The 119,046-nt window shown below is 44.3% G+C and overlaps 2 protein-coding genes and 1 long non-coding RNA gene across 4 annotated transcripts; 1 reads left to right on the top strand and 2 right to left on the bottom strand.

Annotated features, from left to right (window-relative positions):
* Positions 1 to 30,494: 30,494 nt before the first annotated feature.
* CFAP95 (cilia and flagella associated protein 95) lies at positions 30,495 to 49,819 on the bottom strand. Of its 2 annotated transcripts, XM_081930783.1 has the most exons (6): positions 49,689 to 49,819; positions 49,255 to 49,363; positions 44,480 to 44,601; positions 43,373 to 43,441; positions 35,627 to 35,684; positions 30,495 to 30,896 (listed from the first exon to the last, which is right to left on the bottom strand). In XM_081930783.1, the coding sequence occupies exons 1-6, from the start codon at positions 49,784 to 49,786 to the stop codon at positions 30,699 to 30,701; spliced, it is 654 nt and encodes a 217-aa protein (XP_081786909.1). In that variant the 5' UTR covers positions 49,787 to 49,819; the 3' UTR covers positions 30,495 to 30,698. The 2 variants fall into 2 exon arrangements, with proteins under 2 accessions (XP_081786909.1, XP_081786910.1); XM_081930784.1 differs by lacking the exon at positions 43,373 to 43,441.
* Positions 43,861 to 44,473, bottom strand: LOC309380689. Its single transcript, XR_014173033.1, has 2 exons — positions 44,293 to 44,473; positions 43,861 to 43,917 (listed from the first exon to the last, which is right to left on the bottom strand). It is a non-coding gene; the product is annotated as an uncharacterized lncRNA (long non-coding RNA).
* Positions 49,820 to 51,064: 1,245 nt separating the features above from the next.
* PTAR1 (protein prenyltransferase alpha subunit repeat containing 1) lies at positions 51,065 to 102,238 on the top strand. Its single transcript, XM_081930708.1, has 7 exons — positions 51,065 to 51,218; positions 65,150 to 65,319; positions 78,204 to 78,270; positions 88,804 to 88,908; positions 90,360 to 90,573; positions 93,374 to 93,687; positions 100,898 to 102,238. The coding sequence occupies exons 1-7, from the start codon at positions 51,133 to 51,135 to the stop codon at positions 101,241 to 101,243; spliced, it is 1,302 nt and encodes a 433-aa protein (XP_081786834.1). The 5' UTR covers positions 51,065 to 51,132; the 3' UTR covers positions 101,244 to 102,238.
* Positions 102,239 to 119,046: the final 16,808 nt, after the last annotated feature.

The following is a 119,046-nucleotide window of genomic DNA, read 5'->3' as shown; positions in this document are numbered from 1 at the left end:
CTTATCTCACCCTGGGCCAGCAGGGGGATACTGTAGATAGTTTTCACTCAGGACCACATATGCAAATAAGGGATTGAAAGTGACGTTCAGTGATTGGATAGTTACAGAAAATGGTTACTGTTGCATTCTAGTGGAGCTCTTTATAAGCAGGCTGGCTGAACCCTTCAGTTCAGTTCAGTTCTAGTCTGTGAATAAACAAGAGCTGTTTGAAGAATCGCTGTGTTGTCTGATATGTTCACCCACAACTTAACAGAGTCCATCTCACATTTTCTTTCTTTTGCATAGCCTTCTTCGCAGCATCCATCCCTTCCTGAGTCTTTTAAAATAGACATCCATTACATGGGAATACTACTGTATAAAGGTCCATATAGTTAAAGCTATGGTTTTCCCAGTAGTGATGTATGGAAGTGAGAGCTGGACCATAAAGAAAGCTGATCGCCGAAGAATTGATGCTTTTGAATTATGGTGCTGGAGGAGACTCTTGAGAGTCCCATGGACTGCAAGAAGACCAAACCTCTCCATTCTTAAGGAAATCAGCCCTGAGTGCTCACTGGAAGGATAGATCCTGAAACTGAGACTCCAATACTTTGGTCACCTCATGAGAAGAGAAGACTCCCTGGAAAAGACCCTGATGTTGGGAAAGATGGAGGGCACAAGGAGAAGGGGACGACAGAGAACGAGATGGTTGGACAGTGTTCTCGAAGCTACCAGCATGAGGGAGGCAGTGGAAGACAGGAGTGCCTGGCGTGCTCTGGTCCAGGCGGACACGAAGAGTCGGACACGACTAAATGACTAAACAACAACAATGCCTTGGAGTGATAAACTCACAAACATTTTAAGTTATCTCAAAAGGCTTTTAAGATAAACAACTGAATGTTTTGCAGGAAATCGAAACTGGTTTGCCACATGCTGTATCTCCCAGTCTCCACTGATAAGAACCTGAAATATAAAGCATGTGTATAAATATTTCACATCTCTGGCAGCAATCTAGTTCTCAGTTGTGCATATGTAAACACAGTCCTGCATTTGCAGCCTAATCTCACTTTCCTTACAATAGGCCTTTGAGGTTCTGTAATGAAACATAGAAATCGGACGGAGAACTGGTTGCTTCTGGTGCTACAAGAGCCATTTCCTCTCAAATTGCCATCCTTTATTCACTCACTTTTAACAGAGTATCCCTAAAAAGCATTTCTAAGTCATGGCAATCTAGTGTTTCTTTGCTGTCTTCCTATGTCCCCCTGCCCTGAGCTGATTTGTAGTTTTTAAAATTTATTTTTTATTATTATAGTAAAAGATAATTGCTATTTAGATTTTCCCTGTGCCTTTAAATTAAGACTCATCTCATGTCATTGCTAGGAGAATATTCACAAGCTGATTTTTATTTGCCATTGAATAGCCTCTCTGAATTGCCCCAGTGTTGTTCCTGTAGGGGTGGTGGAAGACTTTAATAACAGTTTCCTCAGATTATTTTTTCTTAGTACCTTTTAACTATTTAAAAAAGGCAATTTCACTATTATAAATTAATACAATAATCCAAATTTCCCCTTCCTGGTGGGAACTGAAATTGATACTGGGGAATTTCAGTACAGTGGTACCTCTGGTTACGTACTTAATTCGTTCCAGAGGTCCGTTCTTAATCTGAAACTGTTCTTAACCTGAAGTACCACTTTAGCTAATGGGGCCTCCCGCTGCCACTGCGCCGCTGGAGCACGATTTCTGTTCTCATCCTGAAGCAAAGTTCTTAACCCGAGGTACTATTTCTGGGTTAGCGGAGTCTGTAACCTGAAGTGTATGTAACCCGAGGTACCACTGTAATGCTATTCAAGGGCAACTAACAATCTGTTGATCACTAATCCCATAGCCCACATTAACAGGAAGCAATAAAATAGAATAAACCTGTACAAAATATACCAGAGGCCCAATGCATCAGAGGCATCAGAGCAAGTGTTACCTCACACTTCCCAGTGCATTTTCCTTCACTTTCCTTATCACAAAAAATCAGGGTTGGCCCAAGCCATTTTGGCACCTAAAGCAGACCTCAAAATGGCACCAGGGAAGAACGAGTAAAGGAAGAGCTGCTGTATCATGACCGTGGGGGGGGGGGACTGCTGCCCTGGTGGATCCTGCCAGCTGAGATGGCCTCCTTGCCTGACCTCATGAGTGGGCCAGTCTTGCAAAAAGTCCAATATTTTAGTGGTGCAGGTTTGTTGTGCAAGACTTCCCCAATCAACTATAATTGTGTGACATGAATTTGCTGGTATGTGATGGAATCCTGTCTGGCTGCACCCTATGTGGACTTATGGGGAAGCAGGACAAACTGAATCATCCTATGTATGTGCTTAAGGATCAGAAGCGCTTGCTCCCCTAACAATCAGCATCTGAAAGGCTAATTGAATAAAGGACACTTTTTCTCATGTACAAGATTTCACTGAATAACCTGCTGCTTAAACAGAGATTTCTACAGTCATATTCATAAGGGCATCAGACTTTAAAGAGCTTATAATCAAGGAGGAATTTCAACTGGGTTCACTTTTCAGCAGGGGTAGGGAATTGCTTTTGCCCTCCAGCTGTTGCTTAACTGCAACTCCCATCAGCCCTAGTAAGCATGGCCAATGACCAGGGTTAGTGGGAGTTGTAATTCAGTGACGTTTGGAGGGCCCAATGTTCCTGATCCCTGGTTTACAGAATCTACATTGCCTTACAATACAGACTGCTCAGACAACACTATTCCATCTGCCTTAAGGGAAGCCATTCATTTTTTCCCTTTGTCACTTTGATAATGTGTTTCCCCCAAACCTGACCTGGTTAAAGAAGAAATGTAGTCAACATCTGCACACTCCACATCCTGAATTAACAATGCCCACAAATTCTAGATTCCATACCAAATTATGTTAGATATTTATGTTTAAAATGTGGTATCAGTATCATTTGTAAAAATGTACTATCCACGTTTGCCTTTTTAAACCAAGTTGCCTGTTCTCCAAAAGGATATGCCATTAGACATTTTTTAATTCTAAATATATTTTAAATTTCTCATTGCCTAGCATCAGCGAGAAGCAAAAAAAATCTAGTTTTGTAGTGTGCGTTTTTTTATAACCACCCAGTTTGGCTAGTTCAGACTTGCCATTTGGCTAATTTTAAACCCAGACTCTTCCACAACCCACAAAACAAATGCATATGCAGTGCTCTACAACAGTTCCCTTTTATTCACGTGTACTGCCTATATTCAAACCTGGTTTCCAAAGCTCAGCCCACTTTATTAATGTATTTACTGGATATTCCCCATAGCCCAGTTTTTTAGGATGATGCATAGTGTTGGCGTTTGTCTTAGATCTCTCACTTAGCCAGCTTTTGCTCAGGGCAAAACAAAACAGACATCTGCTTAAAATGTATATACAATAGAGTGACTATTTTAATGAACTGGGCTGCAGTTTGCCAAATGCATGCTGGAAACGATACAAGCTGTACTGTGAAGTTGCTTGACAAATGTGCTCAAATTGCTCTCCTGTCAGTGTATATTCGTAACCACATGCAACTGAATGCTAAGTGAAAACTAAAAATGTCAGTAATGCATTTCTCCCTACTCAGGGTGAGTTAGAAAAAGAAATCTTCCTGTGCAGTAAAGTTGCCTCCAAAAGATGAAATAAGACAACACTGCCAGTAGCGGAACTGTTTGATCAAGTTCTACTGTACTTGATTCAAGGAATAACATTCTCAGTGAATCTCTATATTGGTAAGTTGGGGATATATTAAGTGTAGCAGCATGTTACATACTTTTTGCAAGGAATGCCAGATGGCCTGCAAAACAGATTTTTGAACATGTACGTTATTCTCTAGAGCAGGGATGGGGAACCTATGGCTCTCCAGATGTTGTTGAGCTCCAACTCCATAAGCTCCAACCAGCATGGACCGCAGTCAGGAACAATGGCAACCAGTGGCGTAGCGTGGGGGGTGCAGGGGGGGCGGCCGCACCGGGCACAACATCTGGGGGTTTGGGTTAGGGGGTGCAAATCCACAGGTTAGGGGGCGCAAATCCACGGGTTAGGGGGTGCAAATTACTTGCCTTGCCCCGGGTGCTGACAACCCACGCTACGCAACTGATGGCAACTGCAGTCCAATATCTGGAGGGTCACAGGTTAACCATCACTTTAGATGCTCTTAGAGCTAAAGTCCCATTGCACAAAGTCCAGAATAGCAAGAGAAAATAAAAATCCAGAGAGATTGTGGAGAATACTTATGCAAAAAGTAGTAACTCTCCCTGTATTTGTGGACAACAATGAGTAGCACTAGGGATTCCCTGTCGCAATGGTTTACATATTGAAATGCCATCACAATACAATGTACAGTACAGGGCAAGTAGGCTCAGTCTTGCTTCTATAAAACCTCTACCTTTTCCCTTATTTTCAACCACCAAGGCTCACAGAGCACTGCAGCAAAAGCAGGAGAACTCCCTTATCCACCTCTCCTGCAGTGTTGGGCCAGATCTGTGGCACAAGCTTCAATGGTTCCCCATCTGTTACAAATAGACATGTTTAGGTTGCACAGACACACGGTTTGTGCACGTCTTCTGTGTCACACCAAAGAAACGTGCTGCGTTTTTGGACCCAAGCTCCACCACCTTTCTGCACATTATAAAACAGACTTTGTCTCTCATCATCTTGTGAAGTATTGGTAGAGATTCAACTATGACATAATATGCAACAATGTGATTAGGGAATAGGTTGCTAATCATAGTTCTGCAGAGTTAGGAGGGACCCCGGGGTAATCTAGTCCAACCCCCTGAAATGCAGAAATATCAACATGCCTCACTGGATAGTCCCCCATCCAATTTGAAATCATACCAGGCTCTACTTAGCTTTGCAAGTGTGCTAACAGTTTTATTGCTGCACTGTAAGCTTCAACAGCAGAACAACAGATACAGACCAAAACCATGAGGCTACAACCTTTTACACATCTATGTGTGCAGAAGCACAGCTGTAAACATTGATGGCATTTAATATTCAATAACGGGGTGCAGGATTCCAGATTTAGCAAGGAAGCAACAAAGAAAGCCATCTAATTGAAACTATATTTGTTTTTAATTACCGTACATTTCTGATGAACTATTCTGGTGGTATTAGTTCTAGAAGCACTATCATTCTTTAGACAATTGCACAATGCAGTTTATCAATACATTCAGAATCAAGGCATCTGCACATACTTCTTCCTTAAAGAAACTGGCTCACTGGATTTTCTGCTACTTGCACTTCATTGAAACTTATAGTTCCCTGACATGCTGTGTACAAATGGTATTTCCATTCTGTTTACAATAGCTTGACCATGCTGTATAAGTATTGTATACCTTTCTCTGGCATTTTTGCTTGTTTTATGGCCACTCAACCAGTCAATCTGCAGCAACAACTACATTTTAGCCTTTATTGATACTCCTACTGCACTTCTTTTTCAGTGTGAGAATTGTCCTCTATTCTCATGTGCAAAATAGTGCAAGGTGAGATACCAACTTTGCATGACAAATGAGGAACAAATGTTTTGTGACAAATTTGTTGTGCCTAGGAGGGGCAATGTCAGGAGTCCAGTTCCCGGCTTGATAACACAGTGAGCGTAGTTAATTAAAAAGGATGATTTATTGTCAAGACAAACAGATAACTCCGGATGGCATTAGAATCATAGAATCATAGAGTTGGAAGAGACCACAAGGGCCATCGAGTCCAACCCCCTGCCAAGCAGGAAACACCATCAGAGCACTCCTGGCATATGGTTGTCAAGCCTCTGCTTAAAGACCTTCAAAGAAGGAGACTCCACCACACTCCTTGGCAGCAAATTCCACTGTCAAACAGCTCTTACTGTCAGGAGGTTCTTCCTAATGTTTAGGTGGAATCTTCTTTCTTGTAGTTTGGAACCATTGCTCCGTGTCCGCTTCTCTGGAGCAGCAGAAAACAACCTTTCTCCCTCCTCTATGTGACATCCTTTTATATATTTGAACATGGCTATCATATCACCCCTTAACCTCCTCTTCTCCAGGCTAAACATGCCCAGCTCCCTTAGCCGTTCCTCATAAGGCATCGTTTCCAGGCCTTTGACCATTTTGGTTGCCCTCCTCTGGACACGTTCCAGTTTGTCAGTGTCCTTCTTGAACTGTGGTGCCCAGAACTGGACACAGTACTCCAGGTGAGGTCTGACCAGAGCAGAATACAGTGGCACTATTACTTCCCTTGATCTAGATGCTATACTCCTATTGATGCAGCCCAGAATTGCATTGGCTTTTTTAACTGCCACGTCACACTGTTGGCTCATGTCAAGTTTGTGGTCAACCAAAAATCCTAGATCCTTTTCACATGTACTGCTCTCAAGCCAGGTGCCTCTCATTTTTTTTGCCCAAGTGCAATACTTTACATTTCTCGCTGTTAAAATTCATCTTGTTTGTTTTGGCCCAGTTCTCTAATCTGTCAAGGTCGTTTTGAAGTGTGATCCTGTCCTCTGGGGAGTTAGCCACCCTTCCCAGTTTGGTGTCATCTGCAAATTTGATCAGGATGCCCTTGAGTCCATCATCCAAGTCATTGATAAAGATGTTGAATAAGACCGGGCCCAAGACAGAACCCTGTGGCACCCCACTAGTCACTCTTCTCCAGGATGAAGAGGAACCATTGATGAGCACCCTTTGGGTTCGGTCAGTCAGCCAGTTACAAATCCACTGAGTGGTAGCATAGTCAAGACCGCATTTTACCAACTTCTTTACAAGAATATCATGGGGCACCTTGTCAGGAGTGCTCCGATGGTGTTTCCTGCTTGGCAGGGGGTTGGACTCGATGGCCCTTGAGGGCTCTTCCAACTCTATGATTCTATGATTCTAAGTATAGTATTGTGCTGTCAGTTGTTCTCTTTAAACAACAGATGAAAGTGAATGAAGTATCCCTTGTGGAGGGTGTTGCATGACAACGTTTGTTTTTAAAGTTTTGGTGCCATAAAATCTCAAACACAGCAACAAAAATGCATTTCCATAATTTGAAAATGTGGAGAAGTATCCTTCTGAAAAGGGTACATGCATGCTGCAAGGGCCGGTCAGTTTAGTGTCCAGATGTGACAGATGTTTAACAAAAGTTAATATCCTTAAGTACTATTACAAATTAACACCCTGAAGGCCTTTAGCCTACTAAAGTGTGACCTTGCTTTCTCCACTACCAGAGCATGTAGTGTTACTGGAGATAACGTGGCACAACCCCTCGAGTTAAATTAGAGCTGCAACCAACAACTATAATTCGGACATGGCTACTGTTGGGGAGCTTATAACTGTCAGTTAACACAGCTGCAGCTGATCCATTCATATAATTCCATAAAATACAGTATATCACTTTCCCAGCTGTTGTCTAGATGCCTTTTTAGAGAGCACCTGCCTGCTGGGCTGTTGTCCCCTGAATGACATGCCAGCCTCCTGAGATTACTTCTTAGCACCTGTTTTTCTGCTCTGTCTTTCCTCAGATTGCAAAAAGAGATTCCAAAGGATTTAAGCTTATCCTGAGTTTCTGGCCATAGCATAGCAGGGGCAGAATTATTATCCCTACCGTCATTTCACTGTAAAGAGATTACAGCTCCACAGTTTAAAATAAATAAATAAATAAATAAATCAGGATATAGATTACACTCTCTATGACTGTTATTTATTTACACAGCATTCTTCAGGATAAGAGTTTCTTCAAGAGACACCAGTGCATTTCTTCAGTATCACATGATCATTTTTAATGGGGCTAAGGAAGGGAAACAAGAGACACTTTATTTTGGATATATTTGTGTTTTGCTTCATTGAGAGCCTGTGTCACAGCCCTTTTATACAATATAGCACAGGCCTGAGGAATAGTCTGTGGGTTACCAGCTTTTCATGTGATAAATCTAGGTGCGTTTTGAACAGTCACTTGGTGTGGAAATGCCAGCTAGTAATACTTTCCTCTCTGTTATGTGAAAAAAATCACATGTTGATTTCTGTGTATCACAGATTTCTGTGTATCACATTGCATTTTTCTGATTTTTTGGTAACTCAACCAGCTACATCATTAAGGCACTACTGTGCACCTCTAGGCTGGCTTGCAAAAACAGGACCGCAAGAAAGCCAGCCTTAGACAAGACAGCACCCCAGCTGACAAGCACCTTCAACACACAGAGAATACTTTTTTGATTATTAAATAAAACATGGCTGAAAAGATCATTCTAGGAGATTTGAGGGAAACGTAGTTAAAGAACACTCCAAAAGGTTTTGCTCTCATATAATGATTAACACAATAATGACCCAGCTATTGTCAGGAGGAGGAAAGAGAACTCAGATTTAACAGTGATCATATCAATTGGAAAATCACTGACAAACACACACATTTGCCAAAGAATGTTCTTGGGAGAACTGATTCTGTACCTAATGACAATATTTGGTACTGGGTAAGTTTCCACACAAAGTGCTTGAAAGTGCCACAAATCCAACTCAATGGTGTAACGTTGGAAATTGTTGATCACTTCTCCTACCTAGGCAGTTATCTTTCCACAAGGGCCAACATTGATGCCGAAATCCAGCATCGCCTGAGCTCTGCGAGTGCAGCTTTCTCCCAACTGAAGTGTTTGAGGACTGGGACATTCACAGGGAAACCAAAATGCTTGTTTACAAAGCTACTGTACTACCAACCTTACTATATGCTTGTGAACCATGGACCACTTATAAACGCCAACTCCAGCTCCTTGAAAGATTCCATCAACCGTGTCTCCGAAAAATTTTACACATCACTTGGGAAGACAGGCGATCTAATATCAGTGTACTGGAAGAAGCAAAGATCACCAGTGCTGAAGCAATGATTCTTCAATATCAACTTCGTTGGACTGGTCATGTTGTGCGGATGTTTGATGATCGTCTTCCAAAGTAGCTACTCTATTCTGAACTTAAAAATGGAAAGCGTAATACTGGTGGTCAACAAAAGAGGTTTAAAGACTGTCGCAAGGCAACTCTTAAAAAAAATGTAGTATAAACACAGACAACTGGGAAACACTGGCCTTCGAGCGCTCCAGTTGGAGAACAGCCTTTACCAAAGGTGCATGGGCTTTGAAGACACTCAAATTCAGGACTCAAGGGAGAAACATGTTAAGAGGAAGGCACGCTTGGCAAATCCACACTGTGATCAACTCCCACCCGGAAACCAATGTCCCCATTGTGGAAAGATGTGTGGGTCCAGAATTGGCCTCCACAGTCACTTACGGACTCATTGTTAATGGAAGACAATCTTATTCGGCTACGAGTGATCGCCAAAGAAGAAGAAGACAAGAATTATCCACATCATCCAAACATAAAATTTTATATCACCATGATTTAACCTTGAGGTGGGAAGACCTAAGGGATGCGGGTGGCGCTGTGCGTTAAAGCACAGAGCCTAGGACTTGCCAATCAGAAGGTTGGTGGTTCAAATCCCCGCGATGGGGTGAGCTCCCGTTGTTCGGTCCCAGCTCCTGCCAACCTAGCAGTTCGAAAGCACATCAAAGTGCAAGTAAATAAATAGGTACCGCTCCGGCGGGAAGGGAAACGGCGTTTCCGTGCGCTGCTCTGGTTCGCCAGAAGCGGCTTAGTCATGCTGGCCACATGACCCGAAGCTGTACACTGGCTCCCTTGGCCAATAAAGTGAGATGAGTGCCGCAACCGCAGAGTCGGTCACGACTGGACCTAATGGTCAGGGGTCCCTTTACCTTTAACTAGGAAGACCTAATGTTTAACTAAGTATGACCAGATTTCAGCAAATGAGGCCTCTCCTCCCTCATGACTGGTCCAGAGGAGGGAATAGCCAAGAATGGTAGGGAGACAGAACTAAGGAGAAGCTAGAAAAATCTTTATTGACTTTAACACAGTTTCCAGTTTTAACTGGAAAGAGAGTCCAGGAATGGCTTTATTCTAACAGCAAAGCTCCTAGTAGTCGCTAACGCCACACCATTACAGCTTGACCTGTGCACATTCAAAGTATAATTGTGTTGCAGATGAACTACTCTGGTAAATGTTCTGAATGTGTGAATGACTATTCAGCCTATATGGATATGAGTTGCTCATTGACTCAGAGCTTCCTACAGCGACTTACCATAAAATCACTTTGCTAGCTCATTCCAGTGTGCAGTATGTCTAAATGTTTGACACCTTGATCAAAGACTAAAGTTAAGTAAGTGGGAAGCAGGGTAAAAACCCCTGGAGAGTTAGAGCTCTTAACTTACCCCCACTGCATAATCAACAGCATGAAAACGAGAAAGCAAACATGCACATCTAATCAATATCCTGTGATTAATGGCTCATGTAAAAGAGTCTTGAGTCAGGCTGATAATCCTGAATCAACAATTAGGAAAATAAGTATGTATATAATCAGAAATATTTCATATTGTGACTGAAATCACTGCCACATGAACAATAGCAGTGATATCAGCTACTTGTGTATAAGTTAGGTGCAGCCTAATTCTATGCACACTGATTGGAAGAAAGTCCCACTGCATCCAAGACGGCTCACACCATTTTGTGTGTCTGTGTGTGTATGTATTGGATTGCAGCCTTCTGAACTTTTTATACACCCTTTGTGCATCAAGGAAACCATTCTATTGCAATCATGCCTACAGGAATACTACAACAACAAAGGACAGGGGTTTCATCAATTGTCCTTTATTTGGCATGTCAACATTTTCTAAAATATTCCTATCCTTTTTCCAATGTACTTATTGAACCTGGCTTCCCCTTGTTTTGCCCAAATATATGATATGCTCTTATTTAACAATGCAAATAGTGCAACACAACACATTGCTACTCAGAATAAGTCCCGCTAAGTTCAATGGGGTTTATGTCTAGGGAAGTGTTACAGGGAAAGCTAAATCTGTTGCATCTGTTATTTTTTGCCAGCCACACAGGTTTAAAATTATTACAGAGGAGCCTTGCCAGAGAACTCTGATTCATAGTAGAAGACCATAAAGGTGATTGCCTGGTGATTGCTGTGGAATAGTCCTGTTAGGGCCAAATTGCACATTACACTATAAAAAGGTAAAGATAAAGGACCCCTGACACTGTTAAGTCCAGTCGCAGACTACTCTGGGGTTGCGGTGCTCATCTTGCTTTACAGGCCGAGGGAGCTGATGTTTGTCCGCAGGCAGTTTTTCTCGGTCATGTGGCCAGCATGACTAAGCCACTTCTGGCAAAACTAGAGCAGCGCACAGAAATGCCACTTACCTTCCCGCTGGAGCGGTACCTATTTATCTACTTGCACTTTGACGTGCTTTCGAACTGCTAGGTTGGCAGGAGCACGGATTGAGCAACGGGAGCTCACCCTGTCGTGGGGATTCGAACAGCTGACCTTCTGATCGGCAAGCCTAAGAGGCTCGGTGGTTTAGACCACAACGCCACCCGTGTCCCTATGTGTAACAATATGACAACATCTTGCCACCCCCCAGGCTGTTTCTTCCTCCCATCCCCTGTGGTTCCAGTTTCACATTTATATGGTATACAGTAATCCAGAACACTGGCATGGGTAAAAGCATATGGGGATTTTTTTTGGGGGGGGAGGCTAAGCACTCAGCTTTGTCTGGTAGGAGAAGGGCTAAGCACTTAGCTTTTTTCCTGTTGCACAGCAAAGAATCGCCCATGGAACTAACAGGTAGCTGCAGTATGATGTGTGACTTGACCCTTAAGAGTTTCATCCAAATGCTCCTTCTGTTCATTTTCCAAGAACACATGCTAGAGATTCCAACACATGATGTCTAGAATAACACTGAGAATTTAACATTGAGTAGCAAGCATTTTGGGTATGGCTATTCTAACTTTTAAAATAATAATTTAAAAAATGGCTAGCCGCTAAACCAGCCTACTTCCTCTAGCTATTTTTATTGAGACTAAAATCAACTCTGTGTTTGGACCTGTGGTTTGCAATGTCAGTTGGCTTCAACATTTCTTGAAAACTGTGGCCCGCCCATAGGATGGGAAAACAGGAAAAATCCCCAGATCTTTAAGCAGTAGTCTTTGCACCCAGAATTTCTGGGTTTCTTTTGCTTGAGATGAATAGAAAACAGACTTAAGCCACCAGGAAAATGACTAGTCTGTGGCTTCCTTGAAATAGAAAAAACATGGCTGTCATCGACAGCCAATGATAAGGTACAGAAGAGGAAAAGATTAATTATGTCAGTTGCCAAGCGCAAGAACAACCACATCAAAAAGTTACATCATCCTGTCAAAATACAAAGTAGACTTTTTACTGTGTGATTTATACTTGCCTTAGTAGTCAGAAAACATGCTTCTTGATCGTCAGTTTTTCCCCTCGCTTGATGAAGTCGCTTTCTGTTTACCTCTTGTGATCAGTTTGTGGCTTTTTTTAAAGCAATGGCTGTTGCTAAGGGATTAGTAGAAATGGCTTTGGCTCTTGTGTTTCTGGTAACTAGCCCAATGACATAAACACAACAGTAAATTTTCCTCTTGCCTGCAAAACCTTTGTGATTCCTAAGGCTGATGTCTTTATCCTCACCCCTTCCACTCATGCTTTTAGCTTTAAGCTACTATCCAAATGGATAGTCAGGCTACTTTTGCATGAATTACAAACTTGGTTCTTCCTAAGGAGTTCCACGAACATTTTTATTGGCCTTGATGTTTGCATGTTTTCAAAATTTCAACAGAAGAACAAAACTGGTGTCTCAAGCTGAGTGAAAATGAAAAGTTTTTCTTTCTATTCACATAGAATTGCAAGGTCATCAGTTTTACATGAGCTGCTCAGAAAAGCAGGGAAATCAACACTGACTTCTCAACAAGCGAGGCCCATATCATTGTTACTATTTAAATAGAGAAGACTTGTTCTCACGTACCTCAGAGGGCAGGATGAGATCTAATAGGCTTAATTAACCGGAGTAGATCTCCGTGGAACATTAAGAGAAACGTATTGACAGAAAGAGCAGTTCAGCAATGCAGGCAAACATCTAGAGCAGGCAGGGTTGGGGGACCTTTTCAGCCCAGTGGCCCAAGCTCCTTATTTCCACAAGCCCTGCAAACCATGTTTGACAGGGGGACAGGGCCCCCAAAACCCATGCAAAGAGTGGGGCAGCCAGACACATTTGCCCAGCCTCAGAGAGTAAAGCTGGCCAGGAGAACACTCTGTGCTTCTCAGCCAACCACTGACTCCTACCCTGGGCCTCAGACAATTTCTGCACGGGCCTACGGCCACCCACTTGTCAGTTGTTGTGATACTGTTGTGATACTGTCACTGTTGTGATACTGACTCACACTTGTGTGTGTGAAAGGGTTAACCTGAGATCTTAGCTCGAGTGGGTGGAGTTTAACAGGCCCCCAGAAGCCTTTGCTCACCCCTTTGCTGCATCCTGGAACATGCTGAAGTTGCTTCATGGTTTCCACCATATGGAAAAACCAAGTGAATGGAAAATCTCTCTAAAATGAGATTTTTACAGTCTGCGTCTTTGCTAACCAAAAAATTACATGGTCCTTTTTGTAAGGAAACCAAATTATTTTGAAAAACCTTTTTCTTATTTATTTTACTGCCAGCAGGATGAGACTTGTTTGCTGTAACTCCTAAAAGTAAAAATTGTAACTTATTTGCAAAGCTAAGTGTCTGTGATTTATTCTAGCCTAGGTATTTTTATAAGAAACATCTGGATGAGGGCAGGTGTGAATCTAAGCAAGTTTTAATTTGCTTGGAGCAATTGCCATTATGCTAACTCTGCTACTAGAGAAAAAGAATCTCTCTTCCCTCCCATATCAGTCACCTGACATCATAATTATATCAGCTGATGATGCCTTTGAGGTGAGTTTCCAAGTGGTTTCTTTTGAAACTGTCTGGAAACACACTTCAAAGTGAAGGCTGCACCTTTATTTGTCTTTCACCTGAAGTGACATTAAAGATAAAGGTAAAGGTACCCCTGACTGTTAGGTCCAGTCGCAGATGACTCTGGGGTTGCGGCGCTCATATCATTTTCAAGCTGAGGGAGCCGGTGTTTGTCCGCAGACAGCTTCTGGGTCATGTGGCCAGCTTGAATAAGCCGCTTCTGACGAACCAGAGCAGCGCATGGGGGGAAAAACAAAAAAAACGAAGTGACATTATGAAGTCAAATTTAAGACTCCCGTCGGGCCTAATTAGGCTCACACGCCTGATGTTCTGCACCCCGTCCTTTCTCACTCAAGGGCTTCAAGCAGAGGCTGGTGTGGGTGCGATGTTATAGCTCTGGATTTTCTGCATGCAGCACAGGTGGGACTAGACTGTTTTGAAGACCCTTTCCAACTCTTATGATCATTTGACTCTGCATATACATCTGGCAATGTACTGGGAGTCAGTAGAAGCTGTAAAAATAAACCTCCCAGTGAATCTGAGTTTTGATTTTCTAAAAAAAAAAGATATAAGTAATAACAATAATAATTATAATAATTTTTATTTATACCCCGCCCTCCCCAGCCAAGGCCGGGCTCAGGTTGGCTAACAAGCAATAATAAAAACAAGTTGAATGAATACAACTTCAAAACAAAATTAAAATACAACAATTAAAATATTGAAACATTAAAATATTAAAATACAGCCTCATCACAGGAGGAGAAAGGAAAAAGGAAAAAGAAAAAAGAGGGGGGAGGGAATCAAATTGGCTCCAAGCCAAAGGCCAGGCGGAACAACTCTGTCTTACAGGCTCTGCGGAAAGAGATCAGATCCCGCAGGGCCCTGGTCTCATGAGGCAGAGCGTTCCACCAGGCCGGGGCCAGAGTTGAAAAGGCCCTGGCTCTGGTTGAGGCCAATCTAACTTCCTTAGGGCCCGGGACCTCTAGGGTGTTCCTATCTATGGACCTTGAGGTTCTCCATGGGGCATACCGGGAGCACATTCGTTCAAATTGCTGAATTGGAAATACATTTATCAGTACAGAAATGTACTGCAGTATCATCAGTTAATAGAACCGCGCAGGTCCTTTACCTTTTTTTAACATTATATGCTAAAATACAACCTTATTCTATGTGCAGTTTTGAAAGTTTAGCCTGCAATGCATGTTTTTCATCATCTCAAAAACCCACCATCAGCATTGGGGCATCACTTTAACACGCTTAATCTGCGGTTGAGAAGAACATTCAAGTGATATAAGCTGCAGACACAACTTGAGATGTTCTGTCGTCACAAAAACTGTTCCCATTCTACTACCTCTCCTTTTACATGCAAAACAAAAACAAATTTCAAGCACAACGTATAGTGTACACATAAAAATACCACTAATAAATTAAGCAGCAGCAGCAATAGTAGTAGTAATAAAAATACATACATACATACCCCAAGCCCAGACAGGTCATTTAAAATGCAAAAATCTGCCCAGATGGGCATGCTGACTCCCAAAAAGACGGCATGTCTGGGAAAACCTGGATGTATGGCAATCCTAGTTTAGCCCATGCTCCAGCTTCCCCTCTCTGTCATGTTTAAAAGCATTCTTAAAATTAAGTTGTTGGTGGGTTTTTCTTTTAAATGACTGTACATATGAGTGCTGTGCTGTGATACCATGATGCCAAAAAGAATTGTTGTGCCCCCTTAATGAATGTAGTGTGTGTGTGTGTGTGTGTGTGTGTGTGTGTGTAAGCATACATACCATTGGCATGAAAGTATTAAAGACAAATAACAAAAAAGGAAGGTGATAGAATTTGCTTCTGCCTTATTACAATTTGCAGCAAAAACAGAATGAAACTAATTACACAGAGTGTTATACCAGGAGATCTGCAAAGCTCCAAGGGAAACAAAAATCCCCTTTCTTTCTCCCTTCTGCAGTTTAGCAAAAACATTCATAAGGTCAGGATGAGAACCACAAGCTCAGCTGTAGATAAGGGGGGGGATAAAACTTCACTGCAAGATGCCTTCACTCTGGCCGGTGTGGGGGTGGGGGAAATCTTGGCTGTTTCTTTTGGTGATCTGCCAGTGCGCTTTTCTGAAAATGAGCAGGATTCTTCTGTCAGCCACGGTATACAGGAATGAAACTAGACTTTATTTCACCCGGGTCAAAGACCCAGTTTGGCAGCACGCACCCCCCATGCATATTTGCAGCCAAGGGGCGTGGATCAGCCAGGACGACCACTTGGATGTTAAAAGCTAGCGGGGGGGGGGGGACGGGACAGCAGGCTGGGCCAGGAAGGTGATGAATGCCTCTTTACCAGAGGGGGTGGTTCCTGTCTGCTTGAAGGAAGCAGTGGTAAAACTATTCCATGAGAAACCCTCCCTGGATTCAGAAAATCTAACTAACTACTGTGGGGCCTTCAATGTGGGCTTCTTCTGGGTTCAATTTTAGGCTAACATCTACATGCAACTGCTGAGTGGGATTATCTGGAATTTTGACCTATAAAGACTTAAATGGCTCAGGACTGCAATACCTCAAGGATGCCTGTTATGTACTGAGTTGAATAGGATCCAAAATGCAGCAGTCTGATTGGTCCTAGAACAATAGGATCCGAAATGCAGCAGTATGACTGGTCTGCAGGAGCCACCCAATCCGGCTCCAGATGGAAGTGAATTAACAACCTGATTGGCCTACAGGAGAATTCCGGAATTAGCCAATCACGTGCAGCCCATTGTGTAAATAATGTATATAAAGCAGATACTTTGAGGGGACTTCCATTCCTCCTCACCACTATGGGCTGAAAAAAGAGCATGAAATCCACTCTCGACTCTGAGTATATTTCACTGGCGACGAAGGTGGGATCCCGCTGAGCTGACCACCACACAAAGTACCGCAGCACCGCCACCTGCCGCACCGCTGCCTTGCACCGTGTATCCAGGCTTCAGCTATGGGACCCAAGGAACTCAGAATGGCAACCGACAGCAGCTTCTCGCCATTCAACCCAGCATCCGGAGGCTGGGAAGCGTATGCCACCCGTTTCACCTTCCTCCTAGAAGCCAAAGGGGTCACAGACGAAGAAGATGCCAAGAAGAGGGCGATATTCTTCAGCGTCTGCGGAGAGGAGACGTTTGAAATCGCCCGGGCTCTCCTTGCGCCTGAAGACGTCGCTACTGTTCCATACAAAACAGTAATGGAACAGCTGAAGGGGTACTTTTCGCCACAGCCCTCAGTGGTGGCTCGTCGAAATGCCTTCTACGCAAAGCGGCAAGCCCCTGGGGAAACCATATCTGGGTTTGTGACCTCTCTCCGCCAAGCCGCCTGGTTCTGCAACTTCTCAGAATTGGAGAACATGCTTCGTGACCGCCTTGTCGGTGGCCTGAAGGATGAGAAGCTACAACGACACGTCTATGCTAAGAAGAACCTAACGTTCCAGGTTGCTCTGGAGGAGGCCCTGGCAACAGAAGCTGCCGAGAGGTCGACGCAAGAGGCACGGCCGAGCCTGCCATCCCAACCGAGGGTCCACCACGAAGACCTCACCGACGACTCAGGATCCGACAGGGAGGAGGTGCACCGAGTACAGCAGCGCACTCAAGCAGTGCACAGACCACAGCTGCCTCGACGAGAAGGGGGGAACTGCGCAAGCTGCGGGGAGAGTCACGAGAGGAGGACCTGTCGTTTCCGCAACACAGAATGCAGGCAGTGCAGAAAATCTGGACACATCACCCGGGTGTGTCGGGCTCGGCCCACCTGACGCCAGGCATCCGATAACCAATCCAAGAGCCCCAGGTCCCGGGGCCCAACGCACCAAGGCAACTCGACGGAGCTCACGGACTTCCAGGTATACCCGTTGCCCCACCCCAACGTAGAGAAAATTTATGTAGAGGTACAGATAGAGGGGGGCCCGTGCCACATGGAGCTGGACACGGGTTCAACTCTATCCATAATCTCAGCAAGGACCTTAAAGAAACTGTGTCCTAGTGGGGGTCCCAAACTCAGGCTGGCCCCATTCACCCTCCAGGACTTCCAGAAACGTAAGGTCCCCACAATGGGGGTGGGGACCTTCAGGGTGCAATATCGAGGGCGAACACGGCAACTGGACTTGCTTGTGGTCAAGGGCCCCTACATTAGCTTACTGGGATTGGCATGGTTTGGACCACTGGGGCTAGCCGTCACCAGGGTGAACCGCACTAGCTTACAAGTGGACGTGGACACCATATGCAAGGAATTTCCGGGGGTTTCAATGGGAAATTGGGACAATATACAGGGCCCCCTGTTGCTCTACAGCTTGACCCCGCAGTACAACCTGTCAGGCTCAAGGCCCGCTGGGCCCCGTTCGCTCTGAAACCCCATATAGACGAGGAATTGGACCGGCTCGTGGAGCAAGGAGTGCTGGAGCCTGTGCCTAATGCCCCCTGGGAAAGCCCAATCGTCTCACCTGTCAAGCCTAATGGTTCAGTCCGCATCTGCGCAGACTACAAATGTACCATAAAAAAGGCCCTCACGGCCCACACATACCCAGTGCCAGTGGTCAGCCATGCCCTTGCCACCCTGGCTGGGTCAAAAAAATTTGGCACGCTGGACTTGGCCCAAGCATATCAACAGCTGCCGGTAGATGAGGCCACAGCAGAGGCACAGATGATTGTGACGCACAGAGGAGCGTTCAGGTTAAAGCAGCTGCAATTCGGTGTCAGTGTGGCACCAGGCATATTCCAGAATCTAATGGACTCTCTCCTTAAAGGGATTCCTGGTGTCACCCCCTTCTTCGATGATGTGCTGATTGCTGGGCCCACGCCAGAGGAGTTTGAGGACCGCCTCCGCACCATTCTGCACTGTTTCCAGACGGCGGGTCTCAAGGTGAAGCAGGAAAAATGTCTACTAGGAGTACCTCAGGTGGACTTTCTGGGATTTATGGTGGATGCAGAAGGGGTCCACCCGACGGGGGACAAGGTACGGGCCATTTGTGATGCCCCAGCGCCCAAGAGCAAGACTGAACTTCAGGCCTTCTTGGGACTATTGAACTTTTACCATTCCTTCCTTCCTCACAAGGCGGTGGTAGCAGAGCCCCTACACAGACTCCTGGACAAGCGGGCCCCTTGGGTGTGGGGCCAGCACCAGGAGGCCGCATTCCAGGCAGTCAAGGACTTGCTTGTCTCAAACTTGGTCTTGGCACACTTCAACGAGAGGCTGCCGGTGGTGCTAGCATGCGACGCCTCGCCTTATGGCATCGGCACTGTCCTGGGACACCAACTCCCAGATGGAAGAGAGGTGCCGGTGGCATACTTTCCCCAGACACTCAACGCAACCGAGCAGAACTACTCACAAATTGACAAGGAGGGTCTGGCAATCGTGAAGGGAGTAAAAAAATTCCATGATTTCTTGTACAGGCGGCCCTTTACTGTGGTGACTGACCACAAGCCGTTGCTTGGCTTGTTTGCCCCTGAAAAGCAGACCCCCAAGTGCTGTCTCCTCGCATCCTCAGGTGGTCAATTTTCCTTGCCAGCTACCAGTATGCACTAATTCACCGCCCTGGGAAGGTGATGGGCCACGCGGACGCCCTCAGCAGGCTACCAGTACCGGAAACAGGCCCCGACCCAGCACCCGTGCAAGAGGTTATGAGCCTGGAGCTGCTTCCCGAGCGCCCCATTCAGGCACAAGAAGTTACACATCATTCCAAGAAAGATAGGGTCATCTCCCGGGTCCTGGACTGGGTGTGGAGGGGATGGCCCAGCAGCAGCCCCGGGCCAGAATTCGCCGGCTACACAACCCGCAAACATGAACTGTCGGCCCACAAGGGGTGCCTGTTATGGGGAAGCAGGGTCGTTGTTCCCTAGCCCCTCTGCAAAAGGGTCTTCACAGCCCTACACAAGACACACCCAGAGGTAGTGAGAATGAAGGCCCTTGCCAGGAGTTATGTGTGGTGGCCGGGGATTGACGGATAGATAGAGGCCTGGGTCAAACACTGCCAGGCCTGCCAAGAATCCTGCCCAGATCCCCCAAGGGCCCCAGTCCAGTCATGGGAGTCCGCCCGAGCACCATGGTCACGCCTGCATGTGGACTTCGCTGGCCCCTTTCAGGGGAAAACATTCTTCATAGTGGTGGACTCCTACACCAAATGGCTGGAAGTCGCACTGGTACCGTCCACTTCCATGTCCGCAGCAATCCGGGTACTACCGCAGGCTGTTTGCAACCCACGGGCTCCCTGACACTCTCGTCTCAGACAACGGAACCGCATTTACGTCAGGAGAATTCCAAACCTTCACAGCGCACAACACCATCTGCTCGGTGCCATTCCACCCTGCCACCAATGGCCAAGCAGAACGCATGGTGCGGACCACCAAGAACACCCTCCACTGCATGACGCAAGGGGATTGGGAGTACTGCCTTGCCACATTCCTTCTAGCACAGCACAGCACCCCCAGCTCAACGACTGGCCAGAGCCCCGCTGAACTACTTATGGGTCGGCGCCTTGTAATCAGATTGGACCGCCTTCAGCCTGATAGAGCTCAGGATGAGGTAGTGGTGGGGGAAGGAAGGAACCCCCGGACCTTCGTGGCCCAGGACCCAGTGTACACAAATAATTTTGGGGCAGGCCTAGCATGGCTACCCGCCACAGTCACCAGGGTCAATGGCCCCGTGTCGTACGAGGTGCTAACAGATGGGGGGCAACACTGGTGCCGCCACTGCGACCAGATACGGCGACAATTCCTGGGAGAAAACCAGGAGAAGGACAGGTCAGAGGAGTCCCAAGGGAACAGTGGGGCAGTGAGGCCCGTAGAGCAGCAGGGGCAAGCAGGAAAGGCAGAATCAGTAAATACAGAGAGGACCCGTGAGGCCAAAAGGACACCGGAACCAGAACCACGACTGAGTGAGCCAGTTGCGCCAGACCAAACGGCCCCATCACAGCCAGCACCCTTTGAACACGAGCCAGAACCTGAACCCCGGACCAGGGAACACCCCAGGCCGCAACGCACATGTAGGCCGCCGGCATACCTTGAGGACTATGAATGCGACTTCCTGGGCAGGACTGGAACTTAGAGGGGAGGGGTGTTATGTACTGAGTTGAATAGGATCCAAAATGCAGCAGTCTGATTGGTCCTAGAACAATAGGATCTGAAATATACTCAGAGTCGAGAGTGGATTTCATGCTCTTTATTCAGCTCATAGTGGTGAGGAGGGAATGGAAGTCCCCTCAAAGTATCTGCTTTATATACATTATTTACACAATAGGCTACACGTGATTGACTAATTCCGGAATTCTCCTGTAGACCAATCAGGTTGTGGATTCACTTCTATCTGGAGCTGGATTGGGTGGCTCCTGCTGACTAATCATACTGCTGCATTGTTCTAGGACCAATCAGACTGCTGCATTGTTCTAGGACCAATCAGACTGCTGCATTGTTCTAGGACCAATCAGACTGCTGCATTCTGAATCCTATTGCTCTAGGACCAGACTGCTGCATTTTGGATCCTATTCAACTCAGTACATAACAGGATCCAAAATTCAGCAGTCTGATTAGCCAATCACACGCAGCCCATTGTGTAAATAATGTATATAAAGCAAATACTTTGGGGGGACTTTCATTCCTCCTCACCACTATGAGCTGAATAAAGAGCATGAAATCCACTCTCGACTCAATTTCAATGCCTCTCCCCATGTGAACCTACCCGGACGCTGCAATCATCCGAGGCCCTTCTGCATGTGCCTCCTCTGCAAAAGGTCTGGAGGACAGCAACATGAGAAGGGGCCATTTCTGCGGTGTCCCCCCTTGTGGAATGCTCTCCCTAGGGAGACTCACCTGGTGCCTTTGGTACAGATCTTTAGGTGCCAGGCAAAAACATTCCTCTTTTCCCAGGCTTTTGGTTAACATTCTACTGTATGTCTTTTAAAATGTGTTTATGGGGGCAGGGGATTATTGGTTTGTTCTTATTCATGTTTTATTTTGCATTTTATGTTCTCATTTTGTTCTTTTATGTTTTGGATGCCCTATGATCTTATGATGAAGGACAGTATACTACTACTACTACTACTACTACTAATTAGAAGGAGGAACAGGACCGCACTTCTGCCCCTGCCCTCATCTAAATGATTAGCATAGATAACTGAAGAGGCAAACGTCTTCTGTTTGTGATGGGGAGGAAATTCAATTGAGTTCACATTTAAAAATGAATCTTATCAAATTCATACTTTCTGAAACAATATGCAAATCAAAATATCTGTCAAAATTCACACTTATCTGAATTTTGTGATGATGTTCTCCCACCAATGTTGACAAAATGTGTATGTTGCTGGGCACTGTGCATAAAAGTAATATATTAGTGAAAAACAACATGTAAAATGAATGTATTGGGAGAAATTGCAAAAATTAGTCAAAGCTGCATGCAAAAATGTCTTTATTAGGAGAAATTCATACTAAAATGCTGGTGAATTTTTATGAGGATTTTAAAAATAAAAAATGCAGGTTGCTACAGAAATGTAGAGAAATAGATTTAAAATTAGAATAGTGAGAAAAGGAGAGAATAAAAATTGACAGATCTTCCCATCCCTACTTGTGACTGCCCTACACACAGCAACACATGAGTAGGGCTACAGTTACACATACATAAAGCTTGGTTAAATGAGGATTATTTGGGACTGAATTTGGTTCTTGGCTCACTGTCCCCTATTAAATGATTTCCTTCCCCTGGAGTCTTCTAAGCTCGAATGTCATCTTATAATATTTAAAGATGTTGATATGGAGGCTCCTCACAGCTGCATGCAGCTCATGCAGAGTATATTTATTCTAGGAGCATGGTTGCAATTACTAATTTTGATGTGGATTCAATGTCAGGCTTTGTAGCTCTTTGAAGCTATCTCCAAAGTAGTGTTTTGTATTTTCATTAGGGAGCTTCACCAGCACAGCATACAAGCCAAGAGAAAAAGAACCACCAAAACCTTGCCAGAAAATAAGTACGTAGATTAAATCAGGCAGATGGATGATATTTTTAAGAGGACATCCAGATTCATGAGCATGTGTGTTTTCCTTTACAAGAGTATAAAACAATGAATCAGCATACATTGAATTACTGAAACCAGTGCTTTATATGTGATTTCTGCATGCTGTATACTAGAAGCAATGCAGTAGAACCTCGGGTCATGTACCGTCCTCCTTACAAACGCTTTGGGTAATGAGCTCCACTAACCTGGAAGTAGGTGCTCCTGGTAGTGAACTTTGCTCTGGGATGTGAGTGGAAATCGCGCGGCAGCAGCGGGAGGCCCCATTAGCAAAAGCATGCCTCAGGTTAAGAACAGTTTTGGGTTAAGAACGGACCTCTGGAACGAATTAAGTTCGTAAACCAAGGTACCACTGTATGTGCATTAGGATCTTGAGTAATTCTTTCCTAATCCCATATTTTGTACTGACTAGTGTTCTACTTTTAAGGCTTTCATGCGCTTCTGCTTGATTAGGCAAATATATTACAAACATTAAATGATTTTCTAAACAATTGCTACAGTCTTCTTATACCATATTATACCACTTTGCAGCGTCAGCTCAGCCGTTAGGCAAGCTGAGGCAGCTCCTTCAGGTGGCAGAAGCCCTGAAGGTGGCAGCCCCTGTGGGAGCCCTGCCACCTCCTCCGCTAGCCCAAATTGTTTGAGATCTTATGGAGCGCACAAGATCTCACACGAAATAGGCAGGAATTTGGTACCTATGCCAATGCCGCTTCTCCATCTACAATCAGTATTTAGCTAATAAAATACTACTACTACTATTTTCTAAAACATTATTATGTTTCCGTTAAACTGAATCAACTAATGAGAAACTTCTCAGCCCTGTGTACTCCAAAATGCACTGTCTTTAGAAGATCACTTTCTTCCCGTGCTTGTGAAGGGCCTTCAGCTTAGTGGTAGAGCACAAGCTGTCCATGCAGGAAGGGCTGAGATGCTGGAGGTTTTGTATCCATCAGACCACATAATGCTAGACTAGATGAACCATTGCTCTCACTTGGTATAAGCTTATAAGGCTCATATAGGACTACAAGAGGAAATGTAGAGATGCTCTTCTCAGTAGTTGTGGCCTGATGAGGGAGCCTTGTTCCTTGTTTACTATCCTTAAGCTGGCAGCTGAGTAAATCCCTTTGAACACAATGCAATTTACTTTTGAGTAGAAAACCTATGATTGCACTAAGAGTTTTCCTCACCTTGTATTTTGTTTTAATTATGTTTATATTTTTGTAAGCTGCCTTTAATATTTAGCTGTACCCAAAAGGCAGCCTAAACATATTTTGAAAGGAAGAAGATCCCGGATTGTTCCTGGATGTGCTGCCGGCAACCGCAGTCCCTGCGGTGACAGAGTGGTTCAGGAGCTCCAGTCTCAACAACAACTATTGATGGAGCAACTGTGCTAGGCCAAGGAGGCATACAAGGCTCAGGCCGACCGCCACCGCCAGGTGGGGCCGGAACTCCACGTCGGTGACCTGGTATGGCTCTCCATTCGCCACCTCCACCCCTCTCGGCCTTCGCAGAAACGACGCCCACTTCACCGGCCCGTTTCCTATCGTGGACCAGGTCTCGCCGGTGGCATTCCGTCTCCGGTTACCCTCAACCCTGAAGGTTCACCCAGTATTCCACAGGTCCCTACTGAGTTCGGTGCTCCCCCCACCCCTGAGTTCCACCGAACATGCTTGCCTGCCTCCGTGATTTCCATGTAGCGTATCTCAGCAAGCCGGGTCCGAACCCTTGGTTTGGGGGGGGCTGTGAGGGGGGATGGTGTGATGGCCTGGGAATCTGATTCAGAGGCTGAACCGGAGGAATCCCAGCCTGCACAGGAGTCCCCACCTCTAGGGCCGGCTGAGCCAGGGCAAAGTGACCAATGGTGAACAGTGGTTCTTCCAGTTCATTGTCAGACGCATCAGATGGTCTGACTGAGGCCTTTGCGCTCTTGTAGTCTGCTGTGTCATCACTGTCGCTGACAGCAGCAGCAGCGCCACCAACTGAACTGGGATCCGAACTCTGATCATCATCATCATCATCCTCATCTTCCTTAACATCATCTGCCTTTTTCCCATCACCTTCATCCTCCTCTGGGTAACTCTGGAAAATTCCCACATTTTCGCCCCACTTAGGATTGTACTCAACACTCTTGGTGAACTTAATGGACTTAGAGTTAGTCATCCATACCCTGTATGCACCTTTCTCGTACCCCATGAACAAACCATGTGCCCCACGCTTCCCAAGCTTGTTGCTTTGTGGGAAGTGTATCCACATGTCAGAACCAAAGATTCTCATGTGCTTGACGTTCGGTTTTTTACCAAACATCTTCTCGTACGGAGTGAAACCAGTCTCCGATTAACATGATGTGATGACAGTCTCCGATTAACGGTATAAATAACCGTTGACAGAGCTTCCCCCCAAAACTTCTCAGGGAGGTTGGCATCATGCAACAAGGTTTTCAGGCCTTGAAGCAAGGTCTGATTTGCTAGCTCCGCAAGTCCATTCATCCATGGCGATCTAGGCGTTGACAAATCATGCTGGATTCCCTTCTCAGTCAGGAAAGCTTCAAACTGCTGAGAAGTGAACTCCCCGCCCCGATCGGTAAAAAGACAGCCGATACGTTCACCACGAACATTCTCCAACCAAGCACAGAATGCCTTGAACTTAGGGAATGCTTGCGATTTCTGCTCAAGCATAAACACACGAATGTACCTAGAAAAAGAATCAATTAGAACCATGAAGTACCTTGCTCCACCCAAAGAGGGCGCAAGTGGACCAACCAGGTCTGCATGCACTAGCTGGTAGGGTTTGGAAGCCTGCCTGCTAGACTCCTTGCCTTTTGGAGCAACCTTCACCTTGTTCTCTGCACAAGATACACATTTCATGTGATACTTACAAGGTTTGATGCTCAAACCTTCAACCAACTCTGGCATCTTGGCTAGCGCTTGCCAAGACATGTGACAAAATCTTCGATGTGCTTCATGAATACATCCTGCATGAAGAACCTTGTTAGTTTGTGCAACACAACAAGAATCAGCATTAGACACAACAGCATTTTCATCATAAGTTATACAGAATAAACCATCTATAAACTTTGCATGCAAAATGTCCTCTTTGCCTTTCCTGATGACACAGACATTTCTCTTGAAGGAAACCTCAAAACCACGCAGAATCAGCTGTGGGACACTCAGCAAATTGTCCGCTGCTCCTGGAACATAAAGTACATTACTGATGGTTGTTTGCAAACTTGCAAGTTTAACAGTCCCTTCTCCTGCAATTTGCAACGTCTATCCATCAGCCAGGTGGATCTCTCCTTCTTGAGGTGTGAAGGAGATAAACAGGTGTCTATCCTTCGATAAATGGCGCCTGGCGCCTGAGTCAACAATAAACCTGGCTTTAGCCTTTGGAGCAGTCTTTGCAGCAAGCAAAACCTTGTTTTCCACCAGCGTGGGCTTTTGCAGCTTGCCCCCCTGCTCCTGGCCATGAGACTTGCCTTTAGCCTTTGGTGAAGCAGTGCCAGCTAACAACGCTTTGTTTTCCACTGGCGTGGGCTCTTCACCCCCCCTCTGCTTCGGGCCATCTGCAGGCATCTGTCTTTGTTTACCTCTGGCCTTCCGGCCTCTGCAAAGACAATGACCTTGGCTCCCACGAGAAACAGAGCTCTCAGCTGCCGACTCCTTGGCTCCCCCTGGAGGCTGGAATGCTGCCTGGGCTGACATCACAGTCTGCTCCCCCTGCAGCTTGCAACCGGTGCCCTCAGCATCCCTGCATTCACTCGCATTCTGGGAAACAGCCAGGACCTCCGATGCATTCATACCCTGGGCATTCAGACTCTGAGCTGGGACGACTTTCAGATGAGCTCTCTTCAAAGCATTCCACATCTTACGTGCCGTCACGTTGCCAGCAAGCGTTTTTATTTCCTCCAGAGAGACGGACAAGACGATTATGTCAATGGCCTTCGAATTCTGGGCCCTCCATCTATCTGTCAGAGGAACTGGGGGGGCTTGAGACACGGTTTGCCACACTCCGTACTGACGCAGCAAACTCTCACACCATTTTGCCCAGGTCTGATAATTATTCCCATTTAACTTAGGGCATTCAGCAGAGGCTTGGAAAAACTCCATTTCAGGTTTTCCTTGAGCCCGAGTCTCTCTCTTTATCTCAAAGACTCATTATCTTGGCTCCCATTAATCATGAAGTCTTCTTGGCTCAGCTCCCAGACCAACTTAGGCCTTGCCGGAGATCAAAGGCCTTTTGCCACGGCCCAACAGAAAAGCCTCCGCTTTCGCTTTTCACATACCTCAGCAGTCTGTTGCATTTTCATTCTTACTCTCCTTTAAGTGCCGTGAACCTGGGCCCGGAACCTGTTGTTGGGATACTGCCAGGGAGACAAAGGCCATCACTGCCTCCACGTCGTCTCCGGATGATCTGTTGATGTCCCGTAGTCACGCAGTATCAGCAATTAGCGGCACCAAGCCTCAGAAACAGATTGCCACATTCCTGGGCTGATGCACACTCTATCAGCAGAATTCACACAGCAAAAGTTGCACTCAGGAGAGTATCATTTAGAATGTTTATTCAGCGTTGGTCAGAACAAAGAAAAACATGACCGACTGCTAGCGTGTTCTGGCGCAGAGAGAGAAAACGAAAGCAATAGCAAACTTAAGCATCCTGAGAAAACAGGAAATACGCAGACTCCTGAGAAAACAGGAAATACGCAGGAAATATCACAAGCCTGCTCTCTCTTAAGGGGGAACGGAAATATCCTAACAGCTTCGCCCTTGTCGGACAGCCTCCAGACCCTCGACCCAGGACCAGACTCAGACCACGCCGCACGGTAACCCCCCCGGGACCAGCACACAGACCATCTGATGCGTCTGACACTGAACTGGAAGAACCACTGTTCACCATTGGCCACTTTTCTCCTAAGAAGGAGGAAATGAGTGCAGAAGACTTGCTTCTAGTATGCAGATCTGAAAGGGCCACAAAAGGCAAACCTCCAAAGAGATTTGCTGATGAGTTTGCTAAGACAGCAACTGCTGTTCTTAGTAGCTCAGAGAAGGTGTGGGAACCTTCAAGCTTCAAAGAGGTTCAGGAGTTAACCTCTAAAGATGCTGAACCGTGGCTTGATGCCATGAAGGCTGAAGTCGATTCCTTCGATAGGAACCAAACCTGGGAGCTAGTGCCAGTAGTCCCAGGAATGAGACTGGTTGGCAGCAAATGGGTCTTCAAGGCAAAGACAGACCAGACTGGCAAGGTTGTCAGGCACAAAGCCAGATTAGTTGCCAGAGGTTTTTCAGATACCAGGACAGGATTACCACGAGACCTACTCACCCACCGTCAAGTATGAGAGCATTAGGCTAATGCTCAAGATTGCTGCAGAGGAGAAACTGCATGTTTCTCATCATGATGTGAACACAGCTTTTTTGTACAGGGTTTTGGGGAACTGTATATGCTTTCACCTGATGGAGTGCAGATACAGAAGGGAATGGTCTGTAAACTACGGAAATCCCTATATGGTCTCAAGCAGAGGGCCATGTGTTGGAACACAAAACACACTGAGACATTGCTTTCCCTAGGTTTTCACCAAGGCAAAGCTGATCCATGTGTGTTTGTCAAGGAGGAGGGGCATAACAAACTGTATTGTTTATGTTTTGTTGATGATCTTCTGTTTTGGAATAATCAGGCTTTGTACCAAAGCACCCTAGCTCAGCTGAAGGAGCACTTTGACATGAAGGATCTTGGTGAGGTATCCAACTATCTTCCTCTGCAGGTGGAGAAGGACCAAGCAGGTAATTTTCTGGTACACCAAACACAGAAAATTGCTGATGTATTAACCAGGCTGAATTTGGTTGATGCAAACCCAGCAGACACACCGATGGTGACAGGTTACCAAGTAGATAGTACTGCTGAAGCATTTTCTGACACTACACTGTACAGATGCATTCTAGGCAAGCTGAATTTCATTGCTAGATGTTCAAGACCTGACACAGCTGTAAGCACTAACCTGTTTAGCAGACATGCCAACAATCCTACTGTTCAGGATTGGAAAGCTCTGAAGCGCATAGCCCGCTATTTGAAGGGGAATTTGCATTACAGGGTGAGGTTCACCAGTCAAAAGATGGGAGATCTTGAAATCTTTGCAGATGCAAGTTTTGGAAGTGACACCATGGATGGTACAAGCAGTTCTGGAGTATGCTACATGTACAAGCATTGTCTGTTTGACTGGTTGTGCAAAAAGCAGACGACAGCAAGCCTAAGTTCCTATGAAGCAGAACTCAATGCTCTGTCATTTTCACTCTTGGATTGTGAATGGTTGATGCAACTGTTTCAGGACATCAGAGTTTCTGTAAAATGTCCTATACAGGTGTATCAAGACAATAGATCCTGTTTGGCTTTGCTGAACTCAGAGAGTTGCAAGCAAAGAACCAAGTACTTGCAGATTAAGCTACATCGTGCAAGAGAGTGTATTCAGAAAGGACTGATTCAGGTGTCCTACATGGCAGGAAAGGAAATTCCTGCTGATCTGTTGTCTAAGGTTGTTAACAGAGAACAACTTAAGGTTTACGTACAGAGGTTGCAATTGGGTTGAACCACAGGTACTACAGGTTACACGGAAAGGGGGAGGATGTTAGGATATAGTTCCATTCCACCTTAAAAAGGGAACAGGCTGTCGTGTGTCACATACTAGTTTACTTCCAGCTTCTCGCTGGGAACTTCCGTTTTGTATATAGCTTTTGTTCTGGCTGTTTTCCTGGACACGGAGGCAAGCAGTCATGTTTTTCCTTTGTTCTGAACTACATTGAATAAAGCTGTAAATATGCTCTCCTGTCTGCATCCTTTTGTTGTGGAGACTCTGCTGAAAGGATGGTCTTGGAATGTCTCTGTGGCTCGTGTTGCTAATTGACTGATGCTGTTCCACGGGAGACCGGTGATCGTCCAGAGATGACTGGGGGCCTGCCTGATGCCTCCGTCTCCCTGGCAGTATCCCAACAGTGTGGGGGACAGAAGGAAAAACAAATACACCCAATATAGGGTTGGTGTGTTTTCCTTTCCTTGCCAAGAAAAAGAGATGGCTTTGGATCCTGTAGACCCCAAACCTCCTTCAGTGACTCCTCCCTTGGCAGCTTTCACATCCATGAGGCAGCCATGGCCTATTGCAGGGATCACAGGATTGCGCCTTTAGCTTGCATTTGGAAGGGACTTACTGAAAATACTAGTTGTACAGGGAGGGTGGTAAAAAATCAGGGCATTCAAGTACACAACAACAACCATTTTTATTATTTGTACTTTGCCCATCTGACTGGGTTGCCTCAGCCACTCTGGGCAGCTTCCAACATAGTGATAGGATATAGATGACCCTGCAAGCAGGCCAACTGTTTTAGGTGGTGTTCACTAAATATGGCAAATGCATATTAACTCCCCACCCCCAGTGTGTATAAAAGGATGACTAACCAAATCTTATAATCACAGCACTATATATTCATACTAAGTGACCCCCCTTGTCAATGGCAGACCATGTTGCAGGATGTGGGAAGGATAAGCAGAAAGCTATAAGAGAATTTAAAATGTACTTGCTATTTTTGACAGCAGCCCAAACTAATGTAACATGCAGTTCCTTCCTAAACAAAGCACAATAATTTACAGAATTCCTCTAACTTGACATCTGTTGGCTTAATCCATCACAGAGAATTTCAGTAATCTGGGTTTTTATTTTGTTTTTTTTGAACAGGTTAACAACAGGATCCCAATTTGGTACACCCATTATATAAGTACCGTATATGGATTTATTCTATAACGAACTATTTTAAAAGTTGCAATGTTATTTATTTTGCAGTATGATTCTACAATAATCAGATACAAAGATAGACTTTACTTTTGTAGAGTTGCTAGTGCTTAAGAATTATCTTCATTCACATTTGTCCGTATAGGGCTAGTTACAGGAAATACTTTTTGCCTTAGATCTGCATTACCATACAACCCACTCTCATCTTGCCATGTGTTGATCCCATGTCTTCTGTAATCAGCTGTGTCAGTAAACTGTGAATGACATTTTCTGTGAACTACAGAGTAGCCATCTGGCTGAAGCTCAATCTAAAGAAAATACATTCAAGGGCATATTATTAATCAGAAGGCGAATTTGTAAACCATTTTTGATGATAAGAGAGGCAATGGTTGTGTTTGCACATCAAGCAAAATACTGCCACAACCTAGAAAACCCAAGAAGCTGCTTTATACTGAATCCGACCATTGGTCCATCTGGCTCAGTATTGCCTATGTTAACTGGTGGGGGCTTTTCAGAGTTTCAACTGGCGACATGACCAGTCAGGGATTGAACCTGGAACTTCTACATGGGAAGCAGATGCTCCACCCCTAAGCCACAGCCCTTGTTGCCCCCATAGAAAACCTTGTGCCATTAGCTCCCTGGTTAAACAGTCTTGGTTTAGAATAGCTACCATTTTCACAGCAGATAAAATAGACTGAAAATCAGTGCTAGGCCTGGCTTCCTCAACCTCGGCCCTCCAGATGTTTTGAGACTACAATTCCCATCATCCCTGACCACTGGTCCTGCTAGCTAGGGATCATGGGAGTTGTAGGCCAAAAACATCTGGAGGGCCGAGGTTGAGGAAGCCTGTGCTAGGGCAACAAAGCAAACAGTTTTTAAAGCTTTATTCCCAGTGACAGCAACAGAAAATAATTTTTAAAAAACCAAGAGCAAAGAAGGAGAAGAGTGAATTTCTGGGATTGGGGGTAAGCTATACCCCATGGTAAATTTCAGAGAGAAAAATGTTTCACTTTATCCTTCTCATCCTAAACATATTTTATTTAAAGTAAATCCTCTTGATTTTAAGTATGCTAATTTTCAAGTAAGCATGCTTAGGATTGCAGTCTTATTTTAAATGTTCAGTTTGTTATTCAGTTAGATAATTTGTACGTGAAAGCTATCTTTCCTTTATGTGTACTACAGGGATCTAGAAAAAGGAGAGTAGATGGAGATGAGCTGTTTGTTGGGGGGGGGGGGACATTTATTCCCCTTATTCCCTGCAAGTGATGCTGATGTTTGTTGGACCATAAAATTAGAGGAGGGCTTTCTGAAATTAATGGTATTTAACATTGTTGTCATTGCCTAGAGCTTGAAGGAAGCTTCAATAAATAAATGTAAAACCAGAATTCAAGCAAAAGCCCACCAAGTCTATAGAAAAGAAATGTAAATACCAACCCATTTCTTGTTTGATGGGTAGTTTTAAAAACAACAATAAAAACCATTGGTTGTGTTTGTTGTTTTAAAAGAAAAAAAGCCTTTTTTTAAAAAAAAGATAACTAGCTAATAGAAACATAACAGCTCTGCTATTTCCCTCCTACCATTATAGCTCAGTTTATGTGATGTGGTAGCATCAGGGTGGATAAAAATCAATGATTTTTTAAAAAAATGTTTAAAAAACATATTTTTTTAAAAAATCAGTTTTTTTTATTTAAATTGGATTTTTAAAATGAAATGCTTTTGGAGGGAAAATCTTTCTAAAAATAGTTTTCTATCTAAGTTACATTATAGTCCAAAGGCTATTCATCAGGAAATAAGGATTTAACTTTTTCATGTGTGCTAAAACTCAGTCTAAGGTTGTTTTTTTTTAATTGTTTAACCACATCAGTTAACAAACATGGATACATATGCTATAATGTTATTGTTTTAGTTAAATAAATTGTTTGAATTGTTATTAAGGAAATGATTATTATTCTCCTTCCAATAAAGTACAGCAGAAAAGTTGTCCAAATATAGACAGTTAACTTATTAAACCTCACAATTTCATAATTATCTGTCAATGTATTTCTAGTAGTATAACCAAGTCAGTAATTTTTGATGTAACTGCAAAAACTACTTTGAAAAATTGTTATTCCCTGCAGGATACATTAGGACTAAGGAAGCAAGGGATCTAATTGTCAGGAGACTCAGGAGACAGAGTAGCTGAAGGAAGAGGAACAAAGGGGAAGGACCAGAAGGGAAGGGGAAATAATCCAGGATGCTTGTTCTGGAGGGTTTCAATATTCACATTGTGTCTATCTCGGAGGGACCACGGTGGGACTTAATGCCCACCATGACCACTATGGTTTCTTAATACATTGTCAGCATGACGTTCTGCAGGATACACTTTGGATCTTGTATATTTGACGCCACAGAAAGTGGACAGTCTGGAAATCAGGGGCTTCTCTGTCAGCCCAATGTCTTGAACAGACTATTTCTTGGTGAGGTTTTGTCAAGATGTGGCCTGACAATGGGGAACCTAATCTGATGAAAGGAAATTGTAGAGGCCCCCCAGTACAACTGAGAACCTGGGAGAACCTACAAAAGTCCCAAAGCAGACTGTAGTGCCTCAGCTCATGAATGCCTTGTCTGAGCTGCGCAGCACAAGGACCACAGCCCATGCCCTGCCTTGATCCCCAATGCTTCCTCTTCCACCACCCAGGCCTTAAGAGCAAAGACGGCAGGGAATTCACTGAGTTCCTGCAAAGCTCCACAGGTGAAGTCATTCAACATCTGTAGCGAGGGGCCATCAGTAGGCCAATGAGACTCAACTTTTTCTCATCTGAGTCAGGTGATCAGGTGAGGCATGCAAGAGCCGAATTGGTGTCTGGACTCAGTAACTGGCAGCATGAATTTCAACAAGATGGAGGCACTGAGAGTGGGTAGTTTTCAGGTTCAGAAAATTGGTGTTTGTCCTGATCTGGGTGAGATTTCATTCTTCCTGAAAGGGTAGAGACACAGTTTGAAGATATTCCCTGATCCCAGCATTGGATCCTCAGTGGCCCAGGGTGTATTTTACCAACTTTGGCTGGTTTGCAACTGCAACTGTTCCTGAATAAGGAGTCCTGCTTTGGTGACCTGTGTTCTGGGAATCTCTCTGTTTGATCACTAATGTATTATACAGGGGGATGCCCTTAAAGACATCCCCAGAAGCTTCCATTCATGAAAAATCTGGCTGCAAGAGTGTTGGCAGGTATAGCTGAGGTTGTTCATATTTCACTTATTTTGAAATATCTACTTCTAACCCTAATTTAAGGTGCTGGTCCTTACTTTAAAGTCCTAAATGGCTTGGAGTCCAAATACCTGAATAATGGCATCTTGCCATATGAGGATGCCTACGTCTTAAGATTTGTTCCAGTATTGTTCCAGGTACCCTCTTTAGTGGATTATGTTACATAAAGCAGATGTCTTTTTGTACTGATGTGTCAACATTTTAATGTGTTTGCCAAGGAGACACACCTGGTTTTGTTGACTAGTGGGGCCATTCCTACTTGCCCAGGTATTTTAGCCTTTTAAAATTGTAGATGGTTTTGTTGGGGTTTCTATTTGATTTTGTCTTGTTATATTTTGCTGCATTTTTAAAATTATGTTAATTAGTTTTTATTTGTGCTTAAGTACACTCTCCTGGAATCTTTGTATGACGCATAAGTAAGGAATATTTTAAATTAAATAGTCAAGAAAGTATGTGATAGTAGCAGAGATTGAGGAGACATAGAGGGTGCCTAGGCAGGCTTAGGAGGAGCTTGAGGAGCCAAGGATGCTAATGATGGCAAATGCATTTTGCACATTAACTTGAAGCAGAACCTTGCGCTGGTATGCTTAATGAGATCAAAATGTCCAAAGGATGTGCATATGGTAAAAAAGGTAAAAGCTAAAGGAATGCCTGGCGTGCTCTGGTCCATGGGGTCACGAAGAGTTAGACACAACTAACGACTAAACAACAACAAAAAGACCCCTGGACGGTTAAGTCCAGTAAAAAGGCAACTATGGGGTTGCGGCACTCATCTCGCTTTTCAGGCTGAGGAAGCTGGTGTTTGTCCACAAACAGCTTTCTGGGTCATGTGGCCAGAATGACTCAACCGCTTCTGGTGGTGTCTGACGGGACACCGTGACAAGTGCATATGAGAGAGACAGAAGGGCGGGGAGAGGGAGAGAGACAGAGAGTGTTCATCATGATCACAGTTGAAATGTGTACTGACAAACACTTTCCTTTATGAGTTGCCATGGTTACAAAAATATCTGGCCATGATTCCCATTCTGCTAAAATCCTTGGCGCGTAAAAGAAGGGATCCAGAGCAAGCCATGATTCATCCACACACTTTCCTTTCTCATTTACTGTGTCTGTATTCCATACACACACAATTAATCAATGCAATTTAAGTGGTAAAGTTAACATCTCTCACTGCTACTAGAGGCCAACAAATAATACAACAGGTTTGGAATCCAGTTAAAGATTATGGGTTGTGTTCAAGGTAGCGCCAAGGTTAACATTCTATCAACGCAAGGATTTTTCCTTGCATGACAGAATCTTCTTCCTCCACCCAACTTTGTCCCTAACCCTCTAGAGCAGATTTGGGGACAGCACAGGGTGTGTACAGTGGGGTTGGCCCATAAGGTGGAGTGAAGAAACCACTTTGGGCTATGGGTGCCTCCCCTGTCCCCCCACCTCTGCCACCGGCCTGAGTCTGGACATTAGGTTAAGGCCAACAATTACTCAGCACTAGGTAGCGTGGCAGCAGCATGATCAGGGAGGAGCAAGGGCCTCAAACTGTTGCTGTGAGTTCCCACATGCTTTCTCATTCACACATACCCATGGTATGGCTTAATGTTATGTGCAAACTGGGCTGATATCCATTTTCATTGCTATGTAATATATGTAAAATTGACTATCTTGGGGTGAATCTACATATTTCATTTACCTGGTAGAGCCTGTTTGAAACAACCTCTGAATGGCTACTGTTCTACACATGAAGGCCTTGATGTAAAGCATGGTAGAAAACAACCATTCTGCTCTTATACTTACATATGGTTCATAGTCATATGGTGGAACATAATCTGTTTGGTATGTTGTATCTAGAAACCTGTAACACAGAGAATATATATTATACCTAGCTTTTGTGTAATGTTTTTAACTTGTCTGTCTCTAAGAGCTCTTAGAAAAACAATTTAAAAGATATAGTTAACGTTGATCTTTTAGTAAGCAAGACCAAAGTAGTGGGAAAAGGTATTTTCAGTGTGTGTTCCCATAGCTGTTAGAGTCAAGTTATACTTTACAGAATTTATTCTCCTTTGGATTTGGACCAAATGAGGACTGCTAATTTCCAGAACCCCCACAACTGTTTTTCAGTACTAGGAAAATTTAGCAGCTATGCCTGAGGCACAGGAAGAATAATACTTCCAGTGAACTGCCAAAAAGTGTCATGCTAATGAAAATAGAAGTATTCCTGTGATTTGTCATATAACATGTTGAAATTTTCTGACAGAAGTTGATCTATTCTCAGCCTGTTTTCAACTGGAGAATCCCAAAGCTGATGGCCCAGTTCACCAACACAGCCCACAGCAGAACAGTTCCAGATATGAGTTTTCTAAAGCACTGCTTTTTTGCAGGGACAGTTCTCACGGCCCTTGGCATCCCTACATGGACGAGAGGGTGGCACAGGTAGAGCACTACATTCATATGAACAGTCCAGCTGTTTGTACTTATTTCATACATGTATACAGCTCGAAAATTCTTGAAGCGATTTAGAGGAAAATTGAACAAACCCACAACTGCTGCCAATCAATTTCAGAATATGGCTCTTAGGAGGGTAGGAATGGATTGTGCCAAGTTGGCATTTGGACAGCCATGGCAGTACAAGGATTGATGGAGGTGGACACTGGAATTTCCAGCCCTGACCCAAAGACTCTGTTTACAATTTTAACAAGTTACAAGAGAATATGTAATAATAATAATAATAATAATTAATAATAAATAAATAAATAAATTATTATTTATACCCTGCACATCTGGCTGGGTTTCCCCAGCCACTCTGGGCGGCTTCCAACAAAGTATTAAAATACAGTAGTCTGTTAAACATTAAGCACTTCCCTAAAGAGGGCTGCCACCTTCTGCCCCTCACTTAAATCTTATCTCATTCACTTCCAGGACTGGAACCCAGGTGAAGAAAAGTGCCCAAGCACAAGAAGGCATGGGTATATTTAGCTTTCCTTGCTCATATGAACCTTTTGATGTAGAAATCAGACCCTACCCAACCCTATACTTGATATATGAACGAGGCAGATACAAGAACAATCAATGTGGCTTCAGTCTTCTCACCTAGTTCAGCCCTATGATGAAAGCAGCAGCAATCATGAATTCATGATTTATTACATACCAAGCCAATAAATAAAACAAAGCATGTTCTGATCATCCTGTAACAAGATCATCTTGTAACCTCTTTTAAAGATGATCTCTGTAAAGTTTGTACTCTGAGCTAGTGACTAACTTTTTAAAATATGTTCAGAGTTGTCATGAAAGGCAAATGATCCAGCTCTAATAAGCATTATAATATCTAGCTTTCAGGAGAGTTGCAGGGGGATAAATATCAAGTTTATGGGGTCTAGCTAGTTTACCCACTAAAATATTCAACCACACTGCGATCCCACATCCCAGCCTCGCAAAGCGGCGCAGGGCTGGCAGGGCAGTTGTGGCTGATTAGCTGCTCTCCCTGTGCAAAGGTCAGAGGGGGCAGGGTTTCTGTTGAGGCAGGTGATTAGCTGTGGGAGGAGCTTATCAGAGCTTGCAGGGTTTGATCCATCTTTTAGATTTAGGGGAGCTAGTCTCAAACGTTTGTTGGGGGAGACCTAGGCTTTTTTGGGGGGGATTTATTTGTCCTGTCTTCACGCTTTTTATGATGGAGGGCCGCTGTAGTCACCCCCAACGACACGTTCTCAAGATGGAGGGTGAGGGAACACTGCAGTCACCTGCAGTTCCTGCGCAATTTTTGCCATCTTGCCAAAGGTTGCAGGCAGCTTTACCTGCAACAACTGGAGGAACGTGTAGCTATACTCCAAAGAATTAGAGAGCTGGAGCTCTTCTTGGAAGCAACAGAGCACACCGTCTCCACCAAGGAGGAGACAGGGGACTCCCCTGAGAAGGAGGCTAGTTCACCAACACAGGAGCCAGATATATGGAGAAACGTTTGCTCTGACTGTTTAGAAATACACAATCGCTTTGAGGTCCTCTCCCCTAGCATGGAAGACGAAGAGCAGACTCCATTTGAGGATCTCTATCTCATTACAGTCGATCAGGTATATGAAGACGAGCAGCAAAGTCAGTCCTCAGGGAATGTGCAGGCGACCTTAGAACGGACAGCTCACGGAAGAACCCCGACCAGACCTAAGAGGAGGCATGTAGTGGTGATAGGGGATTCCCTACTGACGGGAACAGAAGCAGTGATCTGTGGGCCTGACAAGATGTCTTGGGAAGTGTGCTGTCTCCCCGGGGCTAAGATCCAAGATGTAACTGAACGACTGCAAGGAATCATAAAACCCACTGACAAATACCCCTTCCTCTTGGTTCATGTGGGAACCAATGACACTGCAAGCAATAGCCTCCAGAAGATCAAAAGAGACTACGAGGCTCTGGGCAGGAAATTGAAGCAATTAAATGCACAAATTGTCATCTCATCTGTCCTCCCAGTTGAACGACGTGGCATCCAAGAGTATTAAAAGAACTGGCAGATGTGATCTCAGAACCACTGGCAGTCATCTTTGAGAATTCCTGGAGAACAGGCGAAGTCCCGGCAGACTGGAGGACGGCAAATGTTGTCCCTATTTTCAAAAAGGGGAAAAGAGAGGACCGAAATAATTACCACCCAGTCAGCCTGACATCAATACCAGGGAAGATTCTGGAGCAGATCATTAAGCAAACAGTCTATGAGCACCTAGAAAGGAATGCTGTGATCACCAATAGTCAGCATGGATTTCTGAAAAATAAGTCATGTCAGACTAACCTGATCTCGTTTTTTGACAGAATTACAAGCCCGGTAGATAAAGGGAACGCAGTGGATGTAGCCTACCTTGATTTCAGCAAGGCATTTGACAAGGTGCCCCATGATATTCTTGTAAAGAAGCTGGTAAAATGTGGTCTTGACTATGCTACCACTCAGTGGATTTGTAACTGGCTGGCTGACTGAACCCAAAGGGTGCTCATCAATGGTTCCTCTTCATCCTGGAGAAGAGTGACTAGTGGGGTGCCACAGGGTTCTGTCTTATTCAACATCTTTATCAACGACTTGGATGATGGACTCAAGGGCATCCTGATCAAATTTGCAGATGACACTAAACTGGGAGGGGTGGCTAACACCCCAGAGGACAGGATCACACTTCAAAACAACCTTGACAGATTAGAGTAAAAGGTAAAGGTAAAGGTACCCCTGCCCGTACGGGCCAGTCTTGACAGACTCTGGGGTTGTGCGCCCATCTCACTTAAGAGGCCAGGGGCCAGCGCTGTCCGGAGACACTTCCGGGTCACGTGGCCAGCGTGACAAAGCTGCATCTGGCGAGCCAGAGCCGCACACGGAAACGCCGTTTACCTTCCCGCTGGTAAGCGGTCCCTACTTGCACCCGGAGGTGCTTTCGAACTGCTAGGTTGGCAGGTGCTGGGACCGAGCAGCGGGAGCGCACCCCGCCGCAGGGATTCGAACCGCCGACCTTTCGATCGGCAAGTCCTAGGCGCTGAGGCTTTAACCCACAGCGCCACCTGCGTCCCCAGATTAGAGAACTGGGCCAAAACAAACAAGATGAATTTTAACAGGGAGAAATGTAAAGTATTGCACTTGGGCAAAAAAAATGAGAGGAACAAATACAAGATGGGTGGCACCTGGCTTGAGAGCAGTACATGTGAAAAGGATCTAGGAGTCTTGGCTGACCACAAACTTGACATGAGCCAACAGTGTGACGCGGCAGTTAAAAAAGCCGATGCAATTCTGGGCTGCATCAATAGGAGTATAGCATCTAGATCAAGGGAAGTAATAGTGCCACTGTATTCTGCTCTGGTCAGACCTCACCTGGAGTACTGTGTCCAGTTCTGGGCACCACAGTTCAAGAAGGACACTGACAAACTGGAACGTGTCCAGAGGAGGGCAACCAAAATGGTCAAAGGCCTGGAAACGATGCCTTATGAGGAACGGCTAAGGGAGCTGGGCATGTTTAGCCTGGAGAAGAGGAGGTTAAGGGGTGATATGATAGCCATGTTCAAATATATAAAAGGATGTCGCATAGAGGAGGGAGAAAGGTTGTTTTCTGCTGCTCCAGAGAAGCGGACACGGAGCAATGGATCCAAACTACAAGAAAGAAGATTCCACCTAAACATTAGGAAGAACTTCCTGACAGTACTGTTCAACAGTGGAATTTGCTGCCAAGGAGTGTGGTGGAGTCTCCTTCTTTGAAGGTCTTTAAGCAGAGGCTTGACAACCATATGTCAGGAGTGCTCTGATGGTGTTTCCTGCTTGGCAGGGGGTTGGACTCGATGGCCCTTGTGGTTTCTTCCAACTCTATGATTCTAGGATGCAACAGGAACATGTGTGCTTTGGATACATGCCTGTTGCATTCTTGCATCCCCCTGTCAGCTCTGTGCCCAGTGCTTTTCCCATTGCAAAGAGCCCCCAAGCCCCAAGAAGGAGGAAGAGACGTTGTTGACCCTCCTGGAACCTCCCTTGCACCCTGCTCGGCTCCAGTTGCCCCTCAGCCTTCCAGTAGGAAAAGGCGCAGGCTGAGAAAAAGCAGGGCATAAATAAGAAGGACGGAAGGCAGACACATCATGCAGCCTTCTCTTCTGTTTTCATGCCTCTGCACCGCCAGATGGACGCAGCCTGGAAGGCGAGTGGAGCCCATGGAGGAGCCTGACTGCATCGGAGGCAGCACAGCCGTGGAGAGGTGGGGACAACACTGACAGATGGGAGGAGACAACGGTAGCACAGATGAGGCAATTTGGGTGGGTCTTTCCCACTCTCCCCACAATGTGTCTGTGGGGAGAGTGGTGCCCTCATTGATTAGTCCTCACTTGCTGCACTCCTAGCCCCACCTACCTGTGAGTAAGACCTGTAATTTACACAGACTAATATTTAGTCATATGGTGCCTTCAGGCAGCCTGTTTATTGAGCATCCATCTTAATTTGTTTGCAGGGAGATTAAAAGACATTGGCTGTTTAAGGAACCTTCATTCGGATTTGTCTTCAGGGAGGTGACAAATCAAAGGTAGTGTTATCCCACACTTTCCAGTGCATTTTTCTGCATGTACCTTGTTGCAAAAAGTCTGATCTTTGGGGGAAGTGGGCTTGTTGTGCAAGACATCCTAGTCAACTATAATGGCACAACCTAAATTTACTAGTACAGTGGTACCTCAGGTTACATACGCTTCAGGTTACAGACTCCGCTAACCCAGAAATAGTGCTTCAGGTTAAGAACTTTGCTTCAGGATGAGAACAGAAATCGTGCTCCGGTGGCGTGGCAGCAGCAGGAGGCCCCATTAGCTAAAGTGGTGCTTCAGGTTAAGAACAGTTTCAGGTTAAGTATGGACCTCCGGAATGAATTAAGTACTTAACTTGAGGTACCACTATATGTGCTTGAATCCTACCTGAAAATAGCAACTGTCTGGAAGCACAGTTAGCCTACTTATCTATTTACCACATTGTCTACAAATACATCTCTGCCCAAACTGATTCTTCAGGAGTTCAGTGGAGCAATGCTGTGCCAACCCCTCCCTTCCCAAATAGCAGTTACTGGAACAGGGCAGATGAAGGGCAGCAAGTGACATGGGGCTTTGTAGAAGGACATTTTACTTTAATTACAGCAATATTTTCTTAAAAAACAATGCATGTACTTTTGGGGTAAGGGGTTCAATTTTGGATGGGGGAAGGGAGTCAGAGTGTCATGGTCCACAGGTTAGGGGATGCCATGCCCTGGGTGCTGGCAACCCATGCTATGCCGCTGAGCCTACTCACAGAAGTGCCTGCATGCTTGCCCAGCCTGGCTCGGGACGGAACCCATGGGAATGACTGCACCCACCCTACTTGGGACATCTTGGCTTATGCCTAGCCATGAATTTAACACCTCTGCTTTAACTGCCAGCTTTGGAATAATCATGCTGAGAGTCTGCCTACCATGTGCACGAGTGACAGCCAGGGCAGATGCAAAGGAAGGAAGCCTCTGGACATACACAGAGGGCTGTAGTCAATGTTAGTCAAATTCAGAGTAGACCCACTCAAATTAAGAGACATGGCTAATTCAAGAGCGTAAATTTCAATGAGTTTAGTCTGAGCAGATGTTACAGCCCAGAATGCCTAGGCCCCCACCCCAAGGAGAAATGTAGTCATAAAGTTACCTACGTGGGAGAAAGGAAGCTAGCTTCTAGGCATGCACTGAGTGCAGTATAATTAACTGAGCCTGTGCAGTCTGTGCTACCAGACTTCTGTTATAGTAATGCACTTTGAAGTAGAGTTGCAGAAGATGGTGAAAAGCAAGATATATTCTATAGCCAACACAGCAGTTTCTAAATATAGAATTTTAATGTTTTACTATCTATGCAGTCTGTCAATATCTGTATTATAAACATTTATCAACACCATATTCTTAGGAAATAAATATGGTGAACCAGATGCTGATAAAATTAAAACTTAACATACTTTCGTTTCACCAGAAGTTGTTTCCTGCATCTGCTCCCTAGTCTTGGATATAATCTTGCCCTCCTTTGCTCTCAAATTTAATTCAATTTATTTTTTAAAGTAGCATTGGCCTTCTGGATTTGATTTACTGCTCCACTGCCTTTCTGTTTAGGGTCATTTAATTTGCTGTTTAAATTGCTTGTAATTCTAGTAAGGTAAATACTGCAACTTTTTTTATTCAAAACAAAAGCAGACAAAACCAGTTACTAGCCAGAAAACCTTTTAGAAGAAAATTATACTTTTCTCAAAAAAATCTCAAAATGTTTACATAAACCCATGAGCTAAAAGCCTGATTTGCACACCATGGTCAGCCAAACTATGGATTCCTGGGACCCTGCAAAACTGCAGGCTCCCAGGGAGGAGCTCACAGCCAGTTTGCTCCACGCCTGTCTTTTCTACTCCCACAAAGCACTGAAGCTCTCTCCTTGCTAACCCAGGCTGTGCAGCCAAGGTTTATTCCTCAGATCCCTTTTCTTTTGCATACACAAATGAACAGAAAGTGGAGGTGCTATGACAGAACATGCAACCACTTATTTGGGACTATTCCAGTAATAACACTAAGATCACTTACAGTGAGATCCTATACTGTACATGTATTCCCGGTTACTGAATCCTTAATTGCCAGGGAAATATTTCACTGGGTCATGGTCAAAAGCAACAGAAAACTTCTCATTGTGTTTCAAAATACAAAATTATGCCAATGCATTTAATGAAGAAATGGGTACTCCAGTTTCAAGGTATCCTATGCAAGTATTGGAAGCAAACTCAAGAGGAAAATAAGATATCACAAGAGTTTTAACAAAGCAGCATGGAGAGGAAACATTCGTATTTTTCCTTGCTTGAAAATAAAAAATATAATTAATATTCTAATGCAAAATACAACCACTAAAATAATTAACTATGTTGGAACTGAAACTAGTGCACACATGTCACATGTTATCCAATGCAAAAACAGTGGTTGTTAATTACTTCTCTGTGAACACTATAGATCTTTCCAACCCTTAAAATGCAGTACAGAATCTGATCATAAATTATCTGGTTATTACAATTTTGCAAGTACTAACATTTTAAAGTGATCTGGAGAGTGACAGGGCAATACGGCTCCCGGACCTGTTTCAGGTAACCCTGTCTCCCTGCAAAAAGAGAGTTTTTCAGACTTCAAGCAAAACAATAAAGCATTAAGCAAGTCAGATATTAAGTGTTTTATGATGAATTCAATTCCCATGAGTGGGTGGGTATTAAATAAATGATCAATAGTCATTGGATCAAACTCAGTTATTAAGAGACATTATTGCCACAATGTTTTCATGCTACAATAAAATGCTGTTGCTTTTGACACAGTTGTAGGGTTATCACACGGCATTTTTGCAAGTGGTCACTACTGCTCTCTACTGGATGAAATGTGACAGACGGGTTCAAACATTTATTTATTTTTAAACTTTACTGCTTAGCAGTAGCTGAAGAGCAAAACTATTCTCATCCTGACAAATGTCTCTAGCATAGAGCATAACTTTCCATCTCAACAGCACAAAGAGGCAAGGTACAACATTAATTCTGAACTAAACAAATTTAATGGAGGATGCCAGTTTCTCATTCTACTTTTAATGAACTACCACCTCTATCACAGATAAAGGTAAAGGTAAAGGTACCCCTGCCCGTACGGGCCAGTCTTGACAGACTCTGGGGTTGTGCGCCCATCTCACTTAAGAGGCCAGGGGCCAGCGCTGTCCGGAGACACTTCCAGGTCACATGGCCAGCGTGACATCGCTGCTCTGGCGAGCCAGAGCTGCACACGGAAACGCCGTTTACCTTCCCGCTAGAAAGCGGTCCCTATTTATCTACTTGCACCCGAGGGTGCTTTCGAACTGCTAGGTTGGCAGGCGCTGGGACCGAGCAGCGGGAGCGCACCCCGCAGCAGGGATTCGAACCGCCGACCTTTCGATCAGCAAGTTCTAGGCGCTGAGGCTTTAACCCACAGCGCCACCTGTGTCCCCTATCACAGATACTTTGGAGCAAATGTAGAAATTACTGGCATCCAATATTAATGGCACTCAAATGTTTGCCGTACAAATAGCGTAAGATATGAAGAAAAAGGGGGCGAAAACAGGAATTCACAATGTGTTATATCCTATTTGAATACTGAGTATGGATTCAAAAGCTTCCAGAAATACCTGCCAATAACAGCTATTTCAAAATTATCTTCATCCAACAAAGACTTCCGAATGTCTAGTTCTTTATATTCTTTAATTCTGTAGGGTTCAGACAAATGATCTTCATATGTGGTTACCCATTTCTAAATGGAAATGTAACAGAGAAAGGAATGGGTTTTAGAAACACACCAGCTGTCAACTTATTAAATGTAATGAAAAATTATATGTGCTTTTATATGCCAATTATTCTTATGGATGTAAAGAATTTTTCTGGAAGAAGTTCCTGATCCTGCCATTATACTTCTCCTCATGCTTCCCCCCCGCCTGTCTCACTCCTCTCTCTTACTGATCCAACCGTGTAGCCCCATCAAACTCACCATGACCTATCTAGCCTGACAAGCATAAGACATGGATAGGTTTCTAGAAGCAAGCCGAACCCCAACCTTCCTTGGCCTGTGTCAATGATTTCATTGGAGGGCAAGGAGTTACAGAAATCCCTTCCACCTCCTTGGCCTTAGATCCATTATGCTGTGAGTTGAATTCGCTTCCAAGAGATGCATGTAAGGAATGAGTCCACCACAGCAATTAAGATTAGAGAGGAAATAATCTAATAATCTGCATCTCATATTGGCTGCCCTCTGCTTTTTTTAGGTTTGGAGGATCAGAATGTGACAGAATATTGCGGAACAGCTATTTTATATATCAATACTTTAAAACTGGCACGACCCACACACCCATTTAGTTGAATCAATTGATAAAAGGTATACTATTCTTGCATGATGGCTCTACCACCAACTATATGGTCAAGACATACGTTAATACAGTCGTACCTCCGTTTACGTAACCCTCTGGTTACGTAAACTTTGAGATGCACGCATGGCAAACCTGGAAGTATTTTACGGGTTTCACCGCATGTGCGTGCGCAGAAGCAGTCCTCAGGTTGTGGAAACCTTCGGATCGAACTGGACCTCCAGAACAGATCCCGTCCGCAACCGGAGGTACCATTTTAATTCACTTACAATTAAATCAGTGTATAGGTTTGTATCAACTGCTTTAATACTATAATGTCAGTTTTCGGATTTGATTTGAACTGGCCTCAGAAAGTTAAGCAAGGAGTATATTCATATTAATCTGATTCCATGAAAATCAAGGTGTGCTAAACTCTGCAACTCTCTGCTTTAAGAATTATGCTGGCTTTCATGTTCCCAGCAGGCTGCTCCTGCATCTTATTCACCCTTCCAACTTCACCTGGTTTGTACTACATTCATAATAATTATTATTTGTTGAATCAACACTCAGGGCTTATCCACACTTCCCCTTCTCCCACTGCTTTCCCCTGGGGAAAACCACTGTTTAGCACTCAACTGGAACAAATAGCAATTCTGGTTTTCCCTGGGGGTAAGGCAAGGGGGAAATCACTCGGACCCGTGCCTAGAAAGCTCCGGTCAACTGGAAAACTGCTTGGATGCATGCTTTCTAGTCATGACATAAGCGAAAGTGTGGACGAGCCCAAAGAGTTGACTCATGTGTGAATGGTCTCCATCTCCCACCGCCAATGAAACTAATCAATGAATGGATAAAGAACCTACCCACATGACACTGACACAAAAATCTTGCATGTACATGTTGTAAAATAATGAAAGTTCACTACCCCACCCCCGTACATCTTTTCTCCCTCAACCTCATACTCTCTATAACTTTGGTGTCTCACATCAAAAGTACGCTAGTGGTCAACATTGTAGAAACCTGTTGGAAAAACTGTATTTCTGAGGTTTGATGGCTTATAACACCACTTTTTGGGAGTAATACCATAAAGTTATATATCAATGGAAAGATAATTTAATGAAGAATGCAATGCAATAACTTTTATGAAGGATTATTTATTACAACAGAAGTCATAAAGAAGAAATGTGAAACACATAGAAAAAATTAGATATACAAAAATTCTCACCAGTTTCCTGCCATGGCATTTGGCTGCTTTCCCAGGGCACTGGACCCCAATTGTGCAAGTTTTCAGGGATAATATGGGGGTAATTATCCCTGCCGACCCACCCCCCAGGGTAGGGGTGCTGGCCATCACCTCGTCCAATAACTGCCGCTCACTACAGAATGCAGGGGCAGGGACACTGAGCACTGCACCAACTGGAAACTCTCCAGAGTCATCGCCATGAGCAGGAGGATCCCTGTTCCTCAAAAAACTATTAAAATTCAGACTAAGAAACAGGCGTGTTCTGGAATGAAAGCGATAAAAAAGACCTGCTAAATAAATCAGTCACTGGGTGCCAAGGCTTTGATCTGAAAAGGACTTTCATTGTTGTGCTGTGATTTAAGTGAGGTGAGCGGTAGTTTCTGTTTCTATATTTCTACATTTGTTACTTCATGATTTGGCAAACCTCACCAAGAAAGAATCAACTATCTAAATGAAATGCCGGAGGAATGGTAAAATTGGAGAATTTGGTGCTTGATAGCACGGTCCTCTGTGGAGAGCTCCAACTAGAACTGGCAAAAACAAGATCAGATATACATGTGGCTCGGGTTGAGAAAAGGACGCAGCCTCCCCTCCAGGAGAGGCTGAAGATAATCGATGAATTATAATTGGGGAATTTTTCACACAAAAAACTGCATTTGCTTGCATGGATTATTGTTATATATGGATTAATGTCAAAGTGAGGGTGAATCTTTGATCCTCGCGAGCTTTCCCTAGGGCCCAGGGAGAGCAAGCTTGGATTTCAGAGGAACCTAACAATTACTGATTGTGCAATATACCCTATGGCCCTGCTTTTCTACGCAACACTCATATTTGGAACATCAGCTCGTTAAAAGACCTGAAAGATTGCTGTGCCATAAATCTTATTAAAAGAAGGAGAGCTGGAAGAGAGCCCAGAACCCTTGACGATAAGACTGTGGAATAAAAAGGGGGGGCCACCAGGGGGGACTGTGCTGAAAACCAATCAATGGATAACAACACAAAATAAAATGCATCTTGCATGATAATAGACATATGGATTTGCTAAACGCGATTGAAAGTCATACAGCAGTGAATGTGATATAAGACAATGGGATAAGATTGGAATTATGAAATTGGGGAAAAAAAGCAGGAACAAGGGAAATAAACTTTCTCCCAACAGCCAGAACATGGGAAGTGCTCTTGAAAATTTTAATTTGGAAAGTATAATTGGCTTTACTGTTTGTATTATGATGTGGCAAGAGTCAGTTTGATTTGTTACCAATTGGACTGTTATTAACTGAAAATTAATAAAAAAAATTATACAAAAATTATCACCATGTCAGTAAATACTTAGTTGGGTAACCTTTAGCTTTAATTATGGTCTTACAACGCCTTCGCATGGAGTGAACCAAGTTTTTTCGTTCTGCAGCTGTAATAATGTGAAACCAAGATTGAATTATTGCCTTCATTAATTGGGTTTGTATTGCTGGCTCCATAGATTTTCAATTGGGTTAAGGGATATGTATTTGGGGGCATTTACATTCCCATTAATGATGCAAATTCTGCCCAAACCTTTTGCTGTCATACAACCCCAGATTAAAACACATACCTGGGTGTTTCACTGTAGGTGTAATGTAAGTAGGATGTTAATCTCCAATTCTCCTAATGTATTTCATGCCATCACTACCAGGCAAGCACATTTTGGTCTCATCACTCCAAATAACACTGTCCCATTATTCCACCGTCCAATTAACATGGGGTTTAGCTCAGTTTAATCTTTTAAACCTTTGTTTAAGAGATAAAAATGGCTTTTTCCTTGGAATTCTAGGATTTAGACCATATTCCTAAAGTCTGCACCAAACAGTCCTTGCATTCAACTTCACATTACATTGCACCATGTCATCTTATATACACCCAGATAATTTTCTTCTGTCACGTAGGCACAGTCTTTCAATTCTTCAGCAGAGCTGTCTGGGCTCCATGCAATCAGAGAGGGCGCTTTGGAGCCAGACAGTCAATAGCCCTAGTTCCAGCGGGCCACCATCAGCATAGTATAAAACATTCCCTACCACTCTCTGGAAACCATTTGGATTCATTAAGTGGTGGGGTGTTATGAGTCATCAAACCTTGGAAATACACTTTTTCAAAAAGGTTTCCACAATTTTGGCCACTAGTGTAACATCCGCAGAAAGGACTCTTAGAACCTAAAGCAGAGATGCTGTATGTACTTCTGTTACCCAAGAAAATCTTCAATAAAAACAAAAAACAATATAAAAAAGTAATTGTATTTAGATAGGCTAGTTATTGGAAAGTTCTGCCTGCTGGTTTCTGATGGCTCTTTTACACATACAACATCATGTATCATGCATGAAAGGAATTCTCCTAAGCACCTTCTGGCAAACCCGAGCAGCACACGGAAACGCCCTTTACCTTCCCGCCGGAGCAGTACCTATTTATCTACTTGCACTTTGACGTGCTTTCGAACTGCTAGGTTGGCAGGAGCAGGGACTGAGCAAAGGGAGCTCACCCTGTCGTGGGGATTCGAACCGCCGACTTTCTGATCGGCAAGCCCAAGAGGCTCAGTTGTTTAGACCACAGCGCCACCCGCATAGGATTGGGCTACTGTATTAAGACTTTTTTTCAGTCACACAATCCTCCCCATTCCATACAACAACCAGCTTTTGAAACTAAGACAATTTTAAATAAGTTATATTGCTACTGAAATTTATTTTTAAAATATTTCTAATTATTCTTCATATTCAAATACAAGGAATAATATTTTGACAGCTAATTAAAGTTATACTCCTGACATGTTTATAGGCATGAAAGTGGAAAGACGCTTTCTTACCTCATCCATGGTTCCAAGTCGCCAGTAGGTAGAGCGACATAAGTTTTTAGAGCCCAAAGGAATTTCATGTATGTCATAGTCCTTAGGTTCTGCTTCTCTCTTGTAGTACCTTAAAAAAAACCAACGGTAATAAGCTAGATGGGTGCTACCAAAGAAGCACACGCAACAGACTCCTGCCCAGATGCGCGCGCCATCTCTGCAGGATCCATCACATTCGGGGGGGGGCACTTTCAGAGTTTTTAGGGTGTTACCTGAAGCACTACCAAAAATTGAAACCATTTCAAGCACAGGCTGCGCCAGAACATGCACGCCCGACCGGGATGGAAAACCCCGAACCTGGAGCACGCCTCTCCCCCAGCCCTGAGCAGCAGCACCAGGCTCGCCCGAGCCCGGCCACTTCCCGCCCTGCGCGCCCCCGGGAGCCTTTCCCTCACCAGCGGTGCACCAGGGTGGGCCTCCCGTAGTCGGCGCAGGGCGAGCGCAGCGTCAGCGCTCCCCGGCGCTCCATCACGTCCGGAGGGCCCAGCTCCATCGCGGCGGCGCTTCTCTCTCTCTCTCTCTCTCCCTCTCGCCGCGCCTGGTCGCCCGGGCAACCGCAGAGGCTGCGCGATCGCTCCGCCCCGAGACCGGAACTTTGTATTCCCGGTTTCTTCCGCGGCCGGCGAAGGGCGAAAAGGCCCCGCCAGGCGACCGCCTTCCTTCTTTAGCAGATCCCCTGCAAACCCCGGGGAGCTGCTGCACTAAACATATAATCACCTCGGTGTGGTAGGAATACTTGGTAAAAACACCCTTTGCATGGGAAGCCCGCGCGCATCCCAGGCTGGTTGTGGCGAATGAAATCCACTCTGCACATGCACAGCGGCACGGTTGTGTCGCTCGCTTCATTGCTATACAAAGGTTGCTGGATGTGGGGCCTAAATTCAAGCAAGCCTCAAAGGGCTGCAGCATTTCGGACTAAATTCACTCCTTGTGTGTAAGGGGATTCCCTGCGCGTCACGTGGGTAGGAGGATGCTTTCACCTGTCCAGCCGCTTGAAGGGATCCCTGGGTGTCAGGGCAGCTCTGCTTGCCCTGCGATTCCTCCCGGCGCAGCCTGTCCAAGGAGCTGCCTTCGGGGCGCTCCAGCCCCGTCACGGGCTGTGTTGGCCAGATAGAGAGTGACAAAGATCCTTCCCCCAGATGGAACTGTTCATAATTGATCTTGTGAAGCGCCCTGAATTATATGGATTTGTAGTATACAAAATTTATTTTTAAAAATCCCAGGATACATTGTGAAGGAGTTTAGCATGCTAATGTCAACCTTCCCCCCAGTAAGCACATTGGAATGTATTGGGCAAGATTGCCCCTTGCACTGGCTCTTCTTTCCAGGCAAGACTGCAATGCAAAGCAGGCGTGCAGTTAAATACGGTCATAGATTTTGAGGGGGGGGGGGATAAAGGATGGATTTTGAGTGGGATGGGGATGCCAGTAGAAGCTGCAGAGCTGAGCCCGACAGAATCCCTCTTCCCAGGAGGGAGGAGGAGCGGGAGGGGGCCGGGATCCGGCTCCGGGAGGGGTCCCCGGCCAACGAGCCTCTTCGGGAAGCCCCGGCCCGCCCCGGCCGTGCGAGGCGACTTTCTCCCGGGAGGGCCGGAGGGGCGCCGCCCACGGACCGGTCTCTGCCCCGCGGGAACTGGCGGGGGAGGACGGCCGCGAGGCTTTGGCGGAGCGACCGCGGCGTCGGCGTCTCGGCCGCGCTCCCTCCTGGCTTCCCGAGCTCGGCGCTCCGCCCCGCGGCGCCGCTGACCCGGATGCGCTCGGCTTTCCCGGCCCGCCTCCGCCCGCGCGAGAGCCGAGAAGGAGGCCGAGGCGAAGGAGGCGGCGGCGGCGGCGGCCCGCCATGGCCGAGTCCCCGGAGGAGGTGGCGGTGCTGGTGCGGCGCGTGCTGAAGGACCTGCGCAACGCCTTCCAGCGCAACCCGCACATGTGAGTCCGGCCGGCGCCCTTGGCGGGAGGGAGGGAGGGCGCCGGCCGAGGGGAGAATCCAGAACCTCCTCGGCCAGGCAGCCGAGAGAGCCGCCTTCCTGGCCGGCGCCACTTTCGGAGTCTGAGCGGGTCCAGTTCTCCGCGCCCCCGGGCTCAAGCGGGTGCTCGCTTCCCCTTGCAAGCCTCAGCTGCCTCAGAGCGCGAGAGAAGAAGGCACGGAGGAGGAGGAGGAGGAGATTCAGTGTTGGTCTCGAAAGCACATTTCCATTTTTAATGGTTCGGCGTTAATGTACTTTGGCAGTATCCCTCTCTTCATGGGATTTCAGATAGTTTTTTCGTGTCATGCTGGCCTCGGTCGTGGGTGATTTAGCTGAGATTTCTGCATTGGAGCGGGTTGAGCTAGATTACCTTCAGAGTCCCTTCCAACTCCACAGTTCTATGAATCATTAGCCAAAATGGGCAAATTGGGAGAGAAGAAAGGGGGGGGGGCTCTGGATCATTAGCATGGATGTCTTTTACCAGTTAGAATAACTTGTGTAAGATCCTATTTCAGATCTGTGGTGATGATGATGATGATGATGATAATTTATTATTTGTACCCCAACCATCTGGCTGGGTTTGCCCAGCCACTCTGGGCGGCTTCCAACAAAAATTAAAAATACATTAAAATGTCACACATTAAAAACTTCCCTGAACATTAAAAACTTCCCTTCAGATGCCTTCTAAATGTCAGGTAGTTGTTTTTGTCTTTGACATCTGGTGGGAGGGTGTTCCACAGGGCGGGCGCCACTACCAAGAATCCCCTCTGCCTTGTTCCCTGTAGCTTGGCTTCTCATAGTGAGGGAACCGCCAGAAGGTCCTCAGAACTGGCAGAATGATGGGGGTGGAGATGCTCCTTCAGGTATAGATAGACAGGTGTTTGGCTCCTAAGGTCTCAACTTTTAAATTCTGCTCTGGAATTTCATTAATGTATAAGAAAATATTTTCAAAGATGAAAGATGACAATACAGTGGTGCCCCGCAAGACGAACGCCTCGCAAGACGAAAAACCCGCTAGACGAAAGGGTTTTTCCGTTTTGGAGGCGCTTCGCAAAACGAATTTCCCTATGGGCTTGCTTCGCAAGACGAAAGCCCATAGGGAAATCTCGGGGACCTTTTTTTAAATGCTGGCGGTGGGGAGCAAAGCCTTCCCCCCCCCTCCGGCCTTCAGAAGAGGTCCAGGAAGGCTGGCGGGGGCCGAAAGGCTTTCCTCCCCACCGCCATCATTTTAAAAGCAGTCCGGGATAGCAGGGAAGCGCTTCCCACTATCCCGGATGGCTTTTGAAGGCAGGCGGGGGGGGGGAGCAAAGACATTTGCCCCCCGCCCGCCTTCAGAAGAGGTCCCTCTTCTGAAGGCGGGCGGGGGGAAAAGTCTTTGCTCCCCCCCCCCCGCCTGCCTTCAAAAGCCGTCCGGAGGCTTTTAAATCGCCCCGGGACAGTCCTGGGGCGATTTAAAAGCCCCCGGGAAGGCAAGCAGGGGGGACAAAGACTTTTGCCCCCCGCCCGCCTTCGGAAGAGGTCCAGGACGCAGGGAAGCCCTCACTGCCGCCCGCCAGCATTTTAAAAAACCTCGGGACAGCGGAGAAGTCCTTTGCTGTCCCGGGTTTTTTTTTAAATGCTGGGGGTGGGAAGAAAAGCCCTTGTCCGCCCCCCCCCCCAGCCTTCAGAAGAGGTCGGGGGACAGACTGTCCCCGGACCTGGTCTGAAGGCGGTTTCCATAGGAACGCATTGATTGATTTTCAATGCATTCCTATGGGAAACCGTGCTTCGCAAGACGAAAAACTCGCAAGACGAAAGAACTTGCGGAATGAATTAATTTCGTCTTGCGAGGCACCACTGTAGTTGAGGTCAACCTCAGTTTCAAAGATGACAATTATTGAGGTCAACATGCTGAACAAATTCAGAATGCTGTTAAAAATAATAAAAGCATGCAACACTTTCTCCGCTTTTTAAATTATTTGATAATTACTACAGGGCCCACCACATATTAAAGGAAATGTGTGTCCTTTTTCTCCATCTGTGTCTCCATAGGGACCACCATGACATATGGAGGGGAGTCTTATGTCTGGAAGCAGGCAGTTAAAATGCACAATTGGGAGCTTTGATTGGCACATTTTTAGATAAATGTCTTCCTTCTGTGTGTTATGATGATAGCTACATAGGCAGATGGTAGACAGTCAGAAATGCGTTCTTAGTAATGTGTGAAGTAGCACTGAGAATTAGATGGCGGCATTATGCATCTGTTAGATATGCGTAGGTCTGTTCAGCGGTGGAGTAAGCTGATTGGGCGCCTGGGGTGGCGCGCTTACCCTGCGCCCAGGGGCGGGGCCAGTCAGGGCAGGACACCCCGAGCAGTCTGCCTGCTTCCTCCCCCTCAGCCGCCCTACAGCTGAGGGGGAGGCGGTGGGCAGACCGTTTGGGGCAGCGCGGAACCTGCGGGCACCCAAACCACCTGCAGGCCCCGTGGTGAGTGCCGCCCGGCATTTTGTCACCCTCCTCAGTGGTGATACCTGGGGTGGCCCACCCACACCGCACCCCATTCTCTGCCCCTTGGTCTATTATTTTGAAGAGACGGCTACTTTTTACAGTGTCATCCTTACAGGGTTTATAATACAGGTTGCTATAAAGTGAAAATTTAGAATAAGGACCCATTCTGAGATTCTTAAATCTCCTTGTAGAACTTATTGGAAAGGAGAACACCCTCTTGCACATCCTGTATCAGCAGGTAACTGGGCCAGACTCTAGAACGGGCTTCCTCAAACTCAGCCCTCTGTATCTTTTGAGACTACAATTCCCAGCATCCCTGACCACTGGTCCTGCTAGCTAGGGATCATGGGAGTTGCAGGCCAAAAACATCTGGAGGGCCGAGGTTGAGGAAGCCTGCTCTAGAATGTAGGAAGCTGCCTTATACCAGGTCAGACCATTATTCACCTTGCTCTGGATTGTCAACACTGTTTGATGGAGGTTCTCCAAGCTTCCAGGTGGCAAATCTTTGCTAGTTCCACTGGAGATGCCAGAGTTGGATCTGGCACTGTCTGCATGCAAAGCAGCTGTTACGGCTCCATTCTGAGAACAGAAAGCTTACTAATGAGTCAATTAACAATATCCTAAAGTAGTCCCAAAGTTGATGGCATTAGTACTCATCAGCACTTCACACTTTTATTCCTTAACTTAAAATCTTGAACAGTAACTTAAAATCTTGAACTCTCTCCAGTAGAGTTCATTTTTGTGTCACGTTGTACCTGGCATTGAGAAACTTCCATGGTCCAGATTGCTGACTGGATCTGGCAGATTGGGACAGATAACTTTGATAGCATATCAGGATTTCAGGTCTCATTCAGTGGTTTTAATCTTTGTAAATGGCCAGGGACCTATATAGTTCAAGAATTGCCACTATTGAGGCCCTTACTTAGAGTTGCCTTTTCTTTTCTTTTTAGTTTTGCAAGATCTTAAAAAAGAAGAAGTTTTGAGCTATTTTTAAGGTGGGCTTAAGGGGGAGGCTTTTATGCTGGGATGGTACCAACCCCTGGAATACTGTCAGAAGTTGGCTTTTGGAGCAGATAGTGATTCTTTTAAGATCCTGAATCTGATATTTAATTCCTGCTGCCTTTCATACTCGTTCTAATCTTTTAATTGCTTTTGCATATTCTTTCCTTTTGGTAATGGTTTTAATGGTTTTAAAATTTGTACTTATCTTTTGTCTGCTTAAGTCTTTTCTAAAAAGTTGGAATAGACATGATGAATAAAATGGGGTAGAAATGTTGACTAAAAGTAGAGCTGGAGTCTTGGGCAGGTGCAGATTTTTAAAATTACAACACCTGTACCCTGGGGTTTGTGGGAACAACACCCTCCTCAAAATTCCCCAGCAAAGAAGTCTTCAAGTGGTTCTTTAAAGAGGACAGATGTGATCATGAGATGCTTGCTTTCTCTTTTACTTAGAGGCCAAAACTTCAATACCCACCAGCCCTTTGCTGGTGATTGAAAAGCCCTTTGTTATTTTTTTTTATAAGATATTTATTAAAGATTTTCTTAATACAATAGAAAAAAACCAGACAAAATAACATATAACTTTACAATAGCATTATTTTCTTCGCTTCTTTGGACTTCCTCGCATCTCTCGTTCCTGCGTTCCAAGTTTATCAAACTTTACCCAGCAATTTATCACCTTGTTTCAATTCTTATTTTATAATTATCCAATATTGTGTCCCTAATTTTAGATATTTTTACCCAAACCTTAAAAGCTTAATTTTAATATAATATTTATCCAAAATTTATCTTTTCTTATATTTTCACTTATCTTCATATTCCTTTCAACTAACTTAATGGTGCCATATTGTTTATAATCTTACATCTTTCTTAACACTCATACAATTTACAATATTTTTGTAAATAGTCCTTAAATTTCTTCCAGTCCTCCTCCACAGCCTCTTCTCCCAGGTCTCGGATTCTGCCAGTCATTTCAGCTAGCTCCATATAGTCTATCAGTTGCATCTGCCATTCTTCCAGTGTGGGCAAATCTTGGGTTTTCCAGTGCTTGGCGACAAGTATCCTTGCTGCTGTTGTTGCATACATAAAAAATGTTCGGTCCTTCTTTAACACCCTCTGGCCGACGATGCCTAAAAGAAAGGCCTCTGGTTTCTTAGGGAAGGTATACTTAAATAACTTTTTCAACTCATTATATATCATTTCCCAGAAAGCCTTAACTCTAGGGCAGGTCCACCAGAGGTGAAAGAACGTTCCTTCAGTTTCTTTACATTTCCAACATTTATTATCAGACAAATGGTATATTTTTGCAAGCTTGACTGGAGTCATGTACCACCTATATATCATTTTCATAATATTTTCTTTCAAGGCATTACATGCCGTGAATTTCAAACCGGTGGTCCATAACCTTTCCCAGTCAGCAAACATGATATTGTACCCAATGTCCTGTGCCCATTTTATCATAGCCGATTTGACCGTTTCATCTTGTGTATTCCATTTTAACAGCAAGTTATACATTCTTGAAAGTACCTTAGTCTTGGGTTCTAACAATTCCGTTTCCAACTTTGATTTTTCCACCTGGAATCCTATCTTTTTGTCCAACTTAAAAACCTCTTTAATCTGAGCATAATGTAACCAATCTCGCACTTTATCTTTTAGTTTCTCCAAACTCTGCAGCCTCCAATTATCTCCATCTTTTTCTAATATTTCCCAATATTTCGGCCATTTGGCCTCCATATTGAGTCTTTTCCGGGCCTTAGTTTCCATTGGTGATAACCACCTTGGGGTCTTGTTTTCCAATAAGTCTTTATATTTTGTCCAGACATTAAACACTGCTTTCCTGACGATATGGTTCTTGAAAGCCTTATGACTTTTAAACTTGTCGTACCACAAATATGCATGCCATCCATAAGCATTGTTAAAACCTTCCAGATCCAAAACATCAGTGTTTTCAAGAAGCAGCCAATCTTTCAACCAGCAGAAAGCTGCTGATTCATAATACAACTTTAAGTCTGGCAGGGCAAAGCCCCCTCTTTCTTTAGCATCAGTTAATATCTTGAACTTAATTCTGGGCTTTTTGCCCTGCCAGACAAATTTGGAAATATCTATTTGCCACCTCCCAAAACACTCCATTTTATCCACAATCTGTAAAGTCTGAAACAAAAACAGCATTTTTGGCAATACATTCATCTTTATAGCACCAATTCGACCCGACAAGGAAAGTTTCAATCTTGACCAGCCTTCTAAATCCCTTTTAATTTCTGACCAACACTTTTCATAGTTATCCTTAAATAGACTCAGATTCTTCGCTGTTATGTTTACCCCTAGGTATCTTACTTTTTTAACCACATTTAACTCTGTCTCTTTCTGAAACCTTTCTGATTCTGAAGATGTCAAATTTTTTTCCAATACCTTAGTTTTCTGCTTGTTAAGTTTAAATCCCACCACCCGACCAAACTCCTGAATCAATTGTAGTACCCTTTTCGTACTAGATTCTGGCTCCTGTAGGGTCAAAACCAGGTCATCTGCAAAAGCTTTAAGTTTATACTGTTTCGCTCCGACCTGAATTCCTTCCACCAACCGGTCCCCTTAAATCATATTCAAGAGCACCTCCAGGACCGAAATAAATAACAAAGGAGAGATAGGGCAACCTTGTCGTGTTCCTTTTTCAATTTTGAACTCTTCCGTCACCACATTGTTCACTATCAATTTAGCCTTTTGTTCTGAATAAATTGCGTCTATCCCATTCTCAAATCCCCGTCCCACTCCCATCCCTTCCAAGTTTTTCTTCATAAACTTCCATGAAATATTGTCAAAGGCCTTCTCCGCGTCTATAAATATTAACACTGCTTTTGTATTAATATTTGTTTGCAAAAGTTCCAAAATGTCAATAATGTTCCTTGTGTTAGCAAACAAATGTCTACCTGGGAGAAAGCCTGCCTGGTCCTTATGAATTACTTCATTTAAAACTTTTTTAAGTCTACTTGCTAAAATGTCTGCAAATATTTTATAATCCACATTTAGGAGGGAGATGGGACGGTAGTTCTTGAGTTGTGTCTTTTCAGTTTCTAGTTTAGGTATCAATGTGATGAAAGCTTCTTTCCACGATTCCGGTGCCTTCTTCCCCTCCATAATTTCATTGCAAACCTCCATTAATGGATGTATCAGGTAGTCTTTCAATGTCTTATAGTATTTGGAGGTAAGCCCATCTGGCCCTGGAGACTTGCCCAATTGCATGTTCTGAATGACTTCTTCAATCTCTTGTTGTGTTATTTTATAATTCAGGATTGTTCTATTTTCTTGAGACAACTTTGGTAGACCATTCTTTATCAAAAATTGTTCTATCTCAACCTCATTTTGCGGCCCTTGAGTGTATAGTTGTTTGAAATATCTCTGGAAACACTTTCTGATCTCCACTGGATTCTGAATATTTCTTCCTTCAATCTCTAGATTTGTGACGGTATTTAGTTTTTGTCTCTTTTTCAACTGCCATGCCAACAGTTTTCCACATTTGTTTGCCGATTCTAATGATCTATGTTTCATTAGCTTAACTTTCCACTCCACTTCCTGATTTATCAATTTAGAATATTGTGCTTGATAAAGTTTAATTTCTCTCAAAATCTCCTTTGACTTCGGTCTCGATCTTAGCTTCTTCTCACATTCTTTAATTTTCTCCAAGATCTTGTCTTTTTTCTCATTCTGTGCTCTTTTCTTTATGGTGTTCTTTAAGCTCTTTGTTCTTTAAGTGTAGAAGTAGGAATGAACTTTAGAACAAAATGTTTTTGTGTGTTGAGATCAAACATAACCATTCTTTCCACATCAAGGAGAGACACCAAGGAGAGCTGGGAAACTTATGCACTTCAGGGAATGAAAAGTGTCTTCATATATTGAATGGTTGCAAATACACGTTTATTACTGCATGTGAACCGCGGCAAAAAACTGCAGCCAATCTCTGTTTCCTGGATCATTTCTGTCTGTTGCAAACCAAGACGGTGGCCTTAAGAAAGAAGTTGTTTTTTCAGGTTGTGTGGTGTTATCTCTCATACTGAATTTTTGCTTGCTCTCAAGTAGATTGCTTTAATCTCTTTAGAAGAAGAGAACTTTCTATTTTTATGTCTGTAGTGGTTATAAATTAAACATAAAGAGTCATATTTTTGACATGTTTTGCTTATTTGTCTCTTTCTGACTAAAGTAGGACAAGCCACTTTGACTGACATCATGTTCTATATTTAAATATTCACTAAATTTGCCAAATTCAATGTGCAGTGTTTTTGGATCCTACACTGCCACAGAAATTTGAAGCCTATTCATTAAGTAAGCCATGTAATGAAAATGGGACTACTCTTGTGCTTTTTATTTTGTTGTAAGGAGATGCTCACACTAAGTCTTATTAATTTGGATGAGAAAATAATGCTTACACTGTGCTTGAAGCATTAGAAAATGGTATAATAATAATAATAATAATAATAATAATAATAATAATAATAATAATAATAATAATAATTTTATTATTTATACCCCGCGCATCTGGCTCAGTTGCCCCAGCCACTTTCCCTTAGCTTAATATATGTCCTGTCTAGGTTGATCAGAGATACCTCAAATTGCTTTGCAGTCCAACATCCATTCATTGCATTAAAAGATAACAGTACAAGTAAACGCCATTGGGAATGGAACATCTTGTTGCCTTCAAATATTAAGCCAGCACAGAAAAAATATAATTGCCATTTCAATTCTTATTTGATGTTCACAGGAGACTCTCAGTTGGGGCAAATCAGGTGGGGTGGAAAATATTCCAAGTGCTTTATTCTTCCAGGGGGAAAAAATCCATTTCATTTTTAACATTTTTAAAGCTTTTTGTTTTGTTAGCTTTGTTTATTAAATGCAAATAAAATAAACATGCTAAATTAGATCCCTCTCTAGGGCAGGGCGCTCCAGCTTTTCATACCAAGTGGGCCGCCAGAGTATTTCAACGGACTCCACAGGCCATGCATTGCCTTGTCACATGGGGAGGGGGAAAGCGAGGCTGAAATCTGACGCGCACACCCAGCCCTTGTGCTGCCTTCCCCAAGCCGCCTAAGCAAGGTGCCCAGCTTTGGGAAGGAGGAAGGAGGTCTCTAGGACTCTGCCAATGCCTCATGCCTCCTTCCCAAAGCCCACTGTACACCTACCTGGTTTTCCAGTGTGAGGGCTTGGGGGGGAGGTGTCAAATGTTTCTGAGGGACACCGGAAAAGGCCTTGGGGGCTGCATGTTGGACCCCCCTGCTCTAGGACATAGGAAATAAATATGTATTTTTATTATTTATACCCCACCCACTCCAATTTAAGTGGAAAAAATCCTGATGCAAATTATCCAAATTTGCATCAGAAATATTTCAAGAAATAATAATAATAATAATAATAATAATAATAATAATAATAATAATAGTAATAATAATAAGCCTCCCTCACTGGTTGGGGCCCCAGAGCACTAGCCAGTATTTTCACTCTGAACAGGAAGATATTCTGTTCATGTAATAGGAGTTGCCCCACAGCCCCTTGTTTCATCCTGAACAGTGGTGCTTATTCCCAGGCAAATGTGCCTAGGATTGCAGGCAAGTGGCAGATCTGAGCGGGTCTAGGGCAGGCATAGGCAAACCCCAGCCCTCCAGATGTTTGGGACTACAGTTCCCATCATCCCTGACCACTGGTTCTGTTAGCTAGGGATGACGGGAATTGGAGTCTCAAGCACTTGGAGGGCCAGAGTTTGCCTATGCCTGGTCTAGGGTGTCACATTCTCCTGAAGACAAAAACAGCTTGCCTCCAGTTGGGCATACCTGTTTGCTTTGTAGTGGGAGTGCCTGGATGCCCAGCTCACACGAAACAAGGCACTGTCTTCGCTTTTAACTTGCAATCTGCTATTTGAAGAGACTGGTTTCTGACCACGGCAAGCCTCTATTCCCTGCTTCTTAAAGTGGGTAACAGTTTACTTTGTGTCTTGTACTCTGGCTCAGTGGCAATAAGTATTATCATTTCAGTTTTATTTCTATGAGAAGTGAATTTTGGAAAGAAAAGAGAGGCCCCAAATTGTTCAGTTCAGCTTTCTTTTTTCCCTCCTGAAGCCTGTTTCAGGTTACCAGTCCAAAAGGAGCTACATTCCTTTGTGCAAATTAATTTTTGCACCTCTGCAAGGTGGTGCAAATGAGCTGAGCTACTCAAATGACTCCTTCAAGTCGCCTACAAAGCTTCCTCTGTGACCTTGATCAAGTGCTAAATGCCTTAGGCCCCAAATATCTGAGAGGCTGCCTTCTGCCCTGCAGACCCTCTCCTGCTCATTTCAGCAGAGGGGGCTCTCTTGGTAGTTCCAGCAGCCTCAGAGGTGCAGTGGGTGGCAACTTGGGAGAGAGCATTTTCTGGGACAGCCCCTGGGTTGTGAAATCTTTGTATAGTTTCTGTCATTTGCTGAAGAGTGGCATCTTTACACCCGAGAGAGAGATCTTTTCAGAACCCGCCACATTATTGTGGATGTAATTTGTTTTAAACTGTTGTTGTAAGCCACCCAGGGACTGTATGGTAATAAATAAAGTAATAATATAAGAGGAAGAAGGTGACACTGTCTCAGCCTAACCCTTAGGATAGGGATTTTCTCAGGATACAGTGGGTCAGAAACTCTGTTTATCGGCTTGTCCTTGGAGGAAGCATGGGATAAAAATAAATATAATTAATAATAATTATGTTCTGCAGCTGATATTTTTTTATTCAGCAGCTCAAAATTGTGTGCTCAAGTCTTAGCATGCTGAAAATTGCTTTGTCTTTATACTTTTTAAACAAATGAACTAAATGGTCTGTTTCCATACTCCCTGCAGTGGAAAAAAAAATAATGCACTCAAGAATTTATTTGCATGTTGTTGTTGTTGTTTAGTCCTTTAGTCGTGTCCGACTCTTCGTGACGCCATAGACCAGAGCACGCCAGGCACTCCTGTCTTCCACTGCCTCCCGCAGTTTGGTAAGACTCATGTTTGTAGCTTCGAAGACACTATCCAACCATCTTGTCCTCTGTCGTCCCCTTCTCCTTGTGCCTTCCATCTTTCCCAGCATCAGGGTCTTTTCCAGGGAGTCTTTTCGTCTCATGAGGAGGCCAAAGTATTGGAGCCTCAGCTTCACGATGTCCTTCCAATGAGCACTCAGGGCTGATTTCCTTTAGAATGGAGAGGTTTGATCTTCTTCCAGTCCATGGGACTCTCAAGAGTCTCCTCCAGCACCATAATTCAAAAGCATCAATTCTTTGGCGATCAGCCTTCTTTATGGTCCAGCTCTCACTTCCATACATCACTACTGGGAAAACCATAACTTTAACTATACGGACCTCTGTTGGTAAGGTGATGTCTCTGCTTTTTAATATGCTGTCTAGGTTTGCCATCGCCTTTCTCCCAAGAAGCAGGCGTCTTTTAATTTCTTAACTGCAGTCACCATCTGCAGTGATCATGGAGCCCAAGAAAGTAAAATCTCTCACTACCTCCATTTCTTCCCCTTCTATTTGCCAGGAGGTGATGGGACCAGTGGCCATGATCTTCGTTTTTTTTAATGTTGAGTTTCAAACCATATTTTGTGCTCTCCTCTTTCACCCTCATTAAAAGGTTCTTTAATTCCTCCTCAATTTCTGCCATCAAGGTTGTGTCATCTGCATATTTGAGGTTGTTGATATTTCTTCCGGCAATCTTAATTCCGGCTTGGGATTCATCCAGCTCAGCCTTTCGCATGATGAATTCTGCATATAAGTTAAATAAGCAGGGGGACAATATACAGCCTTGCCGTACTCCTTTCCCAATTTTGAACCAATCAGTTGTTCCATATCCAGTTCTAACTGTAGCTTCTTGTCCCACATAGAGATTTCTCAGGAGACAGATGAGATGATCAGGCACTCCCATTTCTTTAAGAACTTGCCATAGTTTGCTGTGGTCGACACCGTCAAAGGCTTTTGCATAGTCAATGAAGCAGAAGTAGATGTCTTTCTGGAACTCTCTAGCTTTCTCCATAATCCAGCGCAAGTTTGCAATTTGGTCTATGGTTCCTCTGCCTCTTCTAAATCCAGCTTGCACTTCTGGGAGTTCTCGGTCCACATACTGGTTGAGCCTACCTTGTAGAATTTTAAGCATAACCTTGCTAGCGTGTGAAATGAGTGCAATTGTGCGGTAGTTGGAGCATTCTTTGGCACTTCCCTTCTTTGGGATTGGGATGTAGACTGATCTTCTCCAATCCTCTGGCCACTGCTGAGTTTTCCAAATTTGCTGGCATATTGAGTGTAGCACCTTAACAGCATCACCTTTTAAAATTTTAAATAGTTCAGCTGGACTGTCATCACTTCCACTGGCCTTGTTATTTGCAGTGCTTTCTAAGGCCCATTTGACTTCACTCTCCAGGACGTCTGGCTCAAGGTCAACAACCACACTACCTGGGGTGTACGAGACATCCATATCTTTCTGGTATAATTCCTCTGTGTATTCTTGCCACCTCTTCTTGATGTCTTCTGCTTCTGTTAGGTCCTTACCACTTTTGTCTTTTATTATGGTAATCTTTGTACGAAATGTTCCTTTCATATCTCTAATTTTCTTGAACAGATCTCTGGTTTTTCCCATTCTATTGTTTTCCTCTATTTCTTTGATTTGCTCGTTTAAGAAGGCTTTCTTGTCTCTCCCTGCTGTTTTTTGGAAATCTGCATTCAATTTCCTGTATCTTTCACTATCTCCCTCGCATTTTGCTTGCCTTCTCTCCCCCGCTATTTGTAAGGCCTCGTTGGACAGCAACTTTGCTTTCTTGCATTTCCTTTTCACTGGGATGGTTTTCGTTGCTGTCTTCTGTATAATGTTGTGAGCCTCCATCCATAGTTCTTCAGGCACTCTGTCCACCAAATCTAAATCCTTAAACCTGTTCCTCACTTCCACTGTGTATTCATAAGGGATTTGACTTAGATTGTATGTTACCGGCCCAGTGTTTTTTCCTACTTTCTTCAGTTTAAGCTGGAATTTTGCTATAAGAAGCTGATGATCTGAGCCACAGTCCGCTCCAGGTCTTGTTTTTCTGACTGTATAGAGCTTCTCCATCTTTGGCTGCAGAGAATATAATCAATCTGATTTCGATGCTGCCCATCTGGTGATGTCCATGTGTAGAGTCATCTCTTGTGTTGTTGGAAAAGAGTGTTTGTGAGGACCAGCTTGTTATTTTGGCAGAACTCTATTAGCCTTTGCCCTGCTTCGTTTTGAACTCCAAGGCCAAACTTGCCAGTTGTTCCTTTTATCTCTTGATTTTATTTGCATATAAACTAGTAAATTTGTATGACAAACAAATGAAACAAATTGCAAGCAATATTCTGCATATGCCTATAACACTGAATGAAAAAGGATCCTCCTTAATGTTGGTAACAACATTAAGCATATTTGCCATTTAAGTCAGTGAGACTTCCAATATCAGAATTGTGGCTGGCTGGCTGATTTCAGTGGTAACCGTCTTGCAAAGGACTGACACTTCTGCACTTAAAGACATATTTTGCATAGAAACTTAAAGGAATATGATATACCTGAATGACAGTCAGAAGGGCATCTCCAGGTGATCAAAGTCACCAGGCTGGTGTATGAGGACAAGGCCATGGGCACATTAGGGTTTTATATACTCCACCAGTCATACCTTGCACTGAGCCTGGTCCTAGCAGTCACCGCAGGGTTTTCTGGAGTTGCTGCAGTCAAATGCCGGGCTGCTGCATTCTGCACTAGCTGCGGTTTTGGAACCAACCTCCAGGGTAGCCCTGCAGAGAGATCATCACAACAGTCCAGTCTGGAGGTTACTATGGGCCTGCACCACTGTGGCTATGCTACCCCTGTCCAGGGGTGGCCATAATGTGTGTTCCAGCCAAAGCTGGAAGAAGGCATTCTTGGCCAGGGGGGGTCTCCAGTGGCCAGGAGCTGAGAGGAGCCCAAGTAATGTACCTGCTGCTTCCAGGAGAGGGCAACTCTGTCAAGAGCAGGCAACTTGCCAACCTCCTGAATTTGGGAACACATCACCAAAAAGTTAGCATTGACTTAAAGATCAATGCTTTATTTATTGGTCTAATCTACATCCAATTATATCCATTCTTCCTTGGCAGCAGGTTCCATTGAATTCAGAGGGGGCTATGCCTAAACATACTTTCCTAGGAGTAGGCCCCATTGAATTCTGTAGGATGTACTTCTGAGTCAACATATGAAGGAATGAGATACTAATTGCATAATAGGCTGAGTCTTTCAGTTCTGGGAATCTAAGAACTAGACAGGCAGGAAGAAAAGAAGAGCCTGGCAAATCAGGAAGTGTAGGATGAACAACGGGCATACTTTAACAAGCATCAAAAGAAATGAAGAAAATAGTTATCTAGTTATCTTTTTACATGTCTTTTTTGTTTTTAAGAGATGAAATTGGATTAATTCCCTGTCCTGAAGCCAGATATAACCGGAGCCCTATAGTTCTGGTGGAAAACAAACTTGGGGTGGAAAGCTGGTGTGTCAAGTTTCTTTTGCCCTACGTCCATAACAAACTCCTTCACTACAGACAAAGAAAGCAATGGCTCAACAAAGAAGGTGAGTAATTCCATAAAATGTGTATTGTATGGTGCCCATCATTATTAACTTTCTATACAATTGTAAAGGGAGCCAGAACAAATAGAGGAACTATTGAAGTTGCATCTTGAGTGTTGATTTTGTGCAAGCATTTTAAATAAGGTGGAGCTCCTAGAGTGATGTTCCCACAACATGGTAGGACACAGAGGAGCAAAGTGACTGAGCTCCTCCCCTTGTAAGCCATAGCTGGACTTTCTGTGTCATTGTGGATCATTCTTCACCATGTAGAGTAGAAAGGTAGCCTATTGTCTGCTATATGCAAAGCAAAGAAACTTACCAGTGCAATGCAATGAAATTCTAACTGTGCCTATTCAGCTGTAAGTCCTGTTGAATTTAGTGGGACTTACTTCCAGGTAAAGCGAAAGGAAAGTCCAATGCTGTAAAGAAAAATATTGCCTAGGAACCTGGATGTAAGAAACATGAACCCGTTGGGTGTGGTCAAAAATGAGACGGCAAGAATAAATATTGACATCCTGGGCATCAGTGAACTAAAATGGATGGGAATGGGTGAATTCAGTTCGGATGACCATCATATCTACTACTGTGGGCAAGAAACCCGTAAAAGAAATGGAGTGGCCCTCATAGTCAACAAAAGAGTGGCGAAAGCTGTACTGGGATGCAATCTCAAAAATGATAGAATGATCTCGATGCGAATCCAAGGCAGAATTTTAACATCACAGTAATCCAAGTTTATGCACCAACTACTGGCGCTGAAGAAACTGAAATTGACCATTTCTATGAAGACTTACAACACCTTATAGAATTGACACCAAAGAAGGATGTTCTTCTCATAATAGGGGATTGGAATGCTAAAGTAGGGAATCAAGAGATAAAAGGAACAACTGGCAAGTTTGGCCTTGGAGATCAAAACGAAGCAGGGCAAAGGCTAATAGAGTTCTGTCAAGAGAACAAGCTGGTCATCACAAACACTCTTTTCCAACAACACAAGAGACGACTCTACACATGGACATCACCAGATGGGCAGCATTGAAATCAGATTGATTAGAAAGCACTGCAAATAACAAGGCCAGTGGAAGTGATGACATTCCAGCTGAACTATTTAAAAATTTAAAAGATGATGCTGTTAAAGTGCTACACTCAATATGCCAGCAAATTTGGAAAACTCAGCAGTGGCCAGAGGATTGGAGAAGATCAGTCTACATCCCAATCCCAAAGAAGGGAAGTGCCAAAGAATGCTCCAACTACTGCACAATTGCACTCATTTCACACGCTAGCAAGGTTATGCTTAAAATTCTACAAGGTAGGCTCAAACAGTATGTGGACCGAGAACTCCCAGAAGTGCAAGCTGGATTTCGAAGTGGCAGAGGAACCAGAGACCAAATTGCAAACATGCGCTGGATTATGGAGAAAGCTAGAGAGTTCCAGAAAGACATCTACTTCTGCTTCATTGACTATGCAAAAGCCTTTGACTGTGTCGACCACAGCAAACTATGGCAAGTTCTTAAAGAAATGGGAGTGCCTGATCACCTCATCTGTCTCCTGAGAAATCTCTATGTGGGACAAGAAGCTACAGTTAGAACTGGATATGGAACAACTGATTGGTTCAAAATTGGGAAAGGAGTACCACAAGGTTGCATATCGTCTCCCTCCTTATTTAACTTATATGCAGAATTCATCATCTGAAAGGCGGGGCTTGATGAATCCCAAGCCGGAATTAAGATTGCCGGAAGAAATATCAACAACCTCAGATATGCAGATGACACAACCTTGATGGCAGAAAGTGAGGAGGAATTAAAGAACCTTTTAATGAGGGTGAAAGAGGAGAGCGCAAAATATGGTCTGAAGCTCAACATCAAAATACGAAGATCATGGCCACTGGTCCCATCAACTCCTGGCAAATAGAAGGGGAAGAAATGGAGGTAGTGAGAGATTTTACTTTCTTGGGCTCCATGATCACTGCAGATGGTGACAGCAGTCACGAAATTAAAAGACGCCTGCTCCTTGGGAGAAAGGTGATGGCAAACCTAGACAACGTCTTAAAAAGCAGAGACATCACCTTGCCAACAAAGGTCCGTATAGTTAAAGCCATGGTTTTCCCAGTAGTGATGTATGGAAGTGAGAGCTGGACCATAAAGAAGGCTGATCGCCGAAGAATTGATGCTTTTGAATTATGCTGCTGGAGGAGACTCTTGAGAGTCCCATGGACTGGAAGAAGATCAAACCTCTCCATTCTAAAGGAAATCAGCCCTGAGTGCTCACTGGAAGGACATCGTGAAGCTGAGGCTCCAATACTTTGGCCTCCTCATGAGACGAAAAGACTCCCTGGAAAAGACCCTGATGTTGGGGAAGATTGAGGGCACAAGGAGAAGGGGACGACAGAGGACAAGACAGTTGGACAGTGTTCTCGAAGCTACAAACATGAGTCTGACCAAACTGCGGGAGGCAGTGGAAGACAGGAGTGCCTGGCGTGCTCTGGTCCATGGGGTCACGAAGAGTCGGACACGACTAAACGACTAAACAGCAACAACAACTTCCAGGTAAGTGGAGATAGGACAGAAGCTTTAATAATAAAGTTTTAAAAATATGTATGGACTTTCTGGAACAGAAATGTTTAGAGGGCTTGACACCTAAGAACTCGAAATACTTTTTATTTCCATGAATTGCTGGCTATCATAAAGGTCAACAAGTCAATTGAGCTTCATTAAATTGTGAACTTTTGCAGTTGCCATTAGTGACAGATTGAGCAAAATCAATCTCAGTAGCCTGAAGACAGATGCAGACTTGAATTCCAACTAGTCCTCTGCAACAGCTCCTTCTGGTCATGGTGGGAACTGGAATTCAGGCATGTGGCAGCATTTTTTGCCTACTTTCCCTTTTTGCTGCTGCATCCTGTTCTGCCTCTCATTCTGCTCTGGAGTCTGGAGGTTGCCCAATCCTCAAGCAAAGGGGAGATGAGTGAAAGTCACCTCCCCATTTCCATTCACAGGATCTAAGTGCTTTGGTCCTTATCACCATCTGTAAACCCCTCTTGACAATGTGGCAGTTAGGCTACCATGTCGTATCAACTGACTAAATGGATGCTTCTATAAACTGCTTTGAGTTTGAGCACTAAATAACTTGTATGAAATAATATATAAAGACACATTTTCAGAGGAAAACTGCATTCGCTGTTAGTACCATACTGTCAACACATTAGCGTCAGAAAAAGCAGGGGGGGAAAAGAAAAAGTGCAGACCACAATCAACCTCTTCCTCCTCCTCCTCCTCATTTTTAATTTGTATACCGCCTTTCTATCTTACAATACTCAAGGCAGTTTACAAGCTGAAGAAACAAAAAATGTACATCTTATAACAATCTAATGCAATACAAAAATGTGATAATAAAACATAACTTTAAAATAAACAACCTCCCTCAAAAAAGTCACATTCAACAATCATTAGAATAGTATAAAATAATAATATCAACATATAAAAGTCTAACAGAAATCCACTCAACAGTTATAATAATATCTAAACCAGGGGTCTGCAACCTTTAAGACAAAAAGAGCCACTTGGACCCATTTCCGAAGAAAAAAAACCTGGGAGCCGCATGCACCGCCCCCATGCGACGTCACAGCCAGTACAGCGCCCGCCACAGTGGGGAGTGTCGGGGCGCACAATGCGCCTCCTCCCCTCGCTAGTATCCGCCCCGGAGCCGCGGCAAAGGTGTAAAAGAGCCACATGCGGCTCCGGAGCCGCGGGTTGCTGACCGCTGATCTAAACTATAATCAATAAAACAATGGCAAGCCACAGTACATAAAAGAATACAATACACATTGAGAAGCAGAGGGTAGAGCAAGGCAGGTGGAAAGAGGCCTTGCCTGATGGAGTCCCTCCCCTCACAGTTCTTCCTCCAGGAACAGCTCCCTTATGAGGACTCCTAGGGCAGGTGGAAGGAGGCCTGTTCAAGAAACACCTCCAACTCACTTCCACAGAGCTCTGATGTGGGGTTGGCGAAAGGGGAGCATGTCTGCTGCTGTTGGAAGGAGAAAAAAATGCCTGTATTGGGGGCCGAAGGGGTGTGCTTCTGTCCTTTGCAACTCCCTTATGCTGCTGACACGGCTGCTGCTATGAGAAGAAGAAAAGTGCTGAATTTTAAAATACAAACATTTTCCTGTCCTTTCTAGAGCAGCAGCTGTGGCAGCAGAATTGGAAGGGAGAATGGACAAGGTGAGACTTTGTCCCCTTTGTTCCCCTTCCTCCCCTCCGCCCCCCACCCTGCACCAAAGGTTTAATGGGGCTGGGCCTGTCTTGCTTGGTCCTCTGTGGGTCACTAGCTGTGCCTGTACTGCTCACTTGCTCTGCTGGGCTTTTATCCATTTCTCCAGTCACACAATCAATCAATCAACCAATCAATCAGTAGCTGAACTGGGATCCGCACAGTCACAAAAACAAATTAACCGAAAAAGCCTCAATAATTAGGAGAGAGCCAACCCAAAGGTACAAAAATGAATGGGAAATTTATAAAGAATATTTAATTAAACATTGTCCATAAGTGAAACTCCGCAAACTGCAAGTTAGATTAAGAATAATGAGACAAAATAGAAGAAAGAAATTAAGGAATACTGAAGCAGTGGTAATAAAAAGGGGGGAACCTCAATGAAGAGGTTGGAATTCATATGGAGGAATTAAGAATTTGTGAATTAAGAAAAAGACTTCAACAACAACATTCCTCTCTTAGGAATTTAAGGATTTGTATATTTTGGTTTATTTGGAAATTTGTTATTTCTTTTGTGTTGTATTTGGAATGTATAATTTGTGTCATGTTGGAAATTCAATAAAAAGCATAAAAAAGGGGGGAAACAAAAAACAAAAACGCAAAATAGCAAAAACAAAAGTGCCAAACTTAATCTGTTCTGGAAGTCTGTTTAACTTCCGAAATGTTCGAAAACCAAGGCGCAGCTTCTGATTGGTGCAGGCACCCTGGAAGCAATAGTCGACAACTGCATCAGACATTTGGCTTCCGAAAAATGTTCGAAAACAGGAACACTTGCTTCAGGGTTTTTGGCATTTGGGAACCAAAGCATTTGAGTACCAAGGTACCACTGTATTGATAACATACTACCTTTTGTTTTGATTGCAATCATCTTCATGCTTTCCCATTGCCTGTGGATTTATCTAACTGAAATAACACTTCATATAAATTGGTCCCATTGATTCACCAAACTAAGATTTACAAGGAGATTGATTACCAGAACAGGCATTTCTAAATGTGCACCTTCCCATTCATTTTAGAGCTCTAACAACTCTAGGAAAATGGGAAATGTCACTTTGGATCAGACATTTGTTATTGAAGAAACAGCATGTTGAAACTGTAGGATGTCTTTGGGAAAAGAGTAAGGATGCATTTTACTGGTCTTTAAAAATTTGACATTATTTCCTGATTTTTTTAAACATCCTGCTGTGTGTTTGTTAAACTAACTAGGGTTTCATTTTTGCTTTTTGAGTTACAGTCGTACCTTGGATCTCAAATGCCTTGGCTCCCGAACAAATCGACTCCCGAACGATCAAAACCTGGAAGTGAGTGTTCCAGTTTTCAAATGATTTTCGGAAGCCGAACATCCAGCACGAGTGTCTTGCAGCCAATCGGAAGCCGCGCCTTGGTTTTCGAACAGTTCCGGGAGTCGAATGGACTCCCAGAACACATTCTGTTCGAGAACCAAGGTACGAGTGTATTTATATCCTGCTTTTAGCAGACTCCTATCCAAAGGACTGGTCAATCCACAGCTGGTTAGCTTAAGCGATGTCATAGCATCAGATGTGCCTAAACCACCATAAGGTTTCATTTTTAAGAAGGCCCATTACTGAATAACCTAAAATTTTACATTATTGTGTACATCTGTCAGGGATGATTTGTGGGTGCTAGCCGAGATAACAACCCGGGATTCCAGCCAGCTTTTACAAGATTTATTAAGTCCAAAAACTATGTACAGTATGGAGCTCTTAAAAGCATGTCTTCTTCAGTCGCTATCAGTTGCCGGAAGTGGCTCCTGCCTCTTCCCTTTCCAGCATAGAAACTTCCTGAGCCCCTCCTTCCCCCTCTCCCTATGTAAAGACCAAAGCGTCGGAGGCTGTTCCTTTCTCTCCGTTTCCGTGTTTCCTGACAGCCCCTCCTCCTCTTTTCTCTCTGACGAAGTGCAGCTGCTCATTAAAGGAGGCGGCTTCCTGTACATTCCGATCTCTCCCCCCTTCTCAGCCAACAGATCCCTGACACATCTGCTAGCAGAAATTACGCTGCAAATATGGATAAAATATGCATATTTTGTTCGAATTCCCACCCATCCTATCCTGGAGTCTTAAACTGGGTTACAGCCTTCTAAACCCAAGTATATTAAAATCTCTTGAAAAATATAAGATTGCAGAATACATTTCCTTCAAAAGAGACAAAAAACTTTTGATTCCTGAGTATGCTAAAGCTCAGCAAATACCAGCTCAGCAAGATTAAAATATTGTTTCTTGCCATCTGTTACGCTACTGTCTAGATTTAAACTTATGTGCTATAACCAGTTTGTTAAAGGGTTTAAGATGACAAAAATATGTTAGCACACTATACAAAATTATAGCCTTATGTGCACCAAGTTTCATAATTCTCTTAGATCTAGGCAACATTTAATACACTCTAATTGGATAATTCCTGTTGCTTTTCTACATTCTGGCTTTTTATTTTTGAAAGTGTTAACTGCATTAACTTCCCTTGGAGACCTCTTTCTAATTTGTTGCTGTACTGTGGTCTCATCGATTGACCTGGTTTTGAGTTAAATAAACCAACCGCTATATAGGAGAAGTAATAGATAGTTCTGGCACAGTCCTCTGCTGGGTATCTGGTAATTAATTATACTTCTGGCAGAATCCCACAACAAGCAAGGACATTCTAATCCACAACAGATAATAGATAGGTGCTGAATTTCTTCCCACCTAGGAGAGGGAGACTCACTGAGAGGGTCAGAAACATACGTTTGGGATTAATCCTCTCATTAATCTTTCTAAGTAGTTGCTTATAGCTCAACATTTGAATTGAAAACAAGTTTGAGGTAATCTAAATGCACCGTTTTTGATTCATCCTTTGTATTCCCAATTTTATATCTCCAGTCAGTAATGACTTAGGTTTGTGTAACACCAAACTCGGGTATTGTACACTACGGGAGTTCCCCTCTCCCTTCTGGTAGCTCACCGATAAGAATTAACGAGCATCTGGTAGATTTATAGCCTTTTTATTACAGTATCATTGCGAACACATATTAGCATCTCTCTGCAAGGATAGACGTTGCTCTCTCTGACTCCTCCCCCGGCAGGCTTCCTAGGCAGGATGATGTAGCGATAAAAAAGGCTGCACCGGTGGAGTTTCTACCTCTCATGTGATTCCGCTGCAAGAAGTGCGACAACGGATGTCTCTCCTCCCCTGCGTCTCTGTTGTTCTCTGACATACCTCTGAATTGGGGGGGGTGCCCCCCACTCTCTAGTGATGTATCAGCCAGCTGCTCCCTCCCTTCTGGTTGCTTAGCAACTACCTCAAAGCTGGGTAGCTCTGGGTCTGCCTGTTTCTCTGCTTCTGGAAATGCTGAAAGCAAAGGGGGCGAATAGCCCCCCTTCTCTTCTGTTAGATGCTGATCTCCCTGCATTTCCCAATCCTCGTCTTCAGAGTATTCTCTGACAGGTATTATGCATGTAAGTGTACTAAAATTAATTTCCCTTTTAATCCAGAGGGACTGGTGATAATATGATGCATATTTCAGACCATTTGCAAAAGTAGATGAAACTGGATTACAGGTGCTCCTCATAAGGGAAGCAGTGGCCAATTGTGTGAAAATGTTATATAGTTAGGAAATTATTCCTTTCCCACTGGGTTGGTAGGAAAAAAAGATTGTTCACCGTTGTTTAGGATGGGTAGTGCCTGAGCCTGAGCCTGAGCCCTTAGGCTTGACTGTTACATATTTAGGGTAGTTATATTGAAGCTGGCAAAACCCTCAAAATCTTGCTTAGCCACCCAGTGAAGAAAAGTACATCCGCTCTTGCATTTTTGTTCTGCTTAAACTACCATTTCCCATAACCCCTGAATCTGTAAACCTATCTGAATTCTTTAACAACTCTCACACCGTCACCCAGCAATTACAACAACATTACATTTAGGTAGGTAGTTGTGTTGGTCTGACGCAGTCAAAATAAAGATAAAAAATTGTCCAGTGGCACCTTATAGACCAACTACGTTTGTTCTGGTATAAGCTTTCGTGTGCATGCACACTTCTTCAGATACCTGTTGAGCTGCATGAAATGGAAGTCCATCAGTATCTGAAGAAGTTGCATGCACACGAAAGCTTATACCAGAACAAACTTGGTTGGTCTATAAGGTGCTACTTAAGGGACGCGGGTGGCGCTGTGGGTTAAACCACAGAGTCTAGGACTTGCCGATCAGAAGGTCGGCGGTTCAAATCCCCGCGACGGGGTGAGCTCCTGTTGCTCGGTCCCTGCTCCTGCCAACCTAGCAGTTCGAAAGCACGTCAAAGTGCAAGTAGATAAATAGGTACCTGTCAGGGAACTGCCATCGCAGCTAGCAGAGGAGGCGAGACTCAGCAGCGATGCTGGAGGGGGACCAAGCAGGGAGAGAGGGAGGTCCCCGTCTGGGGAAGATAATCAGCGCTACACCAGGGATAGAGGGGGGCCGATGGGGGAAGCAGAGAGGAGGCTCCAGGACTCTTCGCAGGAGACCAGCGAGGAGAGCACAAGTCCCCCGCTGCCTACGCCCACCCTGCGCAGAAGACTTTCGCGCAGGGAAAGTAGGCGGCGACTTGGCGTCAAAGAGTTTCTTTGCTGGAAGAGGTTCAAGAAACGCCCACTGACGGATTCTGCCAGCGACTGAACAGCCACGGATTGGAGGGCTGTCCAGAGGGAAACGGCTTAATCAGGCAAACTAGCCCGGAGAGGTGGTAACTTACGCACAAGCAACCCTTAAAGCCATTACAGTACCGCTCCGGCGGGAAGGTAAACGGCGTTTCTGTGCGCTGCTCTGATTCGCCAGAAGCGGCTTAGTCATGCTGGCCACATGACTGTACGCCGGCTCCCTCAGCCAATAAAGCTGAGATGAGTGCCGCAACCCCAGAGTCTGTCACGACTGGACCTAATGGTCAGGGGTCCCTTTGCCTTTACTAAGGTGCTACTGGACAATTTTTTATCATTACATTTATTTATCAATTTGCACTTCGAAGATGAGAGGAGGTGACTGTACAATTCTTAAGTGTTTTGCTGGGAAATTTATTATTTAGGATATTTCATACACGAGCTCAGTCAATGGATAAACTGAATGATTTGCTTTCTCTCACACAAGTTCTGGATTATTCAACAAAATCATCTACTGTCATCTCAGTTTCTGATCCATATGGCTGCCCCCACGTCTCTTTGTTTTGCCTTGGTGTGAATTTACCTTATTTCTTATGCCAATGTGGGTTGTAACAGAGCTGCAGTTATAACTCAAATCACTCTTTCCCCCTGTTATTAACTCAAAAGGGCAGCATCACTATGTTAGCTAGAGTTCCTTTACTATAAAATAAAAGATTTTTTCTTTCTTGCCCTTTCTGTGTTAAAGTATTTTTACTCTCTGCCGATGATAAGATAGATTCAGGTAGGTAGCCGTGTTGGTCTGATGCATTCGAAACAAATAAATAAAATTTAAAAATTGTCCAGTAGCACCTTAAAGACCAATTTAGTTTGTTCTGGGTATAAGCTTTTGTCTGCAAGCACACTTCTTCAGATACACTGAAACAGAAGTCACCAGACCCTTATATATATTGGGAGGGTGGGGTGGGGGTGTTCTCAGAAGGGTAGTAGGAGATGGGTGATTGACTCAATTCTTCATCCTCACCAAGACTTCATCTTCACTGGACATTTAAAGCAGCATCACGCCACTTCAAAGCGTCCTGGGGAACTGCCGTTTGTTCAGGGTGCTGAGAGCTGTTAGGAGGCTCCGTTCCCCCCATAGAGCTCCAGTTCCCAGAGTTCCCGGTGAAAAAGGATTGACTGTTAAACCACTGCGGCAATTGTAGCTCTGTGAGGGAAAGAGGCGTCTCCTCATTACTCCTGGCACCTTTCACAAACCACAGTTCCCAGGACTCTTTGGGGAAGCCATGATAGTGCTTTAAAGGTATTCTGCAGATGGTGCCGGAGGTTCATCACAGCAGTAGCAGCAGCAGCAGCAGCAGCACTAAAGCCTTTCTTCCTCCAGTTCTTCTCTTCTTTCAGGATTCATACAATGTGGGAGGGTTGGACTTGCAGCAGAGCTGGTTGCCCTGAACTGGGAAACTAGCACCCAATCTCCCCAGGCACCTCCACTTCCAAGGACAGGAGGAGAAATCTAAACTTAGTGCTGTGTGGGCATTTTCCCACTCCCGTTTGGGATTGGCTTTTGAGAGGCTATAGGCTCTCTTTTCATTTTAAATCAACATCATGGGGAAAACTGCAGTATTGCTTTTTGTGACATCCCTTTGGTAATGTGGGAAGCTCCAGGTTTTGTGGGGAAAGTGCTGCCATCCCCATGCTGGTGCTTAGATGCTGCTTGGACTACAACTTCTGTAAGCTCTGACCATTGGTCAAATTGACCTGGACTGATTGGAGTTGTAGTTCAAAACACCTGGAAAGTACCAAGTTAGGAAGGAAGAAAAATGCCAGTATCACCCTTCCGAGTGTTAGGAATAAGAGTGCAGGAAAAAGTTGTGCCAGCATAATGTTAGATGAGGACTTTAGGCGTTCCTACAAACAGGTGGAAAAGATTGCCAAACAAGGAGTGTTTGAAATTTCCATGGGGACAACAAACAATCACGATGGAGGCCAGAATCAGCCCGCAGGTTTTGTGCTGTGCAGTAGAGTAACAAAAAATAGTAATTGTCAACTGCAGTTCACTCTTCTGTAATTGCTACCATCTGCTGGCACATTTTTAGCAATCAACTAGCCCTCAAACCAAAATTGTTCAGTCTGGGAACGCTATTTGTTTTTCAGTGCAATTGCTTAAATGAATCAGTTTGCTTGAATTTTCTAAATAAGCACATGCCCCCTCCCCCCAAAAATTGAGAATTTGCGGTTGAGGCATTGGGGAAGATGTGAGAGTGTTGATGGGCTCATATGTAGCTAGCGAAGCTAAACAGGGAGTACCATATTTTTCACTCTATAGGACGCACCAGACGATAGGACGCATCTAGTTGGGGGGGGGGAGGAAACAAGGAGGGGGGGATTCTGAATCCCAGAAGCCAGAACAGCAAGAGGGATCTGGCTTCTGGGATAGCCTCTTGCTGTTCTGGCTTCTGGGACAGCCGCTGGGATAGCTGGTCTAGCTTTGTGCAAAGCCTCCGCAGGGCACGGGGAGCCTTCATCCCCGTGCCCTGCGGAGGCTTCTGGGACAGCCCGTGAAGCCTCCGGAGGGCAGAGGGATTAAGGCACCCCGCTGCCCTGCAGAGGCTTTTCGCAGCTAACCCCGAAGCCTTTGGAGTGCAACGCGAGGTCCCGCTGCGCTCCAAAGGCTTCAGGCGGCTATCCCTGAAGCCTGGAGAGCGAGAGGGGTCGGTGTGCACCAGGCTTCAGTGAAAGCAACGCGTAGCCTCCGGAGCGTGGAGGGAGCGCTCCCTTTGCCCTTTGGAGGCTCCGTGTTGCTTTCGCTGAAGCCAAGGAGCCTGCATTCGCTCCACAGGACGCACAAACATTTTCCCTTAATTTTTGGAGGGGGAAACGTGTGTCCTATAGAGCGAAAAATACGGTAGTTTTATCCATGTGTTATGTTTGTATCCTGTCTTCCCTTTGCTCAGGAGCTCAGAATGCTGTTTTAAGATTAGGGTAAACTGAACAATTTAGCACAGAAGCTTTGTAATTTCATAGCAAAGTAAGGTATCAAAAGTTATTTTGGAAAGAAGTAGGGAGTATGACATCTTGTTTGCTAGCTGTAGCATGTGTTCTGAAGTTGCAAAATTTTGGTGCTGAAATGGAGAGAAGGATGCCAAGGTGCATGGTGTCCACATGGACTTCTCACCAGGGTTAATTCAAAATTAAAGTGCCCCAGTTATTTATCCAATCCCTTTTTTCTTTGTTGCAGAGATACTCTCTGGGTTTGGATGAAGGGATGAGGTCTGCGTGTGTTGTGTGTTATATTGCTAGCATGTTAAATCAGGACAGTCTTGATCACCCTGGTGCCCTCCAGTTGTTTGGGGCTGCAACTTCCACCAGCCCAAATCAGTCTGGTTAATAGTCAGAGATTATGGGAGTTTTAGCCCAAAATGTCTGGAGGGCGCTTAGGTTGGGGAAGGCTGATTTAGAAAAACATGATAGCAGCACTGCTTAGAGACAATAGTAGTTAAGTGGTATGTACATTGTTTAAAATAGTAGTTGTAGTAATGTTGTTGTTTAGTCGTTTAGTTGTGTCCGACTCTTCGTGACCCCATGGACCAGAGCACTCCAGGCACTCCTGTCTTCCACTGCCTCCCGCAGTTTGGTCAAACTCATGTTTGTAGCTTCGAGAACACTGTCCCATCATCTCGTCCTCTGTCGTCCCCTTCTCCTTGTGCCCTCCATCTTTCCCAACATCAGGGTCTTTTCCAGGGAGTCTTCTCTTCTCATCAGGTGGCCAAAGTCTTGGAGCCTCAGCTTCACGATCTGTCCTTCCAGTGAGCACTCAGGGCTGATTTCCTTCAGAATGGAGAGGTTTGATCTTCTTGCAGTCCATGGGACTCTCAAGAGTCTCCTCCAGCACCATAATAGTGGTTGTAGTAATAATAAATAAATAAATAAATGTCACATGAGGAACTGAAGTGGGCATGAAGACATAATTAATACTAACTTCTGCAGGTTTTGATGGGTTTCTTCTTTCCTTTCTAGAGCTGATAGATATCACCTGTACGTTGCTGCTATTGAACCCAGATTTCACTACTGCATGGAATGTCAGGTAGGTTAAGCAGCTGAAGATGGAAATACTTCTGGTAGCTGTCTTAAGTCTGTGTGAGGCATACGCATGGTTTTAAGCATACCAGCTCGTGTGCTTTTTTAGCTCATGTTCTTCAAGAAAGCTTTTAATCCTGCTTCTCCTTTTTCTTTTCTTTCCTGACACCCAAGGAAGAGCTTGTATTTTGAACAAAGAGCTATGGCTGTTGGTTGCATTCATCTCTTGGTTTCTGACTCATTTTGGAAATGTTGGGGATTTTTAAGCAATTCCCAGCTACACAGCAAATGAATGCGAAAAGCACAGGACCAGTTGTTTGTTCCACTTTAGTCCACGCTGCAGGCTTCGTTTTAATGTATCCTTAGTTGCACTTGCTTTTTGATAATGAAGTGCAGGTTCAGACAATCACATTGTGGCTTATTCAGTTGAGAAGTGCACAACTCAATGGAAGGGGGAGGACCATGTATTCCACCGTGAACTGCCTGGAGGATATTATTATTATAAATAAAACAGAAATACATTCACCTTTTGGGACAAGAGAAAGCCACAAGAAATACCTCAAGGCAAGTGGGGAAGACTTCCCTTTTACTGCTTCCTCTCCCACTCTAAATAAAAATGCATGAAGCCTGTGTAAAACAGCGCATGAAGCAAGTGGGGAAGGCCTTCCGGTTTCCTGTTCTCTCCTTCTCTCAAAATGCCCTGCAGAGCTAGAAAAATGGGGAGGTAGGTGCCCCACTGCTTGTCTCTGCTGCCCCCGTTCTAAGTCAATAAAAGGTGGAACATAGCCCCTGCAACACCTCTCCCCCTTCCCAAATAAAAATGCCTTTCAGTGCTAGAAATAATAATAATAATAATAATAATAATAATAATAATAATAATAATAATAATTTATTATTTATACCCTGCCCATCTGGCTGGGCCTCCCCAGCCACTCTGGGCGGCTTCCATAAAAACCAAAAATACAGTAAAATATCACACGTTAAAAACTTCCCTGAACAGGGCTGCCTTAAGATGTCTTCTGAATGTCAGGTAGTTGTTTATTGCTTTGACATCTGCTGGAAGGGCGTTCCACAGGGTGGGCGCCACTACCGAGAAGGCCCTCTGCCTGGTTCCCTGTAGCTTAGCTTCTTGCAATGAGGGAACCGCCAGAAGGCCCTCGGTGCTGGACCTCAGCGTCCGGGCAGAATGATGGGGGTGGAGACGCTCCTTCAGGTATACTGGACCGAGGCCGTTTAGGGCTTTAAAGGTCAGCACCAACACTTTGAATTGTGCTCGGAAACATACTGGGAGCCAATGTAGGTCTTTCAAGACCGGTGTTATATGGTCTCGGCGGCCGCTCCCAGTCACCAGTCTAGCTGCCGCATTCTGGATTAGTTGTAGTTTCCGAGTCACCTTCAAAGGTAGCCCCACGTAGAGTGCATTGCAGTAGTCCAAGCGGGAGATAACCAGAGCATGCACCACTCTGGCGAGACAGTCCGCAGGCAGATAGGGTCTCAGCCTACGTACCAGATGGAGCTGGTAAACAGCTGCCCTGAACACAGATTTGACCTGTGCCTCCATGGACAGCTGTGAGTCCAAAATGACTCCCAGGCTGCGCACCTGGTCCTTCAGGGGCACAGTTACCCCATTCAGGACCAGGGAATCCTCCACACCTGCCCGCCTCCTGTGCAGGTGGTTCCGCTAAATTGTGAACCACCTGAAAAAGTCTCCTGCTGCTGTTTTCTGCAGATGCAATAGAGACGGTGAAGAAATTCCTCTTCGCCGTCGCTATCGCCACTTGGTAGGCTCGACATTGAGCTCTAACCTGTGTCCGGTCAGATTCGGAATGAGTTATCCGCCACCGGCGCTCTAGCCGACTCAACGATTGTTTCATTGCCCTCAGATCCGTGGAAAACCACGGGGCTCTCCGGGCTCCATGCAATCGGAGATGGCGCTTCGGAGCCAAACAGTCAATAGCCCTGGTTAACTCCGCATTCCAGCGAGCCACCAGGGAATCAGCTGAAAGGCCATCAACATGGGATAAAGCATCCCCTACCACTCTCTGGAAACCATTTGGATCCATTAAGTGGCAGGGGGGCAGATGATCTGAATTGGTCCTACCTCCCTGCAGAGGGGAAGGGTCGCAGAGAAGTCCAGTTGCACCAGGAAGTGATCTGACCATGGCACTTCTTTTGTTTTACTTTTACTTAGTGTCAGATCACCAACATCCATAGAGGTAAACACCAGGTCCAAGGCATGTCCGTGGCTATGGGTTGGGCCAGACTTATTCAGGGACAGCCCCATGGAGGCCATGCTTTCCACGAAGTCCCGAGCTGCCCCTTGTAAGGTCGTGTCGGCATGGATGTTAAAATCCCCTAGGACGACCAAGCTAGGTGTCTCCAGGAGAACATCCGCCACGACCTGAAGCAGCTCGGGCAGGGAATCCTTGGCGCAGTGGGGAGGTCGGTACACCAAAAGGAATCCTGTACTGCCCCTATTGCCCAACTTCCAGAACATGCACTCAGAAAACTGGGTCTTCCCCAGAAAAAGCAGGAAGGCAAACCACGAGGATATAGGCAAACCATCCTTGCATTATTTTTATCATTTTAATATATTATTAATATTAATATGTTATTAATTGTTATTAATATTATATTATAATATTAATATTTTTAAAAACCAAAAGCTGAAGAACCTGGGGCTCCTGAAGGCAACCCCTGTACTAGTGTAATCTGTTTGTAACACCCAGTCCTAGTTAGCAGCCTTGCAGCCATATTCTTTATCAGCTGAAGTTTCCGGATCATTTTCAAAGGCAGCTCAACATATGGTGCATTACAGTAATTCACATGGGAGCTTGCCAGGGCATGGGACAAGGCTATTCCTGTCCAGGTAGCCTTTTAGTTGGTGCTCCAGCCTCAGCTTCAAAAAGGTACTCCCATCCTCAGCAGCTATTTGTGACCAGTGAGCATCCAAACTGCAGCTTTAGAGGCAGCATGGCCTCTTCCATACCAGGTTGAACTTTATCTACCTGGACTAAAGATTTAAAGCAGTAGTATTATAAATACTCCCAAATGAGAATCATGGAATCGTAGAATTGTAGAGTTGGAAGGGGCCACGAGGTGCAACCCCCTGTAATTTTGCCTAATGTGGGGCTCAAACCCTGAGATTGTCTCATTCTCGACTGACTGAACTATCCTAGGTTTTCCCTCAGGATGATAGTTTCTGTAGTACTTTTCTGAATGCAGCATTATTATTCTTGCAACAGCGTTTTGCATTGTTTAAAACCGAGATAGAGCACCTTGAGCAAGACTACCAGGGAGCACTGTTGGTGGGCAAATTTGAACCTTACTTTTTGGTGAGCAGTGGTCCCAAAACACTAAGCACACAGGTTATTTGTTTTGTTCAACCCAGTTTAATTCATCAAGAGATGAACACACAAGTGTGAATATTTGCATTCCTTACCAAAATTCTTTGTTCTGGCTCTGACCAATCCCTGGAGAGTGCAGAACGTACCTTGCCTTCCAACTTGAAATCTGAGAAGGACCATGTGCAGGGATGTGAGTATGGTCTTGTATAGATCAATTCCAATATTCTTTTCTTCATTCAATGAAGGTCATTCACTTGTTCTTCCTTAATCAGATTTGCCTAATTTACATCAACCTCAACTCATCCTCTGCCAACCAAGCCCTTGACTTCTAACACAATGAAGCAAATAATATATTTCAAGTTCAACCAGGATGAAGGCTACGTAGTTCCTAGAGGCAGCCATTACAGGGGTGCATAGGAGAGGGAGTACAGGACCTCTCAATCAGCTCCATTGAAAGACCAGCAACTTTGGGGGCGAGGAGTCATCAATCTTTGGAATTTATTAGGCCCAAAGACCCACAAAAACATTTTCAAAAGCAAATAAAACAGAAATACAGGGGAAAGATTCCAAGGTGGTTGCTATGTTTTATCCAAAGCATGTAGGTTTCTGTTTCTTGAAAAGATTTGTAGTTGCTAGAGATAAAGCTAGGAAGACAAATCATAACATCTCTGTGGAAGCAGGGGGTGGGACCCCAGAAGAGCTTCTTAGTCCAAAGTATTTCCCCCTTAGCTATGAAGTCTTGTGAAAAATCTTTACTGTCTTTCTAAAATATCATGAACAGCAGAATGTAGTGTAACTTATTTACTCTAAACTTAGTTACATTAAAACTAGTGTTTTAGTTCCTCACCTTATTTTTTTTAATGCCATTTTTGTCCAGCTCCTATTGCACAGCCATTTTATCATGGTAAAGCTGTGCAAGGAGAAAGAGTTATCACCTTTCTCCTTGTGGGGCCACTGGAGTGGTGGAGAAGCGAATGAGCTGCGATTGATTCAATTCATATATCATCTCAATCACAAATCTTGCTAAATGTCCTTGGACAAACCTCTCACCACCCCTCAATCTGCAATACAAGGATTGTAATAGTACCTCACTGTACAATGCTCTTGTAAGGTTTACTTGATCATGTGTGTGAAGGACTTTGAACAGTGAACATGAGTAAGGCAAGGTATTTTGTTATGCCTGTAAAAACCAGATTCATAAGAAGTGTACTTGAAGAAGTAATATCAGTGACATTGCTTCTCTGCTTAGTTGAAGCAGGAGAGAGTGGATGAGACCCAATCTGACTTTTTCACATGAGGCATACAATTATTTTTCACATGAGGCATACAAAAATAGCTTGGTCTTGCAATCCCTCTCACCTGGATTTTTGTTTGGCTACTCTAGGCCCATAGACTTCAAACTTTCTCAGACCTAAGATCCACCTTTTAACCCTAACATGCATTTGAGGCCCCATTTCTTAACTTTTTGCCAAACATTTGCATAGTGACCGTGCTGCTGTTGTGTCTCACTTTGGACCTGGTCATGGGCCCTGACCCACCAGTTGCAGGCCAATGCTCTCCATCAGTCATTGAGACCCCTGATGGAACCCATGACCACCTTGGAGACCATTAACACATCCTAAAGCTTTATAATTGATTTTAGTACTTTTGGTTGTATGCTTTGCCAGATGGGATATTATGGGCTGCATCCCATGCTGCAGCTCAGCTTGCACAAGAGAGCTTCCTGTTGCTCTCCTTTTCTCTCCAGCCCCACACATGCTTCCAAAATAAGCACCAGGAGGTTGGGGTTCCCTCTGGAGCAGATTTTGGGAGCACACATGGGGAGGAGAGGAAATGGAAGTCCCATTGGAAACAACCCTAGATCTGTTCTTATTCTGTGTGTAGGACTGTGCCTCAATCAATGGCTTTGGGGAGTATCTATTATCCTATCCTTCTTCCGTGCCCCCTCCAGTTCTATAAACCATGATTCTCCTAACCTGTCATTCTGCACCCATAGTTTATGCAGTGGAACCAAAAGGTTTCTTTACCTAGTGTAGTCATGTTAATAAAGTGCCTTAGAGTTGAACTGATATGATTTCTTTGTACAAACGTTGCAGTTTCATAGCTCAGTATCACTGGATGCTGCAACAGGAGTAATGAACTGAGTTTCTTCTGTGGAATAATATTTGCATGAAAGGCGGAAACTTCCGGGTTGGCGCCTCCGGCAATGGCGGAGCTCCTCCGATCGGGAGGAACTTGCTCTGTGAAAAGCAGGGTCTGACCGCCACGGCGAAAGCGGAGACCCATAGAAATCACAGGCGGGAGAAGCCTGTGAACTTGGGATTCAGCTGGCACCTTTTGCGCCTCCCCTACTCGCGAGGAAACCCTGTTTTGGGGATCCGGAGCAACGTGGGGTGAGTGGCGTGGTGCTTTGAATCGACTGCTTCTTTCACGATGTGAAGCCTCATTGCTGCTGCCGGAGAGCGCTGACTTTTTCCTGTGGACAATTGGACTTTAAACAATTACCTGTGAGTAGACTGGAAAATTTGGATCTTCAAATATTTTAATTTGGCAACGTAGCGGGAAGGCTCTAAACAGGAAGTCCGCCTTCCGCTTTTGTAAATAGACTGAAGCAAAGACGTTACAAACTAAAGTCTCTGAAAGTTTTTGACAAAGGATTAAAATTCCATCGGTTAAAAATACAAAACCCCCCTTGGAAGCAGGAGAAGAGGGGGGAAGTCGTGGACCTAGGGAGAACCTGCAGGAGAGAGTGAAAAGCAAACTACCACTGCTCTGAACCTGGGAACGGTCTGCCTGATGACGTTTGGGGAAGGTTCACTGACAGAACGGATTTGACAGTTACTTAAAATTAGAAAGATACTGTTTCCATTGATCTCTTCTGAGTTTATTAAACGGAGGGGGGGAAATAACTGAAAATCGAAACTGTTTCTGTGCCTGAAAGAACTGATACAATTTGAAACTGCTTCCCTCTAGAGGGAGCATGTGAAACTGTTACAGGAGTGTAACAGGGTAAGCTCCAGCTGCAAGATAAAGTTTCTGAGAATCAGAGATTGACCTTGGACTATTCAAAATGCTGATAGGAGAAGGCATTGTGACTGTATTATTCAAAATAAACCATTCACTTGAACAGCTGCATAAAAAGGCAGATGACATGATCTTCAAAATTGACAGCCGGGAACAGAAAGTGACCAACTTGAATCAAAAAGCAAGCAACAATATAGAAATAACTCAGGACTTGGTACAGGAATATACCTTGGCAGGACAAATGGTGGAGGAAAAGGAGAAAGATGCCGTTGTGAAACTTAAAGTAGCTCAAGAAGGATCCTCAGTTCTACAGAGGCAAATCGAGGATTATAAATGGAGGCCTTGCATGATTGATTTCAGCAAAAACCAGATCTTGAGGATTGGACCCTGGCTTGGACTGAAGAACGAAAGTTGGTAAGACCCCTTTATCCAGGGACTAACTGGCATCTGGGACATGGGTTTGGGCCTGGAGGAGTTGGAAGCTGTGGGGGCCTATGGACTTGGAGGAATCCTGAAATACCCTATGGACCTTAGTTTAAAGTATGGAAACTTGGCTGAGCTGTTCAGAAGGAATAAAAGTTCTGTTTGGTTGGAATTTTCCCGAGATTTGCTCCTGAGCGTCAAAGAATATAAAGAAGATCCGCAGAAGAGACTTGGAAAAGAGTTAAGAGCCTCAGACATAAGATCTCCAGGTTGATGGACTATATGGAACTGGCGGAAAGGACTGGCAGAATCCGAAACCAGGGAGAGGAGAGGGTGGAGGAAGATTGGGAAGTTAAAGCTTATATTTAGAAATTTTGTAAAATTAATGACTGTTAGAAAAATCGTGGAATGTTATTATATGGATTTAGTAGAAATGTTAGAAGAAGTTAAGAATAGATAAGTAATTTAGTCTTAAAGGGAAATAAGGTTAAAAAATATGTTATTTACAAGATGATAAAAAACAGAGAAAGATGGAAAGGATTTGCTGAAACAATTAGAAGAACTGGAATACAAAAAGGGAGGTGTAAGGAAGTCGAGGAAACAAGGAAATGAAGGATAGAATATGGAAAAGGAGAGATGTATTTTAAACTGTTTTTGATTTGATTTATTTATGTGTTTAGTTTATTGGGATTGGGTTGGGGTTTATATTATTTGTATACTGCATTGTATTGTGGTGTTTTTTCACTTTTTTGTTTTCTTTCTTTTTTGTCTTTAAATTTTCTTTTTTCTTCTTTTTCTGTAACCTTTAAAAGCAATAAATATTATTTAAAAAAACACATTTGCATGAAAGGCATTCTGTGAAAGGATTCTTCAGTGGAGATTGGTCCTAGGAAGGATTTATACAAACAGCAATGCAGGCCATGAATAGGTTAAATTTGAGTCTTGATAATCTTGCTGGGTTTTGCTAAGAGGCTGGCAATCAAGTGTTCTTCAGTAATAAGCGTAATAAGCCTAAGTGCCTGCAGGTGGAGTTTGGCATTTCAGATCCTCCACCAGGGCTGCTCTGTCTTTCTTTCATCTTCCCAAAGGTAACGCCCAGCTGTTAGTTGCATCAGCTTCTCAGTGGATGATCTGCCTTGGTCCTGGCTAGCAGGAAGCCAAACTGTATACAAATATATGAAGCCAAGGAACAAATGCCTCTAATAATCCTAATTAGTTTTCCATCTTTGAAGTTCAAGGTCAGGATAGATTTGATTGCCTTGCTGCACTTCATTCTTCACATAAAAATTAAAGCTGAAATAGAGAGCAAAATAATCTGCAGCTTGTTGGGTAGGATAAGTGCATTAACAGCCTGTAGTAGAAAACCAAAACTATTTTTATCATTTCCCCTTGTTATAAATTTATATGTTGCGCTTCACCCGACGATCACAGAGTGGTTTACAGCATAAAAATACAAAATGAAAACACAAAATACATAACATAATAACAGAACCCTCCACTAATGACTCCTCTCCCACAAACACATTTAAAAGGCCATAGATTCCAATTAAGCACAGGTTGGTCAAAGTCTTTTGCTTTTTATTAAATCTTATTTCTGAATGGCATAGGCAGAAATCACATCACTGAACTATTGAATATGGTAAAAAAAAAAGAATGTTCCATTATTATTTAGCTGCTTAATTTTAGCTCTGTTTTAAAATCTGACCCTATTTTAAAGTATTTTATAAACAGCGATGTGTATTAAGAACAAAATGTCAGAAGCAGACTTGTGTTTCTAAAGAGACATGTCATTCATTACAATTCTCTCCCCCAAAATCAGTTCTCTGTGGAGCTCTGACAGTGGGGCATGCAAGTTGTTGCTCCATTTAGATGCATGCACGTAGAATGCGAGACTGAGTGGCTGCAGCTTAGTATGTTCATTTCTGTGCGCACATGCTTTACAAAGGGCATTTGTGATATTGTTACACATATCTGCATACTTCTTTCGCTCCTTTTTGTACATGGAAAGTTGTACCTTCTGAAGCAGCTCTAAATAGGATGGACTATAGGGTTGGTCTGTTGGGAATTTAATGAAAAAATAAGCAGCTTTCAAATATCTTGCATGCGTTGACTTGCACCATTACTTTCTGCTCTGTGTTTTTCTTTGTACTGAGTAGATTTGCATTAGTTATAACCAAAAAGAGTTTATTTTCTTGTTTGTTTGTTTTTGAGAAAGTAAAAACTTCCAATTCCCAAAGGAAGTACATAAGACTACAGGCATATACAAGGGCCATGCCCAGTGGAAAAACAAATCAAATTATTATTTGTTTTTCTTGAACTAAAATAAATTTGGTTAACTCCTCCCTATTTGGCCTAAGCAAAAGCAGCATATTATTTTGTACAATGGCAGACCCATATACGGTAAACCTCCGTTTAATTCTTGACATTGCTGAACCCCGCAGCAGCATCATCTGGAAGCACCCATTTTACATCTGTGCAACTTTCATTTGGAATCTGCCAGGGTTCTATGTATGTGCGACATGCATGAGACTGGAATCTGATCCAGAATGTTTATTGGAATGTAGAAAGCATTTAACCAGGCAGATGAAGTGATGATCTGGTTGTGTGGGGAGAGAGGCTCAAGTGGGATAAAGAAGGAATTGACTTGCTAGTTACTACTTCACAGAGTTCAGGGATTTTACTTTCCTCTGGTTCTATTCAGAGCGACTGATCCTGTGCCTCCGCTATCATGATCAGTTTTAATATATACATATATATACTGTATTTTTTGCTCTATAGGACACACTTTCCCCCCTCCAAAAATGAAGGGGAAATGTGTGTGTGTCCTATGGAGCGAATGCAGGCTCCTTGGCTTCAGCGATAGCAACGCGAAGCCTCCGAAGCGCAGATGGAGAGCTCCCCCCGCGCTTTGGAGGCTTCGTGTTGCTTTCGCTGAAGCCGCCTGAAGCCCCCAGAGCGCAGGGAACTCCTGTTGTGCTCTGGGGGCTTCAGGCAGCTATCCGCAAGCCTTCAGAGCGCAGCAGGAGTGCACACCGATCCCTCTTGCTCTCCAGGCTTCGCTTCGCTGGAGAGTCGCTGCACAGTTTTCCCTCTCTGCGCAGTGCCCCTTCAGTGAAGTGGGAGGAGAAATGGAAGGGGCTCCGTTTCTCCTTCCGCTTCGCCGAAGGGGCACTGAGCAGAGAGGGGGAGAATCCCCCCCCCCGTTCTCCCCTTCCTATAGAGCGAAAATACTGTATATATATATATTATATAGGTATATGTATAGATTAATAAGTTTTAATGCTTTTATCAGTTTTTATTGATGGGTTGGATCCAGAGTTGGCATCCTGCAAATGCAAGGGCTCCCTTTGCACACATTCAGTTACTGATCCTGTGCAGGAAGCCTGTTAGCAGAACTGGAGAATAAGTTGTTTTTGTCCATTTCCTGCCTCGCTCCCAGTGATCCCATCCCCTTCCCTCGAAAATCTGCTCTGGAGGTTGATGGACAATTTGGTCCAGAACCGGGGGGGTGGGGGGTGAGAGAGAGAGAGAAAGGTGTTTCTGAGGTTCTGGGAGGAGGAAATGGTAACCTGCCCTCCCTGGCATCCAGGTAACCTGCCTTCTGGCATCCAGAACAGAAGGCTGTTCAGGGGACACTACTGTTGGCAACAGCAAACTCTGGATCCAGCCTTATATGCAATTTATTACTGGCTACTTTCAGTAAATGTGTCTGTACTAATTAATTCATTTTTTGGAAAAAATTGCAGGAAAGAATTAATAGTATCTGGCACTTTAAATCCAGTTAAAGATTTACATCTTGGGAAACTGGCACTAACTAAGTTTCCAAAGAGTCCAGAAACGTGGATTCACAGGTTTGTCTCTTTCTATGGTTATTTCTCTTTCCTTACCCCCACCTGAAAAGAATATGGAAACGTATAGCAGTGGTTCCTCCATGACGTTTCAGTGAGAGGAAACTACTAGTCAGTCTATTTTAAAGTTCCTATGTTTGATGTAGAAAATACTGTCCATTTTTATATAAGGTTTTTCTGTTGAAAATGTGTGCTGCCTGTTTCTCTAAAGTGGCCACAACGAAATCTTGAGGCCATAATGGAGATCTCACTGAAAACACAAGCTGCGGGTGCTGAAGAAACGAAAAGGGCAAATGAGTTATTTACAGTTATTAGCAAAGTAGTTGGAACCAGGGCAGAAAGCTATTTTATGAATCTTTGATTACGCTGGTCACTTTCCCCATCTCAAAACAGGAACTCCTAGAAATCGAAAGGGTACAGAAAAGGGCATCTGTGAAGGACAGACTAAGGAGAGTGATACTTTTTGGTTTAGAAATACAGTGACTAAGAAGGGCAAGAAGAGTTCATATAATAATTAGCCATATGGAGAGAGTATCTGATATGTATAGAATGAGAATCACCCCATGAGTTTCATTTTCAAATCACAACAGACAAAAGGCAGTAATAAATCAAATGACTTTTTAAAAGGATTTACTGACCTGGTTTGCAGGTGATGGTAAACCAAAGTTAAATGAATGGTTTATCCTGACTGCTGCCATGGCTGGGAGGAAGCAATTCATGATCCCTGGCATAGCAGTTTGTCTGTTTTGCTCCCAACAAACCATAATCAGTAAGCTAAGGACAGACCTTGGCTGCACATCGTGGTTTGTTGGGAGCAATCCTTGATTTGTGCTTACTCCCAACACAAGAAGGAAGGAGCAAAGTGGTGAACTATTAACTGTGGCTTACAAAGGTGGAGAATGTTTTTCAGGCCAAGGGCCACATCCCAATGACCAGTGGTAGGGACACAGCTGTACGTGGGCAGACCTGTAGACTTGCACACCAAAGTCAGAGGTTTTTAGACTTGCATGCACAACTCCCCATCCTCCATCCATGCAAACAGCAGATGTCATCCCAGCTCAGCAACAATTTCCATCCCAGCAAAACCACCCAGAAGAAACAGGCTGTGGCCCAGAGGAGACGAGGGCTTGAGGAGAGCCCTGAGGACCAGATATATTGGCTTGGAGAGCTGCATTTAGCTCCCAGGCCTGAGGTTCCCCACTCCTGGTTTACCATGCCAAATGTCAAACAGCAGGAGCTACAGGCTGAAGTAGGTGATAAAAGCATTTCAGGATCATAAAATGTATTTCCCAGTATTACTTGATTATTAGTGCAGAGGTTGATATATTTCTTTTCTCCACTCCAACTTTCATTTTTTCCTGCCTTAAGACCTAGTAACAAACAGAACAAAATAAAATGTTTTCACTCACTTAAATTGGCTTTTGCCCTCTTAACTCTCTATGCCACTTGACCAGACGCTGGGTGCTGCAACAACTAATTCAGGACAACTCCTTGCCCACTCTCGTGAATAAGGGGAATTTGGAAACAGCTCCCACGGAAAGGATTCAGCGGCTAGTGAAAGAAGAAATGGATGTTTGCTGTGAAGCTGCTGGGAGATATCCAAGTAATTATAACGCCTGGTCCCATCGCGCCTGGGTCTTGCAGCACTTGGCCAAGCTCAGTGGAAAGGTATGTCACAGCAGGGAGAAGTACCTTGTAAGAGCTATTGGTAAGAATTGGAATGACTTTCTTATAAATACTTTGAAATATTTGGAATGAAATTTCATCATGAATGGCCTATGAAATTTTGGGGAAGAGAAGAAGGGATAAAAACTGCATTAGGCTGATTCAGACCATCCAGCTAGCAGCTACGGTATGGAGCCTGACCCTCCGAAAGGTGAGAGGAGAGCGGGTGATGCAGGAGGGAGATGGAGTTCATGATGAAGTTGTGACAAACTGTAAAGGCTCCTGTCAGAATAAAAGAAGAAATATTGTACAACAATATTTGAATACTATGATTTTTTCTTTTCTTTTTTGATGCCTATATTCTGTAAAGACAGCATGCATTGTTAAAATGCAGATTGGGTATTGGCATAGGTTCAAAGAGCTCAAACAATTTAGAAGCCCCATAGTGGTATTTATAAGTGCCTTTCACATATCTAATGATATCCTTCAGCTCAGATTATGCTGGTTTAATGAATTAGCACAACATCAAACAACTGGAACGTTACTAACTGGCTTTAAAAATGCCTTATCAACTGGAACAGAAATGCCTGTTTGAAAAGCAGCTGTTTCCACCCCTTCAGGGAGGTTCTTGGAGGGGGGAGGTCTCTAAAACGGGCTGCACCAGCGGGTTGGAAGCAGTTGGTATCTGCCCCTTTTAAAATGTAACGTTCAATATTCTTATGACTTTCACATTGCCATTTCTCATTTGCAAAGCAGGCTTGGTGCCTTTTCATTATGCCGGCCCATCGACCTTCCACAAAGCTAAGCTTGAGTCTGCACTCTTTTCATCTCCAACATCATCTGCTTCTCTGCCTGAGCATTTTCAAGGGAAGAGTGCTGAGCTCAGCTCCTTGCAAGAAAATCATTTTGCAGCACCCCATCCCCCAATCTCTGCCTGGTTACCTGAGAACCTTCCAGAAATGATAAGGGCATTTAATAATAACCTGAAAACTATGCCACAGGCCCCAAGAGAAAGTCTGGCAGCCTCTACTACTTAATTTCCAAATGAAAAAGAATTTAGGGCAGCAAGAGTTTGAAGAACTGGCTTAGATGGGGAAAGAAGCAAATAACTTTTCTTCCATCATTTAGCAAGGGCTGCTTCAGTTTGCTTCTAAGGAGAAAAGCTAAGGCAGCCATTCTGTGGTATAATACAGGGCATCAATGAATGCAGCAGTTTAAAAATCTGTTCCCTTTGCTATGCTTAAAGAGGTGCATATGTAGGGTTCTGACTTCAGAAGACTTACACTATGCACAGTTATAAAAATCCAGATTATAAAACTAGTCAGTGTTTGGCAGCTGCTGTATCCCACTTCACTTGCGCTGAAAATGACTGCTGGCTCTTCTGCGCAGTTGTGCCAGGTGTGCATAAGCCCTTGTGTCCTACAAGAAAGAAGAAACCCTTTCCCAGGTATCCACGAGGGTTGATTTTACCTTGCTACCCTCTCCGATGACTGATGGAGCTATTATCCCTTCCTGACCTAACTAGTAATGTGGGGAGGAAACATTTACAGCGCTTAATTTTTCTGCAGAAAATTTTTTGTTTCATAAGTTCATTAGTAACAATGAATTGAATCCAATTGCAAATACAACAGGCAAGTTGGGCAGTTTCAAAGCTGTAGTTAATGTTTTTCAGGTGATTAGCAAGTCTGAGTCAGCAAATTATGCACAGTTCTTTAGGTTGCTAAAATTTACTAGTGTGTCAGCAGTTTTTAGTACCTTTTGTGCTTGTTTCTTCTTATATGAGGGAACTATATGCTGTTCCAGTAACAATTTTCACTCAATATATAGCATTTAAACCACATACAGGCTGCATCGAGCAACAGTTTCTTCTGTGTTCCCAACATTTTCTTAACTGTTAATTTCGGTATTATATTTGAGTTTTCATGTGTCATAAAAGGCACTTCCAGGAATATAGCAGACTATAACACAAAGTTATGACTCATCAGCATGTTATTTGCTTCCAGAAAATCAGCTTGTGAAGATACAAAATTTTGCCATTTAAAAACTTAAGCAGCAAATGAATGTCAAATTCAACTTATTAATATTATTAATTATAATATTATTAATAATATAATATAATTATTTATTATTATTATTATTATTATTATTATTATTATTATTATTATTATTTATATCCCGCTCATCTGGCTGGGTTTCTCTAAGGGCCACTCTGGGCGTCTTTCAACAGAACATTAAAAACAGAATAAAACTTAAAACTTTAAAAACATCCCTAAACAGGGCTGCCTTCAGATGACTTCTAAATGTCATATAGTTGTTTATTTCTTTGACATCTGGTGGGAGGGCGTTCCACAGGGAGGGCGCCACTACCCAGAAGTCCCTCTGCCTGCTTCCCTGTAACCTCACTTCTTACAGTGAAGGAACCACCAAAAGGCCCTTGGCGTCCAAAGAGCTCCCTAAGCATGGAAATGAAAAGCTAAACCAAACAAAAAGTATACATTTTAAAATTTGGAGGTAAAGTTCTTGTTTTGAAGACTGGCAGGGGAAGCAATGGGCAGACTTGATTTGCCACAGTAGATATCAGATTTCTGAAGTTTTGTCCATTTCAACACCGCTTATATTCCTAAATTTATAGCGGGGACTGAAGCCCATTTTCTCTGTTATTTTGGCACTTTTTGTTTAGCTATGTGGAGGAGCCATGATTATTTTGGCTCAACAGCAGAAGACCTCAGGCAGTTGCTGTAAATGAAAGGTGGTGTCTTATCTTTATGGATGGATTAATTTACTATCCGCTTTTGACTTTCAGATTCTTCTAGATGAACTTTCTTCCACTAAGCACTGGGTCTCCATGCATGTTTCAGACCATAGTGGATTCCACTACCGCCAGTTTTTATTAAAATCTTTGATTGACGGAACTGAGACCGAGTGTACTGTAGAAATGCGCAATTCACCAGCCAATCAGCAAGCACCCAGGCTTCTAAAAAATGAAGAAGAGGATGAAGCAGAAGCTACCTGTGTGGAAGAGCAACCCGATTTCCCACTTCTTCTAAATGAAGAAGTAGAGCTCTGCACTGATTTAATTAACACTTACCCAGGGCATGAAACCCTGTGGTGTCACAGGTAAGGAAATGTATACAAGGATCTGGGTTGAAGAGAATAGTTACCACTCTGATAGGATTCATTTATTCCAGCCATTCCACACCGTGGTGCTGGTGGTTTGTGTGTCATTAAAGCTACCTTTAAAAGTTGCCTCACAGAGCTGCCACTGAACATTGGTTGTTTTGCAGGAAATCAGCATTTTCTATTTATTATTATATTTGTTTAGTAAAATATTGCTTAAATGTATGGCCTTTCTTCTGACAGGGTTCACTTCTACAAGGTACCAACAGCTCTTTTATTCCTTCATGTCAGCCATTTTTTTATAGCACCTGTGTCAATTTATCAATATATAAGTACAGTACCCCATTTTTCACCAAAAAGACTAGCTAAACATCTTGAAGGTAGCCAGCAATGTACAACAAAAGCAATATGAATCATACAAGGACATCTTGTAGAGCAGAGCAAAAGAAAGTAAATTAGAACAACAGGAGCAGGAAAAATGCATCAGGGCTGTGATGGGACGATGAGCTGCTTGTGCGTAAAATGCAAGTCCCTCAGAGTTTGATCAGGTTTTCAAACCTCTGCCTGTGACGGAGCCCCTCCAGCATGGCTGCGTCAATCACTAGTAGAATCCGAAAGTGGCTGCTTTCGGAAACGTTTCCAACATAAAAGCTCCTTAACGGAAACACGTCGTCTGGCCTCTCGGCGTGACAGTTTCCGTCGAGGTGTGGGTGTCCCTATAGGAGGTCCTGAGACCTCCCCACTGGTTTCGCTTGAAGCGTCTCTGAGCCATCCCTCCGACTCACTTTCCCTTGGAGTTCTTGCTCGCCCTCTACTGGTTCCCTCTTCCGCTGCTACTGCTCTCTCAACCTCAGGGAGCCTTTGCACCTGCGGCGCTTTAGATGTCAGTTCCCTGACATCCACCTCCCCTCCAGGGCCCCCTTCACCCCCTCCCGTCTCCTCTCCTACTGGCGGTGAGGAGGTAAAACCCCTGAAAGAACCTCCCTCATCTTCCGACGTCGCGAACACTTCCTTCCACTTGTTGCTGTTCCTACTCTCTAGGTACTCTTCGTCATCAGAGTCCACTCCATCTTCCAACTCCGACTCCGCGAACCCTTCCATTTCCTCTTCCTCATCGGTGGTGCCGAAATACTCCCTCCTAAACCTTGCTATAGGCTGAGGTTTCCTCGGGAACCTTTGGTGGAACGTTTCTGTTAAAACCTCGTCATTGACTTCCTCTGCACTTACCCAGGTGTTTTCTGACTCCGGTTCCCCTTCCCACGCCACCAAATACTCCACCTGATTACCCTTCCACCTGGAATCGAGGATTTCCGCTACATGGTTGCGGCGTTCCCTCTCTTCCAAGGCTGGTCCCCTGACGTGCTCCCCTTCACGTCCCCCCCTGTATGGTGACAGTAACGACCTGTGGAACACTGGGTGCAATTTCATGTGGTTGGGTAATCGGAGTTTGAAAGCTACCGGGTTGACCTGCTGAATCACCTCAAAGGGTCCCAATCTTCTGGGCCTCAGTTTCTTACAACCCCCTTTGAACGGCAACCCTTGGGTTGACAACCACACTTGATCCCCCACCCTTATGGTTTCACCTTCCCTTCTGTTCTTGTCTGCCTGCTTCTTATATTGTGCCTTGGCCCTTTCTAAGTTGAGCTGGAGCTGCTGATGGATGGCTTCCATCTCTTCTACAAAATGTTCAGCCGCTGGAACGCTCCATCTCTCCCCTCCTTCCCCTGGAAATGCCCTGGGGTGACACCCGTAATTAGCCAAAAAGGGACTCATCCCTGTGGACACATTCTCCGCATTATTGTAGGCAAATTCTGCCAACGCCAACTTTTCGACCCAATCGTTCTCTCTGTCATTGACATAACACCTAAGATATTGTTGAAGAATGCCATTTGCCCTTTCCGCCTGCCCGTTGGTTTCAGGGTGCCGGGCAGTTGAAAAATTAACTTCCACGTGTAGCAAGCTCATGAGCTTCCTCCAGAACCTGGAAGTAAATTGTTTGCCTCGATCTGAGATCACCCTCGAGGGAGCCCCGTGCAACCTAAAGATATGTTCCACAAACAACTTCGCCGTTTCTTCCGCTGTGACTGCATGTGAGCATGCTACAAAATGGCACATCTTAGTTAACAGGTCTACTACTACCATGATGGCTGTTTTCCCCTTGGACCTTGGCAGATCCGTCATAAAATCTATTGATATCGCTTCCCAAGGCCGTTCTGGTGTGGGTAAAGGTTCTAATAACCCTGCCGGCGCCCTTCTTTCCCCTTTGGCTCGCTGACATTGGTCACACCCTCTTACATACTCCCTTACATCTTCCCTCACCTTAGGCCACCAAAATTCCCTGGTAACCAACCACATGGTTTTGTGTTGCCCAAAATGTCCCGCCGTGGGGCTATCATGCAACTGCTTGAGTACTCTCCCCCTCAATTCACCTTCGGGTATATACAGTGCCCCTTTGTAATACAATGCCCCATTTCTTTCCTCAAAACCTCCGGGGCTCTCGCCCTCCCCCCTGAGACCTCTGAGCTTATCCTGGGCATATTCATCATTTTCCGTTTCCTCCACCAGTTCCCGTTGCCCCACCAGCGCCGCCCCACACACCCAGCGGTCCTCCGGGATGACATGTCTCTCTTCGATCACCTCCTCCCCTTCCCAATATTCTGGTTTGCGTGAGAGCGCATCCGCCCTGACGTTTTCTGGGCCTGGCACATAACAAATCTCAAAGTTAAATTTGGAGAATTCCTGTGCCCATCTCACTTGTCGTTGGTTGAGCACTCGAGCTGTTCTCCAATACTCTAAATTTTTGTGGTCGGTGCACACTTGCACCTTGTGTTGTGCCCCAATTAATAAATGTCTCCACCTCCGGAATGCTTCGTGAATGGCAAGTAGTTCCCTGTCATACACCGTGTAATTCCTCTCGGACTTATTCAGTTTCCGCGAGAAGAATGCACACGGTCTCCACTCCGACGCACTCCTCCCCGGTTGAAGAAGGACCGCCCCTATAGCCCGGTCGGATGCATCTGTTTCCACTCTCATGGGTTTTTGTAAATCCACATGCAGAAGTTGTTCTTCCGAGGCGAAAGCCCTTTTCAGTTCTTCAAAGGCTCGATCCGCCTCCACCGTCCAAACAAATTTCTTCTTGCTGCTGAGGCAGTCGGTGATGGGCGCCGTCAAGTGGGCAAAGTTCTTGATGAACTTCCGATAAAAGTTCCCAAACCCCAAGAATCTTTGCACGTCCTTCTTGGTCTTCGGTGTCTTCCATTCCAGTACCGCTTGAACCTTGCCTGGATCCATGGCCAATCCCTTGTCTGACAAGCGGTACCCCAGGAATTCCACCTCCTTGGTATGAAACTGGCACTTCTCCAGTTTCACCCACAGCTGGTTGGCTTGCAGCCTGCCCAACACTTCTCGAACGTCCCTCACATGCTGTTCCTCATCTTCCGAATACACCAACACATCGTCTAAAAAGGCCACACAGTTCTTGTAGAGCAAAGGTCCCAGAGCGTGGTTTATAAAAGCTTGAAAACAGGCGGAGCCCCCTTGTAGACCGAAGGGCATAACGAGGTATTCAAAGGCTCCCAAAGGGGTAAACATGGTGGTCTTCCATTCATCTCCCTTCCTTATGCGTATCAGATTGTACGCCCCCCGCAGGTCCAGTTTTGTAAAAATTTTTCCCTTCCTTACTCTGGTCAAAATGTCGTCAATTCGGGGCATAGGGAAAGCCAGGGGCTCCGACACTGCATTGAGGGCCCTGAAGTCACACACCAGTCTCGGTTTGTCTGTGTTCTTTTTGTCCACAAAGAACACTGGGCTGCCCCCCACCGCTCGGGACTCTCTGATGAAACCTCGCTTCAAGTTTTTGTCAATGAACTCCCTCAGCTCCTGCATCTCCCTGTCTGACATGGCGTACAGCTTGCCTACTGGGAGTTGGGCCCCTGGGAGTAGGTTGATTTGACAGTCAAAGGGTCTATGCGGTGGCAGTTTGTCTGCTTCCCTTTCGCTGAATACGTTGCTCAGATCTGCGTATTGCGGGGGCACCTTCCCTTTGCCCATCACTTCCATCCCCGCTAGGGTGACTCTGTCTCCTCCCGAGACCTTCCCCTCCTTGCAGTGTTCTAGGCAATGCGCTGACCCAAAGGAGACCACCCTCTGATGCCAGCCCACTAGCGGATCGTGTAGCGCCAGCCAGCTCATCCCCAAAATGATGGGCGCTCCTCCCAGGATGGCCACATTAAACGCTATCTGTTCGGTGTGCCTTGCCACTCTCATTATCATCGGGACAGTCTGTTGGCTAACTTCTCCCCCCAACAGCTCTCTGCCGTCAATCGTAGTCACCTGCAAGGGGTTACTTAAAGGGATGGTCTGTATCTGGTGCTCAGCTGCAAACTCCTTACTCATGAAATTACAGGAGCTGCCTGAATCCAAAAGCGCCTTGACCTTTAGTGGGTGTCCGTTTGGCAGTTCTAGTAACACCTCTATCACTAAAGCAGGTCTGGGAGGTTCTGGCATGGGCACTTTCATTGCTCTTTGGCCTGGCTGCTGTGCCCCGACGGTGGCAGCCAGGCGTTGGCTTTTACTTGCTCCTTGCTTTCCTCTTCCTTTCCCCCAACAGCTCCTGCCATCCCTTGCCATTCCTTTCTTTGTGGGCAGACTCTGGCAAAGTGCCCTGGCTGTTGGCAGAGATAACATCTCTTGGCGCTCTTTCCCTCCTTCTTCCGCCCTTCACTGGGATTTGAAACTGCGCGCGCCCGCGCTGTTCCAACTTCCATCGGCTCTGCCGGCGGGAAAGATGGCTCTGGAATGTCTGGAATGCGGAACTCCCTCCAACGGTCTCCTTTCCCTTCCCGCCTTTCCAAAGCCCTCGCCTCCTGGCGCGCTCCTATGGCCAGCGCAGATTTGGTTAATTGGTCCATAGACTCCGCCCTGGGCCCCCGGGAAAGCTCATCTTTGACGGTTGAAGAAAGCCCCTCTTCGAAAAGCATTTGGATGGGCTCCGCCGATAGGTCCCACCCCAATTTATGAATCAGCATAGTAAATTCAGTCCAGTACTCACGGACAGATCTGCTTCCTTGCTGGCAAGCCATTAACTGCCTTCGCACCACCCCCTGCTCAATATCGCTGGAAAACATCAGGTCCATGGCACGAAAAAACTTCCTTGTGTCCTTTAAGATCTCATTATTCGCTGCCATCAGGGGTCTAACCCAATCTTTCGCCCCGGATTCGAGATGGCCAATCACATACGCCACTCGCGATTCCTCGTCGGGGAAGTCATCAAACTGCAAGTTTAGAGCGTATTGCATCTCTGTTCTAAAGGCATGATAGTTCCTGGGATCCCCCCCGAATTTCTGCACCAATCCTGGTACCTTTCTGGCGAGCGGGGTGGTTTTCTCCTTTCCCTTTTCTGCATCCTGAGCCCTCCTCTCCTCAAGCCTCGCCGTTTGCAGCGCCAACTGGATCTCCAACGCTCTGTACCTTTCTTCCAGGCTTGGACCCCCTCCAGCTGCTCCTGCACCCCCGGTTCCGGCTGGGTTGCTCATGATGCTTCTCTCTGCACAAGCTGGCTTTCGGTGACTTTCGGATTGCTGTGATGGGACGATGAGCTGCTTGTGCGTAAAATGCAAGTCCCTCAGAGTTTGATCAGGTTTTCAAACCTCTGCCTGTGACGGAGCCCCTCCAGCATGGCTGCGTCAATCACTAGTAGAATCCGAAAGTGGCTGCTTTCGGAAACGTTTCCAACATAAAAGCTCCTTAACGGAAACACGTCGTCTGGCCTCTCGGCGTGACAGTTTCCGTCGAGGTGTGGGTGTCCCTATAGGAGGTCCTGAGACCTCCCCACTGGTTTCGCTTGAAGCGTCTCTGAGCCATCCCTCCGACTCACTTTCCCTTGGAGTTCTTGCTCGCCCTCTACTGGTTCCCTCTTCCGCTGCTACTGCTCTCTCAACCTCAGGGAGCCTTTGCACCTGCGGCGCTTTAGATGTCAGTTCCCTGACAAGGGCGATCCAAAGTTCTCCAGAAGAAGCCCATCTTGATCTAGTGCAAAGTGTGTGTCGTGACATGTTGGTGTGTCGGCTGCAGAGTGTAGGTGTGTCATGCGAATGCTCCCCATGTTCCTCCCGCAGCTGGAAAAGAGTTAGTTTAACCTTTGGTTTGCAAGTAAAACTGAATTACTGTGTCTTGAAATGATGCAATGTCTAAAAAGTGTGTCACCCACATGAAAAGTTTGGAAAGCTCTGATCTAAAAGCTATTATATCTAAAAGCTATTAAGGAAGGAGGAAGGCTCAAATATTTGATTCAGTTGGTTCATAAGGCCAGGAAATGTTCCAAGAAAGACTCAGAAGTTTTGACAGCACATTTTTACTGAGTCAATGAACAGTAAGAAATCCATATCTCTAAAGAGCACTGTCCATATTTCTATCATATCTCTAAAGAGCACTGTCCTGTTATATGTACCCTTTAAAAAAAATCCTTTTGCTGATATCTTCATTTGAGACCCATACTGTTTATGGTTATTGTTTTTCTCATAAAATTAATAAGAAGTTAATTTTTTTAAAGAAAAAGGGAAGGAGGAAGGAAGGACTAGGGAGGAAATTCCACAGCTTTCATGCTCCTGAAGAAACGACACTGGTTCACGTTATCACCCACCATACTTTAGCGTTTCCGTGCTCTCTGACTTCCATCACGGTGTCCCGTTGCGCCAGTTTAGTCCTGCTGGCCACATGATGCGGAAAGCTGTCTCCCTTGGCCTGAAGCGAGATGAGCGCCGCACCCCATAGTCGCCTTTGACTGGACTTAACCATCCAGGGGTCCTTTATCTTTCCTTTACCATACTCCAGACGTACCTTTTTGAGTTCTTGCATTCTGGAGTTAGCACCAACCCCCCCAACCCCCACCAATAAAAGGTTGTTATCCGGCAGCAAAGGAGGACTTGAGTTTTGATGTCCGTTACATCAATGATATTAATTAGAATTCCCTTGTCCATTTAGCAAGATGGAGATCTAGTGTGAATCTGTCTCCTTGCAAAGTATCACAGACTCCGCACATTGCCAACAAGACATCAGATACAAAGAATGAGGAATTTCGAATTTAGAAGTCAACCTTTTTTATATAAAAAAAATGCTTAACAAGTTGTGAAGAAGTTTATGGGGAAGAGGGCAGAAATGTTACTTTCAATCAACAGAAGTGCTGATTTACTCTTATTTCTTCTCTTTGAAGACGGCGTGTGTTCTATCTTCAGCACCACTTAAAAAACAAACTTCCACTTCCAAGTGTGTGGTCAGCAGCTGCAGACAAGAGTGATGGCCTGCTGAACAACTCACACCCTGGTGCTGCATTTGGTCATGTGAGCCAAGCCATGGATGTGGACGGCCTGCTGGAATCCAGCAGACAAGGCTACACTCAAGAAACCAAACGCCTGAAACGTGCTCCTGTGCAGGACTCTATCAGTCTCGAAGCAGAATACAGGTTCATCGATCAAGTTTTATCAACATGTAGGGATGTAGAGCAGGCAAGGTTTGCTGGGGCATACAGAAAATGGCTGGTTTCCTTTCTAGGTCAGTGAAGAAGGAGATTTTAAAATAATAATAATAATAATAATAATAAATATGCAGGGTCCTTTGTTTAGTGCAATATTCTCTTTTCAAACATTGGTGCTTGTAGTGGCGCCTGGAACTTTTCATCCTTTGTTTTTGTTGTCTGTGCTAAACATCCTTTCCAGATGATGGCTTTTACCATCATCTTTAAACATCTTTAAACATCATTTTTAAACACCCTTGTGTTGATCAATAAAAGTTTTTTTCTGAGTTTATGTTACATGTAGGGTGACTCCATATCACAAACTCATTAATTATAGTATTTTAAAAATCAGCTTTAATTAAGATGAATATAAGTTAGGTAGCCAATACCACTGGAAAATTTATTCACTTTTCAATCTCTCTTCCATAACAAATGCACCTGATCAAAAACATTGCCTACAATGGAAAATAATCCACAACATCAGCGCAGACAGTGTTAGGGCCTGTTTGTTTTAAGTACAGGTGTTTTAAGTGGTTTGTGTGTAAACCATAGTTAAAAATTAATTATGGTTTATTGCAAATGAGCAATGTATTGGTCTGCTTCATTTGTCTCCCACTCCTGACTTCACTGTGATGGAGAAACAGACCAGAGACCAGCTTCATGGTTCCTGCACACCAAGGCTTGCAGTTTGTTTCTCTCCAAAGCAACCAGCTTACTGCTTGTGGTTTGTTTCAGGGAGTGAACAAAGCTGGGCCTTCCTAGCAGATGCACCGACACCGGATACTTCATTAGTTTCATGTGTGAACTGGCTATGGAATCCTTGCATTGCTTTCAGTGCTCTGCTGTGCTTCTGTAAATGTTCCAGACGCAGTTGGTTTCTTTCTGAATTACTCTGACCTTACTTACATTTTCATTGCAGTGCCGGTTCTAGAGGAATATGGTTAATATGTTGCAGGAAAGTTGTGAAAATAAGTGAGAGAAAATTGTTTCAGTCTTACACACACCAGTTGTGTGGTTATTAAAGTCCTTCATTGTATGTTATATTTTTATTTATTTTTTATTTGACTCAAGCCAGTGTTAATTATGTATATTTATGAATGTATTATGAACACTACAGAATTCTGCAAAGCGTCAAAACACATGCCATGGGTAACTCAGTACAGATTCTTAACCTGAAATTATCTTAGTATAAGGTGGCTGCTGGCCTTTTTGCATTTGTGTTTGAAGAACAAGGGGGGAAACAAGTCTTTTCCTATAGATGTTGCTGATTCTTCTCAGTGAGAAAGACAGTTTGTTGTCTTCAGCCTCCTCCTCATGTCTTTTTGTTATTTATAAATCCATCTTTATGTAAAGAAGCAATTAATTTCCTTACAATCAAGCTTTTATTCCTTATTGCTTTGCTAACAGTAGAGTGAAGTATGATTGATTTGTTCTGGTATTTATTTAGTGCTGGCCTACATTTGAGATTCCTCAGCCATTATGGCAATACCCTACTAAATGCAGCCCACTTAGCACACAGGCTCCAATAGGAAGCTCCTTCTATACCCCAAAACAAAAGGAAACTCTTGCCCATGACCTCAGTCACAGGGGCAGCTTCAGGCACTGAAGGAGAATTGGGACACGCTGGTCAGTAGGGAAACGGATGCTTTGCTTGAAGTTCCCTGCATGGAAGGAACCCTGGATTGAGCACTCTGGACAGCGCTCTGGAGTCTGTGAGTCTGTCAGCTCTCCCTCTCTTAAGGCCACCAAGTAAATGCTGCTTGTCTGGAAATAATAGTTCGCTCAGATTTCTCGACCCAGATAGCAGTGAAGCATTTCCATTCATAGTCATTCTGCCTGTTTTCTTTGCACAAAGATAAGTGTGCTTGCAGTTTATCTAAGTCAGAAAGTACTATGCCCTGAGAAACCTGGACAACATTCTGAGACTGATTACATTGTCTTAAGTGGTGTAGCGCAATGGTTAGTTTATATCCCGTGCAAGTATTGCCAAAGGAAAAGCAGTAATGCTAAGAGGTTTCTGCCTCCCGTAAAGTCTGAGGTTGATTGGAGGATAAGGAAATGCAAAAAGGCCACCAGGGAATAGGTCCATCTTCATTTAGATCTGCCCCCATCTAGTCTTTTCTCAGCAGAGGCATGATTTGCATGTACTCAGCCAATCTAGGACTTGCCATGAATAAGCACACCTACACAGTGAGAAAATGGAGGCTGCTTTCCTCCTCCCCTGCTGCTGCCACACTACTTGGAACTAAGACATAGTTTGGCTCAGCAGAACGATGCTGTTGGTCTGTATTACGGGGGGGGCGGGCATTCAAAAAAGCCATGAAATGCAATGAAGGCTTGTTCTTGGTTTACTATCTGGGGAGTCTGCAGCCAGTTGGAGACCACCTGTAGGAACTATATTGACAGTGCTGATCCCTTATGTAATTCAGTTTTATTTTCATGAAAACTTCATCATTTAAAATGAAATCCACTAAGCTCTGGGAACATGCACTTTCCATTCATTACAATGGGATCATGCATGCCTCATTGAAATACCGTACTTTACCATGTATTAGACGAGGGTTTTTTTACTCCAAAATAAAGTAAAAAATGGGGGAAGGGTCTTATACATGGGTACTGCAGAGGGAGGACAGGCGATTGGTTGCATCCGCGAACAGGATCTAGTGATTGGGGGGGTGAATGGTGTCTGCTGCAAGGGCTGCTTTGGATTGGCTGCTGCTTTGTCAATTTGGCTTGCATTGCTTGCGATTGTTAGCGTTTGACAGTTGGGTGAGTGATATTTAGTTCGGCATCCTCCCTCCCACACAAATAGTTCATTTTCTTAAATTTGAGCTCCCCAAAATACGTGGGGGCGTCTTAGAAAAGTACGGTAAATCAAGGCTGTGCAACAGCAGTACATAATGGATTTACTCCAATTCCCTCTTGGTTTTGACATTGCTTAGGTGTATCATATAAATGTACAAGGGAGAAAAGTGGATTTCTCAAATGGGGTTGCAATAAAAAAATGTTCGTGATGGACAGATAATTCCCTATTTGCTTGAGCTGCATTGATTGTATGAAAGCTTTGAAAGGTAATAGTGAGACGTGACTTGAAATCCATTTTTGCTTTCTGTTGGATTTCTAAACTGAAGTCCCAACTAGATTCCCTGAAGCTATGTATAATGATAACTCTGCTTATTAAATTTGGCAGCCCTTCCATTATCTTAGACATAAGGTGAAACTCTGCCCTCAAATATGCATTTGTCCCTCCCAGTGATGGTAGTAGGAATTGTCTTCGCAGAAACCTGCATGCCTGCAATGAAACAGTGAAGTATCTTTGGGTTTTAAGCTTGCAAAATAAAAGGGAGGTTCTTGAGAGTTTTTAAAGGATATAAATTGAATCAGAATGGTTGGGGAACAGTATTTTTTAAAAAGATTCATTGAAATATTCTAATGTCTGTTTAACAATTCCAGTGGAAACTAAAAGAAAAATTAAACCTACCTTTTTTATAGCTGAGCTCTGGCAGTGTTTGGGAACCTAAAGGAAAGAGAAGTAACAATTTAGATAAGTGAGTATGATTCAAAGCAGCAACAACAAAAAGGAGTAATTTCTCCTTTAAAATAAAAAGAGTTGTTCGGAAACACAAGCAAATCACAGCAATCATAATAATCATAATACAGTGGTACCTTTGGATACACACACCTCTGGTTGCGTATCCTTCGGGTTACGCACGCGGCAAACCTGGAAGTATTTTTCTGGGGTTCGCCGCATGTGCAGAAACGCACTGCGCATTGTGCAGAAGCAGCACCTCCAATTGCAAATTCCTCAGGGATCTGACCGGAGCTCCGGAATGGATCTTGTGTGCAGCTGGAGATACCACTGTAACAACAACAACAACAACGTTTTCATTTAGCCGTGTCCGCCTCTTCGTGACCCCATGGACCAGAGCACGCCAGGCACCCCTGTCCTCCACCGCCTTCCACAGTTTGGTCAAACTCATGTTAGCAGCTTCGAGAACACTGTCCAGCCATCTCGTCCTCTGTTGTTCCCTTCTTCTTGTGCCCTCCATCTTTCCCAGCATCAGGGTCTTTTCCAGGGAATCTTCTCTTCTCATGAAGTGGCCAATGTACTGGAGCCTCAGCTTCATGATCTGTCCTTCCAATGAGCACTCAGGGCTGATTTCCTTCAGAATGGAGAGGTTTGATCTTCTTGCAGTCCATGGGACTCTCAAGAGTCTCCTCCAGCACCATAATTCAAAAGCATCAATTCTTAGGCGATCAGCCTTCTTTATGGTCCAGCTCTCACTTCCATACATCACTACAGGGAAAACCATAGCTTTAACTATATGGACCTTTGTTGGCAAGGTGATGTCTCTGCTTTTTAAGATGCTGTCTAGGTTTGTCATTGCTTTTCTCCCAAGAAGCAGGCGTCTTTTAACTTCGTGGCTGCTGTCACCATCTGCAGTGATCATGGAGCCCAATAAAGTAAAATCTCTCACTGCCTCCATTTCTTTCCCTTCTATTTGCCAGGAGGTGATGGGACCAGTGGCCATGATCTTCGGGTTTTTTGATGTTGAGCTTCAAACCATATTTTGCGCTCTCCTCTTTCACCCTCATTAAAAGGTTCTTTAATTCTGCTTCACTTTCTGCCATCAAGGTTGTATCATCTGAATCTCTGAGGTTGTTGATATTTCTTCCAGCATTCTTAATACCAGCTTGGGATTCATCCAGTCCAGCCTTTTGCATGATCTATTCTGCATGTAAGTTAAATAAGCAGGGAGACATTATGCAACCTTGTTGTACTCCTTTCCCAATTTTGAACCAATCAGTTGTTCCATATCCAGTTCTAACTGTAGCTTCTTGTCCCACATAGAGATTTCTCAGGAGACAGATGAGATGATCAGGCACTCCCATTTCTTTAAGAACTTGCCATAGTTTGCTGTGGTCGACACAGTCAAAGGCTTTTGCATAGTCAATGAAGCAGAAGTAGATGTCTTTCTGGAACTCTCTAGCTTTCTCCATAATCCAGCACATGTTTGCAATTTGGTCTCTGGTTCCTCTGCCTCTTCTAAATCCAGCTTGCACTTCTGGGAGTTCTCGATCCACATACTGGTTGAGCCTACCTTGTAGAATTTTGAGCATAACCTTGCTAGCTTGTGAAATGAGTTCAATTGTGCGGTAGTTGGAGCATTCTTTGGCACTTCCCTTCTTTGGGATTGGGATGTAGACTGATCTTCTCCAATCCTCTGGCCACTGCTGAGTTTTCCAAATTTGCTGGCATATTGAGTGTAGTACCTTAACAAAATCACCTTTTAAAATTTTAAATAGTTCAGCTGGACTGTCATCACTTCCACTGGCCTTGTTATTTGCAGTGCTTTCTAAGGCCCATTTGACTTCACTCTCCAGGATGTCTGGCTCAAGGTCAGCAACCACACTACCTGGGGTGTACGAGACATCCATATCTTTCTGGTATAATTCCTCTGTGTATTCTTGCCACCTCTTCTTGATGTCTTCTGCTTATGTTAGGTCCTTACCACTTTTGTCCTTTATTATGGTAATCTTTGCACGAAGTGTTCCTTTCATATCTCCAATTTTCTTGAATAGATCTCTGGTTCTTCCCATTCTGTTGTTTTCCTCTGTTTATTTGCATTGCTTGTTTAAGAAGGCCTTCTTGTCTCTCCTTGCTATTCTTTGGAAATCTGCATTCAATTTCCTGTATCTTTCACTATCTCCCTCACATTTTCCTTGCCTTCTCTCCCCTGCTATTTGTAAGGCCTCGTTGGACAGCCACTTTGCTTTCTTGCATTTCCTTTTCATTGGGATGGTTTTCGTTGCTGCCTCTTGTATAATGTTGCGAGCCTCCATCCATAGTTCTTCAGGCATTCTGTCCACCAAATCTAAGTCCTTAAAACTGTTCCTCACTTCTACTTCCATAAGGGATATGATTTAGATTGTATCTTACTGGCCCAGTGGTTTTCCCTTGTTTCTTCAGTTTAAGCTTTAATTTTGCTATAAGAAGCTGATGATCTGAGCCACAGTCAGCTCCAGGTCTTGTTTTTGCTGACTGTATAGAGCTTCTCCATCTTTGGCTGCAGAGAATATAATCAATCTGATTTCAATGCTGCCCATCTGGTGATGTCCATGTGTAGAGTTGTGTTGTTGGAAAAGAGTGTTTGTGATGACCAGCTTGTTCTCTTGAAAGAAGAACTCTATTAACCTTTGCCCTGCTTCATTTTGAACTCCAAGGCCAAACTTGCCAGTTGTTCCTTTTATCTCTTGACTCCCTACTTTAGCATTCCAATCCCCTATAATGAGAAGAACATCCTTCTTTGGTGTCACTTCTAAAAGGTGTTGTAAGTCTTCATAGAATTGGTCAATTTCAGTTTCTTCAGCACCAGTAGTTGGTGCATAAACTTGGATTACTGTGATGTTAAAAGGTTTGCCTTGGATTCGTTCTATCATTTTTGGGATTGCATCCCATTACAGCTTTTGCCACTCTTTTGTTGACTATGAGGGCCACTCCATTTCTTTTACGGGTTTCTTGCCCACAGTAGTAGATATGATGGTCATCCGAACTGAATTCGCCCATTCCCGTCCATTTTAGTTCACTGATGCCCAGGATGTCAATATTTATTCTTGCCATCTCATTTTTGACGAAATCCAACTTACCCAGGTTCATGGATCTTACATTCCAGGTTCCTATGCAATATTTTTCTTTACAGCATTGGACTTTCCTTTCACTTCCAGGCATATCCACAATTGAGCGACCTTTCAGCTTTGGCCCAGCCTCTTTATCAGCTCTGAATCTATTTGTACTTGTCCTCCACTCTTCCTCAGTAGCATGTTGGATGCCTTCTGACCTGAGGGGCTCCTCTTCCAGCATCATAACTTTTATATGCCTGTTCTTTTTGCCCATGGAGTTTTCTTGGCAGGGATACTGGAGTGGCTTGCTGGTTCCCGCTCCCGGTGGGTCACGTTTAGTCAAAACTATCCACTATGACCTGTCCATCTTGGGTGGCCCTGCCTCATAGCTTCTCTGAGTTATTCGGGCCCCTTTGCCACGACAAGGCAGTGATCCATGAAGGATAATAATAATAATAATAATAATAATAATAATAATAATAATAATACTAATACCCCACCCATCTGGCTGGGCCTCCGCAGCCACTCTGGGCAGCTCCCAACAGAATATTAAAAAAGAATAATAATTCATTTTGGTTGGCAGATTTTGGCATGTGTAAAAGATATTTCCTTAGTAATATATTTCCTTGTGGGAACCTGTGTAGTATGTAAATGAGAGCTCACAAATATGAACACTCAACATTCAATTTGAATGCATTCTTTGAAGTCCCAGACTGGAAAAAGGCTGTGCAGTCCCATTGATTTAGCTGTGCCTCGAGGAACTGGTGATTACCATACATTAAAAGTCCCCTGCACAACACTTCAAGCACTAAGTAACACTAGATTGAGTTTTTAGCATGTCGGAGGTCAGGATATTCAAACTTAATAATTAAACCATGGCTTTGCTGGAAAAACACCTGAACATCAATTTAGCACCAAACTGTTGCTAAACAGTTCTTTGAGTTAATAGCGATACAATGTCCAAAACATTAATCTAACAGCATAACAATATCACTGTTTTCTCCTTAAACACAAGTCTACTGCCTGTGTATTTTTTAAGGATTCAGAGAGTGTTAGGTCTCCTTGCACTGTATCACATATGAACAAATCCATTCTTCTTGTTTTGCCCTCGTATGCTTGCCAGATCTTGTCATGGCAGCTTTTTGGTGAAAGTTAATTGCCGATATCTCTGATAATCACTTCAGAAGTGAGAATCCCATTTAAGAGTACTACACAGTGAGGTCAGTATAAGCAAACAAGCATTGAATAATGCATTGTGTCATCTGCAGCGATTGCACTCAAGGTCAGGGCTGAAGAAGCAATTGACTCTAGATTTCACGTAGTTTGTGGGATAAAAAAAGCACTATGTACATGATGACTTTTTTGACAGTTACTTGGAAAAGGCTAGTACAGATTCAGCCATTTTATATCAATTTTATATCAATTTTAATGCATATTAAGCCATCCCATTTAAGCTATTGTAAATACCACGTTGAACAGAGGTTTTGTTTGTAATTCTATATTTTTGAATCAGCGGGAAACACCTGTGTTTGTGCTTCTTGATAGTTACTTGTTGTCTTGGAGAGAAACATGGGGCAAGTAGTTTAGTCGCCACTCTGATGAGTTTTCTAGATAACAGTTATAGGATTGGGTTTTGGTCCCCCCCCCCCTTCGCTTTAAGTAAGCTTTGGGAGGCAAAAGAACCAGAGCAGTTTTGATATTGTGAGTGATACAGTTGTGAAATAATGGACATTAAAATTCAGCATGGGAATAGGTTGAGCTGTGGTTATGTAGACTTACTATGGAGAGAATAAATGCAACCAACACCAGCAAAAGCCATTTTCTTGTATTGCAGGTTTGTAACGCTTCAGCAGTCTTCCCCTGCTTGTTAACAACAATTGGCAGAGTGTTTTTATACTTTATTTTTTATTGCAGTTTTCTTTTATTATGCAGGAGTTAAATAATTGATATTTGAATAATCCACACATAATTTATAATTAGTTGCATTGTTACCATTACGCAGCAGACTTGTGTTTAAGGAGAAAACAGTGATATTGTTATGCTGTTAGATTAATGTTTATACCTTAAATCTGTTACAGACTTTATTCTCTTTCTGTCTCAGTAAAGGCATAGGCATAAGTAGAATCTGAACTGCATAATATGCTTCACTTTCCTTGGTCTGCCCTGCCTGAAATAATGCAATTTGTAACCATTCTGAGTAAATAATGTTATTGTCGAGGAATGGCTGGCTGTTATGTGTTCAGCCAAATCCAGCAAGCAGTTTTTTATGGTGCTCTGCAGTTTCCATTGAGAGTGGTTGTGTTTTTGGATCACTATACAGTCATACCTCGGGTTGAAGTAGCTTCAGGTTAAGTATTTTCGGGTTGCGCTCCGCGGTGACCCAGAAATAACGGAGCGCGTTACTTCCAGGTTTCACCACTCGCGCATGCGCAGACGCTCAGAATGATGTCACGCATATGCACAGAAGTGGCAAATCGCGTCCCGCAGACGTGCAGTTGCAGGTTATGCTCTACTCAGGATGCAAATGGGGCTCCAGAACGGATCCCGTTCGCATCCAGAGGTACCACTGTACTCATTCCAAATTGTAATGCTTTTTTTTTTTGCAGAATACACAAGTTGAACCTGAGTTTTTAGTATATTCTTCTACGTTGCTGAAAATTAGATTGTCAGTTTAGATTCGCTCCAGACATCTCAAGATCAGCTAAGTGAAAGATGGATGTGACTTTTAAGAGCACCTGAGACACAGTCTCCTCTTCTGTCTGTGGACATTTTGATATTAAAGACAAGGAGGGGGGACTCCACTACTTTCAAACATGTTTTTTCAGTATAGCTTTTGAGTGTTGATGGGCATTTTTTCTCTCTTACTCTGTTTAATGTGTGGTGTCCAAATTAGTTTTCTCTCTGAAGAGTGAAGTGTAACAAGGCAGGGGGTCTTTTTCAGATATCACGGACTCCTTCCCAAGAGTTGAGATGAGGCCATGTCTTCAGATGCACCTGCTTTTTACCTTGAACCTCAAAGCTCAAGTTTTGAAAAGCAAGAACTGTATCAATCAAGCCAATGTGATTCCTTTTCATGAGGAGCTTTAACTAACAAATGCTTCCAATGGTTTGTGAAGTTGGAAAGCTCTCCAATGCCAGAACTTATTTCTGCCATTTCCACAATGCAAGTGCTGTATAATGATCAAACAATGGAAATGGGCTTGTGGTCATTGATGCTTTCAGTATATGTCAAAGCGGGAACAGACTTCTTCTTGTGACTTCTAGTTTGTAATGCTCCTTTACTCAGGGTATAGAATATCAAGTGCATTAGATTCCTTTTTTACCACTATATAACCTATGATGTGTAAATACTTAAATGCTAAATGCATAATAATAGTCTCTTAAAATCTAGCCATCTAACTAATGCTGTAACTGGTTAACAGCTTTTAAAAATCCACCTTTTGCTCTTGTTCTGCAAACATGTGGTTTATTTTGTTTTTGAAATGAAAATAGCTGTTAGTAAACTGTGGGCCTGTCCTTATAGGTTGCCAAATATCTCTTTGCAACTAAGAGTTCTTGAGAGGGGGACTTGTGACAATATCCTATTTAACAGCACAAATTAATTTCTTCTGCTGCTCTAGTTAAATCATTATACAGTGGTGCCTCGTAAGACGAAATTAATTCGTTCCGCAAGTCTTTTCGTCTTGCGAGTTTTTCGTCTTGCGAAGCACGGTTTGCCATAGGAATGCATTGAAAATCAATCAATGCGTTCCTATGGAAACCGCCTTCAGACCAGGTCCAGGGACAGTCTGTCCCCCGACCTCTTCTGAAGGCCGGCGGGGGGGGGGCGAAAGTCTTTGCTTCCCCCCGCCTGCCTTCCCAGGACAGTGGAGACTTCTCCGCTGTCCCGGGGCGATCTTAAAATGCTGGCAGACGGCAGCATTTTAAATTCGCCCCGGGACAGCGGATGAATTCTCCGCTGTCCCGGGGCGATTTAAAAGCCCCCGGGAAGGCAGGCAGGAGGGGCAAAGACTTTTGCCCCCCGCCAGCCTTCAGAAGAGGTCCAGAAGGGTCTCCAAGCTGCGGATAGCAGCCTGCTGCCCCGCGTGAGGGGCAGACACTCGCAGCTTGGGGAGCCCTGCAGGACTTCCCCTGCAGGGCTCCCCAAGCGGCGAATATCTGTCCCGCGCGAGGGGCGCTCTGCTTAAGAGCGCCCCTCGCACGGGGCAGCAGGCTGCTATCCGCAGCCTAGGCGGGAACTCTTCTGAAGGCTGGCGGGGGAGAAGGGCTTTTCTTCACACCGCCAGCCTTCAGAACAGCCTTCTGAATGTTGGCGGTGGGGAGGAAAACCTTCCTCCCACCGCAAGTCTTCAAGACAGGTCCGGGAACAGAGGAGAAGCGCTGCGTGCCTTCCCCTCTGTTCCCGGACCTGTCCTGAAGGCTTGCGGTGGGAGGAGGGCTTTCCTCCCCACCGCCAACATTCAGAAAGCTGTTCTGAATGTTGGCGGTGGGGAGGAAAAACCCTCCTCCCACCGCAAGCCCCGGGAACAGAGGAGAAGCCCTTCGCGCCTTGTCCTCTGTTCCCGGACCTCCCACCGCAAGCCTTAGGACAGGTCCGGGAACAGAGGAGAAGGCGCGCTGCGCTTCCCCGCTGTCCCCGGAGATTTCCCTATGGGCTTTCGTCTTGCGAAGCAAGCCCATAGGAAAATTCGTCTTGCGAAGCCGCTAAAAAATCGGAAAACCCTTTCGTCTTGCGGGTTTTTCGTTTATCGAGGCATTCGTCTTGCGGGGCACCACTGTAATACCCACTGATATCTGGAGCAGGCTTATTACCTATTGGCATGACTCAGCCAAAATTAATGAGTCTGCGTGACAGTCCTAGGCATGCTTACTCAGAAATAAGTCCCATAACTTCAGTGGGCTTACTTCCAAGTGAGTGTGCTTAGGATCAAAGCCTAACAGTGTTTAAGGTTGACTAAATAATGCCTGAGGCCAAGAGACATAACGATGGAATACTGTTGTAGAGAAACAAGGGAGTTAAAATTGGTTAGATTTAAATTTTGAAATAAGCAAAGGATGCACAATAGCAACACCTGGGGAATTATACAGACACACGTAACCCTGGTCAACTGCCCTATATGGACTCGGTAAATATTTGGATGGAAAAAGCATGGATATTCCATTGTGTGAAACTGTAAACGGAATACGTAAGTAGCATGAAGCACCTGAGGAATAAGTGTTTTGCACTCATCTCTTCAAGGCTCAAAAGCATTTTCTTGCCTTATATACCTGATATTCCTGATGTCCCACCTGCGTTTTCTTTGTGAAAGAGGCATTTCCTGTTGTAGTGTCATTACAGCATGACTTCTGGTAAATTCTTTAGTGTTTATTTACATATGCTAGCTTTTACAAAACAATCTAATGGATGCAATCCACAAGTTCATTGTTGCTGCACAATCTCTATTAATTTCAGTGTGGGGTTTCTTTATTTGTTGTATGTACTGGAAGTTAGAATGAAACAAGCCTTAGGCTCATTTCAGATGTAAGAGGAAACCATGGTTATGTAAATGAGCCATAGAACCCCTCTGGTTTGAGTAGTTTCAGCTTTTCTTTCCCTTGCAATTTTAAACAAGCCACTGTCGCCCATCATGGCAAAGCTCAGGGAATGGTAGTTTGTTTTGAAACCATGGTTAGTGATTTCAGATGCTTACTTGTTATCAAAACATAGTTTAAACACATTTCATGTCCTCTGATCTTTGATGGTGAAAGGAGAGATGGCGTTTTTGAGGGTGAGGCTTACTATGACAAATTTATGTAGTAGGAAACAGGAGCTTTTAGTTACTTCTGAATCAGGCCTTTGTCACCTTTGCTCTTGGTTTAAACGAGACTCATGTACTGTAAAACAGTGAACAAAAATATATGATTTATCCTATTCATTAAGAACAAATGAAGTGAATACAATTTGCCCTTTCTTTGTTGTACACTTTGTCTACTGAACTCTCCAGCAAAGACTGCCATCAAGGGGAAAAGGCAAAGGTGAAATGTGATGTGGCTTGGTTTTCCGATACCCAAAGTCCAAAATCAAATAGCAGTCAAGAAGTTCTCTGGATGGTTGTGGTTGGGAGGCAAACCATTATTCTTAAAAATAAAATATTCCAGCATGAGGGTGACCTTGTATCCAGGAGCTTGTGATGAACTGCTATGGGTAACTAGTTAACATGACTGTTCTGTGTCTGCTGGTCCACTTTTTTTCTGCCTGGAATTGCAGTCGACTTAAGATGTTTGGACAACCGGAATAGTTGGCCAAGAGTAGAACTGGCAATTTTCACAGGCAAGTCATATTAGACAACTTGTAGCAGGATATACAATCACAAACAAATTTTGATGTGCATTGTGCATTCAAGGCAACGAAGAAATTACTTGGTTGTACAGTATTCAATGACACTTTATTTCTGTCTATCCATCACTCTTACATTTTTAAAAATCACACAACCCTCTATTTTTCCAAATTAATGTGGGGTTTTGGATGTTCATTGGCTTTCAGATATCTTGAAAAGCCTTTTAGAAGATAGAGAGGTTTACATGAACTTTCTCTTTGAAAATTGAGCTGTTTCCTTGAGGATGGGCAGTTAAAATTGGGAAAAGTTACAAGTCATGTTCAAATATAAAAGCTGTGTGTATCCACTTCCTTCATCTTGTCCTATTCCTGGGAGCTTTGCTCCTGGTTTACTGGGTAGGGGAAGCTGCTTCACAGAAGAATCTGTTTCTGGTGCCTCAAATGCAGCCTGTATTACATCAAATGGAAAGAATTGGCCACACTGATCCAATTCAAGGGTGAAATGTTTGTTATGCTATAGTGTTGCTTAGCACACACTTCATGTGGGCATAACTACATAGACAAAATGCGATTGTAGTGATATTTTTTCACATGTGTTGAATTGCCTAGATATTTTCACATTCTATTCTCAAAATCCAAGGTACACATTTTGGTGCAATATTTTAAACACCATAAACCAGTGTCAGTTCTTCCACTGGTTTACACGGTGGCTATGTTTTTAGGTTTAGTGTAGGTTCATAAGTTCTTATGAAATAGTACCGTAACTACCTAGGGGTGTGTATCCTCTTCCACTCATTCTCACTTAAACCTGCTTCTCAATACGTTTTGCATTTCAAATTGCTGCTGAGTTGTGATTTCATGAAATTATCATTTGGTCTGGAGAGTAGTAGAAACTTCATCCTGCTTAAAATATTGACATAACTGGTTGTGGTGTTAGCAACAGTGGGCAACAGCTACCAAACAGTTTCTGAGATCTGATCACAAAATGATACCTTGATTTCTCCCCACGCCCGCAAAACTATATTGCAGACTGGTTCTGAAGCTCTAGCCATCCCTATGCAATGTCTTCCAAATCTAGCAGAAAAAAATTGTGGTGGCAAAATTGTGTCAGCAAAATTATTTTTCCACTTCCAACATCCATCTGGATGTTTATGTGGTTCTCTTTTGTGTTCATATATGATGGTTCTAGTGACAGGCTATACTAATCACAGTTATAAGTTATTGTATTTCTGTATAAAATGGAAAATAGTGTACTTTTTTGCTAAATGTTGGCAGTTTTTAAATAAAAATATCTTCCCAGTCTTCTGTCTGACCATATATTGAAGTTCAGTTTAGTTTCTTCTTTGTAAGATTGTTCAAGTCTACTAATCTCTGGAGTGCCTGACTTCTTAAATCTGTAGGAATACTGGAAGCTGCCTTGGAATACTGGAATCAGACCATTGGCCCGTCTGGCTTGGCATGGTCTCCTCTGACAGGCAGTAACTCTCAAGGAAGCGTCCCCAACCCTATTGGGACATGCCAGGGATTGCGCCTGGCTGTCTTCTCTACCAGGGAGCTACAGTCCTCCTCAGAATTAAAATAAGTGCCAGCAGTGAAGATCAGCCTCTCAGAGCAATTAATTTATAGCCTGCATATTCATAATGCAGTGTTTCCCAACCAGTGTTCCGCGGCACACTAGTGTGCCGCGAGACGTTGCCTGGTGTGCCGCGGGAAAAATTAAAAAATTCGAAAGATATCCGGAGAGGCGGCCTTCAGGCGAGTTTTAATTTTAGTTTTCCTTCTCTCACTTAATGCCCCACGCTCGCCCGAGCAGCTTGCAGTCCTCGGTAACCACGGCGACCCGAGGGAGGGGAGGGAACAGGGAAGACGAGGGCGGCGGCGAGCCGCGATGACGTCAGTGAGCCGCGCCGCCTCGCCCTGGCACGGTGTGAGAGCCCCGGCTAGTGGCGCGAGCTTCGGAATAAGTGGGATCCGCGTGCGTGAGACCGAGATCGCGGGTAAGGAGCTCAGCCCTGGGCAGGAGGAAGCGGGGCCGCGCGTGCGGGCCACATCCCCACAGAGAGCGAGCCTCCCCCGGCCCACCACTCTGGGCAGGTCCACTCGCATGAGGGGGCGGCGATGGCGACGGCCGGCAGCTTGCCTGCAATGCCATCCCTCGAGCAGGCGAGGAGCCCGGAGGCTACCAGATGCGAGTCCTCTTTCCCATCCTGCTCGGGAGTCCAGAGCACTTGGTCGCATTCAGGATCTAGAGTGGGGAAGCGGGGCTTGTGTCTGGGCTGGACACATTGGGCTGCCTGTGCCGCTCGACCTGCGGGGAGAAATCAGGGTGGGAGTCACGACCGTGAGGCAGGGCTGCCAAGTGTGGCAGAAGAGGACACGGCCATCGCACCTGTCCTTAGGTAGGAGCTTCTTCCGTGTCGACCTGCTGCCCTAAAGTCTTGACTTTTTTCTTGGCTTTTTGGCGGTTGGCACAGAACGAAGGCAAGGGGGAGGGGAAAAAATTGAAACTTACACTTTCGTGCGTCCCTCCCGGCGTGACGCTGTGCGCTGATGTCACGGGGCTGTAATGGTGGTGTGCCTCGAGATTTTTTTCTTGAAACAAGTGTGCCTTTGCCCAAAAAAGGTTGGGAAACACTGTCATAATGGAATCATAGTCATTTCCATGGGTCTGAACCGTTTTCAGTGCAGTGGGAATCAGTTTGCATTAGTCCCTCAGAAACGAGCAGCATTGGGTGTGAATATATCTCTTGGCATAGATTGCAAAGTGTGCAGGACTTGCACTGAATGCCTCATTTCAGTCCCCTGAAGGATGGCTGGCGCTTAAGAGAGAGGTGACACTGTAATGCCAGGAGGCTAAGTGTTGAAGGCTCCATATGCTTCTGACTGACAGCTGTCACATGGGACTGGGGCTTAAGGGTTCGACTGGAAATAATTATTAGTGTTGGGTCAAGTCCGTTTCATATGCCACTCAGCTGTCAGAAATCTGCCATATGCTGCTGTAGCAGAGCTAAGGTGATCAATTCTGATTAGGCTTTTCATTACTTATCTTCTTAGTCTCTAACACAGGACTGGCCCAAGACAATTTGGCACCTGAGGCAAACCACAAAATGGTGCCCATCCCCCACTGTGGAAGAAGGGGTGAGTGTCGCTCTTCCTCTAGAACAAGGGGGCAATAAAGATCTTCCTAGGGAACAAGGGCAGGAGCCTCCTATTTCCCCAAAGGATGCTGCAGAGGCAGGATTGGGCCAGCAGGCTGCCAAGGAGGTGGCAGATCCAACCTCCAAGGAATGTGTCGCAGCAGCCACAGCAGCACTGCATTTCCTGGAGGCTGGATCTGCCCCCCTTGTGGATCCTGCTGCCTGAGGCGCTTGCCTCACCTTGCCTCACGGGTAGATTGGTGCTGCTCTAACAAGATGGAGGTCTTTGGCCAAAGCAGAGTGCAGCAAGGCCCACTGAGGCAGACAGACACCCTTTCCTCCCCTGGAGCCAAAGGCTTTTGATACACAGCCCCATTTAGCTCTCTCCCCACTTAGAATTATAGAATCATAGAGTTGGAAGAGACCACAAGGGCCATCGAGTCCAACCCCCTGCCAAGCAGGAAACACCATCAGAGCACTCCTGACATATGATTGTCAAGCCTCTGCTTAAAGACCTCCAAAGAAGGAGACTCCACCACACTCCTTGGCAGCAAATTCCACTGTCGAACAGCTCTTACTGTCAGGAAGTTCTTCCTAATGTTTAGGTGGAATCTTCTTTCTTGTAGTTTGGATCCATTGCTCCGTGTCCGCTTCTCTGGAGCAGCAGAAAACAACCTTTCTCCCTCCTCTATGTGACATCCTTTTATATATTTGAACATGGCTATCATATCACCCCTTAACCTCCTCTTCTCCAGGCTAAACATGCCCAGCTCCCTTAGCCGTTCCTCGTAAGGCATCGTTTCCAGGCCTTTGACCATTTTGGTTGCCCTCCTCTGGACACGTTCCAGTTTGTCAGTGTCCTTCTTGAACTGTGGTGCCCAGAACTGGACACAGTACTCCAGGCAAGGTCTAACCAGAGCAGAATACAGTGGCACTATTACTTCCCTTGATCTAGATGCTATACTCCTATTGATGCAGCCCAGAATTGCATTGGCTTTTTTAGTTGCCGCGTCACACTGTTGGCTCATGTCAAGTTTGTGGTCAACCAAAAATCCTAGATCCTTTTCACATGTACTGCTCTCAAGCCAGGTGTCACCCATCTTGTATTTGTGCCTCCCAAGTGCAATACTTTACATTTCTCCCTGTTAAAATTCCTCTCGTTTGTTTTGGCCCAGTTCTCTAATCTGTCAAGGTTGTTTTGAAGTGTGATCCTGTCCTCTGGGGTGTTAGCCATCCCTCCCAGTTTGGTGTCATCTGCAAATTTGATCAGGATGCCCTTGAGTCCATCATCCAAGTCGTTGATAAAGATGTTGAATAAGACCGGGCCCAAGACAGAACCCTGTGGCACCCCACTAGTCACTCTTCTCCAGGATGAAGAGGAACCATTGATGAGCACCCTTTGGGTTCGGTCAGTCAGCCAGTTACAAATCCAGTGAGTGGTAGCATAGTCAAGACCGCATTTTACCAGCTTCTTTACAAGAATATCATGGGGCACCTTGTCAAATGCCTTGCTGAAATCAAGGTAGGCTACATCCACTGCGTTCCCTTCATCTACCAGGCTTGTAATTCTGTCAAAAAACGAGATCAGGTTCGTCTGACATGACATATTTTTCAGAAATCCATGCTGACTATTGGTGATCACAGCATTCCTTTCTAGGTGCTCACAGACTGTTTGCTTAATGATCTGCTCCAGAATCTTCCCTGGTATTGATGTCAGACTGACTGGGCGGTAATTATTTGGGTCCTCTCTTTTCCCCTTTTTGAAAATAGGGACA

This window comes from Podarcis melisellensis (genome assembly GCF_964234715.1).
Source record: "Podarcis melisellensis genome assembly, chromosome: 11".
Lineage (NCBI taxonomy): Eukaryota > Metazoa > Chordata > Lepidosauria > Squamata > Lacertidae > Podarcis > Podarcis melisellensis.
This window is presented reverse-complemented; position numbering and strand designations above follow the sequence as displayed.

Coding starts and splice junctions, on each gene's coding strand:
- CFAP95 (XM_081930783.1), bottom strand. CDS start 49,786: ATGGAGCTGGGCCCTCCGGACGTGATGGAGCGCCGGGGAGCGCTGACG. Junction 49,364..49,688: donor CCCACCCTGGTGCACCGCTG/GTGAGGGAAAGG, acceptor GTTTTTTTTAAG/GTACTACAAGAGAGAAGCAG. Junction 43,442..44,479: donor GAAATAGCTGTTATTGGCAG/GTATTTCTGGAA, acceptor CTCTTTTTGCAG/GGAGACAGGGTTACCTGAAA.
- PTAR1 (XM_081930708.1), top strand. CDS start 51,133: ATGGCCGAGTCCCCGGAGGAGGTGGCGGTGCTGGTGCGGCGCGTGCTG. Junction 88,909..90,359: donor CCAGAAACGTGGATTCACAG/GTTTGTCTCTTT, acceptor CCACTTGACCAG/ACGCTGGGTGCTGCAACAAC. Junction 93,688..100,897: donor GAAACCCTGTGGTGTCACAG/GTAAGGAAATGT, acceptor TTCTCTTTGAAG/ACGGCGTGTGTTCTATCTTC.